Source organism: Notothenia rossii (genome assembly GCF_949606895.1).
Source record: "Notothenia rossii genome assembly, chromosome: 9".
NCBI classification, from domain to species: domain Eukaryota; kingdom Metazoa; phylum Chordata; class Actinopteri; order Perciformes; family Nototheniidae; genus Notothenia; species Notothenia rossii.
In genome coordinates this window covers 77,358,902-77,467,691 of record NC_136907.1, presented here as the reverse complement: position 1 = coordinate 77,467,691, position 108,790 = coordinate 77,358,902, and the positions used below count along the sequence as shown (strand labels likewise).

Sequence of the window (108,790 nt, the reverse complement as noted above, 5' to 3'; positions counted from 1 at the left end):
GAATATAGAAACACAATTTATTGCAAACTCATCCTGCTGGCTTTTCTTTTAATGTGTGTTATTTCCTTCTTCAAAATGTCCTTTATGCATTCAACACATTGAGACTTAGTAAAAAATTGAATACATTTAGAATAAAATATCTACAATGAAAGAAGCTCTGTTGCTTTCTCTCTCTCATGATTTACAAGAGAAACAACAACATACAAATACATCAATATCGATATTCAATAAATATTTAGAGCAAAGTTTACATTTCCATGCAGAGAAATATCAGTTGAGGTTAACAGAAATCCTCCTGAGCAGTGACAGCCTCCATGGCTAAACAGACACGGGAAGGAGCGCCGCCTAAAGAAACTCCAACATCTACAGAACAACTCATGAGAAGATGTTAACCCTGTAAAGCCCACTGTTGTAATTTTACAACATTATTTTAAACTATTCTAAAAAAGTCAGTAAATGTTTTAGTTTTTTTAAAGACTCCATTTACACGGTCTAACGGTCCTTTTGTTCAACTTCACAATGCTATTGGGTATTACATGTGTTTATAGGTCCTGCCCTCTGGAGCATACACTCACACAACTTCAGAATCTTCAAACAAGCAACATCTCTTTGTTTTATTCACATATAGAAATAAAACTCTAATATAAATATAATATCTTTGATAATTCACTATAACTAAGTTCTAAATGTGTCCTTTGTTAAGATGTTGAATGAACAACAGAATTGAATAAATTAATACATTATTTCTGATAAAAGTATGCGAAATTATATCTTTAGCAATATGTTAAACTCTACTTGTATCTTATCAGTTAATTACTTACAAAAATACATTTAACTCTGGTTCTTGCAGAAACAGTTTCTGAAATGTTTTGGGACACTTGGATGTATCCCTTTTAGTATGATAATCAGCCTGTTAGCATTAGCCAGACAGCATTGTGTGACTTGTTGATCTGGTTTATCTGCATGTATGGGTGTAGGTATTCCTTTTGTTATGATAAGGCTAAGCCAGGTAGTATCGTGTGACTCAAGTGTACAATGTAAATAGGATTCAGATACTTGTTGCATCGGGACACCTGGAAGGGCGTGCTGCATGCATTCCTTTTAGTATGATAATAGGCTAAGCCAGACAGAATGAACACTTGTCCCACCACCCTATTGTTACAGCAGAATGTTTAATACAGCATATTTATGATATTCATTAGAGATCACATGGTATTCCATATGATGTGTGTTACTGAGTTGGGTCACACACGTTAGAGAGACAATGGTCGTTCTGAATTATCAATAGATGTATTCATTTTAAGTGAGCTGACACCGAGGTTAGAGGAAGTTCAGAGAAGGCCTTACAGTAGGTTATAAAAACAGTTAACCTTTGTTAGTTAACTCATCCTAAGGATATCATGAGATGTTGATGTTTAAACATATACAAGTATAGCTTTCAGAGAGAAAAACATTTGACATTTGTGTGGTAGGCTGCATGATAACATTTGTGTGCGTCGAACATGCTTAGGGAAAATGTGTGTGTGTTCATTGCAGTGGCTATATAATTATGTTGTGTGATTACTGCTAATGTTGGGGGGCATTTCCGCGATTGGTGATGCACTTCCCATTATTGTTTGTTGCAACAACTAAATAATAATTACTGATCAGCCGTTTGTGTTTGTTTCACATCGCATAAACAGCATATCCCAACGTCCATTGAGGCTAAAACATCCAATCAGCGAGCTGAGGATCTTTCCTACGTCTGTTTCCGGTATTGTTCCTGTAATGAGAGTTCACATTTGTGCTACATTGAAGGGCGGAATTGACTACACATTGTCAGAAACATAAATTGCTTCAGATATAACTCGAATTCCCCTCCAGCCCCAGTCAATCATGGTGTCCCCCAAGGCTTTATGCTTGGCCCCCTCCTGTTCACCATTTACATGGTACCCCTTGGCCAGATCATCTGCCATCACGGACTCAACTTCCACTGCTATGCTGATGATACCCAAATCTATCTCAGCACTACAGCTTCTTGGAGGGCTCCACCAGCTTGTGTTTTTTAAATGTAGCTGTGTCACAATGAGACTGGAGGTGTTTGTCACAATAAGAGGCCAAACACACCACACAGGACACATCTTCAGCTCCAGCATAGCAGTGATCAGCAGGAGCTTCTTCAACTCTTCTGTTTCTCTACTAAATCTGCTAACGTGATGCTTTTTCAGCTCTCGTTTCAATGTCATCCCGGTTTTACGGTCTAAAAAGTGTTGAAGCAGTTTTTATCACTCTCTGAAGAACAAGAAGAAATGTATTTGACATGTTATTACTTTAAACTCGATGATTAAGTTTCAGATGTACAAACTACGGTGGCCGGCAGGTGCAATCGCGCCACAACGGCCCAAACACTTACATCAGGAGTAACGTGCTGCAGCTTCAATAACAATGAAACATATTAACAGCAATGTGCCAAAACACATGCAAATGAAGAGAAATCTACACCAACCCTACGAAACATGTGCAGGGTTTACTAAAATATATTCCCATGTTTTTCTGAAAATAAAATAAAATCTGAATTTAATATTATTTTCCTAAAAATAAATTTTAAAAATGCGAATATCTTGTTTCAGAAAAAATAAACACAACACTGACATTTTTCCTCAGAGCTCTTTTATTAACAAGAAAAATTCCAACATATTATTTTTTAGAGACAAGTAAATGTGGCACTCATCTCACATCTTGAAAATAAAAACACAATTTATTGAAAACTCATCCTGCTGGCTTTTCTTTTAATGTGTGTTATTTCCTTCTTCAAAATGTCCTTTATGCTTTCAACACATTGAGACTTAGTAAAAAATTGAATACATTTAGAATAAAATATCTACAATGAAAGAAGCTCTGTTGCTTTCTCTCTCTCATGCTTTACAAGAGAAACAACAAAATAAAAATAAATCAATATCGATATTCAACAAATATTTCGAGCAAAGTTTAAATTTCCATGCGGAGAAATATCAGTTGAGGTTAACAGAAATCCTCCTGAGCAGTGACAGCCTCCATGGCTAAACAGACACAGGAAGGAGCGCCGCCTAAAGAAACTCCAACATCTACAGAACAACTCATGAGAAGATGTTAAAGCACATCCCATAATGTTTGATTGACAGCTGATCTCTGTGCAGTGAAGACATGAACACTCAGCTCTCAGCAACAATGATGGACACACAATGAGTTTAAGAAGTAGAAGAGTTCCTCAAATGAATTCAGGCTATTTCAGTTTACACAACTCAGCTGCGTCACAAACCAAAAGTCCAGCATGTAGCGGCTGAGTGAATGTGGTCTGGACTCTGTGGAGGAGAGTCATGGTTTCAGAGACGCTGTAGAAGGACAGAATACCTGCTCTGTGATCCAGGTACACTCCTACTCTGGAGGACAGAGGACCTGAGACGGGAATTTTGCTATTGTTGTAAGTAAATGAATAACTGTTTTGTTTAAACTCTAACGCCCAGGATTTGTCATTGTATCCAAATAAACATTCAGTACCATCCCCTGCTCTGCGGATATTCTTGTATGAGACTGAAACAAAAACTGCTCTCCCTCTCCGCTCCACCTCCCAGTAACAACGTCCAGTCAGACTCTCTCTACTCAGGACCTGAGGCCAATCAGTGAATCTGTCTGGGTGACTAGAATAAGACTGTTCTTTCATGAATGTTACTTTTCTGCTCCCTTCAGATAATAACAGCTCTGTGTGTGCTGTGTTTGGATCCAGAGTGATCTCCTGTGAATATCTTAAGAACCCAGCTCTGGTGGTGGGCTCTGCTGCTGGCAGTAAAACATCCACTTCAGTCAATGAGACGTTTGTCCATTCCTCTCTCAGGACGTCCTGTAGTTTGTCTCTGACTGCTGACAGGGCCGCCGTCACGTCCTCAAAGTAGCTCAGAGGAAGGATGTAGATGCTGGAGGAGTGTGTAGCTTCACTGAGGGCTGGCAGTGAGGAGGGGTAGCTGAGCAGAAACTGGTTGTGATCCTCTGTGTGAGACAGCAGCTTCAGCTCAGCGTCTCTTCTCTTCAGCTCAGAGATCTCCTGCTTCAGCTTCTTCTGAAACTCTTTGGCTCGACTCATTTCTCTCTCCTGCTGGGATCTGAGCTGCTGCTTCACATCAGAGCTTCTTTTCTCCATCAGACGGATCAGCTCAGTGAACATCTTCTCACTGTCCTCCACTGCTTTATCAGCAGAGCCATTGACGGCCCTCACCTCCTGCTGAAGCAGCTTCACCTCCTTCTCTCCGTCCTGGATTCTCTGCTGGATGTTTAGTCGACTCCCCTCCAGCTCTCTCTGCCTCTCAGTCCTCTCTGCTGCAGCTGACACCGTGTCGTGTCCTTTGTGTTCGTCCACAGAGCAGAGAGAACAGATACTCTGCTGATCAGTGCGGCAGAACAGCTTCATCACCTCTTCGTGACGAGAGCAGATGTTCTCCTGGAGCTTCTTGGAGGGCTCCACCAGCTTGTGTTTTTTTAATTGAGCTACGTCAAAATGAGACTGGAGGTGTTTCTCACAATAAGATAAAAGACAGATGAGGCAGGACTTACAGGCTCTCAGTTTCCTCCCAGTGCAGAAATCACAGGCCACATCTTCAGCTCCAGCATAGCAATGATCAGCAGGATCTTCTTCAAGTCCAGGCTTCTTCAGCTTCTCCACTAAATCTGCTAACATGGTGTTCTTCAGCAGGACAGGCCTCGGTTTGAAGCTCCTTCTACACTGAGGGCAGCTGTAGACTTTCTTCTTATCGTCTCTATCCCAGTGGCGTTTGATACAGTCCATGCAGTAGCTGTGTCCACAGGGAATAGCCACCGGATCCTTCAGTAGATCCAGACAGATGGAACAAGAGAAGGTTTCCCGGTCCAGCTGAACTCCTTTCTGCCTCATCTCACCTCTCAGTGATAGTTACGGACTGCAGACAGAAGGTCAAATATCCACTTTCTCTGAACAGAAACAATCTCTGACGGACAACAAATCTCCTCTCCTCCTGCTTTTGCTCAGTCAATGCAAAGAATGAGGAAACAGCTTTCTCTTTTAACATGTTGCCAACCTGTGAAGGGGCGGGAATATTCAAATACCTTGATAGGGTGCAGCTCAGTGTGTTTGGGAGCAGGAATCAAGGGGAACAGATTTAACTGCTTTCAACAAAGCTTTGTGTGAGAGGCAGGGTGTGTTTGCAAAACACATGCAAATGAAGGGAAATCTTCACCAACCTGACGAAACATGTGCAGGGTTTACTAAAAGATATTCACATTTTTTTCTGAAAATAATAGAAAATCTGAATTCATTATTATTTTCTTGATCCTAAAAATACATTTAAAATGAAAATATCTTGTTTCAGAAAAAATAATTTAGAGATATTTTTTAGATTAAGAAAACATAAGACTGAGATGTTTTCCTCTTAGCTCTTTTTTTAACAAGAAAAACCCCAACATTTTATTTTTTACAGACATGTAAAGGTGGCACTCATCTCACATCTTGAAAATAGAAACCCCATTTATTACAAACTCAACCTGCTAGCTTTTCTTTTGATGTGTTTGGTTTCCTTCTTCAAAATGTCCTTTATGCATTCAACACATTGAGACATAGACACAAATAAAAGACCTTTAGAATAAAATATATACGATGAAAGAAGCTCTGGTGCTTTCCCTCTCTCATGCTTTACAAGAGAAACAACAACATACAAATACATCAATATCGATATTCAATAAATATTTAGACTAAAGTTTACATTTCCATTCAGAGAAATATCAGTTGAGGTTAACAGGAATCCTCCTGAGCAGTGACAGCCTCCATGGCGAAACAGACAGGAAGGAGCGCCGCCTAAAGAAACTCCAACATCTACAGAACAACTCATGAGAAGATGTTAACCCTGTAAAGCCCACTGTTGTAATTTTACAACATTATTTTAAGCTATCCTAAAAAAGTCAGTAAATGTTTTAGTTTTTTTAAAGACTCCATTTACACGGTCTAACGGTCCTTTTGTTCAACTTCACAATGCTATTGGGTATTACATGTGTTTATAGGTCCTGCCCTCTGGAGCATACACTCACACAACTTCAGAATCTTCAAACAAGCAACATCTCTTTGTTTTATTCACATATAGAAATAAAACTCTAATATAAATATAATGTCTTTGATAATTCACTATAACTAAGTTCTAAATGTGTCCTTTGTTAAGATGTTGAATGAACACCAGAATTGAATAAATTAATACATTATTTCTGATAAAAGTATGTGAAATTATATCTTTAGCAATATGTTAAACTCTACTTGTATCTTATCAGTTCATTACTTACAAAAATACATTTAACTCTGGTTCTTGCAGAAACAGTTTCTGAAAGGTTTTGGGACACTTGGATGTATCCCTTTTAGTATGATAATTAGCCTGTTAGCATTAGCCAGACAGCATTGTGTGACTTGTTGATCTGGTTTATCTGCATGTATGGGTGTAGGTATTCCTTTTGTTATGATAAGGCTAAGCCAAGTATCGTGTGACTCAAGTGTACAATGTAAATAGGATTCAGATACTTGTTGCATCGGGACACCTGGAAGGGCGTGCTGCATGCATTCCTTTTAGTATGATAATAGGCTAAGCCAGACAGAATGAACACTTGTCCCACCACCCTATTGTTATAGCAGAATGTTTAATACAGCATATTTATGATATTCATTAGAGATCACATGGTATTCCATATGATGTGTGTTACTGAGTTGGGTCACACACGTTAGAGAGACAATGGTCGTTCTGAATTATCAATAGATGTATTCATTTTAAGTGAGCTGACACCGAGGTTAGAGGAAGTTCAGAGAAGGCCTTACAGTAGGTTATAAAAACAGTTAACCTTTGTTAGTTAACTCATCCTAAGGATATCATGAGATGTTGATGTTTAAACATATACAAGTATAGCTTTCAGAGAGAAAAACATTTGACATTTGTGTGGTGGCTGCATGATAACATTTGTGTGCGTCGAACATGCTAAGGGAAAATGTGTGTGTGTTCATTGCAGTGGCTATATAATTATGTTGTGTGATTACTGCTAATGTTGGGGGGCATTTCCGCGATTGGTGATGCACTTCCCATTATTGTTTGTTGCAACAACTAAATAATAATTACTGATCAGCCGTTTGTGTTTGTTTCACATCGCATAAACACCATATCCCAACGTCCATTGAGGCTAAAACATCCAATCAGCGAGCTGAGGATCTTTCCTACGTCTGTTTCCGGTATTGTTCCTGTAATGAGAGTTCACATTTGTGCTACATTGAAGGGCGGAATTGACTACACATTGTCAGAAACATAAATTGCTTCAGATATAACTCGAATTCCCCTCCAGCCCCAGTCAATCATGGTGTCCCCCAAGGCTTTATGCTTGGCCCCCTCCTGTTCACCATTTACATGGTACCCCTTGGCCAGATCATCTGCCATTGTAATAGATATAAGTCATGGTTGATGACCTTCCGGGTCTGTCCAGCAGAGGGCGCGTGTTGCTTGCCGCGGGTGCATAATACATAAGACTTGAAGCAAGCTAACATCGTCTCTGTTTCCTTTGTCTTATATTTTCCCCATATTAGGTGAGTTCATCCGTGAGAAACGTTATATATGTAGACTGACTGTGTATAATATTAATGTGAATAGTGATAGTTGTTAGAGGTATTTTTGGAGGGTTTCTCTAGGTTCTGTAATTGTTGTAGCTGTGTATGCTAGCTTTGCGAGCGCCGTTAGCTATGCTAGCGCAGCTAGCCATGATAGTGTAGTTTAGCTCCAAGAAGGGGAGTTTGGGTGTTAATTTGGATATGTATGTTTGTACTGTGCATTTAAAAAGTGACATCTTGTGTGTTAAATTGGATGTATGTTTGCAGTACGCGCATTGTTAGTGGTTGTTTTATATCAAGAATCCATGTTCTGTATTATACAGCGTGCTATGTGTACCATGTTGTTGGCGGGCATAATACATAAGACTTGAAGCAAGCTAACATCGTCTCTGTTTCCTTTGTCTTATATTTTCCCCATATTAGGGGCATAACATTTGGAGGCGCTGCTGGGAGATTTGATTTGAGGACCATCCCTGAGTTGTTAGTGGAATCCTCTGATCAATCATCCCCTTAAACAACCCAGTCATCGGAGAAAGGAGCTTGGAAAGGCAGTCGAGGTCGTTTTCAGACAACGTTGGTAACCTGCATCCTGAAGTGTGAAAAGTCACCACTAGGGAGCAGCAAAAAAACCTAATTAAGTAAGATAAACCCTCATTTGCTATTTCTGCCCACTTCTCTGATACAATGGAGGCTGAATTGGAGAAGCTGCAGCTGGACATTACAGGTGCATTGTATACACTGACTGTAGAACAACTGATTAAAGTGTGCAATGAACTGGAGATTTCAGGACCGGATAATGTGCATGTGACTGGTAAATCTCGCAGTCAATTAATTTCTCATGTCACAGAGCATAATGAACGTGAAGAAATGGCCGAGCTAGAGGATGAAGGCATGTCCGAACTTCTTAATGTGCAGGATATCATAGACAAAGCCAAAATTACAACAAATGTACATGACAGTGTCAAAAGGGAAGATCTCCAGAAGGAGGTAGAGGCACTAAGGTTGTCATTACAAGAAAAAGAAAATGCAATGCATGACCTAATGAACACAAGCATGAACCACCCTGCCGGGTTCAGCCCCCCAGAAAGAAATCTGGCCCAAGTACTCCCCAGTAGTTCTATGTGGCGCAAAGATCTTAAGATCGCAGGCCAAATAGGCGAGCCAGGACAAAAGGATAGGCTCACATTTTCTAGTCTGGCCAGACAAATTGAAAATGGCTTTAGTAAGGGCTACCCAGAGTCAGAGATCATTGATGCTGTAATCCGTGCCATCACACCAGGCCTGCAGTTACGGAGTTACCTTGAAGGGAAGGAAAACCTTACACTGCCTGCCCTTCGCCGAATTCTCAGATCTCATTACCAGGAGAAAGGTGCCACAGAGTTATACAAACAACTCACCTCTGAGGTTCAGAGTAGTAAAGAAACGCCTCAAAACTTCCTGATTAGAACTATGGACATGAGACAGAAAATCCTGTTTGCTTCTCAAGAAGCCGAGTCAAACCTAAAATATGACCCAGCACTAGTCCAGAGTCTCTTCATGCATACTGTCCTGACTGGTCTACAGAATGACAATATTAAAAGTGACCTGCAGCCTCTCCTCATGCAGATAAGTACTTCGGATGAGCTGCTGCTGGAGAAAGTGAACATTGCGTACACCAATGAAAAAGAGAGACAGGATAAAAAGAAACTTGCTGCCCCATCACGAGTAACAAATGTGAATACAGTCAAGTCCACTGAAGTTCCGGTGGAAATGAAAAGCACCAGCCAGCAAAACACAGTTACTCTGCCCACTGATCTGCTGTCAGAAATCAAAGGAATGCGCTCTGACATGGTGCTGTTGCAAGCCCTGAGAGCTGAGGTCTCCCAAATCAGAGAAACGATCCAAACGGCCACATCTGCACCCCCACAGCATCCCTCACCAAGCAGAGAACCAGCTAATATTTCCGCCCCTTATCCTGTGTTTTCACCCCAACAACCCTCTCCCTATAGGGCTGAATTCAATGCCAACAGCGTGTACCACCAGCAGCCACCAGCAGCAGTGCAGGAGTACCGACCGGCATTCCACCCGGCACGAGTAAGAGAAACGGCTCAGTTTCAACAAGGGTATGCACCGCAGCGATACTACCCAGCACCACGCCCCCGACCTAGGTGTGTTTCCTGTACTCATGCAGGCGAAGAGTACTGTCAGCATTGCTTTAGGTGTGGAAGCAGTGAACATTTCAGAGCAGGTTGTAAGGCACAGAGGGTAGAGGGACCCACTAGGCGGAGCCCTTTAAACTAAGAGGGGTTGCTCCCATGGGACATGCAGCAACCGGCCACTATAAGTCCCAATCTTGTGCAAATTGCAATGAAGAGAAAAAGAGTAGGGAACTACAATACTGTTCAACTTGCAAAATTACACTGTATTGTTCTAAAGAATGTCAGGAGAACCATTGGCCTGCACACAAAAGGCATTGTAAGACATACACATGTTCAGGTATTAAGAAAGCGACACAGTCACATGACAAATCCAAGCACAAACAAAATATTGCAAAAGAAAAAACAGCTACTGTGAGAGAGTTAGTAGGGAAAAAGTGCCTCATCAGGTGTTTCCTACACGAACAGAAAACTCAGGCCCTCTGGGATACAGGCTCACAAATTTGTGCTATAGATGAGGTATGGAAAGAAAGCCATCTAACTGATGTACCGCTAAGAGATGTAGCAGAGCTAATTGACCCTATAGACTCTTTACAAATTGAAGCGGCCAATGGTACAGAAATGCCATATGTTGGTTGGCTTGAAGTGTCCTTTAAACTTACTGCAAGTGATACCGAGTTGCTAATACCCATGCTAGTGCTAAAAGGTAACCAACAGCAGTGTCCCATTATTGGCTTTAATGTCATTGAGCACCTTGTGATAGCCAGTCAGCCAGGCCAGAAAAGACATGGGGATAAAGAGAAGCTTGTACAGGCAGTAAAAATTGCCTTTCCTCATCTTCGAAAAAACAAAGCAAAAGCCTTTATTAATGCTGTGAGTGTAGGACAGACATGTGACTATAACGTAAGAACAGCAAATGAGAGAGTTAGTGTGCCTAAACGTAACTCCATTCAACTCGAGTGTCGAGTACAGGCTCCATTTTTCAAAGAGGATAAAACTCTGGTTTTTGAGCCAAATGAGAACCCACAATGGCCTGAAGGATTAGAGTTTTGTGATACTCTTGTGTCCGTGAAGGCAGATACAGTCCCAAGAATTATTGTTAGTGTGCAAAACACAACAAATCATGACATTACGATGGCAGCAAGAACTATTATTGGAACTGTACAGTCAGTCAGATCAGTATATCCTGCAAACATATTTAAAACAGACCAAAAACCTGCTGCATCAATCCACCATGTCAACGCCCAGATCTCCAGTGAAAGCCCCCCTGTGCATGAGCAGTGGGATCCTCCTGTGGATTTGACTCACCTTGATGAACACCAGAGACAAATAGTCAGTCAGATGCTAAGAGAAGAATCAGACTCATTTTCCAAGTCTGATGACGACATAGGCTGTGTGGAAAACTTGCAAATGAAGATTTCACTACAAGATGCTGAGCCAGTGTCAAGAGCCTACCGCTCTGTTCCAAAACCCTTATACAAGGAGATGAAAGATTACTTACTGGACTTGATAGCACAAGGGTGGGTTGAAAAGTCCATGTCTTCCTACTCCTCTCCAATCGTCTGCGTAAGAAAAAAGGACGGAACTCTACGTTTATGTATTGACTACAGGGAGCTCAACAGGAAAACCCACTCAGATCGCCATCCCATCCCCAGAGTACAGGACATTATGGATAACCTGGGAGGAAACACACTCTTTTCACTGCTGGACCAGGGTAAGGCATACCACCAGGGTTTCATGGCCAAAGACAGTAGACACCTAACAGCCTTTGTGACCCCCTGGGGCCTTTATGAGTGGGTACGAATCCCGTTTGGACTCATGAATGCCCCTGCAGCATTCCAGCGCTGCATGGAAGAGTGCTTGGAGGGCTTAAGGGATGAAATATGTGTGCCATATCTTGATGATGTTCTTGTGTTTAGCAGGACATTTGAGGATCATATCAATGCTGTCAGAAGGGTGCTGCAACGGCTGAGGGAGCATGGGATAAAACTAAAGCCCAGAAAGTGTGACCTGTTTAAAACACAAGTACGTTACCTTGGAAGAATTGTGTCTGCTGAGGGAAATAGAGTGGACCCTGCCGATACTGCTGCAGTAACGGCCCTGAAAAACAAACACCCAGGAACTATCGGTGAGTTAAGAGCAATAATGGGACTATTAAGTTATTACAGGCAGTATATCAAAGATTTTTCACGTATTGCCTGTCCCTTGTATGACCTGCTTAAAGCACCTACAGAAACTGAAATGCTGAAAAAAACGAAAACAAAAAGAAACAGTAGAGGAGTTTCATCCAACACACCCATCAAATGGACTGACATGCATCAGTTAATATTGGAACAGTTGATAGACTGTCTCTCGCAGCCTCCTGTTCTAGGTTTCCCAGAGTTTTCACAGCCATTTGTCCTCCATACCGATGCTTCCAACCAGGGATTGGGGGCAGTATTGTACCAAAAGCAAAATGGAAAGCTTCGTGTGATTGCTTATGGTTCACGTACTTTAACAACAGCAGAGAAAAATTACAATCTACACTCAGGCAAATTAGAGTTTCTTGCCCTCAAATGGGCAATCACAGAAAAATTCCGTGATTACCTATACTATGCACCATTCTTCACCGTCTACAGTGACAATAACCCACTTACATATGTACTGTCCACTGCCAAACTGAATGCAACAGGTTGTCGATGGGTAGCAGAACTGGCAGACTTCCATTTCATAATTAAATACCGTCCTGGTAAGGAAAACATTGATGCTGACAGTCTGTCCAGAATGCCTTTGGACGTGGAAGTATTCATGGATGAGTGTACAGAGGAAATGTCATATGATGTGATTGGAGCAGCTACACAAGCAGTGGAGAACCAGGATGAATCCAGTGTGTCATGGTCCATGGGTGTCTCATTAAGTTGTGCAGCATTAACTGTAGACGCATCCATCATTCCATTGACAATAGGACAGATCAAACATGACCAAAGAAATGATCCCAATGTTGGAGCAGTGATTCAGTACAAGCTGGCAGAAAAGAAGCCATCAGTCTCAGAACTCAAACAACTCAGTTCACAAATCTTATGTCTGCTAAGAGAGTGGGACAAGTTGGAGATGAATGAGAGTGGAGTGTTGTACAGGAAAACTTCAAACAGAACACAGCTTGTGCTTCCAGAAAAGCACAAAAGTACAGTATTAAAGGAGCTCCATGATGAAATGGGCCATCAAGGTGCAGACAGGACTACATCTTTGGTACGGGACCGGTTTTACTGGCCCTACATGCAACGAGAAATCGAAGATTATGTCATGAGGAGATGTGTGTGCCTCAAGCACAAGAAACCAAGCCGTCAGACAAGAGCGCCACTGACGAACATTGTCACCACTCAACCGTTTGAGCTTGTCTCAATTGATTTCTTGCACCTTGACAAATGTAAGGGTGGTTATGAATATATTCTTGTAATTGTTGACCACTTTACACGTTTTGCCCAGGCCTACGCCACGACTTCCAAATCAGGAAAAACAGTTGCAGAAAAAATCTTTAACGACTATGTGCTGAGATTCGGCTTTCCGACAAGAATACACCATGATCAGGGTGGTGAATTTGAAAACCAATTGTTCACACAATTGAAAAAGTACTGTGGAGTTGCTGGGTCGAGAACCACTCCCTACCACCCACAAGGAAACGGACAGGTCGAGCGGTTTAACCGAACATTACTCCAGATGTTAAAGACCCTCACAGAGAGACAAAAGACTAACTGGAAAGACTCACTAAATAAACTGATTTACTCCTACAACTGTACTCGTAGTGATGTAACAGGTTTCTCACCCTTCAACCTGTTGTACGGACGCTCTCCACGGTTGCCAGTTGATATGCTGTTCGACTTGACCGTGGAGCAAGGGGACAGTAATCATCATCGTTACATGGAAAAGTGGAGGCAGGGCATGGAGGAGGCATACGAGATCACAAGAGAAAATGCTCACAAAGCTGCTATGAGAAGCAAGACACATTATGGCAGTAAGGTGAGAAGCTCAGTATTACAGCCTGGTGATCGTGTATTAATCAGGAACATGACACCTCGCGGTGGTCCTGGCAAACTGAGAAATCACTGGGAAGATGCTATTCACACAGTTGTGCGTCAAGTGAGTCAAGATATCCCTGTTTATGAACTCAGACCTGAGAGAGGGACAGGGAGATCAAGGGTTTTACATCGTAATCTTCTCCTCCCATGTGACAACCTGCCGCTGGAAACTCAAGTACAGCCACGTGCAAAGAGAAAGAGTGTGGAGAGAAATGAGGAAGCGGAGCAAACAGGGGAGGAGGAAGAGGATGATGAGTATTATCTAGCACCACTTAAGCAGCAATCAAATCCATGCCCACCTGAGACAGTGAATCCTGCGTGCACTAGTGTACCTGTGGAGAATGACAGCTACGTTGAAAACAGCTGCGTTGAGGATCTACCTGTGGAGAATGACAGCTATGTTGAGGATCTACCTGTGGAGAATGCTGTCCCATCACCTGCTCAAAGTGACCCCAGTAGTAAGGAGCTTCAAGGGCATCGACGACAATGCAGACGACCAAAGGTCTTCACATATGATAGGCTTGGCTCACCAGCCTGCTACAACATAAAAGCAACACCTCTGCATACAAACTTAAAGGTGCCATGGACACACACTGTACCGCCATACCACTTTCAGCAGTACTATGGATATGAGGGTAGTGACATTGCACACCATTGAACTGAGTAAATGCACATACATTACACTCAAAGAACACATAAAAAGGAAAATGGACGGCAGAGGTCACATTCAAAGTGATTGTTGACATGAGATACATTTATGGGCTGTGTTTTCACACAATATATCATTACATGACACTGTTACAGTCAATCATATCTCACTCACCTGTTTTAAAGGAGTGTAGTTCACTTGGACATGCTGCACAGGCAGAACTGTTAACAAGGTAGCAACGGACTATGTTGAAACTATGTGTGACAAAGGAGGTCAAAAACAAATGTATGAAAAGAGTTCCAGACTGTAACATTGCACTTTATAGTTAAATGTACTAAACATGTTTAGCCTGAAATAATGCATATTCGAGACCGTTTCTTCTGGCCACATATGCAGCAAGAAGTAGAGCACTCACACACACAACATACATTCAGGGACTGTAAAAAAACAAAAACAAACGGAGAGCTTGTGAACATATGTTTGTCATACAATGATGGACTTTCTACTAAGCCAAGGGCTTAAATGTGTAAATTGAGTGTGTGCACTTTTGCCAGACTGAACAGTGAGCGTGGTATGTGTTTAATAAATGTTATAGATGTTGCTGACATGTAGGCATAATATTGTGGATTAGAATGTCGGGACGACATCTGTTTTGAAGGGGAGTGTGTAATAGATATAAGTCATGGTTGATGACCTTCCGGGTCTGTCCAGCAGAGGGCGCGTGTTGCTTGCCGCGGGTGCATAATACATAAGACTTGAAGCAAGCTAACATCGTCTCTGTTTCCTTTGTCTTATATTTTCCCCATATTAGGTGAGTTCATCCGTGAGAAACGTTATATATGTAGACTGACTGTGTATAATATTAATGTGAATAGTGATAGTTGTTAGAGGTATTTTTGGAGGGTTTCTCTAGGTTCTGTAATTGTTGTAGCTGTGTATGCTAGCTTTGCGAGCGCCGTTAGCTATGCTAGCGCAGCTAGCCATGATAGTGTAGTTTAGCTCCAAGAAGGGGAGTTTGGGTGTTAATTTGGATATGTATGTTTGTACTGTGCATTTAAAAAGTGACATCTTGTGTGTTAAATTGGATGTATGTTTGCAGTACGCGCATTGTTAGTGGTTGTTTTATATCAAGAATCCATGTTCTGTATTATACAGCGTGCTATGTGTACCATGTTGTTGGCGGGCATAATACATAAGACTTGAAGCAAGCTAACATCGTCTCTGTTTCCTTTGTCTTATATTTTCCCCATATTAGGGGCATAACACCATCACGGACTCAACTTCCACTGCTATGCTGATGATACCCAAATCTATCTCAGCACTACAGCTTCTTGGAGGGCTCCACCAGCTTGTGTTTTTTAAATGTAGCTGTGTCACAATGAGACTGGAGGTGTTTGTCACAATAAGAGGCCAAACACACCACACAGGACACATCTTCAGCTCCAGCATAGCAGTGATCAGCAGGAGCTTCTTCAACTCTTCTGTTTCTCTACTAAATCTGCTAACGTGATGCTTTTTCAGCTCTCGTTTCAATGTCATCCCGGTTTTACGGTCTAAAAAGTGTTGAAGCAGTTTTTATCACTCTCTGAAGAACAAGAAGAAATGTATTTGACATGTTATTACTTTAAACTCGATGATTAAGTTTCAGATGTACAAACTACGGTGGCCGGCAGGTGCAATCGCGCCACAACGGCCCAAACACTTACATCAGGAGTAACGTGCTGCAGCTTCAATAACAATGAAACATATTAACAGCAATGTGCCAAAACACATGCAAATGAAGAGAAATCTACACCAACCCTACGAAACATGTGCAGGGTTTACTAAAATATATTCCCATGTTTTTCTGAAAATAAAATAAAATCTGAATTTAATATTATTTTCCTAAAAATAAATTTTAAAAATGCGAATATCTTGTTTCAGAAAAAATAAACACAACACTGACATTTTTCCTCAGAGCTCTTTTATTAACAAGAAAAATTCCAACATATTATTTTTTAGAGACAAGTAAATGTGGCACTCATCTCACATCTTGAAAATAAAAACACAATTTATTGAAAACTCATCCTGCTGGCTTTTCTTTTAATGTGTGTTATTTCCTTCTTCAAAATGTCCTTTATGCTTTCAACACATTGAGACTTAGTAAAAAATTGAATACATTTAGAATAAAATATCTACAATGAAAGAAGCTCTGTTGCTTTCTCTCTCTCAAGCTTTACAAGAGAAACAACAAAATAAAAATAAATCAATATCGATATTCAACAAATATTTAGATCAAAGTTTACATTTCCATGTAGAGAAATATCAGTTGAGGTTAACAGAAATCCTCCTGAGCAGTGACAGCCTCCATGGCGAAACAGACACGGGAAGGAGCGCCGCCTGAAGAAACTCCAACATCTACAGAACAACTCATGAGAAGATGTTAACCCTGTAAAGCCCACTGTTGTAATTTTACAACATTATTTTAAGCTATCCTAAAAAAGTCAGTAAATGTTTTTATTTTTTTAAAGACTCCATTTACACGGTCTAACGGTCCTTTGGTCAGCCTCACAATGCTATTGGGTATTACATGTGTTTATAGGTCCTGCCCTCTGGAGCATACACTCACACAACTTCAGAATCTTCAAACAAGCAACATCTCTTTGTTTTATTCACATATAGAAATAAAACTCTAATATAAATATAATATCTTTGATAATTCACTATAACTAAGTTCTAAATGTGTCCTTTGTTAAGATGTTGAATGAACAACAGAATTGAATAAATTAATACATTATTTCTGATAAAAGTATGTGAAATTATATCTTTAGCAATATGTTAAACTCTACTTGTATCTTATCAGTTAATTACTTACAAAAATACATTTAACTCTGGTTCTTGCAGAAACAGTTTCTGAAAGGTTTTGGGACACTTGGATGTATCCCTTTTAGTATGATAATCAGCCTGTTAGCATTAGCCAGACAGCATTGTGTGACTTGTTGATCTGGTTTATCTGCATGTATGGGTGTAGGTATTCCTTTTGTTATGATAAGGCTAAGCCAGGTAGTATCGTGTGACTCAAGTGTTCAATGTAAATAGGATTCAGATACTTGTTGCATCGGGACACCTGGAAGGGCGTGCTGCATGCATTCCTTTTAGTATGATAATAGGCTAAGCCAGACAGAATGAACACTTGTCCCACCACCCTATTGTTACAGCAGAATGTTTAATAGAGCATATTTATGATATTCATTAGAGATCACATGGTATTCCATATGATGTGTGTTACTGAGTTGGGTCACACACGTTAGAGAGACAATGGTCGTTCTGAATTATCAATAGATGTATTCATTTTAAGTGAGCTGACACCGAGGTTAGAGGAAGATCAGAGAAGGCCTTAGGTTATAAAAACAGTTAACCTTTGTTAGTTAACTAATCCTAAGGATGTCATGAGATGTTGATGTTTAAACATATACAAGTATAGCTTTCAGAGAGAAAAACATGTGACATGTGTGTGGTAGGCTGCATGATAACATTTGTGTGCGTCAAACATGCTTAGTGAAAATGTGTGTGTGTTCATTGCAGTGGCTATATAATTATGTTGTGTGATTACTGCTACTGTTGGGGGGCATTTCCGCGATTGGTGATGCACTTCCCATTATTGTTTGTTGCAACAACTAAATAATAATTACTGATCAGCCATTTGTGTTTGTTTCACATCGCATAAACACCATATCCCAACGTCCATTGAGGCTAAAACATCCAATCAGCGAGCTGAGGATCTTTCCTACGTCTGTTTCCGGTATTGTTCCTGTAATGAGAGTTCACATTTGTGCTACATTGAAGGGCGGAATTGACTACACATTATCAGAAACATAAATTGCTTCAGATATAACTCGAATTCCCCTCCAGCCCCAGTCAATCATGGTGTCCCCCAAGGCTTTATGCTTGGCCCCCTCCTGTTCACCATTTACATGGTACCCCTTGGCCAGATCATCTGCCATCACGGACTCAACTTCCACTGCTATGCTGATGATACCCAAATCTATCTCAGCACTACAGCTTCTTGGAGGGCTCCACCAGCTTGTGTTTTTTAAATGTAGCTGTGTCACAATGAGACTGGAGGTGTTTGTCACAATAAGAGGCCAAACACACCACACAGGACACATCTTCAGCTCCAGCATTGCAGTGATCAGCAGGAGCTTCTTCAACTCTTCTGTTTCTCTGCTAAATCTGCTAACGTGATGCTTTTTCAGCTCTCGTTTCAATGTCATCCCGGTTTTACGGTCTAAAAAGTGTTGAAGCAGTTTTTATCACTCTCTGAAGAACAAGAAGAAATGTATTTGACATGTTATTACTTTAAACTCGATGATTAAGTTTCAGATGTACAAACTACGGTGGCCGGCAGGTGCAATCACGCCACAACGGACCAAACACTTACATCAGGAGTAACGTGCTGCAGCTTCAATAACAATGAAACATATTAACAGCAATGTGCCAAAACACATGCAAATGAAGAGAAATCTACACCCACCTGACGAAACATGTGCAGGGTTTACTAAAATATATTCCCATGTTTTCTGAAAATAAAATAAAATCTGAATTTAATATTATTTTCCTAAAAATAAATTTTAAAAATGCGAATATCTTGTTTCAGAAAAAATAAACACAACACTGACATTTTTCCTCAGAGCTCTTTTATTAACAAGAAAAATCCCAACATGTTATTTTTTAGAGACAAGTAAATGTGGCACTCATCTCACATCTTGAAAATAGAAACACAATTTATTGCAAACTCATCCTGCTGGCTTTTCTTTTAATGTGTGTTATTTTCTTCTTCAAAATGTCCTTTATGCATTCAACACATTGAGACTTAGTAAAAAATTGAATACATTTAGAATAAAATATCTACAATGAAAGAAGCTCTGTTGCTTTCTCTCTCTCATGCTTTACAAGAGAAACAACAACATACAAATAAATCAATATCGATATTCAACAAATATTTAGAGCAAAGTTTACATTTCCATGCAGATAAATATCAGTTGAGGTTAACAGAAATCCTCCTGAGCAGTGACAGCCTCCATGGCGAAACAGACACGGGAAGGAGCACCGCCTAAAGAAACTCCAACATCTACAGAACAACTCATGAGAAGATGTTAACCCTGTAAAGCCCACTGTTGTAATTTTACAATATTATTTTAAGCTATCCTAAAAAAGTGAGTAAATGTTTTTGTTTTTTTAAAGACTCAATTTACACGGTCTAACGGTCCTTTGGTCAGCCTCAAAATGCTATTGGGTATTACATGTGTTTATAGGTCCTGCCCTCTGGAGCATACACTCACACAACTTCAGAATCTTCAAACAAGCAACATCTCTTTGTTTTATTCACATATAGAAATACAACTCTAATATAAATATAATATCTTTGATAATTCACTATAACTAAGTTCTAAATGTGTCCTTTGTTAAGATTTTGAATGAACACCAGAATTGAATAAATTAATACATTATTTCTGATAAAAGTATGTGAAATTATATCTGTAGCAATATGTTAAACTCTACTTGTATCTTATCAGTTCATTACTTACAAAAATACATTTAACTCTGGTTCTTGCAGAAACAGTTTCTGAAATGTTTTGGGACACTTGGATGTATCCCTTTTAGTATGATAATCAGCCTGTTAGCATTAGCCAGACAGCATTGTGTGACTTGTTGAAATGGTTAATCTGCATGTATGGGTGTAGGTATTCCTTTTATTATGATAAGGCTAAGCCAGGTAGTATCGTGTGACTCAAGTGTTCAATGTAAATAGGATTCAGATACTTGTTGCATCGGGACACCTGGAAGGGCGTGTTGCATAAATTCCTTTTAGTATGATAATAGGCTAAGCCAGACAGAATGAACACTTGTCCCACCACCCTATTGTTACAGCAGAATGTTTAATAGAGCATATTTATGATATTCATTAGAGATCACATGGTATTCCATATGATGTGTGTTACTGAGTTGGGTCACACACGTTAGAGAGACAATGGTCGTTCTGAATTATCAATACATGTTTTCATTTTAAGTGAGCTGACACCGAGGTTAGAGGAAGTTCAGAGAAGGCCTTAGGTTATAAAAACAGTTAACCTTTGTTAGTTAACTAATCCTAAGGATGTCATGAGATGTTGATGTTTAAACATATACAAGTATAGCTTTCAGAGAGAAAAACATGTGACATTTGTGTGGTAGGCTGCATGATAAAATGTGTGTGCGTCAAACATGCTTAGGGAAAATGTGTGTGTGTTCATTGCCGTGGCTATATAATTATGTTGTGTGATTACTGCTACTGTCGGGGGCATTTCCGCGATTGGTGATGTACTTCCCATTATTGTTTGTTGCAACAACTAAATAATAATTACTGATCAGCTATATGTGTTTGTTTCACATCGCATAAACACCATATCCCAACGTGCATTGAGGCTAAAACATCCAATCAGCGAGCTGAGGATCTTTCCTACGTCTGTTTCCGGTATTGTTCCTGTAATGAGAGTTCACATTTGTGCTACATTGAAGGGTGGACTTGAATACACATTGTCAGAAACATAAATTGCTTCAGATATAACTCGAATTCCCCTCCAGCCCCAGTCAATCATGGTGTCCCCCAAGGCTTTATGCTTGGCCCCCTCCTGTTCACCATTTACATGGTACCCCTTGGCCAGATCATCTGCCATCACGGACTCAACTTCCACTGCTCTGCTGATGATGCCCAAATCTATCTCAGCACTACAGCTTCTTGGAGGGCTCCACCAGCTTGTGTTTTTTAAATGTAGCTGTGTCACAATGAGACTGGAGGTGTTTGTCACAACAAGAGGCCAAACACACCACACAGGACACATCTTCAGCTCCAGCATAGCAGTGATCAGCAGGAGCTTCTTCAACTCTTCTGTTTCTCTGCTAAATCTGCTAACGTGATGCTTTTTCAGCTCTCGTTTCAATGTCATCCCGGTTTTACGGTCTAAAAAGTGTTGAAGCAGTTTTTATCACTCTCTGAAGAACAAGAAGAAATGTATTTTACACGGGCGGCGCCAGGATGTTTTTGCTGCAGTAGCTTAGCAGTTGCTATATGACAGCACGGCTTTGCTAGTTAATTTTCAAAATAAATAAACAAACAATACCAGTGGGCCAAGCACGAGCCTGTTCATATTGTAGCGTTCACCGCTTTTTAAGATCACAGATCACTCTAGCCTTCAATGTCGAAAACGTTCTCTTTATTTACAGAACCAATCAAAAGTATAACACTTTTCCCCACACTCGAACACAACTCCTAGCGTCTCGTACTCCCTGCCTGCACACACCGGAAAACGCACACACACACTCCCACAAACAACATTGCCTATATAACTTAACTTTACAATGTAATAAACTGTGCACATCTGATCTCACACACACACACACACACACACACACACACACACACACACACACACACACACACACACACACACACACACACACACACACACACACACACACACACACACACACACACACACACACACACACACACACACACACACACACACACACACACACACACACACACACACACACACACACACACACACACACACACACACACAAAGGGGGGCAGAGCCACTCACCAAGGGGTCACATCTGTTACAGCAGGACAATGCGTCTGTTGTTGTGGTTCAAAGCAAACGCGTCTATTAGCTCCTGCACAGCCAGGGCTCTTGCTCGTTCTGCATTGATGGACAGCAAAGCCAAATTGCTATTCCTCAAGTCCCCGCTGTTGCTCCTCATGTAGTTTTTCACACGCCGTAAACAAGAAAAGCTGCGTTCGCAGTTTGCAGACGTGACAGGCAGTGTGACCGATATACACAAAAGTCTGTGCAAATCAATAAATGCGTCCTTGTATGGCCGGAGAAGGGAGAGAAATTTGTGCGTGGTTTTCACGGTTTGTCCCTGCTCCTGCTGCTTTTTTCGGTCAAGGAGCCGTCGAACTTGGTGCAGTTCTGCAGACAGGTTGTCCGTTTTTACCCCATAATACTGGGCCATGGGTGATAGGTGCTCCAGCTCAAGGAATGACTTGTGAGTTGGATTTAAGGCAGACGTGCCCTGCAGCAAGCCACAAGATTCAGACGAAAACCGCCTTTTCATTTCATTGACAAGTCTATCAATGACAGGGTAGTAGCAGTGCTTGCGGATGTCATCAGAGGAGGTGAGAGGTGGAAGTTTTCCTGTTGGAGCATCAACTACAAACTCCTGTAGGTGGCATGCAGGCTGAGTCTGACGTCGCTCTTGTCTCAACTTGACGAGGATGCCAGTCTTGGTGGAGAGGGCGTGTGCTTTGTCCAACATTTCCTCCCATGATTTTTCATTTCTCTTTTGGGAGAGGGATGTAATGACCGACTCAACAAGATCCGTAGCAGAGGCCAGTTGAAAATCCCCTGCTGATCTTACATTCTTGACACAGTCAACAAAAACTAAATTTCGCCGGTGGGCATGGCAATGTACATAAAGGGCCTGTGGCACCTCCTTCCGAAATCTCTCCTACACACCATTATTACACCCCGACATGACAGCGGCACCGTCGTAGCATTGGCCAATGCACATGTTGTGATCAATGTTGCATTTGCTGAGCGTCTGTTTGATCGTTGTCAAAAGTGAATCTGCGTCTAGTCCATCAGCTGGGGTGAAGTGAAGGAACTCCTCCTGTATGCCATCGTCATGTACCGCACTGCCAGACACCTGCTCCTTTTTACTCACGTCTTTGCTCTCATCCACCATCAGTGCAAACACTCCAGCTTCCTGTACTTCCCCGCTGATTTGATCCCTGACCATATTTGATATCAGCTCAATTAGCTCACCTTGTATGTCGTGGTGTGTGTACTTTGCATTTCTTGGATTGTCAGATTTTTTTTTTCAGTTTTGTCAAACTTGCCAATCAGGTCTAAAAGTTCGATGAGTTCCCCGTTGGCTGGTTCACTCTCCCTATGCCCCCGTAGTGCAATGGTTTGACACGCAGTGTCACGCAATGCTTCCACAACTGCCCGCATATATTCCCTGTTTTCACATTCAGTTTTTGAATGTCCCTCGCTGAGTGCGTTGCTGATTTTTGAGCCACTCTCTTTCCTTACTTTAAATTCAGACCATGCATCCATGGCACATTTATGTCCACTGCTCACGTCATGTGTAAGGAATGACTGCGTATCTTTAACCCAGGTACTAAATCCGTCATGGGTAAAGGCGGTTTCTTTATGCAGGGTATATGCAGGAATCCTGAAGTCAAATTTAATACCTTTTAAGACCTTTTTTAAGACCCTTTCCATACATTTTAAGACCTCATCGCAACTTTGAGTTCTAACCGGTTACATTGGCAACACACTTTACCTCACATTGACTATATTGATTGTAAGATAGTAAAACTAAACAGAGTGCAGACAGACTACTGAAGCCTCCTTTCCACATGAACTTCAACCTCTCTTTTCCTCCCCCTCTTCTGACAGCCCAGCAGCAGCAGGAGACGTGGGGAGAGGGAGGCGGGCTCTTTTATCGTTATCAGAAAATGATCACATAGGGTTGGACCCCCCAGAGCGTTGCGTATGCCGTTCTACCCAAAACTGTCTTGCGAGCTCGTGGCAGAACCATGAAACCAAAAAAACAAAAATATACAACGGTCTACCCACCTTGGGACCCGTTACCGTAGTCGTTTATTCCCCCCCCCCCCGCACACAGAGCGGAGCAAGGCAACGAAACTTAAAATAATAAGCAGCATTTTACGGCGCGCTATGCATGGAGCCGCCCAGTGGTGTAGTCCAGGGTATACGCAGGTATACTATACGGCGTATACCCACTTATTTTTCAGACAGCATGGCGTATACCCACTTCTCAATCACCGCTGGTGCGCATTATTTAGTAGTGGCTCAATGTCATTTCATAGTACTGTGAAGACTCATGACACAAACCTACTCTGCCTGGTACGTCTACACTACAGGCATCAAAAAATGCTTTCAACGCTTCGCCCATTCACTTGAATGGGGTGACGTAGAAGATTTGTAATCTTCGCCGAACTGCATTGTGGGGAGCATGGCATGGCTTTGCAAGCATCACGAGCATCTATCGGCATCAAAAGCTGAACAATGTTCAACTTTTGAGGCTCGATGCTTGGCATCAGCCAATCAAATTCCGTTTATGCAAATCCCGCCAGTGCAAGCTCAGCCAATCAAACCACGTACAAGCTGGGAGAGCCAGACCGCAGTTCATTTCCTCATATTCCAAACGAGATATTACGGTAGCAAATCACCCGGTTCTTTACGACCGAAACTATTTACCGGGATACAAACCGGAGGAACCAGGCATGGAGGGAGGTGGCAGAGACAGTGGGTGAAACTGATAGTTTTTTCGCCTGTTTGGAGAGTTTATATCCAGTTTACTTCGTTTTAACATTGCTATTGCTCTGTATGTCGGGGGCGGGAGATTCATGTGATTGGTTGCTCGCAAAAAATCGCCAAGCTTCAGACACGCCTAGCTTCAAGATTTTTTCATGCCTGTAGTGTAGACGGGCCTTCGCTGGTTAGATTGGTCAGGTTTTCAGCGCGAGAACTGATGAAAAACCAATCAGAGGCAGAGTAGGGCGGGTCTTAATAAGGGAAAAAAACTGCATATAGACAAATGTTAATTTACTTTCAACTATTTGCCATTACAAAAATTGTATGAACTGTTAGAATGAAGCGAGCCATTCAGACTAAAATTTCCTTTTACAATAAACATCCTTGTGGAACTACATCGGCCAGCAGCTCAGCTACAGATAGTGAGGCTAGAACACCGGAGCTGTTAGCTGATAGCCCTGTTATCATCAGCCCTGACATCAGCCCAACACCTGCGCTCCCTCCGTCCCCCTCATCCGTTGAAGAGGATGCTGACAGGGAAGGAGATGAAGACGACAATAACGGTGGGTCTCACTTCTATATTTTAAGATTTTTGTAACAAATCGTAGCTAGGTAGTCATATATACTAACATAAAAGTAGTAATAGCATTATTTTTGTTTAAATTTAGTATTTCTGATTCTAGTGGCGCTAGTTAGCTATTATAGCTTCATGGCAATGAGCACAGCACACCTTAGTGAGACAGAAAGACATTTGGAAAATACATCCATTATTTGCTGCAATCCATATTTATTACTCTGAACTTTATTGTGTCCCTTATGCTAAGTGTCTGCCCCAACTTTATTTTCCCGACATTTACATTTATCTTGTACACAAAATCCATCCCCATACACCAGAGATAGCCTGAAGGCTTTTCAAGAGCATAGCTAGGTACCACGCAATCTGAAGAACGTTAGCGCTTAGCTAACGTTAGCTAACATAATGCTAAGATCATCGTGTGTTTGGTGACGTGACACAGCTATCTGCTTAATTGTAACATTAGCTGTGGCAACTGAAGATTAGTGTTTTGGATTGTCAGCGTTTTCCTGTCAAATGGAGATAAAAAATTAGCTAGCTAGCACTAGCAGCTACATAATTTGAGGTCAAATGTAGCTAGTGCTAATTTATAGGAGACTGCACAATCTGAGGGTAGATGTTGGCTGCCAGTGGTCTCTTCTAATTAAAGACAGCCATTTATCCCGCCGATCTACCTCTTTTAGGATTGAATAAAGTCTTATATCTGTGTTACTTTGGCGACTGTTGTTTCAGCCAACAGCTTAAAAATAGCAAGGGCATTTTGACCTTGTGCGACGCACAGCCAGATTCGGGCATAGCGACGCTACGTGGAATCCACGAATTTGGATACATTATGAAAACGGGTACTTTTATTTTGAAGGCAGGATGCGGTAGGAAGTAAAAGACGTATATGACGGTAAAAGTTTAAAAGTGCGTCTTCCTCACGAAAGGAAACGTGCTGTTGTTTCAGGGTGTCCGCGGGGTCTTAAAAAGTATTAAAAGTTGATAAATCAATTTAGCGAAAATTAAGGCTTTTAAAAAGTATTAAAAAGTATTAAATGGCATTTTCCAAGGTATTAAGAAGTCCCACAGCAACGACAACATGAAACACCCTTTAATTTACTGAAACGACATGTCGGGAAACCCCAAAAGGCGGCCCCATGCATAGCGCGCCGTTTCGTTGCCTTGCTCCGCTCTGTGTGTGTGTGTGTGTGGGTGTGGGGGGGGGGGGGGGGGGGAATAAACGACTACGGTAACGGGTCCCAAGGTGGGTAGACTGGCATACATTACATTACATTACATTACATTGCATTTAGCTGACGCTTTTATCCAAAGCGACTTACAATAAGTGCATTCGACCAGGAAGATACAACCTTTAAGAAAACAGAATCATATAAGTCCATCAGGTTTCATAGAGCCAAACATTTCAAGTGCTACTCAACTGGCATTTAGAAAGCCAGCCCTTTATTAGTATATAAGTGCTTTGTTAGTAATTCTATCGCTCGAAGTGGAGTCTAAAGAGATGAGTTTTCAGTCTGCGTCGGAAGATGTGTAAGCTATCTGCTGTCCTGATTACAATGGGGAGCTCATTCCACCATTTTGGAGCCAGGATAGCAAACCCACGTGTTTTTGCTGACGGGAACTTGGGTCCCCCTCGCAGTGCGGGTGCAGCGAGCTGTTTGGCTGATGCAGAGCGGAGTGCACGTGCTGGGGTGTACGGTTTAACCATGTCCTGGATGTAGGAAGGGCCAGATCCATTCGCAGCATGGTACGCAAGTACCAGTGTCTTGAAGTGGATTCTAGCAGTTACTGGAAGCCAGTGAAGGGAGCGGAGGAGCGGTGTGGTGTGGGAGAATTTGGGAAGGTTGAAGACCAGACGAGCTGGATGAGCTGCAGAGGTCGGATGGCACATGCAGGTAGACCAGCCAGGAGGGAGTTGCAGTAGTCTAGGCGTGAGATGACGAGAGCCTGGACCAGAATCTGCGCTGATGTCTGGGTCAGCTGGGGACGTATCCTCCTGATGTTGTAAAGCGTGTATCTGCAGCAGCGGGTTTGCATGGAAGATTCATCGTTGACACGTACAAACTGAGAGCGTTCAGATAGATAGGACCTAAACCAGCCTAAAGCAGTTCCCTGTATGCCAACTAAGTGCTCTAGTCTTTGCAATAGGATATCATGGTCGGTAGTATCAAATGCAGCACTAAGATCGAGCAAGACAAGAATAGAGACAAGTCCCTTGTCAGAGGCTATTAGAATGTCATTTGTGACTTTAACCAGAGCTGTCTCTGTGCTATGTTGTGTTCTAAAGCCAGACTGAAAATCTTCAAATAAATCATAGTTTTTTAAGTAATCACACAGCTGTTTTGCGACTGCTTTCTCAAGAATATTTGAGAGGAACGGAAGATTAGAAATAGGTCTATAGTTGGCTAAAACCTATGGATCGAGGTTGTACTTTTTAAGAAGCGGTTTTATCACTGCTACTTTGAATGATTGTGGAACATAGCCTGATAATAAAGACATATTTATAATATTTAATAAAGAAGTGCTAATTAATGGAAAAACTTCTTTTAACAGCTTAGTTGGAATCGGGTCTAATATACACGTTGATGGTTTAGAAGAGAGAATCATTGAATTTAATTGTTCAAGGTTTATGGCTGAAAAGCATTCTAGTTTACTATCTAGTGTAATATTAGAACTTAAGTGTCCGGGAGCTGTTGATAACACTATACTGGTCAAAGGCAAGAGGTCATTGATTTTGTTTCTAAGAGTAACAATTTTATCGTTAAAAAAGCACATAAAATCATTGCTACTGAGTGCTATGGGAATAGAAGGCTCAGTCGAGCTGTGGCTCTCTGTCAGCCTGGCTACAGTGCTGAAAAGAAATCTTGCATTATTCTTATTCTCATCTATTAATAAAGAGTAGTATGCTGCTCTCGCTTTACGCAGTGCTTTCTTATATTCATTGAGAGTAATATGCCAAATTAAACGAGATTCTTCAAGTTTAGTGGAACGCCATATCCTTTCAAGTTGTCTCGACTTTTGCTTTATTTTGCGAGTTTCGGCATTATGCCATGGAGCTAATCTATGTTGTTTTATTTTCTTCTTTTTCAAAGGAGCAACAGAGTCTAATTTTATTCGCAGCGCATCTGTAGCACTATCAACAACATGATCAATTTGGGGTGGTGTACATTTTGTATAAGTTTCCTCCCCTACATGCAGACATGCTATCGAGTTAAGTATTGGTGGAATCTCTTCCTTAAATTTGGCTATAGCACTAACAGATAGGTTTCTGCTGCAGGAGCTTTTGACTAATGCTTTGTAGTCTAGTAACAGTACTTCAAAAGTTACTAAGAAATGGTCGGATAAAGCAGGATTATGCGGTTCGACTAATAGTTGCTCAATTTCAATACCATAAGTCAGAACAAGGTCAAGAGTGTGATTATAGCCGTGGGTTGGTTTATTTACACTCTGACAGAAACCAACAGAATCTAATATAGAGTTAAATGCAACAGTAAGGCTATTTTTATCATCGTCAACATGAATATTAAAGTCACCTACGATAATTACTTTATCTGTTTTAAGTACCAAAGCTGATAAAAACTCAGAGAATTCTGATAAGAATTCTGAATAAGGACCTGGTGCACGGTACACTGTAACAAATAAGATTGGATACGCATTGCATACGCATTGCATACGCAACGCTCTGGGGGTCCAACTGCTCCGTGTGTGCCCTATATGATCATTTTCTGATAACGATGAAATAGCCCGCCTCCCTCTCCCCACGTCTCCTGCTGCTGCTGGGCTGTCAGAAGAGGCGGAGGAAAAGAGAGGCAGTCACCGTTTATTAAATATTCTTATATTATTATACAGAGAACAGAGTCATTATCAATTTGTTTTAAAGCTCAATAAATAACAAAGAAGACCTCTGACCGGCACTTTTCTAATTTTGTACGGAAGATTTAAACTTTAACGGACATGTTGACCGGCGGAACATATTTTTTACGGAAACTGCCGCACGGTCCCCTCGTTCCTTGGAAAAGGCGGAGAGGTGGGTGTTTTTCATCTGCTGGTGGACTACCTGAGAGATACAGCAGGAGAACACGCCGTCCACCGCGGAGAATAAACAGAAGGGCAACCATGGCAACCATGCTCCGGGTTCTTCTTCGCTGCTTTTGGTGTATTTCGGGCGGCAGCAGCGCCACTTACAGGCCTGACATATGTACTACATCGTTTCCAGCATTTCCAGCGGTCTAGTGGTCTAGTGTGAACGGACACGTTAATGAATCGAAAGCGTGTGAAAGGAAGCCTTTTTTGCGCTTGCGTATGCGTTTTACCGTGTGGGGCCGGGGTCTAAGCCAAACTATATCCGGTCACAGAGATCTGCTATTTTAAAGTAAAGTCAACACATATGGACCCTAAATATAGTCTATATTAAGAACGAGAAAAGTCTTAACATATATATCCTTTTTTGTAAACATATGACAAATGTGTGAGGGTGATGACGTCAGAGCATCGTCCTATGTGCCAGGGCTTAGCCCCGGACAGCCCCAGCCCAATTTAACCCCTGGGTATTTGTGAGGGAGCTCCTATATGGCATTACCCCGCTGAAGCTCACCAAAGTTTAATATATTTCATAGTTCAAAGTTTTGTCAATTGTTTTGTTTATTGGTCAAATACTGGTTTCTAATGTTTTCTGAGGAGTTTGACTGGAATGAAAGAGCACAGAGTACAGAAGCAACAAAGCAGCATACTGCATTAAACCTGACCTTCACAGAGAGGTTGAAGTTCATGTGGAAAGGAGGCTTCAGTAGTCTGTCTGCACTCTGTTTAGTTTTGCTATCTTACTATCAATATAGTAAATGTGAGGTAAAGTGTGTTGCCAATGTAACCGGTTAGAACTCAAAGTTGCGATGAGGTCTTAAAATGTATGGAAAGGGTCTTAAAAAAGGTCTTAAAAGGTATTAAATTTGACTTCAGGATTCCTGCATATACCCTGTGTTTACCAAGGACCTGGTTGAAAAGGGCACAAGGTTTGTCTGTGTTTAGGTCTAATTTGTGTGCAACGTTGAGTCACGTCATAACGCCTTTTCTTCACACTTTGTATTGACACAGCCATGGATAAAGCTACAGCTAGGCCCTGTGTAATTGACTATTTGACTATTTGGGGGCTAAAATGAAAAAATCTAATAATGCAGATTATGAAGGTGACAACTTTACACTTTTGAATAGGTTATGGTCATTGTTCCCCTTTTATAGCCTATAATTCAATCACTTTTGTTGTTCTTCCCTTAGACATCAATAATGACTGGCCTGACCTGTGGACTGTCAATCAAAAAGAGGATTTTAAATCCAAGAACCCCTGGTTGGGATCCAAAAACAAAAAACTTGGTAAGTTTAGGTATCTTGTTAGTTTAGGTAGCTTCTGAAACAGTGGACACACATTAATATTGTGTGCGTGTGTGTGTGTGTGTCCTTTTATGTATATGGGAAAAATAGACCATGCACACATACAGCTGTGGATACAGTAGTTACATTGTATGTTTATGCTTCACAGGATGTCTGGTTTGTAGCAGTGTGAACTCCATTGGGATCAACAAGGAGCAAGGTGTATCACTCTCAAGAGAATGGATGAACTTTGAAATTCAAGTGTCTTCTCAGGGAAGTAGAGAAACAAGTCTGTCAGTCTTGAGAAATAAGATCAGGAAACATGCTTTGTCCAAGGCACACTCTCAGGCTGTGAAGGTGGCAGAACAACAAAAAGAATCGGCCATTGAGAATGCAGTGGAGGTTATGACTGAGTCCTACAAGAAGGAAACTGATGCTGTGTTCCGAACAGCCTACCATTTGGCCAAAAAGAACAGACCCTTTTCTGACCATGAGAGCCTCATTGAGCTGCAGGAACTGAATGGTGTTAAGATGGGCTCAATACTTCATTCACGTTACAGTGCAACACAAATCATACAACATGTTGCCAGTGAGATGCAGAGCAAAATTGTGAGTAACATAATAGCATCATCCACGAAGTTAGCTGTCCTTATTGACGAGGCCTCTTCTTTAAGTCACAAACCTGTCATGACAGTTTCTGTAAAAGCGTCAATTGAAGGAGCAAGCCCTGAGTTCATATTCCTTGATCTAGTTGAATTAGACAATCAGAGAGCAGATGGCATAGAACAGGCTTTACTCACCTGTTTAATGAAGGCTAGCTTTACAGAAGAGTGGCTTCTTGAAAACTGGGTAACATTTGTGTCTGATGGAGCCAGTGTCATGCTAGGAAAGAAGTCAGGAGTAGCAACCAGGTTGACCTCGAGATTCCCAAGGCTCTTTGTGTTGCACTGTATGAACCATAGGCTGGAACTAGCTGTGTCAAATGCTGTTGATGAGGTGACGGGTGTCAACCACTTTAAAATATTTATGCAGAAGCTATATTCACTTTATAGTATGTCGAACAAAAATGAGCGTGAACTCAAAGATGCAGCAGCTGAAGTAGGCTCACAACTTCTTCGCATTGGCAGAGTTTTAGATGTACGCTGGGTGGACAGTAGCTTTCGTACTGTTCGTGCTGTGTGGACATCCCTGGGAGGTCTTGTGCAGCACTTTAAGAATGCGTCTTCCGATGAGATGAGGTCCACCAAAGAGAAACAAATGTACAGAGGTTTATTATACCGTCTTCAAAGTCCTGAATTTATCTGTGACCTTGGGCTCATGTATGACACTCTCCATGAACTAAGTGTCCTGTCACTGGAGCTTCAAGCTCATTCTATAACTCTCCTCAGAGCAGAGCATCTGCTGAAACGCTCAATCAGAGTGATACAGTCTTTCAAAGAGAGTCCAGGTGAAAACTACTGTGAGGCTTTAGAGGCAAAAGAGGCTGGGGAGTATCGCTCTATAGCTCTAGTAGGAAATGCAAAGCTGAAGTCAATCAATCCAGGCCAGTTCTTACAAAGCCTTGTGAACAATCTTGAGCAACGCTTGTCTTTCGAAGATGCGGTCATCAAGGACTTCAGCATCCTTGATCAGAGTAAATGGCCATCAAACCCCAGCATTCGCCATGGTGAAGACCAGGTTAAGCGACTGTGCAAGCGATTTCACTTGTGCACAGACCAAGCACTGAATGGGATGCGAGACCTACTGGAAGAGCCCAATAGTGAGCCCAAGGACCTAAAACCACTCATGAACTGTATGAAGACATTCCCTGTCAGCACAGCAGAGTGTGAGAGGAACTTTAGCCTTATGAACAATATAAGCTCAGACAAAAGAGCTGTACTACTGATCTCAAACATAGCAAACTTGATGATGATTAATATCAACGGCCCCCCTACTTCTATGTTTGATCCTCAAAAGTATATGAGGACCTGGTTGAAGAGACACCGTGCTGCCACTTCTATGCGTTCAAGGCAATGCGGTGTGAAAACTCCTGCAGAAAGCAAGTCTGTCTGGAAAATACTGTAATATGAGCACTTACTTAGAAACCCAGCACTGGGTTGAGAGTCACTTTGGTTTTCATGGATATGTTGTAAAATGTATATATTTTTGTTCATTGTTAACTATATATTGTTGTTTTGTAACATATCGTTTTGAATTTATTGTTGAATTATTTGAATGATGATATTCAATATTTGTGGTGATATTTATTTATATATATATATATATATACACTATATTGCCAAAAGTATTGGGTCACCTGCCTTGATGTGCATATGAACTTAAGTGACATCCCATTCTTAATCCATAGGGTTTCATATGACGTCGGTCCACCCTTTGCATCTATAACAGCTTCAACTCTTATGGGAAGGCTTTCCACCAGGTTTAGGAGTGTGTTTATGGAAATATTTGACCATTCTTCCAGAAGCGGCAACTGAAGTTGGATGAAGAGACTGGCTCTCAGGCTGTGCTCCTAATTCATCCCAAGGGTGTTCTATTGGTTTGAGGTCAGGACTCTGTGCAGGCCAGTCAAGTTCATCCACACCAAACTCTGTCATCCATGTCTTTATGGACCTTGCTTTGTGCACTGATGCACGGTCATGTTGGAACATGAAGGGGCCATTCCCAAACTGTTTTCAAAGTTGGGAGTATGGAATTGTCCAAAATCTCTTGGTTAAATTACCTCACAAATGCGCTTCTGGAAGAATGGTAAAAAATTCCCATAAACACACTCCTAAACCTTGTGGAACGCTCTGCTTATTTATATAACAAATAATTCACTCATGAGAAGGAACGACAGATGTCCCGTAATGTAGTGGAGTAAAAGTAAGATATTTTACTTTGAAATGTAGTGGAGTAAAAGTAAAAAGTCCCCCAAAATGGAAATACTTAAGTAAAGTACAGATACTTCAAAAAAGTACTTAAGTACAGTAACGAATTACATTTACTTCGTTACTGTCCACCACTGTGTGTAAGTAATACTGAGTAACTATACTGGGTTAATATTTTTGGGGTGAACTAAATAGAGTATGTCACTATAAAACAGGGCGATAATCCTTTGCACTATGGGCTGCTTAAAAAAAATTGCAAAACAAAAGAGTATACCCACTTCTCCAGGGACCACTACACCACTGGAGCCGCCTTGTGGGGTTTCCCGACATGTCATTTCAGTAAGACCCCGCGGACACCCTGTTATGGAACCGCGGCGTCATTCGTGAGCAAAATGCCTGCAGGCAAAACAAAATACACCGTCCATAGACACTGAGTACTCGAGCCAAGTGTATTGCTCGTACCATCGGCGATTGAATGACCGCATTTGCAGTCCGTACTTCTTGGTCGGGTATTTTCTAAGCATGGGACGTCTTGGTCCATCAGAGGCTGACTGGCTGATGTCAATTACGGTGTGGAGGGGTCGGGGAGCAGCGCTAGCTCCGCTGGTTCCACTGCAGCTCGCCGTAGCAGCTAGCTGTTCCTGCTGCTGCGGGGGCAGTGGGTCAGTTGGCGGGGCCGGGGGCACCTGTTCTTCGTGGTCCCAATCCTCCCGGTTATCATTGGTAATAGTAACATCGGGATCCTTGTGGATAGTAGGGTTGTCCGGCTGGACCGGCTCCGTTTGAGATCGCGGTCGTTTTCGCTGGCTTGTTAGATATTTTTCCATTTTCGATCTGTGTGTTCACTTCACATACTGAGAATTCGCGCTTTAACTTACAAAGACCCCAGAAAGATCTCGCGAGAATGTGTAAATATATATAGATACATTTTTTTCATTACAAAACAATGGGGTTGCTAAGCCGTTGCTAGGCCAATTCCTGGAGTTACTATAGCAACTGCCAGCAACCCCCTGGCGCCGCCCCTGATTTTACATTGTATTACTTTAAACTCGATGATTAAGTTTCAGATGTACAAACTACGGTGGCCGGCAGGTGCAATCACGCCACAACGGACCAAACACTTACATCAGGACGTGCTGCAGCTTCAATAACAATGAAACATATTAACAGCAATGTGCCAAAACACATGCAAATGAAGAGAAATCTACACCAACCCTACGAAACATGTGCAGGGTTTACTAAAATATATTCACATGTTTTTCTGAAAATAAAATAAAATCTGAATTTAATATTATTTTCCTAAAAATAAATTTTAAAAATGCGAATATCTTGTTTCAGAAAAAATAAACACAACACTGACATTTTTCCTCAGAGCTCTTTTATTAACAAGAAAAATCCCAAAATGTTATTTTTTAGAGACAAGTAAATGTGGCACTCATCTCACATCTTGAAAATAGAAACACAATTTATTGCAAACTCATCCTGCTGGCTTTTCTTTTAATGTGTGTTATTTCCTTCTTCAAAATGTCCTTTATGCTTTCAACACATTGAGACTTTGTAAAAAATTGAATACATTTAGAATTAAATATATACGATGAAAGAAGCTCTGGTGCTTTCCCTCTCTCATGATTTACAAGAGAAACAACAACATACAAATACATCAATATCGATATTCAACAAATATTTAGAGTAAAGTTTACATTTCCATGCAGAGAAATATCAGTTGAGGTTAACAGAAATCCTCCTGAGCAGTGACAGCCTCCATGGCGAAACAGACACGGGAAGGAAGGAGCACCGCCTAAAGAAACTCCAACATCTACAGAACAACTCATGAGAAGATGTTAACCCTGTAAAGCCCACTGTTGTAATTTTACAATATTATTTTAAGCTATCCTAAAAAAGTCAGTAAATGTTTTTGTTTTTTTAAAGACTCCATTTACACGGTCAAATGGTCCTTTGGTCAGCCTCACAATGCTATTGGGTATTACATGTGTTTATAGGTCCTGCCCTCTGGAGCATACACTCACACAACTTCTGAATCTTCAAACAAGCAACATCTCTTTGTTTTATTCACATATAGAAATAAAACTCCAATATAAATATAATATCTTTGATAATTCACTATAACTAAGTTCTAAATGTGTCCTTTGTTAAGATTTTGAATGAACACCAGAATTGAATAAATTAATACATTATTTCTGATAAAAGTATGTGAAATTATATCTGTAGCAATATGTTAAACTCTACTTGTATCTTATCAGTTAATTACTTACAAAAATACATTTAACTCTGGTTCTTGCAGAAACAGTTTCTGAAAGGTTTTGGGACACTTGGATGTATCCCTTTTAGTATGATAATTAGCCTGTTAGCATTAGCCAGACAGCATTGTGTGACTTGTTGATCTGGTTAATCTGCATGTATGGGTGTAGGTATTCCTTTTGTTATGATAAGGCTAAGCCAGGTAGTATCGTGTGACTCAAGTGTACAATGTAAATAGGATTCAGATACTTGTTGCATCGGGACACCTGGAAGGGCGTGTTGCATGCATTCCTTTTAGTATGATAATAGGCTTAGCCAGACAGAATGAACACTTGTCCCACCACCCTATTGTTACAGCAGAATGTTTAATACAGCATATTTATGATATTCATTAGAGATCACATGGTATTCCATATGATGTGTGTTACTGAGTTGGGTCACACACGTTAGAGAGACAATGGTCGTTCTGAATTATCAATACATGTTTTCATTTTAAGTGAGCTGACACCGAGGTTAGAGGAAGTTCAGAGAAGGCCTTAGGTTATAAAAACAGTTAACCTTTGTTAGTTAACTAATCCTAAGGATATCATGAGATGTTGATGTTTAAACATATACAAGTATAGCTTTCAGAGAGAAAAACATTTGACATTTGTGTGGTAGGCTGCATGATAACATTTGTGTGCGTCAAACATGCTTAGGGAAAATGTGTGTGTGTTCATTGCAGTGGCTATATAATTATGTTGTGTGATTACTGCTACTGTTGGGGGGCATTTCCGCGATTGGTGATGCACTTCCCATTATTGTTTGTTGCAACAACTAAATAATAATTACTGATCAGCCGTTTGTGTTTGTTTCACATCGCATAAACACCATATCCCAACGTCCATTGAGGCTAAAACATCCAATCAGCGAGCTGAGGATCTTTCCTACGTCTGTTTCCGGTATTGTTCCTGTAATGAGAGTTCACATTTGTGCTACATTGAAGGGCGGAATTGACTACACATTGTCAGAAACATAAATTGCTTCAGATATAACTCGAATTCCCCTCCAGCCCCAGTCAATCATGGTGTCCCCCAAGGCTTTATGCTTGGCCCCCTCCTGTTCACCATTTACATGGTACCCCTTGGCCAGATCATCTGCCATCACGGACTCAACTTCCACTGCTATGCTGATGATACCCAAATCTATCTCAGCACTACAGCTTCTTGGAGGGCTCCACCAGCTTGTGTTTTTTAAATGTAGCTGTGTCACAATGAGACTGGAGGTGTTTGTCACAATAAGAGGCCAAACACACCACACAGGACACATCTTCAGCTCCAGCATAGCAGTGATCAGCAGGAGCTTCTTCAACTCTTCTATTTCTCTGCTAAATCTGCTAACGTGATGCTTTTTCAGCTCTCGTTTCAATGTCATCCCGGTTTTACGGTCTAAAAAGTGTTGAAGCAGTTTTTATCACTCTCTGAAGAACAAGAAGAAATGTATTTGACATGTTATTACTTTAAACTCGATGATTAAGTTTCAGATGTACAAACTACGGTGGCCGGCAGGTGCAATCGCGCCACAACGGACCAAACACTTACATCAGGACGTGCTGCAGCTTCAATAACAATGAAACATATTAACAACAATGTGCCAAAACACATGCAAATGAAGAGAAATCTACACCAACCTGACGAAACATGTGCAGGGTTTACTAAAATATATTTCCATGTTTTTCTGAAAATAAAATAAAATCTGAATTTAATATTATTTTCCTAAAAATAAATTTTAAAAATGCGAATATCTTGTTTCAGAAAAAATAAACACAACACTGACATTTTTCCTCAGAGCTCTTTTATTAACAAGAAAAATCCCAACATGTTATTTTTTAGAGACATGTAAATGTGGCACTCATCTCACATCTTGAAAATAGAAACACAATTTATTGCAAACTCATCCTGCTGGCTTTTCTTTTATTGTGTGTTATTTCCTTCTTCAAAATGTCCTTTATGCTTTCAACACATTGAGACTTAGTAAAAAATTGAATACATTTAGAATAAAATATCTACAATGAAAGAAGCTCTGTTGCTTTCTCTCTCTCATGATTTACAAGAGAAACAACAACATACAAATACATCAATATCGATATTCAACAAATATTTAGAGTAAAGTTTACATTTCCATGTGGAGAAATATCAGTTGAGGTTAACAGAAATCCTCCTGAGCAGTGACAGCCTCCATGGCGAAACAGACAGGAAGGAGCGCCGCCTGAAGAAACTCCAACATCTACAGAACAACTCATGAGAAGATGTTAACCCTGTAAAGCCCACTGTTGTAATTTTACAATATTATTTTAAGCTATCCTAAAAAAGTCAGTAAATGTTTTTGTTTTTTTAAAGACTCAATTTACACGGTCTAACGGTCCTTTGGTCAGCCTCACAATGCTATTGGGTATTACATGTGTTTATAGGTCCTGCCCTCTGGAGCATACACTCACACAACTTCAGAATCTTCAAACGAGCAACATCTCTTTGTTTTATTCACATATAGAAATAAAAGTCTAATATAAATATAATATCTTTGATAATTCACTATAACTAAGTTCTAAATGTGTCCTTTGTTAAGATTTTGAATGAACAACAGAATTGAATAAATTAATACATTATTTCTGATAAAAGTATGTGAAATTATATCTGTAGCAATATGTTAAACTCTACTTGTATCTTATCAGTTCATTACTTACAAAAATACATTTAACTCTGGTTCTTGCAGAAACAGTTTCTGAAATGTTTTGGGACACTTGGATGTATCCCTTTTAGTATGATAATTAGCCTGTTAGCATTAGCCAGACAGCATTGTGTGACTTGTTGATCTGGTTTATCTGCATGTATGGGTGTAGGTATTCCTTTTGTTATGATAAGGCTAAGCCAGGTAGTATCGTGTGACTCAAGTGTACAATGTAAATAGGATTCAGATACTTGTTGCATCGGGACACCTGGAAGGGCGTGTTGCATAAATTCCTTTTAGTATGATAATAGGCTAAGCCAGACAGAATGAACACTTGTCCCACCACCCTGTTGTTACAGCAGAATGTTTAATACAGCATATTTATGATATTCATTAGAGATCACATGGTATTCCATATGATGTGTGTTACTGAGTTGGGTCACACACGTTAGAGAGACAATGGTCGTTCTGAATTATCAATACATGTTTTCATTTTAAGTGAGCTGACACCGAGGTTAGAGGAAGTTCAGAGAAGGCCTTAGGTTATAAAAACAGTTAACCTTTGTTAGTTAACTAATCCTAAGGATGTCATGAGATGTTGATGTTTAAACATATACAAGTATAGCTTTCAGAGAGACAAACATGTGACATTTGTGTGGTAGGCTGCATGATAAAATGTGTGTGCGTCAAACATGCTTAGGGAAAATGTGTGTGTGTTCATTGCCGTGGCTATATAATTATGTTGTATGATTACTGCTACTGTCGGGGGCATTTCCGCGATTGGTGATGTACTTCCCATTATTGTTTGTTGCAACAACTAAATAATAATTACTGATCAGCTATATGTGTTTGTTTCACATCGCATAAACACCATATCCCAACGTGCATTGAGGCTAAAACATCCAATCAGCGAACTGAGGATCTTTCCTACGTCTGTTTCCGGTATTGTTCCTGTAATGAGAGTTCACATTTGTGCTACATTGAAGGGTGGAATTGACTACACATTGTCAGAAACATAAATTGCTTCAGATATAACTCGAATTCCCCTCCAGCCCCAGTCAATCATGGTGTCCCACAAGGCTTTATGCTTGGCCCCCTCCTGTTCACCATTTACATGGTACCCCTTGGCCAGATCATCTGCCATCACGGACTCAACTTCCACTGCTATGCTGATGATGCCCAAATCTATCTCAGCACTACAGCTTCTTGGAGGGCTCCACCAGCTTGTGTTTTTTAAATGTAGCTGTGTCACAATGACGCTGGAGGTGTTTGTCACAATAAGAGGCCAAACACACCAGACAGGACACATCTTCAGCTCCAGCATAGCAGTGATCAGCAGGAACTTCTTAAACTCTTCTGTTTCTCTGCTAAATCTGCTAACGTGATGCTTTTTCAGCTCTCGTTTCAATGTCATCCCGGTTTTACGGTCTAAAAAGTGTTGAAGCAGTTTTTATCACTCTCTGAAGAACAAGAAGAAATGTATTTTACACATGGGCGGCGCCAGGATGTTTTTGCTGCAGTAGCTTAGCAGTTGCTATATGACAGCACGGCGTTGCTAGTTAATTTTCAAAATAAATAAACAAACAATACCAGTGGGCCAAGCACGAGCCTGTTCATATTGTAGCGTTCACCGCTTTTCAAGATCACAGATCACTCTAGCCTTCAATGTCGAAAACGTTCTCTTTATTTACAGAACCAATCAATAGTATAACACTTTTCCCCACACTCGAACACAACTCCTAGCGTCTCGTACTCCCTGCCTGCACACACCGGAAAACGCACACACACACCTGGAAGGTGTAACTCCCACAAACAACATTGCCTATATAACTTAACTTTACAATGTAATAAACTGTGCACATCTGATCTCACACACACACACACACACACACACACACACACACACACACACACACACACACACACACACACACACACACACACACACACACACACACACACACACACACACACAAAGGGGGGCAGAGTCACTCACCAAGGGGTCACATCTGTTACAGCAGGACAATGCGTCTGTTGTTGTGGTTCAAAGCAAACGCGTCTATTAGCTCCTGAACATCCAGGGCTCTTGGTCGTTCTGCATTGATGGACAGCAAAGCCAAATTGCTATTCCTCAAGTCCCCGCTGTTGCTCCTCATGTAGTTTTTCACACGCCGTAAACAAGAAAAGCTGCGTTCGCAGTTTGCAGACGTGACAGGCAGTGTGACCGATATACACAAAAGTCTGTGCAAATCAATAAATGCGTCCTTGTATGGCCGGAGAAGGGAGAGAAATTTGTGCGTGGTTTTCACAGTTTGTCCCTGCTGCTGCTGCTTTTTTCGGTCAAGGAGCCGTCGAACTTGGTGCAGTTCTGCAGACAGGTGGTCCGTTTTTACCCCATAATACTGGGCCATGTGTGATAGGTGCTCCAGCTCAAGGAATGACTTGTGAGTTGGATTTAAGGCAGACGTGCCCTGCAGCAAGCCACAAGATTCAGACGAAAACCGCCTTTTCATTTCATTGACAAGTCTATCAATGACAGGGTAGTAGCAGTGCTTGCGGATGTCATCAGAGGAGGTGAGAGGTGGAAGTTTTCCTGTTGGAGCATCAACTACAAACTCCTGTAGGTGGCATGCAGGCTGAGTTTGACGTCGCTCTTGTCTCAACTTGACGAGGATGCCAGTCTTGGTGGAGAGGGCGTGTGCTTTGTCCAAAATTTCCTCCCATGATTTTTCATTTCTCTTTTGGGAGAGGGATGTAATTACCGACTCAACAAGATCCGTAGCAGAGGCCAGTTGAAAATCCCCTGCTGATCTTACATTCTTGACACAGTCAACAAAAACTAAATTTCGCCGGTGGGCATGGCAATGTACATAAAGGGCCTGTGGCACCTCCTTCCGAAATCTCTCCTGCACACCATTATTACACCCCGACATGACAGCGGCACCGTCGTAGCATTGGCCAATGCACATGTTGTGATCAATGTTGCATTTACTGAGCGTCTGTTTGATCGTTGTCAAAAGTGAATCTGCGTCTAGTCCATCAGCTGGGGTGAAGTGAAGGAACTCCTCCTGTATGCCATCGTCATGTATATACCGCACTGCCAGACACCTGCTCCTTTTTACTCACGTCTTTGCTCTCATTCACCATCAGTGCAAACACTCCAGCTTCCTGTACTTCCCCGCTGATTTGATCCCTGACCATATTTGATATCAGCTCAATTAGCTCATCTTGTATGTCGTGGTGTGTGTACTTTGCATTTCTTGGATTGTCAGATTTTTTTTTTCTCCACAGTTTTGTCAAACTTGCCAATCAGGTCTAAAAGTTCGATGAGTTCCCCCTGTTGGCTGCTTCACTCTCCCTATGCCCCCGTAGTGCAATGGTTTGACACGCAGTGTCACGCAATGCTTCCACAACTGCCCGCATATATTCCCTGTTTTCACATACAGTTTTTGAATGTCCCTCGCTGAGTGCGTTGCTGATTTTTGAGCCACTCTCTTTCCTTACTTTAAATTCAGACCATGCATCCATGGCACATTTATGTCCACTGTTCACATCATGTGTAAGGAATGACTGCGTATCTTTAACCCAGGTGCTAAATCCGTCATGGGTAAAGGCGGTTTCTTTATGCAGGGTATATGCAGGAATCCTGAAGTCAAATTTAATACCTTTTAAGACCTTTTTTAAGACCCTTTCCAAGACCTCATCGCAACTTTGAGTTCTAACCGGTTACATTGGCAACACACTTTACCTCACATTGACTATATTGATTGTAAGATAGTAAAACTAAACAGAGTGCAGACAGACTACTGAAGCCTCCTTTCCACATGAACTTCAACCTCTCTGTGAAGGTTTAATGCAGTATGCTGCTTTGTTGCTTCTGTACTCTGTGCTCTTTCATTCCAGTAAAACTCCTCAGAAAACATTAGAAACCAGTATTTGACCAATAAACAAAACAATTGACAAAACTTTGAACTATGAAATATGTTAAACTTTGGTGAGCTTCAGCGGGGTAATGCCATATAGGAGCACCCTCAGAAATACCCAGGGGTTAAATTGGGCACACGCTTTCGATTCATTAACGTGTCCGTTCACACTAGACCACTAGACCGCTGGAAATGCTGGAAACGATGTAGTACATATGTCAGGCCTGTAAGTGGCGCTGCTGCATACACCAAAAGCAGCGAAGAAGACCCCGGAGCATGGTTGCCATGGTTGCCCTTCTGTTTATTCTCCGCGGTGGACGGCGTGTTCTCCTGCTGTATCTCTCAGGTAGTCCACCAGCAGATGAAAAACACCCACCTCTCCGCCTCTTCCAAGGAACGAGGGGACCGTGCGGCAGAGCTTCCTTAAAAAAAATGTTCCGCCGTTCAACATGTCCTTTAAAGTTTAAATCTTCCGTACAAAATTCGGAAAGTGCCGGTGAGAGGTCTTCTTTGTTATTTATTGAGCTTTAAAACAAATTGATAACGACTCTGTTCTCTGTATAATAATATAATAATATTTAATAAACGGTGACTGCCTCTCTTTTCCTCCCCCTCTTCTGACAGCCCAGCAGCAGCAGGAGACGTGGGGAGAGGGAGGCGGGCTCTTTCATCGTTATCAGAAAATGATCACATAGGGTTGGACCCCCCCAGAGCGTTGCGTATTCCGGTCTACCCAAAACTGTCTTGTGAGCTCGTGGCAGAACCATGAAACCAAAAAAACAAAAATATACAACGGTCTACCCACCTTGGGACCCGTTACCGTAGTCGTTTATTCCCCCCCCCCACACACAGAGCGGAGCAAGGCAACGAAACTTAAAATAATAAGCAGCATTTTACGGCGCGCTATGCATGGGGCCGCCTTGTGGGGTTTCCCGACATGTCGTTTCAGTAAATTAAAGGGTGTTTCATGTTGTCGTTGCTGTGAACCTTCTTAATACCCTGGAAAATGCCGTTTAATACTTTTTAATAGCCTTAATTTGAGCTAAATTGATTTATCAACTTGTAATACTTTTTAAGACCCCGCGGACACACTGTTGTGGAACCGCGGCGTCCTTCGTGAGCAAAATGCCTGCAGGCAAAACAAAATACACCGTCCATAGTCACTGAGTACTCGAGCCAAGTGTATTGCTCGTACCATCGGCGATTGAATGACCGCATTTGCAGTCCGTACTTCTTGGTCGGGTATTTTCTAAGCATGGGACGTCTTGGTCCATCAGAGGCTGACTGGCTGATGTCAATTACGGTGTGGAGGGGTCGGGGAGCAGCGCTAGCTCCGCTGGTTCCACTGCAGCTCGCCGTAGCAGCTAGCTGTTCCTGCTGCTGCGGGGGCAGTGGGTCAGTTGGCGGGGCCGGGGGCACCTGTTCTTCGTGGTCCCAATCCTCCCGGTTATCATTGGTAATAGTAACATCGGGATCCTTGTGGATAGTAGGGTTGTCCGGCTGGACCGGTTCCGTTTGAGATCGCGGTCGTTTTCGCTGGCTTGTTAGACATTTTTCCATTTTCGATCTGTGTGTTCACTTCACATACTGAGAATTCGCGCTTGAACTTACAAAGACCGCAGAAAGATCTCGCGAGAATGTGTAAATATATATAGATACATTTTTTTCATTACAAAACAATGGGGTTGCTAAGCCGTTGCTAGGCCATTTCCTGGAGTTGCTATAGCAACTGCTAGCAACCCCCTGGCGCCGCCCCTGATTTTACATTTTATTACTTTAAACTCGAAGTTTCAGATGTACAAACTACGGTGGCCGGCAGGTGCAATCGCGCCACAACGGACCAAAAACTTACATCAGGAGTAACGTGCTGCAGCTGCAATAACAATGAAACATATTAACAGCAATGTGCCAAAACACATGCAAATGAAGAGAAATCTACACCAACCTGACGAAACATGTGCAGGGTTTACTAAAATATTTTCCCATGTTTTTCGGAAAATAAAATAAAATCTGAATTTAATATTATTTTCCTAAAGATAAATTTAAAAAATGCGAATATCTTGTTTCAGAAATAAACACAAAACTGACATTTTTCCTCAAAGCTCTTTTATTAACAAGAAAAATCCCAACATGTTATTTTTTAGAGACAAGTAAATGTGGCACTCATCTCACATCTTGAATATAGAAACACAATTTATTGCAAACTCATCCTGCTGGCTTTTCTTTTAATGTGTGTTATTTCCTTCTTCAAAATGTCCTTTATGCATTCAACACATTGAGACTTAGTAAAAAATCGAATACATTTAGAATAAAATATCTACAATGAAAGAAGCTCTGTTGCTTTCTCTCTCTCATGATTTACAAGAGAAACAACCAAATAAAAATAAATCAATATCGATATTCAACAAATATTTAGATCAAAGTTTACATTTCCATGCGGAGAAATATCAGTTGAGGTTAACAGGAATCCTCCTGAGCAGTGACAGCCTCCATGGCTAAACAGACACAGGAAGGAGCGCAACCTGAAGAAACTCCAACATCTACAGAACAACTCATGAGAAGATGTTAAAGCACATCCCATAATGTTTGATTGACAGCTGATCTCTGTGCAGTGAAGACATGAACACTCAGCTCTCAGCAACAATGATGGACACACAATGAGTTTAAGAAGTAGAAGAGTTCCTCAAATGAATTCAGGCTATTTCAGTTTACACAACTCAGCTGCGTCACAAACCAAAAGTCCAGCATGTAGCGGCTGAGTGAATGTGGTCTGGACTCTGTGGAGGAGAGTCATGGTTTCAGAGACGCTGTAGAAGGACAGAATACCTGCTCTGTGATCCAGGTACACTCCTACTCTGGAGGACAGAGGACCTGAGACGGGAATTTTGCTATTGTTGTAAGTAAATGAATAACTGTTTTGTTTAAACTCTAATGCCCAGGATTTGTCATTGTATCCAAATAAACATTCAGTCCCATCCCCTGCTCTGCGGATATTCTTGTATGAGACTGAAACAAAAACTGCTCTCCCTCTCCGCTCCACCTCCCAGTAACAACGTCCAGTCAGACTCTCTCTACTCAGGACCTGAGGCCAATCAGTGAATCTGTCTGGGTGACTAGAATAAGACTGTTCTTTCATGAATGTTACTTTTCTGCTCCCTTCAGATAATAACAGCTCTGTGTGTGCTGTGTTTGGATCCAGAGTGATCTCCTGTGAATATCTTAAGAACCCAGCTCTGGTGGTGGGCTCTGCTGCTGGCAGTAAAACATCCACTTCAGTCGGTGAGACGTTTGTCCATTCCTCTCTCAGGACGTCCTGTAGTTTGTCTCTGACTGCTGACAGGGCCGCCGTCACGTCCTCAAAGTAGCTCAGAGGACGGATGTTGATGCTGGAGGAGTGTGTAGCTTCACTGAGGGCTGGCAGTGAGGAGGGGTAGCTGAGCAGAAACTGGTTGTGATCCTCTGTGTGAGAGAGCAGCTTCAGCTCAGCGTCTCTTCTCTTCAGCTCAGAGATCTCCTGCTTCAGCTTCTTCTGAAACTCTTTGGCTTGACTCATTTCTCTCTTCTGCTGGGATCTGAGCTGCTGCTTCACATCAGAGCTTCTTTTCTCCATCAGACGGATCAGCTCAGTGAACATCTTCTCACTGTCCTCCACTGCTTTATCAGCAGAGCCATTGAAGGCCTTCACCTCCTGCTGAAGCAGCTTCACCTCCTTCTCTCCGTCCTGGATTCTCTGCTGGATGTTTAGTCGACTCCCCTCCAGCTCTCTCTGCCTCTCAGTCCTCTCTGCTGCAGCTGACACTGTGTCGTGTCCTTTGTGTTCGTCCACAGAGCAGAGAGAACAGATACTCTGCTGATCAGTGCGGCAGAACAGCTTCATCACCTCTTCGTGGCGAGAGCAGATGTTCTCCTGGAGCTTCTTGGAGGGCTCCACCAGCTTGTGTTTCTTTAATTGAGCTACGTCAAAATGAGACTGGAGGTGTTTCTCACAATAAGATAAAAGACAGATGAGGCAGGACTTACAGGCTCTCAGTTTCCTCCCAGTGCAGAAATCACAGGCCACATCTTCAGCTCCAGCATAGCAGAGATCAGCAGGATCTTCTTCAAGTCCAGGCTTCTTCAGCTTCTCCACTAAATCTGCTAACATGGTGTTCTTCAGCAGGACAGGCCTCGGTTTGAAGCTCCTTCTACACTGAGGGCAGCTGTAGACTTTCTTCTTATCCTCTCTATCCCAGTGGCGTTTGATACAGTCCATGCAGTAGCTGTGTCCACAGGGAATAGCCACCGGATCCTTCAGTAGATCCAGACAGATGGAACAAGAGAAGGTTTCCCGGTCCAGCTGAACTCCTTTCTGCCTCATCTCACCTCTCAGTGATAGTTACGGACTGCAGACAGAAGGTCAAATATCCACTTTCTCTGAACAGAAACAATCTCTGACGGACAACAAATCTCCTCTCCTCCTGCTTTTGCTCAGTCAATGCAAAGAATGAGGAAACAGCTTTCTCTTTTAACATGTTGCCAACCTGTGAAGGGGCGGGAATATTCAAATGCCTTGATAGGGTGCAGCTCAGTGTGTTTGGGAGCAGGAATCAAGGGGAACAGATTTAACTGCTTTCAACAAAGCTTTGTGTGAGAGGCAGGGTGTGTTTGCAAAACACATGCAAATGAAGGGAAATCTTCACCAACCTGACGAAACATGTGCAGGGTTTACTAAAAGATATTCACATTTTTTTCTGAAAATAATAGAAAATCTGAATTCATTATTATTTTCTTAATCCTAAAAATACATTTAAAATGAAAATATCTTGTTTCAGAAAAAATAATTTAGAGATATTTTTTCGATTAAGAAAACATAAGACTGAGATTTTGTCCTCGTAGCTCTTTTTTTAACAAGAAAAACCCCAACATTTTATTTTTTACAGACATGTAAAGGTGGCACTCATCTCACATCTTGAAAATAGAAACCCCATTTATTACAAACTCAACCTGCTAGCTTTTCTTTTGATGTGTTTGGTTTCCTGCTTCAAAATGTCCTTTATGCATTCAACACATTGAGACTTAGACACAAATAAAAGACCTTTAGAATAAAATATATACGATGAAAGAAGCTCTGGTGCTTTCCCTCTCTCATGCTTTACAAGAGAAACAACAACATACAAATACATCAATATCGATATTCAACAAATATTTCGAGCAAAGTTTACATTTCCATGCAGAGAAATATCAGTTGAGGTTAACAGAAATCCTCCTGAGCAGTGACAGCCTCCATGGCTAAACAGACACGGGAAGGAGCGCCGCCTGAAGAAACTCCAACATCTACAGAACAACTCATGAGAAGATGTTAACCCTGTAAAGCCCACTGTTGTAATTTTACAACATTATTTTAAGCTATCCTAAAAAAGTCAGTAAATGTTTTAGTTTTTTTAAAGACTCCATTTACACGGTCTAACGGTCCTTTGGTCAGCCTCACAATGCTATTGGGTATTACATGTGTTTATAGGTCCTGCCCTCTGGAGCATACACTCACACAACTTCAGAATCTTCAAACGAGCAACATCTCTTTGTTTTATTCACATATAGAAATAAAACTCTAATATAAATATAATATCTTTGATAATTCACTATAACTAAGTTATAAATGTGTCCTTTGTTAAGATGTTGAATGAACAACAGAATTGAATAAATTAATACATTATTTCTGATAAAAGTATGTGAAATTATATCTGTAGCAATATGTTAAACTCTACTTGTATCTTATCAGTTCATTACTTACAAAAATACATTTAACTCTGGTTCTTGCAGAAACAGTTTCTGAAATGTTTTGGGACACTTGGATGTATCCCTTTTAGTATGATAATTAGCCTGTTAGCATTAGCCAGACAGCATTGTGTGACTTGTTGATCTGGTTTATCTGCATGTATGGGTGTAGGTATTCCTTTTGTTATGATAAGGCTAAGCCAGGTAGTATCGTGTGACTCAAGTGTACAATGTAAATAGGATTCAGATACTTGTTGCATTGGGACACCTGGAAGGGCGTGCTGCATAAATTCCTTTTAGTATGATAATAGGCTAAGCCAGACAGAATGAACACTTGTCCCACCACCCTATTGTTATAGCAGCATGTTTAATACAGCATATTTATGATATTCATTAGAGATCACATGGTATTCCATATGATGTGTGTTACTGAGTTGGGTCACACACGTTAAAGAGACAATGGTCGTTCTGAATTATCAATAGATGTATTCATTTTAAGTGAGCTGACACCGAGGTTAGAGGAAGTTCAGAGAAGGCCTTAAGTTATAAAAACAGTTAACCTTTGTTAGTTAACTAATCCTAAGGATGTCATGAGATGTTGATGTTTAAACATATACAAGTATAGCTTTCAGAGAGAAAAACATGTGACATTTGTGTGGTAGGCTGCATGATAACATTTGTGTGCGTCAAAGGGAAAATGTGTGTGTGTTCATTGCCGTGGCTATATAATTATGTTGTGTGATTACTTCTACTGTCGGGGGCATTTCCGCGATTGGTGATGTATTTCCCATTATTGTTTGTTGCAACAACTAAATAATAATTACTGATCAGCTATATGTGTTTGTTTCACATCGCATAAACACCATATCCCAACGTGCATTGAGGCTAAAACATCCAATCAGCGAGCTGAGGATCTTTCCTACGTCTGTTTCCGGTATTGTTCCTGTAATGAGAGTTCACATTTGTGCTACATTGAAGGGTGGAATTGACTACACATTGTCAGAAACATAAATTGCTTCAGATATAACTCAAATTCCCCTCCAGCCCCAGTCAATCATGGTGTCCCCCAAGGCTTTATGCTTGGCCCCCTCCTGTTCACCATTTACATGGTACCCCTTGGCCAGATCATCTGCCATCACGGACTCAACTTCCACTGCTCTGCTGATGATGCCCAAATCTATCTCAGCACTACAGCTTCTTGGAGGGCTCCACCAGCTTGTGTTTTTTAAATGTAGCTGTGTCACAATGAGGCTGGAGGTGTTTGTCACAATAAGAGGCCAAACACACCACACAGGACACATCTTCAGCTCCAGCATAGCAGTGATCAGCAGGAGCTTCTTCAACTCTTCTGTTTCTCTGCTAAATCTGCTAACGTGATGCTTTTTCAGCTCTCGTTTCAATGTCATCCCGGTTTTACGGTCTAAAAAGTGTTGAAGCAGTTTTTATCACTCTCTGAAGAACAAGAAGAAATGTATTTGACATTTTATTACTTTAAACTCGATGATTAAGTTTCAGATGTACAAACTACGGTGGCCGGCAGGTGCAATCGCGCCACAACGGCCCAAACACTTACATCAGGAGTAACGTGCTGCAGCTTCAATAACAATGAAACATATTAACAGCAATGTGCCAAAACACATGCAAATGAAGAAACATCTACACCAACCTGACGAAACATGTGCAGGGTTTACTAAAATATTTTCCCATGTTTTTCGGAAAATAAAATAAAATCTGAATTTAATATTATTTTCCTAAAAATAAATTAAAAAAATGCGAATATCTTGTTTCAGAAAAAATAAACACAACACTGACATTTTTCCTCATAGCTCTTTTATTAACAAGAAAAATCCCAACATGTTATTTTTTAGAGACAAGTAAATGTGGCACTCATCTCACATCTTGAAAATAGAAACACAATTTATTGCAAACTCATCCTGCTGGCTTTTCTTTTAATGTGTGTTATTTCCTTCTTCAAAATGTCCTTTATGCTTTCAACACATTGAGACTTAGTAAAAAATCGAATACATTCAGAATAAAATATTTACAATGAAAGAAGCTCTGGTGCTTTCCCTCTCTCATGATTTACAAGAGAAACAACAACATACAAATAAATCAATATCGATATTCAACAAATATTTAGAGCAAAGTTTACATTTCCATGCAAAGAAATATCAGTTGAGGTTAACAAAAATCCTCCTGAGCAGTGACAGCCTCCATGGCTAAACAGACACGGGAAGGAGCGCCGCCTGAAGAAACTCCAACATCTACAGAACGACTCATGAGAAGATGTTAACCCTGTAAAGCCCACTGTTGTAATTTTACAATATTACTTTAAGCTATCCTAAAAAAGTCAGTAAATGTTTTTTTTTTTTTAAAGACTCCATTTACACGGTCTAACGGTCCTTTGGTCAGCCTCACAATGCTATTGGGTATTACATGTGTTTATAGGTCCTGCCCCCGGAAGCTTACACTCACACAACTTCAGAATCTTCAAACAAGCAACATCTCTTTGTTTTATTCACATATAGAAATAAAACTCTAATATAAATATAATGTATTTGATAATTCACTATAACTAAGTTATAAATGTGTCCTTTGTTAAGATTTTGAATGAACAACAGAATTGAATAAATTAATACATTATTTCTAATTAAAGTATGTGAAATTATATCTTTAGCAATATGTTAAACTCTACTTGTATCTTATCAGTTCATTACTTACAAAAATACATTTAACTCTGGTTCTTCAGAAACAGTTTCTGAAATGTTTTGGGACACTTGGATGTATCCCTTTTAGTATGATAATTAGCCTGTTAGCATTAGCCAGACAGCATTGTGTGACTTGTTGATCTGGTTTATCTGCATGTATGGGTGTAGGTATTCCTTTTGTTATGATAAGGCTAAGCCAGGTAGTATCGTGTGACTCAAGTGTACAATGTAAATAGGATTCAGATACTTGTTGCATTGGGACACCTGGAAGGGCGTGCTGCATGCATTTCTTTTAGTATGATAATAGGCTAAGCCAGACAGAATGAACACTTGTCCCACCACCCTATTGTTATAGCAGCATGTTTAATACAGCATATTTATGATATTCATTAGAGATCACATGGTATTCCATATGATGTGTGTTACTGAGTTGGGTCACACACGTTAGAGAGACAATGGTCGTTCTGAATTATCAATACATGTATTCATTTTAAGTGAGCTGACACCGAGGTTAGAGGAAGTTCAGAGAAGGCCTTAGGTTATAAAAACAGTTAACCTTTGTTAGTTAACTAATCCTAAGGATGTCAGGAGATGTTGATGTTTAAACATATACAAGTATAGCTTTCAGAGAGAAAAACATGTGACATTTGTTTGGTAGGCTGCATGATAACATTTGTGTGCGTCAAAGGGAAAATGTGTGTGTGTTCATTGCCGTGGCTATATAATTATGTTGTGTGATTACTGCTACTGTCGGGGGCATTTCCGCGATTGGTGATGTACTTCCCATTATTGTTTGTTGCAACAACTAAATAATAATTACTGATCAGCTGTTTGTGTTTGTTTCACATCGGATAAACACCATATCCCAACGTGCATTGAGGCTAAAACATCCAATCAGCGAGCTGAGGATCTTTCCTACGTCTGTTTCCGGTATTGTTTCTGTAATGAGAGTTCACATTTGTGCTACATTGAAGGGTGGAATTGACTACACATTGTCAGAAACATAAATTGCTTCAGATATAACTCAAATTCCCCTCCAGCCCCAGTCAATCATGGTGTCCCCCAAGGCTTTATGCTTGGCCCCCTCCTGTTCACCATTTACATGGTACCGCTTGGCCAGATCATCTGCCATCACAGACTCAACTTCCACTGCTATGCTGATGATACCCAAATCTATCTCAGCACTACAGCTTCTTGGAGGGCTCCACCAGCTTGTGTTTTTTAAATGTAGCTGTGTCACAATGAGGCTGGAGGTGTTTTTCACAATAAGAGGCCAAACACACCACACAGGACACATCTTCAGCTCCAGCATAGCAGTGATCAGCAGGAGCTTCTTCAACTCTTCTGTTTCTCTGCTAAATCTGCTAACGTGATGCTTTTTCAGCTCTCGTTTCAATGTCATCCCGGTTTTACGGTCTAAAAAGTGTTGAAGCAGTTTTTATCACTCTCTGAAGAACAAGAAGAAATGTATTTTACACATGGGCGGCGCCAGGATGTTTTTGCTGCAGTAGCTTAGCAGTTGCTATATGAAAGCACGGCGTTGCTAGTTAATTTTCAAAATAAATAAACAAACAATACCAGTGGGCCAAGCACGAGCCTGTTCATATTGTAGCGTTCACCGCTTTTCAAGATCACAGATCACTCTAGCCTTCAATGTCGAAAACGTTCTCTTTATTTACAGAACCAATCAATAGTATAACACTTTTCCCCACACTCGAACACAACTCCTAGCGTCTCGTACTCCCTGCCTGCACACACCGGAAAACGCACACACACACCTGGAAGGTGTAACTCCCACAAACAACATTGCCTATATAACTTAACTTTACAATGTAATAAACTGTGCACATCTGATCACACACACACACACACACACACACACACACACACACACACACACACACACACACACACACACACACACACACACACACACACACACACACACACACACACACACACACACACACACACACACACACACACACCAAGGGGTCACATCTGTTACAGCAGGACAATGCGTCTGTTGTTGTGGTTCAAAGCAAACGCGTCTATTACCTCCTGAACATCCAGGGCTCTTGCTCGTTCTGCATTGATGGACAGCAAAGCCAAATTGCTATTCCTCAAGTCCCCGCTGTTGCTCCTCATGTAGTTTTTCACACGCCGTAAACAAGAAAAGCTGCGTTCGCAGTTTGCAGACGTGACAGGCAGTGTGACCGATATACACAAAAGTCTGTGCAAATCAATAAATGCGTCCTGGTATTGCCGGAGAAGGGAGAGAAATTTGTGCGTGGTTTTCACAGTTTGTCCCTGCTGCTGCTGCTTTTTTCGGTCAAGGAGCCGTCGAACTTGGTGCAGTTCTGCATACAGGTTGTCCGTTTTTACCCCATAATACTGGGCCATGGGTGATAGGTGCTCCAGCTCAAGGAATGACTTGTGAGTTGGATTTAAGGCAGACGTGCCCTGCAGCAAGCCACAAGATTCAGACGAAAACCGCCTTTTCATTTCATTGACAAGTCTATCAATGACAGGGTAGTAGCAGTGCTTGCGGATGTCATCAGAGGAGGTGAGAGGTGGAAGTTTTCCTGTTGGAGCATCAACTACAAACTCCTGTAGGTGGCATGCAGGCTGAGTCTGACGTCACTCTTGTCTCAACTTGACGAGGATGCCAGTCTTGGTGGAGAGGGCGTGTGCTTTGTCCAAAATTTCCTCCCATGATTTTTCATTTCTCTTTTCGGAGAGGGATGTAATTACCGACTCAACAAGATCCGTAGCAGAGGCCAGTTGCAGATCTGGGGACTGTAAATGGTCGGACAAGAATTTGGTGGCTCGAAACATATCCTCAAATAGAGCGAGTTGCACAGCAAACTGACCGTTTATCAGTGCCTTCACTGCTCTGGCTTCTGTCTTCCTGCGAGCGTTTGACTGCGTGATGACCTCATCGAGTGTGGCACAGATAGCTGGCAGGGTTTTCTGAATGGCCCACAGTGCTGAATACTGACAAGCCCATCTAGTGTCCGACAGCTTTTTTAGTTCAACTGGCTTTTCTTTTGGTTCAAGTTCCTTTTGTTTTGTATGGAAAATGTTGTGCACAACAGAGCCAGAAAAGAAATTATACAGCATCTGCACAACTTCAAAAAAATCCCCTGCTGATCTTACATTCTTGACACAGTCAACTAAAACTAAATTTTGCCGGTGGGCATGGCAATGTACATAAAGGGCCTGTGGCACCTCCTTCCGAAATCTCTCCTGCACACCGTTATTACACCCCGACATGACAGCGGCACCGTCGTAGCATTGGCCAATACACATGTTGTGATCAATGTTGCATTTACTGAGCGTCTGTTTGATCGTTGTCAAAAGTGAATCTGCGTCTAGTGACTAGTCCATCAGCTGGGGTGAAGTGAAGGAGCTCCTCCTTTATGCCATCGTCATGTATATACCGCACTGCCACAGACACCTGCTCCTTTTTACTCACGTCTTTGCTCTCATCCACCATCAGTGCAAAAACTCCCGCTTCCTGTACTTCCCCGCTGATTTGATCCCTGACCATATTTGATATCAGCTCAATTAGCTCATCTTGTATGTCGTGGTGTGTGTAGCCTACTTTGCATTTCTTGGATTGTCAGATTTTTTTTTTATCCACTGTTTTGTCAAACTTGCCAATCAGGTCTAAAAGTTCGATGAAGTTTCCCCTGTTGGCTGCTTCACTCTCCCTATGCCCCCGTAGTGCAATGGTTTGACACGCAGTGTAACGCAATGCTTCCACAACTGCCCGCATATATTCCCTGTTTTCACATACAGTTTTTGAATGTCCCTCGCTGAATGCGTTGCTGATTTTTGAGCCACTCTCTTTCCTTACTTTAAATTCAGACCATGCATCCATGGCACATTTATGTCCACTGCTCACATCCTGTGTAAGGAATGACTGCGTATCTTTAACCCAGGTGCTAAATCCGTCATGGGTAAAGGCGGTTTCTTTATGGAACCGGTGTTCCGGATTAACTTGTTTCCCGATCAACATGTTTCCCGATCAACTCGTTTCATTGGGGTGCGTGGCTTTCGACTGAAATACACATTTCGATCACTTTCTTCTGTCGTTTACATACATCTTTTGGTATATTTGGCTTCTTAGGAACACGTTGATGCACATCCAGTACCAGTGTTTGAGGTTGTGATTACGATGGCGATATCCGGACGCGAACAGCGAGGACTACAACAAGACAAACGAGTTGCTTGAATAAATCATTTAAACCAGCTATTGTTGCCAGACTTATTACGGAATATCGTAGTTAATGTCCAAGTCCATCTGTGTATACCTTCAGACAGCCTCCAAGTGAAGCACACGGTGTTTACTCACAGTTTGAAAGCAGCGTGGAGAAGTCTTCATCTGTGTTAAACTGTGATCCTCCCAGGGAACTGCACCCGCCCACGTTAAAATGTGACCCGCCCAGGTTCAATTGTGTTACGATTTCTGTGGCTATCTACCAGCGATCATGTTTAATATGAAAGACTAACCACACATGTATCCCTTATAAAAACGGTATTGTGCAGCACTCTTCCAGATAACATGTGACTGTTACCTGGTTTTTCAAAGATATAGCAGCAGAAATGCAACCTGACATCATATTGATAATAATATATGATACAAATGTAAGACTGACAACAATAATAGTTAGTAAAGGATTTATTGATGTGAATGTTTTGAACAGTGAACACTTAACACAGAAATCGTAACAGTTTAACATGTGCGGGTCACAGTTTAATCTAGGCGGGTCACATTTTAACCTGGGCGGGTCCCAGTTCCGTGGGAGGATCGGTTTAACACAGATGAAGACTTCTCCATTCAACACGTCCTAACAGATCACCAGAGAACAATAAATCAAGTCGCTGTGTTGATGCCTGTTACATCACATTACATTACATTGCATTTCGCTGACGCTTTTATCCAAAGCGATTTACAATAAGTATTCACTGATTCACGGATATCGCCATCGTAATCACAACCTCAAACACTGGTACTGGATGTGCATCAACGTGTTCCTAAGAAGCCAAATATACCAAAAGATGTATGTAAACGACAGAAGAAAGCGATCGAAATGTGTATTTCAGTCGAAAGCCACGCACCCCACTGAAACGAGTTGATCGGGAAACAAGTTGATAGGGAAACAAGTTAATCCGGAACACCGGCGTCCTTCGTGAGCAAAATGCCTGCAGGCAAAACAAAATACACCGTCCATAGTCACTGAGTACTCGAGCCAAGTGTATTGCTCGTACCATCGGCGATTGAATGACCGCATTTGCAGTCCGTACTTCTTGGTCGGGTATTTTCTAAGCATGGGACGTCTTGGTCCATCAGAGGCTGACTGGCTGATGTCAATTACGGTGTGGAGGGGTCGGGGAGCAGCGCTAGCTCCGCTGGTTCCACTGCAGCTCGCCGTAGCAGCTAGCTGTTCCTGCTGCTACGGGGGCAGTGGGTCAGTTGACGGGCCGGGGGCACCTGTTCTTCGTGGTCCCAATCCTCCCGGTTATCATTAGTAATAGTAACATCGGGATCCTTGTGGATAATAGGGTTGTCCGGCTGGACCGGCTCCGTTTGAGATCGCGGTCGTTTTCGCTGGCTTGTTAGACATTTTTCCATTTTCGATCTGTGTGTTCACTTCACATACTGAGAATTCGCGCTTTAACTTACAAAGACCGCAGAAAGATCTCGCGAGAATGTGTAAATATATATAGATACATTTTTTTCATTACAAAACAATGGGGTTGCTAAGCCGTTGCTAGGCCATTTCCTGGAGTTGCTATAGCAACTGCTAGCAACCCCCTGGCGCCGCCCCTGATTTTACATTGTATTACTTTAAACTCGAAGTTTCAGATGTACAAACTACGGTGGCCGGCAGGTGCAATCGCGCCACAACGGACCAAACACTTACATCAGGAGTAACGTGCTGCAGCTTCAATAACAATGAAACATATTAACAGCAATGTGCCAAAACACATGCAAATGAAGAAACATCTACACCAACCTGACGAAACATGTGCAGGGTTTACTAAAATATTTTCCCATGTTTTTCTGCAAATAAAATAAAATCTGAATTTAATATTATTTTCCTAAAAATACATTTAAAAAATGCGAATATCTTGTTTCAGAAAAATAAACACAACACTGACATTTTTCCTCAGAGCTCTTTTATTAACAAGAAAAATCCCAACATGTTATTTTTTAGAGACAAGTAAATGTGGCACTCATCTCACATCTTGAAAATAGAAACACAATTTATTGCAAACTCATCCTGCTGGCTTTTCTTTTAATGCGTGTTATTTCCTTCTTCAAAATGTCATTTATGCTTTCAACACATTGAGACTTAGTAAAAAATGGAATACATTTAGAATAAAATATCTACAATGAAAGAAGCTCTGTTGCTTTCTCTCTCTCATGATTTACAAGAGAAACAACAAAATAAAAATAAATCAATATCGATATTCAACAAATATTTAGAGCAAAGTTTACATTTCCATGCGGAGAAATATCAGTTGAGGTTAACAGAAATCCTCCTGAGCAGTGACAGCCTCCATGGCTAAACAGACACAGGAAGGAGCGCCGCCTAAAGAAACTCCAACATCTACAGAACAACTCATGAGAAGATGTTAAAGCACATCCCATGTTTGATTGACAGCTGATCTCTGTGCAGTGAAGACATGAACACTCAGCTCTCAGCAACAATGATGGACACACAATGAGTTTAAGAAGTAGAAGAGTTCCTCAAATGAATTCAGGCTATTTCAGTTTACACAACTCAGCTGCGTCACAAACCAAAAGTCCAGCATGTAGCGGCTGAGTGAATGTGGTCTGGACTCTGTGGAGGAGAGTCATGGTTTCAGAGACGCTGTAGAAGGACAGAATACCTGCTGTGTGATCCAGGTACACTCCTACTCTGGAGGACAGAGGACCTGAGACGGGAATTTTGCTATTGTTGTAAGTAAATGAATAACTGTTTTGTTTAAACTCTAACGCCCAGGATTTGTCATTGTATCCAAATAAACATTCAGTACCATCCCCTGCTCTGCGGATATTCTTGTATGAGACTGAAACAAAAACTGCTCTCCCTCTCCGCTCCACCTCCCAGTAACAACGTCCAGTCAGACTCTCTCTACTCAGGACCTGAGGCCAATCAGTGAATCTGTCTGGGTGACTAGAATAAGACTGTTCTTTCATGAATGTTACTTTTCTGCTCCCTTCAGATAATAACAGCTCTGTGTGTGCTGTGTTTGGATCCAGAGTGATCTCCTGTGAATATCTTAAGAACCCAGCTCTGGTGGTGGGCTCTGCTGCTGGCAGTAAAACATCCACTTCAGTCGGTGAGACGTTTGTCCATTCCTCTCTCAGGACGTCCTGTAGTTTGTCTCTGACTGCTGACAGGGCCGCCGTCACGTCCTCAAAGTAGCTCAGAGGAAGGATGTAGAAGCTGGAGGAGTGTGTAGCTTCACTGAGGGCTGGCAGTGAGGAGGGGTAGCTGAGCAGAAACTGGTTGTGATCCTCTGTGTGAGAGAGCAGCTTCAGCTCAGCGTCTCTTCTCTTCAGCTCAGAGATCTCCTGCTTCAGCTTCTTCTGAAACTCTTTGGCTCGACTCACTTCTCTCTCCTGCTGGGATCTGAGCTGCTGCTTCACATCAGAGCTTCTTTTCTCCATCAGACGGATCAGCTCAGTGAACATCTTCTCACTGTCCTCCACTGCTTTATCAGCAGAGCCATTGAAGGCCTTCACCTCCTGCTGAAGCAGCTTCACCTCCTTCTCTCCGTCCTGGATTCTCTGCTGGATGTTTAGTCGACTCCCCTCCAGCTCTCTCTGCCTCTCAGTCCTCTCTGCTGCAGCTGACACCGTGTCGTGTCCTTTGTGTTCGTCCACAGAGCAGAGAGAACAGATACTCTGCTGATCAGTGCGGCAGAACAGCTTCATCACCTCTTCGTGGCGAGGGCAGATGTTCTCCTGGAGCTTCTTGGAGGGCTCCACCAGCTTGTGTTTCTTTAATTGAGCTACGTCAAAATGAGACTGGAGGTGTTTCTCACAATAAGATAAAAGACAGATGAGGCAGGACTTACAGGCTCTCAGTTTCCTCCCAGTGCAGAAATCACAGGCCACATCTTCAGCTCCAGCATAGCAGTGATCAGCAGGATCTTCTTCAAGTCCAGGCTTCTTCAGCTTCTCCACTAAATCTGCTAACATGGTGTTCTTCAGCAGGACAGGCCTCGGTTTGAAGCTCTGCCGACACTGAGGGCAGCTGTAGACTTTCTTCTTATCCTCTCTATCCCAGTGGCGTTTGATACAGTCCATGCAGTAGCTGTGTCCACAGGGAATAGCCACCGGATCCTTCAGTAGATCCAGACAGATGGAACAAGAGAAGGTTTCCCGGTCCAGCTGAACTCCTTTCTGCCTCATCTCACCTCTCAGTGATAGTTACGGACTGCAGACAGAAGGTCAAATATCCACTTTCTCTGAACAGAAACAATCTCTGACGGACAACAAATCTCCTCTCCTCCTGCTTTTGCTCAGTCAATGCAAAGAATGAGGAAACAGCTTTCTGTTTTAACATGTTGCCAACCTGTGAAGGGGCGGGAATATTCAAATACCTTGATAGGGTGCAGCTCAGTGTGTTTGGGAGCAGGAATCAAGGGGAACAGATTTAACTGCTTTCAACAAAGCTTTGTTTGAGAGGCAGGGTGTGTTTGCAAAACACATGCAAATGAAGGGAAATCTTCACCAACCTGACGAAACATGTGCAGGGTTTACTAAAAGATGATCACATGTTTTTCTGAAAATAATAGAAAATCTGAATTCATTATTATTTTCTTAATCCTAAAAATACATTTAAAATGAAAATATCTTGTTTCAGAAAAAATTATTTAGAGATATTTTTTAGATTAAGAAAACATAAGACTGAGATTTTGTCCTCTTAGCTCTTTTTTTAACAAGAAAAACCCCAACATTTTATTTTTTACAGACATGTAAAGGTGGCACTCATCTCACATCTTGAAAATAGAAACACCATTTATTACAAACTCAACCTGCTGGCTTTTCTTTAAATGTGTTTGGTTTCCTGCTTCAAAATGTCCTTTATGCATTCAACACATTGAGACTTAGACACAAATAAAAGACCTTTAGAATAAAATATCTACAATGAAAGAAGCTCTGGTGCTTTCCCTCTCTCATGCTTTACAAGAGAAACAACAACATACAAATACATCAATATCGATATTCAACAAATATTTAGACTAAAGTTTACATTTCCATGCAGATAAATATCAGTTGAGGTTAACAGAAATCCTCCTGAGCAGTGACAGCCTCCATGGCGAAACAGACACGGGAAGGAGCGCCGCCTGAAGAAACTCCAACATCTACAGAACGACTCATGAGAAGATGTTAACCCTGTAAAGCCCACTGTTCTAATTTTACAACATTATTTTAAGCTATCCTAAAAAAGTCAGTAAATGTTTTTGTTTTTTTAAAGACTCCATTTACACGGTCTAACGGTCCTTTGGTCAGCCTCACAATGCTATTGGGTATTACATGTGTTTATAGGTCCTGCCCTCTGGAGCATGCACTCACACAACTTCTGAATCTTCAAATGAGCAACATCTCTTTGTTTTATTCACATATAGAAATACAACTCTAATATAAATATAATGTCTTTGATAATTCACTATAACTAAGTTCTAAATGTGTCCCCTGTTAAGATTTTGAATGAACAACAGAATTGAATAAATTAATACATTATTTCTGATAAAAGTATGTGAAACTATATCTTTAGCAATATGTTAAACTCTACTTGTATCTTATCAGTTAATTACTTACAAAAATACATTTAACTCTGGTTCTTGCAGAAACAGTTTCTGAAATGTTTTGGGACACTTGGATGTATCCCTTTTAGTATGATAATTAGCCTGTTAGCATTAGCCAGACAGCATTGTGTGACTTGTTGATCTGGTTTATCTGCATGTATGGGTGTAGGTATTCCTTTTGTTGTGATAAGGCTAAGCCAGGTAGTATCGTGTGACTCAAGTGTACAATGTAAATAGGATTCAGATACTTGTTGCATCGGGACACCTGGAAGGGCGTGTTGCATAAATTCCTTTTAGTATGATAATAGGCTAAGCCAGACAGAATGAACACTTGTCCCACCACCCTATTGTTATAGCAGAATGTTTAATACAGCATATTTATGATATTCATTAGAGATCACATGGTATTCCATATGATGTGTGTTACTGAGTTGGGTCACACACGTTAGAGAGACAATGGTCGTTCTGAATTATCAATAGATGTATTCATTTTAAGTGAGCTGACACCGAGGTTAGAGGAAGTTCAGAGAAGGCCTTAGGTTATAAAAACAGTTAACATTTGTTAGTTAACTAATCCTAAGGATATCATGAGATGTTGATGTTTAAACATATACAAGTATAGCTTTCAGAGAGAAAAACATGTGACATTTGTGTGGTAGGCTGCATGATAACATTTGTGTGCGTCAAACATGCTTAGGGAAAATGTGTGTGTGTTCATTGCAGTGGCTATATAATTATGTTGTGTGATTACTGCTACTGTCGGGGGCATTTCCGCGATTGGTGATGCACTTCCCATTATTCTTTGTTGCAACAACTAAATAATAATTACTGATCAGCCATTTGTGTTTGTTTCACATCGCATAAACACCATATCCCAACGTCCATTGAGGCTAAAACATCCAATCAGCGAGCTGAGGATCTTTCCTACGTCTGTTTCCGGTATTGTTCCTGTAATGAGAGTTCACATTTGTGCTACATTGAAGGGCGGAATTGACTACACATTGTCAGAAACATAAATTGCTTCAGATATAAATCGAATTCCCCTCCAGCCCCAGTCAATCATGGTGTCCCCCAAGGCTTTATGCTTGGCCCCCTCCTGTTCACCATTTACATGGTACCCCTTGGCCAGATCATCTGCCATCACGGACTCAACTTCCACTGCTATGCTGATGATACCCAAATCTATCTCAGCACTACAGCTTCTTGGAGGGCTCCACCAGCTTGTGTTTTTTAAATGTAGCTGTGTCACAATGAGACTGGAGGTGTTTGTCACAATAAGAGGCCAAACACACCACACAGGACACATCTTCAGCTCCAGCATAGCAGTGATCAGCAGGAGCTTCTTCAACTCTTCTGTTTCTCTGCTAAATCTGCTAACGTGATGCTTTTTCAGCTCTCGTTTCAAAGTCATCCCGGTTTTACGGTCTAAAAAGTGTTGAAGCAGTTTTTATCACTCTCTGAAGAACAAGAAGAAATGTATTTGACATGTTATTACTTTAAACTCGATGATTAAGTTTCAGATGTACAAACTACGGTGGCCGGCAGGTGCAATCGCGCCACAACGGCCCAAACACTTACATCAGGAGTAACGTGCTGCAGCTTCAATAACAATGAAACATATTAACAGCAATGTGCCAAAACACATGCAAATGAAGAGAAATCTACACCAACCTGACGAAACATGTGCAGGGTTTACTAAAATATTTTCCCATGTTTTTCTGAAAATAAAATAAAATCTGAATTTAATATTATTTTCCTAAAAATAAATTTAAAAAATGCGAATATCTTGTTTCAGAAAAAATAAACACAACACTGACATTTTTCCTCAGAGCTCTTTTATTAAAAAGAAAAATTCCAACATGTTATTTTTTAGAGACAAGTAAATGTGGCACTCATCTCACATCTTAGAAACACAATTTATTGCAAACTCATCCTGCTGGCTTTTCTTTTAATGTGTGTTATTTCCTTCTTCAAAATGTCCTTTATGCTTTCAACACATTGAGACTTTGTAAAAAATTGAATACATTTAGAATAAAATATCTACAATGAAAGAAGCTCTGTTGCTTTCTCTCTCTCATGATTTACAAGAGAAACAACATCATACAAATACATCAATATCGATATTCAACAAATATTTAGAGCAAAGTTTACATTTCCATGCGGAGAAATATCAGTTGAGGTTAACAGAAATCCTCCTGAGCAGTGACAGCCTCCATGGCTAAACAGACAGGAAGGAGCGCCGCCTGAAGAAACTCCAACATCTACAGAACAACTCATGAGAAGATGTTAACCCTGTAAAGCCCACTGTTGTAATTTTACAATATTATTTTAAGCTATCCTAAAAAAGTCATTAAATGTTTTTGTTTTTTTAAAGACTCCATTTACACGGTCTAACGGTCCTTTTGTTCAACTTCACAATGCTATTGGGTATTACATGTGTTTATAGGTCCTGCCCTCTGGAGCATACACTCACACAACTTCAGAATCTTCAAATGAGCAACATCTCTTTGTTTTATTCACATATAGAAATACAACTCTAATATAAATATAATGTCTTTGATAATTCACTATAACTAAGTTCTAAATGTGTCCTTTGTTAAGATTTTGAATGAACAACAGAATTGAATAAATTAATACATTATTTCTAATTAAAGTATGTGAAATTATATCTTTAGCAATATGTTAAACTCTATTTGTATCTTATCAGTTAATTACTTACAAAAATACATTTAACTCTGGTTCTTGCAGAAACAGTTTCTGAAATGTTTTGGGACACTTGGATGTATCCCTTTTAGTATGATAATTAGCCTGTTAGCATTAGCCAGACAGCATTGTGTGACTTGTTGATCTGGTTTATCTGCATGTATGGGTGTAGGTATTCCTTTTGTTATGATAAGGCTAAGCCAGGTAGTATCGTGTGACTCAAGTGTACAATGTAAATAGGATTCAGATACTTGTTGCATCGGGACACCTGGAAGGGCGTGCTGCATGCATTCCTTTTAGTATGATAATAGGCTAAGCCAGACAGAATGAACACTTGTCCCACCACCCTATTGTTATAGCAGAATGTTTAATACAGCATATTTATGATATTCATTAGAGATCACATGGTATTCCATATGATGTGTGTTACTGAGTTGGGTCACACACGTTAGAGAGACAATGGTCGTTCTGAATTATCAATAGATGTAGGCTATTCATTTTAAGTGAGCTGACACCGAGGTTAGAGGAAGTTCAGAGAAGGCCTTACAGTAGGTTATAAAAACAGTTAACCTTTGTTAGTTAACTCATCCTAAGGATATCATGAGATGTTGATGTTTAAACATATACAAGTATAGCTTTCAGAGAGAAAAACATTTGACATTTGTGTGGTAGGCTGCATGATAACATTTGTGTGCGTCAAACATGCTTAGGGAAAATGTGTGTGTGTGTTCATTGCAGTGGCTATATAATTATGTTGTGTGATTACTGCTACTGTCGGGGGCATTTCCGCGATTGGTGATGCACTTCCCATTATTGTTTGTTGCAACAACTAAATAATAATTACTGATCAGCCGTTTGTGTTTGTTTCACATCGCATAAACACCATATCCCAACGTCCATTGAGGCTCAAACATCCAATCAGCGAGCTGAGGATCTTTCCTACGTCTGTTTCCGGTATTGTTCCTGTAATGAGAGTTCACATTTGTGCTACATTGAAGGGCGGAATTGACTACACATTGTCAGAAACATAAATTGCTTCAGATATAACTCGAATTCCCCTCCAGCCCCAGTCAATCATGGTGTCCCCCAAGGCTTTATGCTTGGCCCCCTCCTGTTCACCATTTACATGGTACCCCTTGGCCAGATCATCTGCCATCACGGACTCAACTTCCACTGCTATGCTGATGATACCCAAATCTATCTCAGCACTACAGCTTCTTGGAGGGCTCCACCAGCTTGTGTTTTTTAAATGTAGCTGTGTCACAATGAGACTGGAGGTGTTTGTCACAATAAGAGGCCAAACACACCACACAGGGCACATCTTCAGCTCCAGCATTGCAGTGATCAGCAGGAGCTTCTTCAACTCTTCTGTTTCTCTGCTAAATCTGCTAACGTGATGCTTTTTCAGCTCTCGTTTCAATGTCATCCCGGTTTTACGGTCTAAAAAGTGTTGAAGCAGTTTTTATCACTCTCTGAAGAACAAGAAGAAATGTATTTGACATGTTATTACTTTAAACTCGATGATTAAGTTTCAGATGTACAAACTACGGTGGCCGGCAGGTGCAATCGCGCCACAACGGACCAAACACTTACACATCTGTTACAGCAGGACAATGCGTCTGTTGTTGTGGTTCAAAGCAAACGCGTCTATTACCCCCTGCACATCCAGGGCTCTTGCTCGTTCTGCATTGATGGACAGCAAAGCCAAATTGCTATTCCTCAAGTCCCCGCTGTTGCTCCTCATGTAGTTTTTCACACGCCGTAAACAAGAAAAGCTGCGTTCGCAGTTTGCAGACGTGACAGGCAGTGTGACCGATATACACAAAAGTCTGTGCAAATCAATAAATGCGTCCTTGTATGGCCGGAGAAGGGAGAGAAATTTGTGCGTGGTTTTCACAGTTTGTCCCTGCTGCTGCTGCTTTTTTCGGTCAAGGAGCCGTCGAACTTGGTGCAGTTCTGCAGACAGGTTGTCCGTTTTTACCCCATAATACTGGGCCATGGGTGATAGGTGCTCCAGCTCAAGGAATGACTTGTGAGTTGGATTTCAGGCAGACGTCGCCTGCAGCAAGCCACAAGATTCAGACGAAAACCGCCTTTTCATTTCATTGACAAGTCTATCAATGACAGGGTAGTAGCAGTGCTTGCGGATGTCATCAGAGGAGGTGAGAGGTGGAAGTTTTCCTGTTGGAGCATCAACTACAAACTCCTGTAGGTGGCACGCAGGCTGAGTTTGACGTCGCTCTTGTCTCAACTTGACGAGGATGCCAGTCTTGGTGGAGAGGGCGTGTGCTTTGTCCAAAATTTCCTCCCATGATTTTTAATTTCTCTTCTGGGAGAGGGATGTAATTACCGACTCAACAAGATCCATAGCAGAGGCCAGTTGAAAATCCCCTGCTGATCTTACATTCTTGACACAGTCAACAAAAACTAAATTTTGCCGGTGGGCATGGCAATGTACATAAAGGGCCTGTGGCACCTCCTTCCGAAATCTCTCCTGCACACCATTATTAAACCCCGACATGACAGCGGCACCGTCGTAGCGTTGGCCAATGCACATGTTGTGATCAATGTTGCATTTACTGAGCGTCTGTTTGATCGTTGTCAAAAGTGAATCTGCGTCTAGTCCATCAGCTGGGGTGAAGTGAAGGAACTCCTCCTGTATGCCATCGTCATGTATATACCGCACTGCCAGACACCTGCTCCTTTTTACTCACGTCTTTGCTCTCATTCACCATCAGTGCAAACACTCCAGCTTCCTGTACTTCCCCGCTGATTTGATCCCTGACCATATTTGATATCAGCTCAATTAGCTCACCTTGTATGTCGTGGTGTGTGTACTTTGCATTTCTTGGATTGTCAGATTTTTTTTTTCTCCACAGTTTTGTCAAACTTGCCAATCAGGTCTAAAAGTTCGATGAGTTCCCCCTGTTGGCTGCTTCACTCTCCCTATGCCCCCGTAGTGCAATGGTTTGACACGCAGTGTCACGCAATGCTTCCACAACTGCCCGCATATATTCCCTGTTTTCACATACAGTTTTTGAATGTCCCTCGCTGAGTGCGTTGCTGATTTTTGAGCCACTCTCTTTCCTTACTTTAAATTCAGACCATGCATCCATGGCACATTTATGTCCACTGCTCACATCATGTGTAAGGAATGACTGCGTATCTTTAACCCAGGTGCTAAATCCGTCATGGGTAAAGGCGGTTTCTTTATGCAGGGTATATGCAGGAATCCTGAAGTCAAATTTAATACCTTTTAAGACCTTTTTTAAGACCCTTTCCATACATTTTAAGACCTCATCGCAACTTTGAGTTCTAACCGGTTACATTGGCAACACACTTTACCTCACATTGACTATATTGATTGTAAGATAGTAAAACTAAACAGAGTGCAGACAGACTACTGAAGCCTCCTTTCCACATGAACTTCAACCTCTCTGTGAAGGTTTAATGCAGTATGCTGCTTTGTTGCTTCTGTACTCTGTGCTCTTTCATTCCAGTAAAATTCCTCAGAAAACATTAGAAACCAGTATTTGACCAATAAACAAAACAATTGACAAAACTTTGAACTATGAAATATGTTAAACTTTGGTGAGCTTCAGCGGGGTAATGCCATATAGGAGCACCCTCACAAATACCCAGGGGTTAAATTGGGCACACGCTTTCGATTCATTAACGTGTCCGTTCACACTAGACCACTAGACCGCTGGAAATGCTGGAAACGATGTAGTACATATGTCAGGCCTGTAAGTGGCGCTGCTGCCGCCCGAAATACACCAAAAGCAGCGAAGAAGACCCCGGAGCATGGTTGCCATGGTTGCCCTTCTGTTTATTCTCCGCGGTGGACGGCGTGTTCTCCTGCTGTATCTCTCAGGTAGTCCACCAGCAGATGAAAAACACCCACCTCTCCGCCTCTTCCAAGGAACGAGGGGACCGTACGGCAGAGCTTCCTTAAAAAAAATGTTCCGCCGGTCAACATGTCCTTTAAAGTTTAAATCTTCCGTACAAAATTAGGAAAGTGCCGGTGAGAGGTCTTCTTTGTCATTTATTGAGCTTTAAAACAAATTGATAACGACTCTGTTCTCTGTATAATAATATAATAATATTTAATAAACGGTGACTGCCTCTCTTTTCCTCCCCCTCTTCTGACAGCCCAGCAGCAGCAGGAGACGTGGGGAGAGGGAGGCGGGCTCTTTCATCGTTATCAGAAAATGACCCCCCCCCCCCCCCCCCACACACACACAAACACAGAGCGGAGCAAGGCAACGAAACTTAAAATAATAAGCAGCATTTTACGGCGCGCTATGCATGGGGCCGCCTTGTGGGGCTTCCCGACATGTCGTTTCAGTAAATTGTTGCTGTGAACCTTCTTAATACCTTGGAAAATGCCGTTTAATACTTTTTAATAGCCTTAATTTTCGCTAAATTGATTTATCAACTTTTAATACTTTTTAAGACCCCGCGGACACCCTGTTATGGAACCGCGGCGTCCTTCGTGAGCAAAATGCCTGCAGGCAAAACAAAATACACCGTCCATAGACACTGAGTACTCGAGCCAAGTGTATTGCTCGTACCATCGGCGATTGAAGGACCGCATTTGCAGTCCGTACTTCTTGGTCGGGTATTTTCTAAGCATGGGACGTCTTGGTCCATCAGAGGCTGACTGGCTGATGTCAATTACGGTGTGGAGGGGTCGGGGAGCAGCGCTAGCTCCGCTGGTTCCACTGCAGCTCGCCGTAGCAGCTAGCTGTTCCTGCTGCTGCGGGGGCAGTGGGTCAGTCGGCGGGCCGGGGGCACCTGTTCTTCGTGGTCCCAATCCTCCCGGTTATCATTGGTAATAGTAACATCGGGATCCTTGTGGATAGTAGGGTTGTCCGGCTGGACCGGCTCCGTTTGAGATCGCGGTCGTTTTCGCTGATTTGTTAGACATTTTTCCATTTTCGATCTGTGTGTTCACTTCACATACCTAGAATTCGCGCTTTAACTTACAAAGACCCCAGAAAGATCTCGCGAGAATGTGTAAATATATATAGATACATTTTTTTCATTACAAAACAATGGGGTTGCTAAGCCGTTGCTAGGCCAATTCCTGGAGTTGCTATAGCAACTGCCAGCAACCCCCTGGCGCCGCCCCTGATTTTACATTGTATTACTTTAAACTCGATGATTAAGTTTCAGATGTACAAACTACGGTGGCCGGCAGGTGCAATCGCGCCACAACGGACCAAACACTTACATCAGGAGTAACGTGCTGCAGCTTCAATAACAATGAAACATATTAACAGCAATGTGCCAAAACACATGCAAATGAAGAAACATCTACACCAACCTGACGAAACATGTGCAGGGTTTACTAAAATATTTTCCCATGTTTTTCGGAAAATAAAATAAAATCTGAATTTTATACTATTTTCCTAAATTAAAAAAAATGCGAATATCTTGTTTCAGAAAAATAAACACAAGACTGACATTTTTCCTCAGAGCTCTTTTATTAACAAGAAAAATCCCAACATGTTATTTTTTAGAGACAAGTAAATGTGGCACTCATCTCACATCTTGAATATAGAAACACAATTTATTGCAAACTCATCCTGCTGGCTTTTCTTTTAATGTGTGTTATTTCCTTCTTCAAAATGTCCTTTATGCATTCAACACATTGAGACTTAGTAAAAAATTGAATATATTTAGAATAAAATATCTACAATGAAAGAAGCTCTGTTGCTTTCTCTCTCTCATGATTTACAAGAGAAACAACAAAATAAAAATAAATCAATATCGATATTCAACAAATATTTAGAGCAAAGTTTACATTTCCATGCGGAGAAATATCAGTTGAGGTTAACAGAAATCCTCCTGAGCAGTGACAGCCTCCATGGCTAAACAGACACAGGAAGGAGCGCCGCCTGAAGAAACTCCAACATCTACAGAACAACTCATGAGAAGATGTTAAATCACATCCCATAATGTTTGATTGACAGCTGATCTCTGTGCAGTGAAGACATGAACACTCAGCTCTCAGCAACAATGATGGACACACAAAGAGTTTAAGAAGTAGAAGAGTTCCTCAAATGAATTCAGGCTATTTCAGTTTACACAACTCAGCTGCGTCACAAACCAAAAGTCCAGCATGTAGCGGCTGAGTGAATGTGGTCTGGACTCTGTGGAGGAGAGTCATGGTTTCAGAGACGCTGTAGAAGGACAGAATACCTGCTCTGTGATCCAGGTACACTCCTACTCTGGAGGACAGAGGACCTGAGACGGGAATTTTGCTATTGTTGTAAGTAAATGAATAACTGTTTTGTTTAAACTCTAACGCCCAGGATTTGTCATTGTATCCAAATAAACATTCAGTCCCATCCCCTGCTCTGCGGATATTCTTGTATGAGACTGAAACAAAAACTGCTCTCCCTCTCCGCTCCACCTCCCAGTAACAACGTCCAGTCAGACTCTCTCTACTCAGGACCTGAGGCCAATCAGTGAATCTGTCTGGATGACTAGAATAAGACTGTTCTTTCATGAATGTTACTTTTCTGCTCCCCTCAGATAATAACAGCTCTGTGTGTGCTGTGTTTGGATCCAGAGTGATCTCCTGTGAATATCTTAAGAACCCAGCTCTGGTGGTGGGCTCTGCTGCTGGCAGTAAAACATCCACTTCAGTCGGTGAGACGTTTGTCCATTCCTCTCTCAGGACGTCCTGTAGTTTGTCTCTGACTGCTGACAGGGCCACCGTCACGTCCTCAAAGTAGCTCAGAGGAAGGATGTTGAAGCTGGAGGAGTGTGTAGCTTCACTGAGGGCTGGCAGTGAGGAGGGGTAGCTGAGCAGAAACTGGTTGTGATCCTCTGTGTGAGAGAGCAGCTTCAGCTCAGCGTCTCTCCTCTTCAGCTCAGAGATCTCCTGCTTCAGCTTCTTCTGAAACTCTTTGGCTCGACTCACTTCTCTCTTCTGCTGGGATCTGAGCTGCTGCTTCACATCAGAGCTTCTTTTCTCCATCAGACGGATCAGCTCAGTGAACATCTCCTCACTGTCCTCCACTGCTTTATCAGCAGAGCCATTGAAGGCCTTCACCTCCTGCTGAAGCAGCTTCACCTCCTTCTCTCCGTCCTGGATTCTCTGCTGGATGTTTAGTCGACTCCCCTCCAGCTCTCTCTGCCTCTCAGTCCTCTCTGCTGCAGCTGACACCGTGTCGTGTCCTTTGTGTTCGTCCACAGAGCAGAGAGAACAGATACTCTGCTGATCAGTGCGGCAGAACAGCTTCATCACCTCTTCGTGGCGAGAGCAGATGTTCTCCTGGAGCTTCTTGGAGGGCTCCACCAGCTTGTGTTTCTTTAATTGAGCTACGTCAAAATGAGACTGGAGGTGTTTCTCACAATAAGATAAAAGACAGATGAGGCAGGACTTACAGGCTCTCAGTTTCCTCCCAGTGCAGAAATCACAGGCCACATCTTCAGCTCCAGCATAGCAGTGATCAGCAGGATCTTCTTCAAGTCCAGGCTTCTTCAGCTTCTCCACTAAATCTGCTAACATGGTGTTCTTCAGCAGGACAGGCCTCGGTTTGAAGCTCCTTCTACACTGAGGGCAGCTATAGACTTTCTTCTTATCCTCTCTATCCCAGTGGCGTTTGATACAGTCCATGCAGTAGCTGTGTCCACAGGGAATAGCCACCGGATCCTTCAGTAGATCCAGACAGATGGAACAAGAGAAGGTTTCCCGGTCCAGCTGAACTCCTTTCTGCCTCATCTCACCTCTCAGTGATAGTCACGGACTGCAGACATAAGGTCAAATATCCACTTTCTCTGAACAGAAACAATCTCTGACGGACAACAAATCTCCTCTCCTCCTGCTTTTGCTCAGTCAATGCAAAGAATGAGGAAACAGCTTTCTCTTTTAACATGTTGCCAACCTGTGAAGGGGCGGGAATATTCAAATGCCTTGATAGGGTGCAGCTCAGTGTGTTTGGGAGCAGGAATCAAGGGGAACAGATTTAACTGCTTTCAACAAAGCTTTGTGTGAGAGGCAGGGTGTGTTTGCAAAACACATGCAAATGAAGGGAAATCTTCACCAACCTGACGAAACATGTGCAGGGTTTACTAAAAGATGATCACATGTTTTTCTGAAAATAATAGAAAATCTGAATTCATTATTATTTTCTTAATCCTAAAAATACATTTAAAATGAAAATATCTTGTTTCAGAAAAAATAATTTAGAGATATTTTTTAGATTAAGAAAACATAAGACTGAGATTTTGTCCTCTTAGCTCTTTTTTTAACAAGAAAAACCCCAACATTTTATTTTTTACAGACACGTAAAGGTGGCACTCATCTCACATCTTGAAAATAGAAACCCCATTTATTACAAACTCAACCTGCTAGCTTTTCTTTTGATGTGTTTGGTTTCCTTCTTCAAAATGTCCTTTATGCATTCAACACATTGAGACTTAGATACAAATAAAAGACCTTTAGAATAAAATATATACGATGAAAGAAGCTCTGGTGCTTTCCCTCTCTCATGCTTTACAAGAGAAACAACAACATACAAATACATCAATATCGATATTCAATAAATATTTAGACTAAAGTTTACATTTCCATGCAGATAAATATCAGTTGAGGTTAACAGGAATCCTCCTGAGCAGTGACAGCCTCCATGGCGAAACAGACACGGGAAGGAGCGCCGCCTGAAGAAACTCCAACATCTACAGAACAACTCATGAGAAGATGTTAACCCTGTAAAGCCCACTGTTGTAATTTTACAACATTATTTTAAGCTATCCTAAAAAAGTCAGTAAATGTTTTAGTTTTTTTAAAGACTCCATTTACACGGTCTAACGGTCCTTTTGTTCAACTTCACAATGCTATTGGGTATTACATGTGTTTATAGGTCCTGCCCTCTGGAGCATACACTCACACAACTTCAGAATCTTCAAACAAGCAATATCTCTTTGTTTTATTCACATATAGAAATAAAACTCTAATATAAATATAATGTCTTTGATAATTCACTATAACTAAGTTCTAAATGTGTCCTTTGTTAAGATTTTGAATGAACAACAGAATTGAATAAATTAATACATTATTTCTAATTAAAGTATGTGAAATTATATCTTTAGCAATATGTTAAACTCTACTTGTATCTTATCAGTTAATTACTTACAAAAATACATTTAACTCTGGTTCTTGCAGAAACAGTTTCTGAAATGTTTTGGGACACTTGGATGTATCCCTTTTAGTATGATAATTAGCCTGTTAGCATTAGCCAGACAGCATTGTGTGACTTGTTGATCTGGTTTATCTGCATGTATGGGTGTAGGTATTCCTTTTGTTATGATAAGGCTAAGCCAGGTAGTATCGTGTGACTCAAGTGTACAATGTAAATAGGATTCAGATACTTGTTGCATCGGGACACCTGGAAGGGCGTGCTGCATGCATTCCTTTTAGTATGATAATAGGCTAAGCCAGACAGAATGAACACTTGTCCCACCACCCTATTGTTATAGCAGAATGTTTAATACAGCATATTTATGATATTCATTAGAGATCACATGGTATTCCATATGATGTGTGTTACTGAGTTGGGTCACACACGTTAGAGAGACAATGGTCGTTCTGAATTATCAATAGATGTAGGCTATTCATTTTAAGTGAGCTGACACCGAGGTTAGAGGAAGTTCAGAGAAGGCCTTACAGTAGGTTATAAAAACAGTTAACCTTTGTTAGTTAACTCATCCTAAGGATATCATGAGATGTTGATGTTTAAACATATACAAGTATAGCTTTCAGAGAGAAAAACATTTGACATTTGTGTGGTAGGCTGCATGATAACATTTGTGTGCGTCAAACATGCTTAGGGAAAATGTGTGTGTGTTCATTGCAGTGGCTATATAATTATGTTGTGTGATTACTGCTACTGTCGGGGGCATTTCCGCGATTGGTGATGCACTTCCCATTATTGTTTGTTGCAACAACTAAATAATAATTACTGATCAGCCGTTTGTGTTTGTTTCACATCGCATAAACACCATATCCCAACGTCCATTGAGGCTCAAACATCCAATCAGCGAGCTGAGGATCTTTCCTACGTCTGTTTCCGGTATTGTTCCTGTAATGAGAGTTCACATTTGTGCTACATTGAAGGGCGGAATTGACTACACATTGTCAGAAACATAAATTGCTTCAGATATAACTCGAATTCCCCTCCAGCCCCAGTCAATCATGGTGTCCCCCAAGGCTTTATGCTTGGCCCCCTCCTGTTCACCATTTACATGGTACCCCTTGGCCAGATCATCTGCCATCACGGACTCAACTTCCACTGCTATGCTGATGATACCCAAATCTATCTCAGCACTACAGCTTCTTGGAGGGCTCCACCAGCTTGTGTTTTTTAAATGTAGCTGTGTCACAATGAGACTGGAGGTGTTTGTCACAATAAGAGGCCAAACACACCAGACAGGACACATCTTCAGCTCCAGCATTGCAGTGATCAGCAGAAGCTTCTTCAACTCTTCTGTTTCTCTACTAAATCTGCTAACGTGATGCTTTTTCAGCTCTCGTTTCAATGTCATCCCGGTTTTACGGTCTAAAAAGTGTTGAAGCAGTTTTTATCACTCTCTGAAGAACAAGAAGAAATTTATTTTACACATGGGCGGCGCCAGGATTTTTTTGCTGCAGTAGCTTAGCAGTTGCTATATGACAGCACGGCGTTGCTAGTTAATTTTCTAAATAAATAAACAAACAATACCAGTGGGCCAAGCACGAGCCTGTTCATATTGTAGCGTTTCGCCGCTATTCAAGATCACAGATCACTCTAGCCTTCGATGTCGAAAACGTTCTCTTTATTTACAGAACCAATCAATAGTATAACACTTTTCCCCACACTCGAACACAACTCCTATCGTCTCGTACTCCCTGCCTGCACACACCGGAAAACGCACACACACACCTGGAAGGTGTAACTCCCACAAACAACATTGCCTATATAACTTTACAATGTAATAAACTGTGCACATCTGATCTCACGCGCACACACACTCACGCGCGCGCACACACACACACACACACACACACACACACACACACACACACACACACACACACACACACACACACACACACACACACACACACACACACACACACACACACACACACACACACACACACACACACACACACACACACACACACACACACACACACACACACACACACACACACACACACACACAAGGAGGGGGGCAGAGCCACTCACCAAGATGTCACATCTGTTACAGCAGGACAATGCGTCTGTTGTTGTGGTTCAAAGCAAACGCGTCTATTACCCCCTGCACATCCAGGGCTCTTGCTCGTTCTGCATTGATGGACAGCAAAGCCAAATTGCTATTCCTCAAGTCCCCGCTGTTGCTCCTCATGTAGTTTTTCACACGCCGTAAACAAGAAAAGCTGCGTTCGCAGTTTGCAGACGTGACAGGCAGTGTGACCGATATACACAAAAGTCTTTGCAAATCAATAAATGCGTCCTTGTATGGCCGGAGAAGGGAGAGAAATTTGTGCGTGGTTTTCAGTTTGTCCCTGCTGCTGCTGCTTTTTTCGGTCAAGGAGCCGTCGAACTTGGTGCAGTTCTGCAGACAGGTTGTCCGTTTTTACCCCATAATACTGGGCCATGGGTGATAGGTGCTCCAGCTCAAGGAATGACTTGTGAGTTGGATTTAAGGCAGACGTGCCCTGCAGCAAGCCACAAGATTCAGACGAAAACCGCCTTTTCATTTCATTGACAAGTCTATCAATGACAGGGTAGTAGCAGTGCTTGCGGATGTCATCAGAGGAGGTGAGAGGTGGAAGTTTTCCTGTTGGAGCATCAACTACAAACTCCTGTAGGTGGCATGCAGGCTGAGTCTGACGTCGCTCTTGTCTCAACTTGACGAGGATGCCAGTCTTGGTGGAGAGGGCGTGTGCTTTGTCCAAAATTTCCTCCCATGATTTTTCATTTCTCTTTTCGGAGAGGGATGTAATTACCGACTCAACAAGATCCGTAGCAGAGGCCAGTTGAAAATCCCCTGCTGATCTTACATTCTTGACAATCAACAAAAACTAAATTTCGCCGGTGGGCATGGCAATGTACATAAAGGGCCTGTGGCACCTCCTTCCGAAATCTCTCCTACACACCGTTATTACACCCCGACATGACAGCGGCACCGTCGTAGCATTGGCCAATGCACATGTTGTGATCAATGTTGCATTTACTGAGCGTCTGTTTGATCGTTGTCAAAAGTGAATCTGCGTCTAGTCCATCAGCTGGGGTGAAGTGAAGGAACTCCTCCTGTATGCCATCGTCATGTATATACCGCACTGCCAGACACCTGCTCCTTTTTACTCACGTCTTTGCTCTCATTCACCATCAGTGCAAACACTCCAGCTTCCTGTACTTCCCCGCTGATTTGATCCCTGACCATATTTGATATCAGCTCAATTAGCTCATCTTGTATGTCGTGGTGTGTGTACTTGTCATTTCTTGGATTGTCAGATTTTTTTTTTATCCACAATTTTGTCAAACTTGCCAATCAGGTCTAAAAGTTCGATGAGTTCCCCCTGTTGGCTGTTTCACTCTCCCTATGCCCCCGTAGTGCAATGGTTTGACACGCAGTGTCACGCAATGCTTCCACAACTGCCCGCATATATTCCCTGTTTTCACATACAGTTTTTGAATGTCCCTCGCTGAGTGCGTTGCTGATTTTTGAGCCACTCTCTTTCCTTACTTTAAATTCAGACCATGCATCCATGGCACATTTATGTCCACTGCTCACATCATGTGTAAGGAATGACTGCGTATCTTTAACCCAGGTGCTAAATCCGTCATGGGTAAAGGCGGTTTCTTTATGCAGGGTATATGCAGGAATCCTGAAGTCAAATTTAATACCTTTTAAGACCTTTTTTAAGACCCTTTCCATACATTTTAAGACCTCATCGCAACTTTGAGTTCTAACCGGTTACATTGGCAACACACTTTACCTCACATTGACTATATTGATTGTAAGATAGTAAAACTAAACAGAGTGCAGACAGACTACTGAAGCCTCCTTTCCACATGAACTTCAACCTCTCTGTGAAGGTTTAATGCAGTATGCTGCTTTGTTGCTTCTGTACTCTGTGCTCTTTCATTCCAGTAAAACTCCTCAGAAAACATTAGAAACCAGTATTTGACCAATAAACAAAACAATTGACAAAACTTTGAACTATGAAATATGTTAAACTTTGGTGAGCTTCAGCGGGGTAATGCCATATAGGAGCACCCTCACAAATACCCAGGGGTTAAATTGGGCACACGCTTTCGATTCATTAACGTGTCCGTTCACACTAGACCACTAGACCGCTGGAAATGCTGGAAACGATGTAGTACATATGTCAGGCCTGTAAGTGGCGCTGCTGCCACCCGAAATACACCAAAAGCAGCGAAGAAGACCCCGGAGCATGGTTGCCATGGTTGCCCTTCTGTTTATTCTCCGCGGTGGACGGCGTGTTCTCCTGCTGTATCTCTCAGGTAGTCCACCAGCAGATGAAAAACACCCACCTCTCCGCCTCTTCCAAGGAACGAGGGGACCGTGCGGCAGAGCTTCCTTAAAAAAAATGTTCCGCCGGTCAACATGTCCTTTAAAGTTTAAATCTTCCGTACAAAATTTGGAAAGTGCCGGTCAGAGGTCTTCTTTGTTATTTATTGAGCTTTAAAACAAATTGATAACGACTCTGTTCTCTGTATAATAATATAATAATATTTAATAAACGGTGACTGCCTCTCTTTTCCTCCCCCTCTTCTGACAGCCCAGCAGCAGCAGGAGACGTGGGGAGAGGGAGGCGGGCTCTTTCATCGTTATCAGAAAATGATCACATAGGGTTGGACCCCCCAGAGCGTTGCGTATTCCGGTCTACCCAAAACTGTCTTGTGAGCTCGTGGCAGAACCATGAAACAAAAAAAACAAAAATATACAACGGTCTACCCACCTTGGGACCCGTTACCGTAGTCGTTTATTCCCCCCCCCCACACACACACACACAGAGCGGAGCAAGGCAACGAAACTTAAAATAATAAGCAGCATTTTAGGGCGAGCTATGCATGGGGCCGCCTTGTGGGGTTTCCCGACATGTCATTTCAGTAAATTAAAGGGTGTTTCATGTTGTCGTTGCTGTGAACCTTCTTAATACCTTGGAAAATGCCGTTTAATACTTTTTAATACTTTTTAATAGCCTTAATTTTCGCTAAATTGATTTATCAACTTTTAATACTTTTTAACACCCCGCGGACACCCTGTTATGGAACCGCGGCGTCCTTCGTGAGCAAAATGCCTGCAGGCAAAACAAAATACACCGTCCATAGTCACTGAGTACTCGAGCCAAGTGTATTGCTCGTACGGCGATTGAATGACCGCATTTGCAGTCCGTACTTCTTGGTCGGGTATTTTCTAAGCATGGGACGTCTTGGTCCATCAGAGGCTGACTGGCTGATGTCAATTACGGTGTGGGGGGGTCGGGGAGCAGCGCTAGCTCCGCTGGTTCCACTGCAGCTCGCCGTAGCAGCTAGCTGTTCCTGCTGCTGCGGGGGCAGTGGGTCAGTTGGCGGGGCCGGGGGCACCTGTTCTTCGTGGTCCCAATCCTCCCGGTTATCATTGGTAATAGTAACATCGGGATCCTTGTGGATAGTAGGGTTGTCCGGCTGGACCGGTTCCGTTTGAGATCGCGGTCGTTTTCGCTGATTTGTTAGACATTTTTCCATTTTCGATCTGTGTGTTCACTTCACATACTGAGAATTCGCGCTTTAACTTACAAAGACCCCAGAAAGATCTCGCGAGAATGTGTAAATATATATAGATACATTTTTTTCATTACAAAACAATGGGGTTGCTAAGCCGTTGCTAGGCCAATTCCTGGAGTTGCTATAGCAACTGCCAGCAACCCCCTGGCGCCGCCCCTGATTTTACATTGTATTACTTTAAACTCGATGATTAAGTTTCAGATGTACAAACTACGGTGGCCGGCAGGTGCAATCGCGCCACAACGGCCCAAACACTTACATCAGGAGTAACGTGCTGCAGCTTCAATAACAATGAAACATATTAACAGCAATGTGCCAAAACACATGCAAATGAAGACAAATCTACACCAACCTGACGAAACATGTGCAGGGTTTACTAAAATATTTTCCCATGTTTTTCGGAAAATAAAATAAAATCTGAATTTAATATTATTTTCCTAAAGATACATTTAAAAAATGCGAATATCTTGTTTCAGAAAAATAAACACAACACTGACATTTTTCCTCAGAGCTCTTTTATTAACAAGAAAAATCCCAACATGTTATTTTTTAGAGACAAGTAAATGTGGCACTCATCTCACATCTTGAATATAGAAACACAATTTATTGCAAACTCATCCTGCTGGCTTTTCTTTTAATGTGTGTTATTTCCTTCTTCAAAATGTCCTTTATGCATTCAACACATTGACACTTAGTAAAAAATTGAATACATTTAGAATAAAATATCTACAATGAAAGAAGCTCTGTTGCTTTCTCTCTCTCATGATTTACAAGAGAAACAACAAAATAAAAATAAATCAATATCGATATTCAACAAATATTTAGATCAAAGTTTACATTTCCATGCGGAGAAATATCAGTTGAGGTTAACAGAAATCCTCCTGAGCAATGACAGCCTCCATGGCTAAACAGACACAGGAAGGAGTGCCGCCTAAAGAAACTCCAACATCTACAGAACAACTCATGAGAAGATGTTAAAGCACATCCCATAATGTTTGATTGACAGCTGATCTCTGTGCAGTGAAGACATGAACACTCAGCTCTCAGCAACAATGATGGACACACAAAGAGTTTAAGAAGTAGAAGAGTTCCTCAAATGAATTCAGGCTATTTCAGTTTACACAACTCAGCTGCGTCACAAACCAAAAGTCCAGCATGTAGCGGCTGAGTGAATGTGGTCTGGACTCTGTGGAGGAGAGTCATGGTTTCAGAGACGCTGTAGAAGGACAGAATACCTGCTCTGTGATCCAGGTACACTCCTACTCTGGAGGACAGAGGACCTGAGACGGGAATTTTGCTATTGTTGTAAGTAAATGAATAACTGTTTTGTTTAAACTCTAACGCCCAGGATTTGTCATTGTATCCAAATAAACATTCAGTCCCATCCCCTGCTCTGCGGATATTCTTGTATGAGACTGAAACAAAAACTGCTCTCCCTCTCCGCTCCACCTCCCAGTAACAACGTCCAGTCAGACTCTCTCTACTCAGGACCTGAGGCCAATCAGTGAATCTGTCTGGATGACTAGAATAAGACTGTTCTTTCATGAATGTTACTTTTCTGCTCCCTTCAGATAATAACAGCTCTGTGTGTGCTGTGTTTGGATCCAGAGTGATCTCCTGTGAATATCTTAAGAACCCAGCTCTGGTGGTGGGCTCTGCTGCTGGCAGTAAAACATCCACTTCAGTCAATGAGACGTTTGTCCATTCCTCTCTCAGGACGTCCTGTAGTTTGTCTCTGACTGCTGACAGGGCCGCCGTCACGTCCTCAAAGTAGCTCAGAGGAAGGATGTAGATGCTGGAGGAGTGTGTAGCTTCACTGAGGGCTGGCAGTGAGGAGGGGTAGCTGAGCAGAAACTGGTTGTGATCCTCTGTGTGAGAGAGCAGCTTCAGCTCAGCGTCTCTTCTCTTCAGCTCAGAGATCTCCTGCTTCAGCTTCTTCTGAAACTCTTTGGCTTGACTCATTTCTCTCTCCTGCTGGGATCTGAGCTGCTGCTTCACATCAGAGCTTCTTCTCTCCATCAGACGGATCAGCTCAGTGAACATCTTCTCACTGTCCTCCACTGCTTTATCAGCAGAGCCATTGACGGCCCTCACCTCCTGCTGAAGCAGCTTCACCTCCTTCTCTCTGTCCTGGATTCTCTGCTGGATGTTTAGTCGACTCCCCTCCAGCTCTCTCTGCCTCTCAGTCCTCTCTGCTGCAGCTGACACCGTGTCGTGTCCTTTGTGTTCGTCCACAGAGCAGAGAGAACAGATACTCTGCTGATCAGTGCGGCAGAACAGCTTCATCACCTCTTCGTGACGAGAGCAGATGTTCTCCTGGAGCTTCTTGGAGGGCTCCACCAGCTTGTGTTTCTTTAATTGAGCTACGTCAAAATGAGACTGGAGGTGTTTCTCACAATAAGATAAAAGACAGATGAGGCAGGACTTACAGGCTCTCAGTTTCCTCCCAGTGCAGAAATCACAGGCCACATCTTCAGCTCCAGCATAGCAGTGATCAGCAGGATCTTCTTCAAGTCCAGGCTTCTTCAGCTTCTCAACTAAATCTGCTAACATGGTGTTCTTCAGCAGGACAGGCCTCGGTTTGAAGCTCCTTCTACACTGAGGGCAGCTATAGACTTTCTTCTTATCCTCTCTATCCCAGTGGCGTTTGATACAGTCCATGCAGTAGCTGTGTCCACAGGGAATAGCCACCGGATCCTTCAGTAGATCCAGACAGATGGAACAAGAGAAGGTTTCCCGGTCCAGCTGAACTCCTTTCTGCCTCATCTCACCTCTCAGTGATAGTTACGGACTGCAGACAGAAGGTCAAATATCCACTTTCTCTGAACAGAAACAATCTCTGACGGACAACAAATCTCCTCTCCTCCTGCTTTTGCTCAGTCAATGCAAAGAATGAGGAAACAGCTTTCTCTTTTAACATGTTGCCAACCTGTGAAGGGGCGGGAATATTCAAATGCCTTGATAGGGTGCAGCTCAGTGTGTTTGGGAGCAGGAATCAAGGGGAACAGATTTAACTGCTTTCAACAAAGCTTTGTGTGAGAGGCAGGGTGTGTTTGCAAAACACATGCAAATGAAGGGAAATCTTCACCAACCTGACGAAACATGTGCAGGGTTTACTAAAAGATATTCACATGTTTTTCTGAAAAGAAAAGAAAATCTGAATTCATTATTATTTTCGTAGTTCTAAAAATAAATAAAAAATGAAAATATCTTGTTTCAGAAAAATCATTTAGAGATATTTTTTAGATTAAAAAAACATAAGACTGAGATGTTGTCCTCAGAGCTCTTTTTTTAACAAGAAAAACCCCAACATTTTATTTTTTACAGACACGTAAAGGTGGCACTCATCTCACATCTTGAAAATAGAAACCCCATTTATTACAAACTCATCCTGCTAGCTTTTCTTTTGATGTGTTTCATTTCCTTCTTCAAAATGTCATTTATGCATTCAACACATTGAGACTTAGACACAAATAAAAGACCTTTAGAATAAAATATATACGATGAAAGAAGCTCTGGTGCTTCCCCTCTCTCATGCTTTACAAGAGAAACAACAACATACAAATACATCAATATCGATATTCAACAAATATTTAGACTAAAGTTTACATTTCCATTCGGAGAAATATCAGTTGAGGTTAACATAAATCCTCCTGAGCAGTGACAGCCTCCATGGCGAAACAGACACGGGAAGGAGCGCCGCCTGAAGAAACTCCAACATCTACAGAACAACTCATGAGAAGATGTTAACCCTGTAAAGCCCACTGTTGTAATTTTACAACATTATTTTAAGCTATCCTAAAAAAGTCAGTAAATGTTTTTGTTTTTTTAAAGACTCCATTTACACGGTCTAACGGTCCTTTTGTTCAACTTCACAATGCTATTGGGTATTATATGTGTTTATAGGTCCTGCCCTCTGGAGCATACACTCACACAACTTCTGAATCTTCAAACGAGCAACATCTCTTTGTTTTATTCACATATAGAAATAAAACTCTAATATAAATATAATATCTTTGATAATTCACTATAACTAAGTTCTAAATGTGTCCTCTGTTAAGATTTTGAATTAAGACCAGAATTGAATAAATTAATACATTATTTCTAATTAAAGTATGTGAAATTATATCTGTAGCAATATGTTAAACTCTACTTGTATCTTATCAGTTAATTACTTACAAAAATACATTTAACTCTGGTTCTTGCAGAAACAGTTTCTGAAAGGTTTTGGGACACTTGGATGTATCCCTTTTAGTATGATAATTAGCCCGTTAGCATTAGCCAGACAGCATTGTGTGACTTGTTTATCTGGTTAATCTGCATGTATGGGTGTAGGTATTCCTTTTTGTTATGATAAGGCTAAGCCAGGTAGTATCGTGTGACTCAAGTGTTCAATGTAAATAGGATTCAGATACTTGTTGCATCGGGACACCTGGAAGGGCGTGCTGCATGCATTCCTTTTAGTATGATAATAGGCTAAGCCAGACAGAATGAACACTTGTCCCACCACCCTATTGTTACAGCAGAATGTTTAATACAGCATATTTATGATATTCATTAGAGATCACATGGTATTCCATATGATGTGTGTTACTGAGTTGGGTCACACACGTTAGAGAGACAATGGTCGTTCTGAATTATCAATACATGTTTTCATTTTAAGTGAGCTGACACCGAGGTTAGAGGAAGTTCAGAGAAGGCCTTAGGTTATAAAAACAGTTAACCTTTGTTAGTTAACTAATCCTAAGGATGTCATGAGATGTTGATGTTTAAACATATACAAGTATAGCTTTCAGAGAGAAAAACATGTGACATTTGTGTGGTAGGCTGCATGATAACATTTGTGTGCGTCAAACATGCTTAGGGAAAATGTGTGTGTGTTCATTGCAGTGGCTATATAATTATGTTGTGTGATTACTGCTACTGTTGGGGGGCATTTCCGCGATTGGTGATGCACTTCCCATTATTGTTTGTTGCAACAACTAAATAATAATTACTGATCAGCTATATGTGTTTGTTTCACATCGCATAAACACCATATCCCAACGTGCATTGAGGCTAAAACATCCAATCAGCGAGCTGAGGATCTTTCCTACGTCTGTTTCCGGTATTGTTCCTGTAATGAGAGTTCACATTTGTGCTACATTGAAGGGCGGAATTGACTACAAATTGTCAGAAACATAAATTGCTTCAGATATAACTCGAATTCCCCTCCAGCCCCAGTCAATCATGGTGTCCCCCAAGGCTTTATGCTTGGCCCCCTCCTGTTCACCATTTACATGGTACCCCTTGGCCAGATCATCTGCCATCACGGACTCAACTTCCACTGCTATGCTGATGATACCCAAATCTATCTCAGCACTACAGCTTCTTGGAGGGCTCCACCAGCTTGTGTTTTTTAAATGTAGCTGTGTCACAATGAGACTGGAGGTGATTGTCACAATAAGAGGCCAAACACACCAGACAAGACACATCTTCAGCTCCAGCATAGCAGTGATCAGCAGGAGCTTCTTCAACTCTTCTGTTTCTCTGCTAAATCTGCTAACGTGATGCTTTTTCAGCTCTCGTTTCAAAGTCATCCCGGTTTTACGGTCTAAAAAGTGTTGAAGCAGTTTTTATTACTCTCTGAAGAACAAGAAGAAATGTATTTGACATGTTATTACTTTAAACTCGATGATTAAGTTTGAGATGTACAAACTACGGTGGCCGGCAGGTGCAATCGCGCCACAACGGACCAAACACTTACATCAGAACGTGCTGCAGCTTCAATAACAATGAAACATATTAACAGCAATGTGCCAAAACACATGCAAATGAAGAGAAATCTACACCAACCTGACGAAACATGTGCAGGGTTTACTAAAATATATTCCCATGTTTTTCTGAAAATAAAATAAAATCTGAATTTAATATTATTTTCCTAAAAATAAATTTTAAAAATGCGAATATCTTGTTTCAGAAAAAATAAACACAACACTGACATTTTTCCTCAGAGCTCTTTTATTAACAAGAAAAATCCCAACATGTTATTTTTTAGAGACAAGTAAATGTGGCACTCATCTCACATCTTGAAAATAGAAACACAATTTATTGAAAACTCATCCTGCTGGCTTTTCTTTTAATGTGTGTTATTTCCTTCTTCAAAATGTCCTTTATGCATTCAACACATTGAGACTTAGTAAAAAATTGAATACATTTAGAATAAAATATCTACAATGAAAGAAGCTCTGTTGCTTTCCCTCTCTCATGATTTACAAGAGAAACAACAACATACAAATAAATCAATATCGATATTCAACAAATATTTAGAGCAAAGTTTACATTTCCATGCGGAGAAATATCAGTTGAGGTTAACAGAAATCCTCCTGAGCAGTGACAGGCTCCATGGCTAAACAGACATGAAGGAGCGCCGCCTAAAGAAACTCCAACATCTACAGAACAACTCATGAGAAGATGTTAACCCTGTAAAGCCCACTGTTGTAATTTTACAATATTATTTTAAGCTATCCTAAAAAAGTCAGTAAATGTTTTTGTTTTTTTAAAGACTCCATTTACACGGTCAAACGGTCCTTTGGTCAGCCTCACAATGCTATTGGGTATTACATGTGTTTATAGGTCCTGCCCTCTGGAGCATACACTCACACAACTTCAGAATCTTCAAACAAGCAACATCTCTTTGTTTTATTCACATATAGAAATAAAACTCTAATATAAATATAATATCTTTGATAATTCACTATAACTAAGTTCTAAATGTGTCCTTTGTTAAGATTTTGAATGAACACCAGAATTGAATAAATTAATACATTATTTCTGATAAAAGTATGTGAAATTATATCTGTAGCAATATGTTAAACTCTACTTGTATCTTATCAGTTCATTACTTACAAAAATACATTTAACTCTGGTTCTTGCAGAAACAGTTTCTGAAAGGTTTTGGGACACTTGGATGTATCCCTTTTAGTATGATAATCAGCCTGTTAGCATTAGCCAGACAGCATTGTGTGACTTGTTGATCTGGTTAATCTGCATGTATGGGTGTAGGTATTCCTTTTGTTATGATAAGGCTAAGCCAGGTAGTATCGTGTGACTCAAGTGTACAATGTAAATAGGATTCAGATACTTGTTGCATTGGGACACCTGGAAGGGCGTGTTGCATGCATTCCTTTTAGTATGATAATAGGCTTAGCCAGACAGAATGAATACTTGTCCCACCACCCTATTGTTACAGCAGAAGGTTTAATACAGCATATTTATGATATTCATTAGAGATCACATGGTATTCCATATGATGTGTGTTACTGAGTTGGGTCACACACGTTAGAGAGACAATGGTCGTTCTGAATTATCAATACATGTATTCATTTTAAGTGAGCTGACACCGAGGTTAGAGGAAGTTCAGAGAAGGCCTTAGGTTATAAAAACAGTTAACCTTTGTTAGTTAACTAATCCTAAGGATGTCATGAGATGTTGATGTTTAAACATATACAAGTATAGCTTTCAGAGAGAAAAACATGTGACATGTGTGTGGTAGGCTGCATGATAACATTTGTGTGCGTCAAACATGCTTAGGGAAAATGTGTGTGTGTTCATTGCAGTGGCTATATAATTATGTTGTGTGATTACTGCTACTGTCGGGGGCATTTCCGCGATTGGTGATGCACTTCCCATTATTGTTTGTTGCAACAACTAAATAATAATTACTGATCAGCCATTTGTGTTTGTTTCACATCGCATAAACACCATATCCCAACGTCCATTGAGGCTAAAACATCCAATCAGCGAGCTGAGGATCTTTCCTACGTCTGTTTCCGGTATTGTTCCTGTAATGAGAGTTCACATTTGTGCTACATTGAAGGACGGAATTGACTACACATTATCAGAAACATAAATTGCTTCAGATATAACTCGAATTCCCCTCCAGCCCCAGTCAATCATGGTGTCCCCCAAGGCTTTATGCTTGGCCCCTTCCTGTTCACCATTTACATGGTACCCCTTGGCCAGATCATCTGCCATCACGGACTCAACTTCCACTGCTATGCTGATGATACCCAAATCTATCTCAGCACTACAGCTTCTTGGAGGGCTCCACCAGCTTGTGTTTTTTAAATGTAGCTGTGTCACAATGAGACTGGAGGTGTTTGTCACAATAAGAGGCCAAACACACCACACAGGACACATCTTCAGCTCCAGCATTGCAGTGATCAGCAGGAGCTTCTTCAACTCTTCTGTTTCTCTGCTAAATCTGCTAACGTGATGCTTTTTCAGCTCTCGTTTCAATGTCATCCCGGTTTTACGGTCTAAAAAGTGTTGAAGCAGTTTTTATCACTCTCTGAAGAACAAGAAGAAATCTATTTGACATGTTATTACTTTAAACTCGATGATTAAGTTTCAGATGTACAAACTACGGTGGCCGGCAGGTGCAATCACGCCACAACGGACCAAACACTTACATCAGAACGTGCTGCAGCTTCAATAACAATGAAACATATTAACAGCAATGTGCCAAAACACATGCAAATGAAGAGAAATCTACACCAACCTGACGAAACATGTGCAGGGTTTACTAAAATATATTCCCATGTTTTTCTGAAAATAAAATAAAATCTGAATTTAATATTATTTTCCTAAAAATAAATTTTAAAAATGCGAATATCTTGTTTCAGAAAAAATAAACACAACACTGACATTTTTCCTCAGAGCTCTTTTATTAACAAGAAAAATCCCAACATGTTATTTTTTAGAGACAAGTAAATGTGGCACTCATCTCACATCTTGAATATAGAAACACAATTTATTGCAAACTCATCCTGCTGGCTTTTCTTTTAATGTGTGTTATTTCCTTCTTCAAAATGTCCTTTATGCATTCAACACATTGAGACTTAGTAAAAAATTGAATACATTTAGAATAAAATATCTACAATGAAAGAAGCTCTGTTGCTTTCCCTCTCTCATGCTTTACAAGAGAAACAACAACATACAAATACATCAATATCGATATTCAACAAATATTTAGAGCAAAGTTTACATTTCCATGCGGAGAAATATCAGTTGAGGTTAACAGAAATCCTCCTGAGCAGTGACAGCCTCCATGGCTAAACAGACATGAAGGAGCGCCGCCTAAAGAAACTCCAACATCTACAGAACAACTCATGAGAAGATGTTAACCCTGTAAAGCCCACTGTTGTAATTTTACAATATTATTTTAAGCTATCCTAAAAAAGTCAGTAAATGTTTTTGTTTTTTTAAAGACTCAATTTACACGGTCTAACGGTCCTTTGGTCAGCCTCACAATGCTATTGGGTATTACATGTGTTTATAGGTCCTGCCCTCTGGAGCATACACTCACACAACTTCAGAATCTTCAAACAAGCAACATCTCTTTGTTTTATTCACATATAGAAATAAAACTCTAATATAAATATAATATCTTTGATAATTCACTATAACTAAGTTCTAAATGTGTCCTTTGTTAAGATTTTGAATGAACACCAGAATTGAATAAATTAATACATTATTTCTGATAAAAGTATGTGAAATTATATCTGTAGCAATATGTTAAACTCTACTTGTATCTTATCAGTTCATTACTTACAAAAATACATTTAACTCTGGTTCTTGCAGAAACAGTTTCTGAAATGTTTTGGGACACTTGGATGCATCCCTTTTAGTATGATAATCAGCCTGTTAGCATTAGCCAGACAGCATTGTGTGACTTGTTGATCTGGTTTATCTGCATGTATGGGTGTAGGTATTCCTTTTGTTATGATAAGGCTAAGCCAGGTAGTATCGTGTGACTCAAGTGTTCAATGTAAATAGGATTCAGATACTTGTTGCATCGGGACACCTGGAAGGGCGTGTTGCATAAATTCCTTTTAGTATGATAATAGGCTAAGCCAGACAGAATGAACACTTGTCCCACCACCCTATTGTTACAGCAGAATGTTTAATACAGCATATTTATGATATTCATTAGAGATCACATGGTATTCCATATGATGTGTGTTACTGAGTTGGGTCACACACGTTAGAGAGACAATGGTCGTTCTGAATTATCAATACATGTTTTCATTTTAAGTGAGCTGACACCGAGGTTAGAGGAAGTTCAGAGAAGGCCTTAGGTTATAAAAACAGTTAACCTTTGTTAGTTAACTAATCCTAAGGATGTCATGAGATGTTGATGTTTAAACATATACAAGTATAGCTTTCAGAGAGAAAAACATGTGACATTTGTGTGGTAGGCTGCATGATAACATTTGTGTGTGTCAAAGGGAAAATGTGTGTGTGTTCATTGCCGTTGCTATATAATTATGTTGTGTGATTACTGCTACTGTCGGGGGCATTTCCGCGATTGGTGATGTACTTCCCATTATTGTTTGTTGCAACAACTAAATAATAATTACTGATCAGCTATATGTGTTTGTTTCACATCGCATAAACACCATATCCCAACGTCCATTGAGGCTAAAACATCCAATCAGCGAGCTGAGGATCTTTCCTACGTCTGTTTCTGGTATTGTTCCTGTAATGAGAGTTCACATTTGTGCTACATTGAAGGGTGGAATTGAATACACATTGTCAGAAACATAAATTGCTTCAGATATAACTCGAATTCCCCTCCAGCCCCAGTCAATCATGGTGTCCCCCAAGGCTTTATGCTTGGCCCCCTCCTGTTCACCATTTACATGGTACCCCTTGGCCAGATCATCTGCCATCACAGACTCAACTTCCACTGCTATGCTGATGATGCCCAAATCTATCTCAGCACTACAGCTTCTTGGAGGGCTCCACCAGCTTGTGTTTTTTTAAATGTAGCTGTGTCACAATGAGACTGGAGGTGTTTGTCACAATAAGAGGCCAAACACACCAGACAGGACACATCTTCAGCTCCAGCATAGCAGTGATCAGCAGGAGCTTCTTCAACTCTTCTGTTTCTCTGCTAAATCTGCTAACGTGGTGCTTTTTCAGCTCTCGTTTCAATGTCATCCCGGTTTTACGGTCTAAAAAGTGTTGAAGCAGTTTTTATCACTCTCTGAAGAACAAGAAGAAATGTATTTTACACATGGGCGGCGCCAGGATGTTTTTGCTGCAGTAGCTTAGCAGTTGCTATATGACAGCACGGCGTTGCTAGTTAATTTTCAAAATAAATAAACAAACAATACCAGTGGGCCAAGCACGAGCCTGTTCATATTGTAGCGTTCACCGCTTTTCAAGATCACAGATCACTCTAGCCTTCAATGTCGAAAACGTTCTCTTTATTTACAGAACCAATCAATAGTATAACACTTTTCCCCACACTCGAACACAACTCCTAGCGCAGGGGTGCCCACACTTTTTTGGCCGGTGAGCTACTTTTGAAATGACCAGCTAACCGAGGTCTACCAACCAAAAATAAAAACCCAAATTGCAAGGGTTGCTGAATAACACGTTTTATTTTTACATGGGATAACTACAATAGGGCTGCAACAAACGACTAATTGGATTATCGATTAATCTATAGATTAATGAAACGATTAATCGACTATTCGGACTACTACTGTGTGCCTTGCACAATTTCTCAAACGCTCTTATTTAGCCATCAACTTTTAGATTTAGTTTGAGGTTGTTTTAGGCATGTGGAAACTAACAATGAAGACAATAAAGATGAATACTTGATTCAAAAATACATATATTATTAAATTAACTTAACAAATTGTGAACAAAATTAACATTGCTTTTTATTTGAATTAAATAAATAATATTTCACATCAAAAGAAACAACAATGTTTTAACAAATCATATTAAATAATCTGATGACAGAACTGTAAACAGAATAGCTGAAACTTTAACAAAATAAATAACTCAGTTACCTCTAATCATTAACCCATGTTTGTATAATGTAGTTAACTCCGTGTGTTGCTGCTAGCATACATAACACCTGACGTGGAAACGTTACTCGTGGATGGGGCTACAGAGCTACTCGAAAGACAGTCGAACCCGGTGCATTCCTCCGTCTGAATGTGGTGCACTTTTGCTAAATGTTTAGACAAATTGCTCGTGTTACCGCCCTTACATGCTAAACTCTTTTGGTGACGAGCATTGTCCACCTCAAGACGGGTAACATGTAACCACACCTTGGAGCGCTTCTCTCCACCATCTCCTCCGTGTGTTGCTGCATGTAGCAGCTGCGTGTGTGTAAACTGCCCCGCCCCCTTGCAAACAGACGGGGGAGAGAGAGATCTCTTCTGGATTGGAAAGGTCGAAAATACACCGACCATAGACGCATTTGTTTGTCTTTTTGCATGTTAGAAACGAGTTGGCGACACTAACACTAAGAGATAATGTTTGTGTAGCAATAATACATGACCTTTCTCTTTCTCAACTCGCTACTCGGAGGGAAGTCGCTGTCATATGCCTTGTGAACACTCCGATAATGCCTCTCCACGTTACCTTTCTTTGGCAGAGCGACGCTTGCTTTACAAATAAGACAAATAACCTTTGAATGTGACATCACAAAAAAGATTCTCCCTCCCATTCTGTGTGGAAGTGGTATGTCTTTAGCTTTTTGCTCGTTCCCGCACTCATTTTGTTGTTTGTCTCTCCCGGCACTTGACTGATTTTGTATCGCTTTGCATTCTGGGTTAACAGACTGGAAAGCAATAGGTCGCTTTTTCTGTCAATCAAGTCAACTCCTGAATTAAGTGGCAGGGAGGCCAAAGGAGGAGGGATCAAAACCTGTTTTGTCTATTTTAACGGAGCTGGATTTTTTTTAATTTATGAATGACTCGCGATCTACCAGCATTGCCCCCGCGGTCGACCGGTCGACCGCGGTCGACGTACTGGGCACCTCTGTCCTAGCGTCTCGTACTCCCTGCCTGCACACACCGGAAAACGCACACACACACCTGGAAGGTGTAACTCCCACAAACAACATTGCCTATATAACTTAACTTTACAATGTAATAAACTGTGCACATCTGATCTCTCACACACACACACACACACACACACACACACACACACACACACACACACACACACACACACACACACACACACACACACACACACACACACACACACACACACACACACACACACACACACACACACACACACACACACACCAAGGGGTCACATCTGTTACAGCAGGACAATGCGTCTGTTGTTGTGGTTCAAAGCAAACGCGTCTATTACCTCCTGCACATCCAGGGCTCTTGCTCGTTCTGCATTGATGGACAGTGTTAAATATGTTCTTTATTCTCGCGTCCAGGAGAGAAGCTTTAAAATGAGACTAAATGGAGTCTCTGAAAAGATTCAAATGGGATACTTTAATTAAAAAAGGCGCGGTAGTGTTACAGACAGAATATTGTTCCGGCAGAAAACAGCTGTGATCTGGTTCTCCTGAGCAAGAAGAAGACAGCGGATCTCTCCTCCGGCGCTGCTATATATATCCTCTGCTGGCTCCTCCCCGCCAGCCGGCTCACCTCGTCTCCAATGTCCGTTATTGCATTTAAACAGAGGATAGGTTCTTTTCACATTCAATATATGCTTAACACGCCGTTTCTCCTCATATTCTCTTTCATCACTTTTCATTTAACACATTCTAAACGCTGTAATCAATACTCTAAACAATACTTCTCGGCTCGTTTGGTTTCCGGTCATTCCGGATGTTGTCACATGCTACTCTCGTCTGTAAACAATAATGTATTCAAATAAACTGTACTTTCATTTAATATTCAACATGGTAGTATCTCGACATCTATCGTTGTAGTGTTAAATCAGTAGGTTTCCGTTGTCACCACACCAAGTCATTTCGCTTCTCAATTCACCTCTTTAGGAAATCGTATATTAGCCACATGCTACATGCTAACCGTAGATGAAGGATTTTCAGAATAAAAGCTTAACTGCTTGTGCACAAGAATTTCTGGTTTTTCAGTATAAAAGAGCGTTTAAACTGACGGTATGTTTAAGCTACATTATACCATCAAAACATTGATTTTAATTTCTAACAACAGCAAAGCCAAATTGCTATTCCTCAAGTCCCCGCTGTTGCTCCTCATGTAGGATCCTTGTGGATAGTAGGGTTGTCCGGCTGGACCGGTTCCGTTTGAGATCGCGGTCGTTTTCGCTGGCTTGTTAGACATTTTTCCATTTTCGATCTGTGTGTTCACTTCACATACTGAGAATTCGCTCTTTAACTTACAAAGACCCCAGAAAGATCTCGCGAGAATGTGTAAATATATATAGATACATTTTTTTCATTACAAAACAATGGGGTTGCTAAGCCGTTGCTAGGCCAATTCCTGGAGTTACTATAGCAACTGCCAGCAACCCCCTGGCGCCGCCCCTGATTTTACATTGTATTACTTTAAACTCGATGATTAAGTTTCAAATGTACAAACTACGGTGGCCGGCAGGTGCAATCGCGCCACAACGGCCCAAACACTTACATCAGGAGTAACTGCTGCAGCTTCAATAACAATGAAACATATTAACAGCAATGTGCCAAAACACATGCAAATGAAGACAAATCGACACCAACCTGACGAAACATGTGCAGGGTTTACTAAAATATTTTCCCATGTTTTTCGGAAAATAAAATAAAATCTGAATTTAATATTATTTTCCTAAAAATACATTTAAAAAATGCGAATATCTTGTTTCAGAAAAATAAACACAACACTGACATTTTTCCTCAGAGCTCTTTTATTAACAAGAAAAATCCCAACATGTTATTTTTTAGAGACAAGTAAATGTGGCACTCATCTCACATCTTGAATATAGAAACACAATTTATTGCAAACTCATCCTGCTGGCTTTTCTTTTAATGTGTGTTATTTCCTTCTTCAAAATGTCCTTTATGCATTCAACACATTGAGACTTAGTAAAAAATTGAATACATTTAGAATAAAAATATCTACAATGAAAGAAGCTCTGTTGCTTTCTCTCTCTCATGATTTACAAGAGAAACAACAAATTAAAAATAAATCGATATTCAACAAATATTTAGAGCAAAGTTTACATTTCCATGCGGAGAAATATCAGTTGAGGTTACATTACATTACATTACATTGCATTTAGCTGACGCTTTTATCCAAAGCGACTTACAATAAGTGCATTCGACCAGGAAGATACAACCTTTAAGAAAACAGAATCATATAAGTACATCAGGTTTCATAGAGCCAAACATTTCAAGTGCTACTCAACTGGCATTTAGAAAGCCAGCCCTTTATTAGTATATAAGTGCTTTGTTAGTAATTCTATCGCTCGAAGTGGAGTCGAAAGAGATGAGTTTTCAGTTTGCGTCGGAAGATGTGTAAGCTATCTGCTGTCCTGATTTCAATGGGGAGCTCATTCCACCATTTTGGAGCCAGGATAGCAAACCCACGTGTTTTTGCTGACGGGAACTTGGGTCCCCCTCGCAGTGCGGGTGCAGCGAGCTGTTTGGCTGATGCAGAGCGGAGTGCACGTGCTGGGGTGTACGGTTTAACCATGTCCTGGATGTAGGAAGGGCCAGATCCATTCACAGCATGGTACGCAAGTACCAGTGTCTTGAAGTGGATTCTAGCAGTTACTGGAAGCCAGTGAAGGGAGCGGAGGAGCGGTGTGGTGTGGGAGAATTTGGGAAGGTTGAAGACCAGACGAGCCGCTGCATTCTGGATGAGCTGCAGAGGTCGGATGGCACATGCAGGTAGACCAGCCAGGAGGGAGTTGCAGTAGTCGAGGCGTGAGATGACGAGAGCCTGGACCAGAATCTGCGCTGATGTCTGGGTCAGCTGGGGACGTATCCTCCTGATGTTGTAAAGCGTGTATCTGCAGCAGCGGGTTGTAGCAGCGATGTTTGCAGTGAAGGACAATTTGTTATCTAGGACCACACCCAGATTCCTTGCAGTCTGAGTCGGGGAAACAACAGAGGTGCCGATGTTGATTGTTAGGTCAAGAGTGGGACAATCTTTTCCCGGAAGGAAGAGCAGTTCAGTCTTGTCAAGGTTGAGCTTGAGGTGATGAGCAGACATCCACCGAGAGATGTCTGCTAGGCAAGCAGAGATGCGTGCGACGACCTGGGTCTCTGAGCGGGGAAAGGACAGAATTAGTTGGGTGTCGTCAGCGTAGCAGTGGTATGAAAAACCATGCGGGCTAATGACAGACCCGAGCGAGTTTGTGTACAGGGAGAAGAGGAGGGGACCAAGAACCGAGCCCTGAGGGACCCCTGTAGTTAATTGACAAGGGTCGGACTCGGACCCTCTCCAAGTAACCCTGTAGGTGCGGTCGTTGAGGTATGAGGTGAGGAGGGAAAGTGCAGTGCCTGAAACTCCAAGTTCTTGGAGAGTGCGAAGGAGGATCCGATGGTTCACTGTGTCGAATGCAGCAGACAGGTCCAGAAGGATGATGACAGAGGAGAGGGAGGCTGCTTTAGCAGTGTGCAGTTCATCAGAGACAGCAAGGAGAGCAGTTTCTGTTGAGTGACCTGCCTTGAAACCAGACTGGTGCGGATCCAGAAGGTTGTTCTGATGGAGATAACAGGAGAGTTGTTTAAAGACAGCGCGTTCAAGTGTTTTAGACAGGAACGGGAGGAGAGAGACGGGCCTGTAGTTAATAACATCAGACGGATTGAGAGTGGGTTTCTTAAGGAGAGGGTTTACTCTTGCCTCCTTGAGACTGTTTGGAAAGTGACCAGAAGTTAGAGAAGTGTTGATGAAATGGGTGAGAAATGGTAGAATATCAGGAGCGATAGTCTGAAGGAGGTTTGAGGGGATAGGGTCCAGAGAACAGGTGGTAGGACGGGCAGAGGTAACGAGGGTAAGAACCTCACTTGGAGAGAGAGGGGAGAAGGAGGTCAGTGTGTGGGTGAAGGGAGGGTCTGGTGACCCAGCGGTGAGTAAAGGTGAGTCAGAAAAGGAAGAGCGAATATCATCAACCTTTTTTTCAAAGTGGTTAACAAAGTCGCTTGACAGAAGGGAGGAGGGGGGAGGTGCTTTGGGAGGGTCCAAGAGGGTGGAGAAGATAGAAAATAGTTTTTTGGGATTGGAATAGGAAGATTGGATCTTATCTTGAAAGAAAGTGCTTTTTGCCTGAGAGGTTAACAGAAATCCTCCTGAGCAGTGACAGCCTCCATGGCTAAACAGACACAGGAAGGAGAGCCGCCTAAAGAAACTCCAACATCTACAGAACAACTCATGAGAAGATGTTAAAGCACATCCCATAATGTTTGATTGACAGCTGATCTCTGTGCAGTGAAGACATGAACACTCAGCTCTCAGCAACAATGATGGACACACAATGAGTTTAAGAAGTAGAAGAGTTCCTCAAATGAATTCAGGCTATTTCAGTTTACACAACTCAGCTGCGTCACAAACCAAAAGTCCAGCATGTAGCGGCTGAGTGAATGTGGTCTGGACTCTGTGGAGGAGAGTCATGGTTTCAGAGACGCTGTAGAAGGACAGAATACCTGCTCTGTGATCCAGGTACACTCCTACTCTGGAGGACAGAGGACCTGAGACGGGAATTTTGCTATTGTTGTAAGTAAATGAATAACTGTTTTGTTTAAACTCTAACGCCCAGGATTTGTCATTGTATCCAAATAAACATTCAGTACCACCCCCTGCTCTGCGGATATTCTTGTATGAGACTGAAACAAAAACTGCTCTCCCTCTCCGCTCCACCTCCCAGTAACAACGTCCAGTCAGACTCTCTCTACTCAGGACCTGAGGCCAATCAGTGAATCTGTCTGGGCGACTGTTCTGTTCTTTCATGAATGTTACTTTTCTGCTCCCTTCAGATAATAACAGCTCTGTGTGTGCTGTGTTTGGATCCAGAGTGATCTCCTGTGAATATCTTAAGAACCCAGCTCTGGTGGTGGGCTCTGCTGCTGGCATTAAAACATCCACTTCAGTCAATGAGACGTTTGTCCATTCCTCTCTCAGGACGTCCTGTAGTTTGTCTCTGACTGCTGACAGGGCCGCCGTCACGTCCTCAAAGTAGCTCAGAGGAAGGATGTAGATGCTGGAGGAGTGTGTAGCTTCACTGAGGGCTGGCAGTGAGGAGGGGTAGCTGAGCAGAAACTGGTTGTGATCCTCTGTGTGAGAGAGCAGCTTCAGCTCAGCGTCTCTTCTCTTCAGCTCAGAGATCTCCTGCTTCAGCTTCTTCTGAAACTCTTTGGCTCGACTCATTTCTCTCTTCTGCTGGGATCTGAGCTGCTGCTTCACATCAGAGCTTCTTTTCTCCATCAGACGGATCAGCTCAGTGAACATCTTCTCACTGTCCTCCACTGCTTTATCAGCAGAGCCATTGAAGGCCTTCACCTCCTGATGAAGCAGCTTCACCTCCTTCTCTCCGTCCTGGATTCTCTGCTGGATGTTTAGTCGACTCCCCTCCAGCTCTCTCTGCCTCTCAGTCCTCTCTGCTGCAGCTGACACCGTGTCGTGTCCTTTGTGTTCGTCCACAGAGCAGAGAGAACAGATACTCTGCTGATCAGTGCGGCAGAACAGCTTCATCACCTCTTCGTGGCGAGAGCAGATGTTCTCCTGGAGCTTCTTGGAGGGCTCCACCAGCTTGTGTTTTTTTAATTGAGCTACGTCAAAATGAGACTGGAGGTGTTTCTCACAATAAGATAAAAGACAGATGAGGCAGGACTTACAGGCTCTCAGTTTCCTCCCAGTGCAGAAATCACAGGCCACATCTTCAGCTCCAGCATAGCAGTGATCAGCAGGATCTTCTTCAAGTCCAGGCTTCTTCAGCTTCTCCACTAAATCTGCTAACATGGTGTTCATCAGCAGGACAGGCCTCGGTTTGAAGCTCCTTCTACACTGAGGGCAGCTGTAGACTTTCTTCTTATCCTCTCTATCCCAGTGGCGTTTGATACAGTCCATGCAGTAGCTGTGTCCACAGGGAATAGCCACCGGATCCTTCAGTAGATCCAGACAGATGGAACAAGAGAAGGTTTCCCGGTCCAGCTGAACTCCTTTCTGCCTCATCTCACCTCTCAGTGATAGTTACGGACTGCAGACAGAAGGTCAAATATCCACTTTCTCTGAACAGAAACAATCTCTGACGGACAACAAATCTCCTCTCCTCCTGCTTTTGCTCAGTCAATGCAAAGAATGAGGAAACAGCTTTCTCTTTTAACATGTTGCCAACCTGTGAAGGGGCGGGAATATTCAAATGCCTTGATAGGGTGCAGCTCAGTGTGTTTGGGAGCAGGAATCAAGGGGAACAGATTTAACTGCTTTCAACAAAGCTTTGTGTGAGAGGCAGGGTGTGTTTGCAAAACACATGCAAATGAAGGGAAATCTACACCAACCTGACGAAACATGTGCAGGGTTTACTAAACGATATTCACATTTTTTTCTGAAAATAATAGAAAATCTGAATTCATTATTATTTTCTTAATCCTAAAAATACATTTAAAATGAAAATATCTTGTTTCAGAAAAAATAATTTAGAGATATTTTTTAGATTAAGAAAACATAAGACTGAGATTTTGTCCTCTTAGTTCTTTTTTTAACAAGAAAAACCCCAACATTTTATTTTTTACAGACATGTAAAGGTGGCACTCATCTCACATCTTGAAAATAGAAACCCCATTTATTACAAACTCAACCTGCTAGCTTTTCTTTTGATGTGTTTGGTTTCCTTCTTCAAAATGTCCTTTATGCATTCAACACATTGAGACTTAGACACAAATAAAAGACCTTTAGAATAAAATATATACGATGAAAGAAGCTCTGGTGCTTTCCCTCTCTCATGCTTTACAAGAGAAACAACAACATACAAATACATCAATATCGATATTCAATAAATATTTAGAGCAAAGTTTACATTTCCATGCAGATAAATATCAGTTGAGGTTAACAGAAATCCTCCTGAGCAGTGACAGCCTCCATGGCGAAACAGACACGGGAAGGAGCGCCGCCTGAAGAAACTCCAACATCTACAGAACAACTCATGAGAAGATGTTAACCCTGTAAAGCCCACTGTTGTAATTTTACAACATTATTTTAAGCTATCCTAAAAAAGTCAGTAAATGTTTTTGTTTTTTTAAAGACTCCATTTACACGGTCTAACGGTCCTTTTTTTCAACTTCACAATGCTATTGGGTATTACATGTGTTTATAGGTCCTGCCCTCTGGAGCATACACTCACACAACTTCAGAATCTTTAAACAAGCAACATCTCTTTGTTTTATTCACATATAGAAATAAAACTCTATAAATATAATGTATTTGATAATTCACTATAACTAAGTTCTATATGTGTCCTCTGTTAAGATTTTGAATGAACAACAGAATTGAATAAATTAATACATTATTTCTAATTAAAGTATGTGAAATTATATCTTTAGCAATTTGTTAAACTCTACTTGTATCTTATCAGTTCATTACTTACAAAAATACATTTAACTCTGGTTCTTGCAGAAACAGTTTCTGAAATGTTTTGGGACACTTGGATGTATCCCTTTTAGTATGATAATCAGCCTGTTAGCATTAGCCAGACAGCATTGTGTGACTTGTTGATCTGGTTAATCTGCATGTATGGGTGTAGGTATTCCTTTTGTTATGATAAGGCTAAGCCAGGTAGTATCGTGTGACTCAAGTGTACAATGTAAATAGGATTCAGATACTTGTTGCATCGGGACACCTGGAAGGGCGTGCTGCATAAATTCCTTTTCGTATGATAATAGGCTAAGCCAGACAGAATGAACACTTGTCCCACCACCCTATTGTTATAGCAGCATGTTTAATACAGCATATTTATGATATTCATTAGAGATCACATGGTATTCCATATGATGTGTGTTACTGAGTTGGGTCACACACGTTAGAGAGACAATGGTCGTTCTGAATTAACAATACATGTATTCATTTTAAGTGAGCTGACACCGAGGTTAGAGGAAGTTCAGAGAAGGCCTTAGGTTATAAAAACAGTTAACCTTTGTTAGTTAACTAATCCTAAGGATGTCATGAGATGTTGATGTTTAAACATATACAAGTATAGCTTTCAGAGAGAAAAACATGTGACATGTGTGTGGTAGGCTGCATGATAACATTTGTGTGCGTCAAACTTGCTTAGGGAAAATGTGTGTGTGTTCATTGCAGTGGCTATATAATTATGTTGTGTGATTACTGCTACTGTTGGGGGGCATTTCCGCGATTGGTGATGCACTTCCCATTATTGTTTGTTGCAACAACTAAATAATAATTACTGATCAGCCATTTGTGTTTGTTTCACATCGCATAAACACCATATCCCAACGTGCATTGAGGCTAAAACATCCAATCAGCGAGCTGAGGATCTTTCCTACGTCTGTTTCCGATATTGTTCCTGTAATGAGAGTTCACATTTGTCCTACATTGAAGGGTGGAATTGACTACACATTATCAGAAACATAAATTGCTTTCAGATATAAATCGAATTCCCCTCCAGCCCCAGTCAATCATGGTGTCCCCCAAGGCTTTATGCTTGGCCCCCTCCTGTTCACCATTTACATGGTACCCCTTGGCCAGATCATCTGCCATCACGGACTCAACTTCCACTGCTATGCTGATGATACCCAAATCTATCTCAGCACTAAAGCTTCTTGGAGGGCTCCACCAGCTTGTGTTTTTTAAATATAGCTGTGTCACAATGAGACTGGAGGTGTTTGTCACAATAAGAGGCCAAACACACCACACAGGACACATCTTCAGCTCCAGCATTGCAGTGATCAGCAGGAGCTTCTTCAACTCTTCTGTTTCTCTGCTAAATCTGCTAACGTGATGCTTTTTCAGCTCTCGTTTCAATCTCATCCCGGTTTTACGGTCTAAAAAGTGTTGAAGCAGTTTTTATCACTCTCTGAAGAACAAGAAGAAATGTATTTGACATGTTATTACTTTAAACTCGATGATTAAGTTTCAGATGTACAAACTACGGTGGCCGGCAGGTGCAATCGCGCCACAACGGACCAAACACTTACATCAGAACGTGCTGCAGCTTCAATAACAATGAAACATATTAACAGCAATGTGCCAAAACACATGCAAATGAAGAGAAATCTACACCAACCTGACGAAACATGTGCAGGGTTTACTAAAATATATTCCCATGTTTTTCTGAAAATAAAATAAAATCTGAATTTAATATTATTTTCCTAAAGATACATTTAAAAAATGCGAATATCTTGTTTCAGAAAAATAAACACAACACTGACATTTTTCCTCAGAGCTCTTTTATTAACAAGAAAAATCCCAACATGTTATTTTTTAGAGACAAGTAAATGTGGCACTCATCTCACATCTTGAATATAGAAACACAATTTATTGCAAACTCATCCTGCTGGCTTTTCTTTTAATGTGTGTTATGTCCTTCTTCAAAATGTCCTTTATGCATTCAACACATTGAGACTTAGTAAAAAATTGAATACATTTAGAATAAAATATCTACAATGAAAGAAGCTCTGTTGCTTTCTCTCTCTCATGATTTACAAGAGAAACAACAAAATAAAAATAAATCAATATCGATATTCAACAAATATTTAGAACAAAGTTTACATTTCCATGCGGAGAAATATCAGTTGAGGTTAACAGAAATCCTCCTGAGCAATGACAGCCTCCATGGCTAAACAGACACAGGAAGGAGTGCCGCCTAAAGAAACTCCAACATCTACAGAACAACTCATGAGAAGATGTTAAAGCACATCCCATAATGTTTGATTGACAGCTGATCTCTGTGCAGTGAAGACATGAACACTCAGCTCTCAGCAACAATGATGGACACATAAAGAGTTTAAGAAGTAGAAGAGTTCCTCAAATGACTTCAGGCTATTTCAGTTTACACAACTCAGCTGCGTCACAAACCAAAAGTCCAGCATGTAGCGGCTGAGTGAATGTGGTCTGGACTCTGTGGAGGAGAGTCATGGTTTCAGAGACGCTGTAGAAGGACAGAATACCTGCTCTGTGATCCAGGTACACTCCTACTCTGGAGGACAGAGGACCTGAGACGGGAATTTTGCTATTGTTGTAAGTAAATGAATAACTGTTTTGTTTAAACTCTAACGCCCAGGATTTGTCATTGTATCCAAATAAACATTCAGTACCATCCCCTGCTCTGCGGATATTCTTGTATGAGACTGAAACAAAAACTGCTCTCCCTCTCCGCTCCACCTCCCAGTAACAACGTCCAGTCAGACTCTCTCTACTCAGGACCTGAGGCCAATCAGTGAATCTGTCTGGATGACTAGAATAAGACTGTTCTTTCATGAATGTTACTTTTCTGCTCCCTTCAGATAATAACAGCTCTGTGTGTGCTGTGTTTGGATCCAGAGTGATCTCCTGTGAATATCTTAAGAACCCAGCTCTGGTGGTGGGCTCTGCTGCTGGCAGTAAAACATCCACTTCAGTCAATGAGACGTTGGTCCATTCCTCTCTCAGGACGTCCTGTAGTTTGTCTCTGACTGCTGACAGGGCCGCCGTCACGTCCTCAAAGTAGCTCAGAGGACGGATGTTGATGCTGGAGGAGTGTGTAGCTTCACTGAGGGCTGACAGTGAGGAGGGGTAGCTGAGCAGAAAGTGGTTGTGATCCTCTGTGTGAGAGAGCAGCTTCAGCTCAGCGTCTCTTCTCTTCAGCTCAGAGATCTCCTGCTTTAGCTTCTTCTGAAACTCTTTGGCTTGACTCACTTCTCTCTTCTGCTGGGATCTGAGCTGCTGCTTCACATCAGAGCTTCTTTTCTCCATCAGACGGATCAGCTCAGTGAACATCTTCTCACTGTCCTCCACTGCTTTATCAGCAGAGCCATTGAAGGCCTTCACCTCCTGCTGAAGCAGCTTCACCTCCTTCTCTCCGTCCTGGATTCTCTGCTGGATGTTTAGTCGACTCCCCTCCAGCTCTCTCTGCCTCTCAGTCCTCTCTGCTGCAGCTGACACCGTGTCGTGTCCTTTGTGTTCGTCCACAGAGCAGAGAGAACAGATACTCTGCTGATCAGTGCGGCAGAACAGCTTCATCACCTCTTCGTGGCGAGAGCAGATGTTCTCCTGGAGCTTCTTGGAGGGCTCCACCAGCTTGTGTTTCTTTAATTGAGCTACGTCAAAATGAGACTGGAGGTGTTTCTCACAATAAGATAAAAGACAGATGAGGCAGGACTTACAGGCTCTCAGTTTCCTCTCAGTGCAGAAATCACAGGCCACATCTTCAGCTCCAGCATAGCAGTGATCAGCATGATCTTCTTCAAGTCCAGGCTTCTTCAGCTTCTCCACTAAATCTGCTAACATGGTGTTCTTCAGCAGGACAGGCCTCGGTTTGAAGCTCCTTCTACACTGAGGGCAGCTGTAGACTTTCTTCTTATCCTCTCTATCCCAGTGGCGTTTGATACAGTCCATGCAGTAGCTGTGTCCACAAGGAATAGCCACCGGATCCTTCAGTAGATCCAGACAGATGGAACAAGAGAAGGTTTCCCGGTCCAGCTGAACTCCTTTCTGCCTCATCTCACCTCTCAGTGATAGTTACGGACTGCAGACAGAAGGTCAAATATCCACTTTCTCTGAACAGAAACAATCTCTGACGGACAACAAATCTCCTCTCCTCCTGCTTTTGCTCAGTCAATGCAAAGAATGAGGAAACAGCTTTCTCTTTTAACATGTTGCCAACCTGTGAAGGGGCGGGAATATTCAAATGCCTTGATAGGGTGCAGCTCAGTGTGTTTGGGAGCAGGAATCAAGGGGAACAGATTTAACTGCTTTCAACAAAGCTTTGTGTGAGAGGCAGGGTGTGTTTGCAAAACACATGCAAATGAAGGGAAATCTTCACAAACCTGACAAAACATGTGCAGGGTTTACTAAAAGATATTCACATTTTTTTCTGAAAATAATAGAAAATCTGAATTCATTATTATTTTCTTAATCCTAAAAATACATTTAAAATGAAAATATCTTGTTTCAGAAAAAATAATTTAGAGATATTTTTTAGATTAAGAAAACATAAGACGGAGATGTTGTCCTCTTAGCTCTTTTTTTAACAAGAAAAACCCCAACATTTTATTTTTTACAGACACGTAAAGGTGGCACTCATCTCACATCTTGAAAATAGAAACCCCATTTATTACAAACTCAACCTGCTAGCTTTTCTTTTGATGTGTTTGGTTTCCTTCTTCAAAATGTCCTTTATGCATTCAACACATTGAGACTTAGATACAAATAAAAGACCTTTAGAATAAAATATATACGATGAAAGAAGCTCTGGTGCTTTCCCTCTCTCATGCTTTACAAGAGAAACAACAACATACAAATACATCAATATCGATATTCAACAAATATTTAGAGCAAAGTTTACATTTCCATTCAGAGAAATATCAGTTGAGGTTAACAGAAATCCTCCTGAGCAGTGACAGCCTCCATGGCGAAACAGACACGGGAAGGAGCGCCGCCCGAAGAAACTCCAACATCTACAGAACAACTCATGAGAAGATGTTAACCCTGTAAAGCCCACTGTTGTAATTTTACAACATTATTTTAAGCTATCCTAAAAAAGTCAGTAAATGTTTTAGTTTTTTTAAAGACTCCATTTACACGGTCTAACGGTCCTTTGGTCAGCCTCACAATGCTATTGGGTAGTACATGTGTTTATAGGTCCTGCCCTCTGGAGCATACACTCACACAACTTCAGAATCTTCAAACAAGCAACATCTCTTTGTTTTATTCACATATAGAAATAAAACTCTAATATAAATATAATGTCTTTGATAATTCACTATAACTAAGTTCTAAATGTGTCCTTTGTTAAGATTTTGAATGAACAACAGAATTGAATAAATTAATACATTATTTCTAATTAAAGTATGTGAAATTATATCTTTAGCAATATGTTAAACTCTACTTGTATCTTATCAGTTCATTACTTACAAAAATACATTTAACTCTGGTTCTTGCAGAAACAGTTTCTGAAATGTTTTGGGACACTTGGATGTATCCCTTTTAGTATGATAATTAGCCTGTTAGCATTAGCCAGACAGCATTGTGTGACTTGTTGATCTGGTTTATCTGCATGTATGGGTGTAGGTATTCCTTTTGTTATGATAAGGCTAAGCCAGGTAGTATCGTGTGACTCAAGTGTACAATGTAAATAGGATTCAGATACTTGTTGCATCGGGACACCTGGAAGGGCGTGCTGCATAAATTCCTTTTAGTATGATAATAGGCTAAGCCAGACAGAATGAACACTTGTCCCACCACCCTATTGTTATAGCAGAATGTTTAATACAGCGTATTTATGATATTCATTAGAGATCACATGGTATTCCATATGATGTGTGTTACTGAGTTGGGTCACACACGTTAGAGAGACAATGGTCGTTCTGAATTATCAATACATGTATTCATTTTAAGTGAGCTGACACCGAGGTTAGAGGAAGTTCAGAGAAGGCCTTAGGTTATAAAAACAGTTAACCTTTGTTAGTTAACTAATCCTAAGGATGTCATGAGATGTTGATGTTTAAACATATACAAGTATAGCTTTCAGAGAGAAAAACATTTGACATTTGTGTGGTAGGCTGCATGATAACATTTGTGTGCGTCAAACATGCTTAGGGAAAATGTGTGTGTGTTCATTGCAGTGGCTATATAATTATGTTGTGTGATTACTGCTACTGTTGGGGGGCATTTCCGCGATTGGTGATGCACTTCCCATTATTGTTTGTTGCAACAACTAAATAATAATTACTGATCAGCCGTTTGTGTTTGTTTCACATCGCATAAACACCATATCCCAACGTGCATTGAGGCTAAAACATCCAATCAGCGAGCTGAGGATCTTTCCTACGTCTGTTTCCGGTATTGTTCCTGTAATGAGAGTTCACATTTGTGCTACATTGAAGGGCGGAATTGACTGCACATTGTAAGAAACATAAATTGCTTCAGATATAACTCGAATTCCCCTCCAGCCCCAGTCAATCATGGTGTCCCCGAAGGCTTTATGCTTGGCCCCCTCCTGTTCACCATTTACATGGTACCCCTTGGCCAGATCATCTGCCATCACGGACTCAACTTCCACTGCTATGCTGATGATACCCAAATCTATCTCAGCACTACAGCTTCTTGGAGGGCTCCACCAGCTTGTGTTTTTTAAATGTAGCTGTGTCACAATGAGACTGGAGGTGTTTGTCACAATAAAGGCCAAACACACCACACAGGACACATCTTCAGCTCCAGCATAGCAGTGATCAGCAGGAGCTTCTTCAACTCTTCTGTTTCTCTGCTAAATCTGCTAACGTGGTGCTTTTTCAGCTCTCGTTTCAATGTCATCCCGGTTTTACGGTCTAAAAAGTGTTGAAGCAGTTTTTATCACTCTCTGAAGAACACGAAGAAATGTATTTGACATGTTATTACTTTAAACTCGATGATTAAGTTTCAGATGTACAAACTACGGTGGCCGGCAGGTGCAATCACGCCACAACGGACCAAACACTTACATCAGGAGTAACTTGCAGCTTCAATAACAATGAAACATATTAACAGCAATGTGCCAAAACACATGCAAATAAAGAAACATCTACACCAACCTGACGAAACATGTGCAGGGTTTACTCAAATATTTCCCCATGTTTTTCGGAAAATAAAATAAAATCTGAATTTAATATTATTTTCCTAAAAATAAATTTAAAAAATGCGAATATCTTGTTTCAGAAAAATAAACACAACACTGACATTTTTCCTCAGAGCTCTTTTATTAACAAGAAAAATTCCAACATGTTATTTTTTAGAGACAAGTAAATGTGGCACTCATTTCACATCTTGAATATAGAAACACAATTTATTGAAAACTCATCCTGCTTGCTTTTCTTTTAATGTGTGTTATTTCCTTCTTCAAAATGTCCTTTATGCATTCAACACATTGAGACTTAGATACAAATAAAAGACCTTTAGAATAAAATATATACGATGAAAGAAGCTCTGGTGCTTTCTCTCTCTCATGATTTACAAGCGAAACAACAAAATAAAAATAAATCAATATCGATATTCAACAAATATTTAGAGCAAAGTTTACATTTCCATGCGGAGAAATATCAGCTGAGGTTAACAGAAATCCTCCTGATCAGTGACAGCCTCCATGGCTAAACAGACACGGGAAGGAGCGCCGCCTGAAGAAACTCCAACATCTACAGAACAACTCATGAGAAGATGTTAACCCTGTAAAGCCCACTGTTGTAATTTTACAACATTATTTTAAGCTATCCTAAAAAAGTCAGTAAATGTTTTAGTTTTTTTAAAGACTCCATTTACACGGTCTAACGGTCCTTTGGTCAGCCTCACCATGCTATTGGGTATTACATGTGTTTATAGGTCCTGCCCTCTGGAGCATACACTCACACAACTTCAGAATATTCAAACAAGCAACATCTCTTTGTTTTATTCACATATAGAAATAAAACTCTAATATAAATATAATATCTTTGATAATTCACTATAACTAAGTTCTAAATGTGTCCTTTGTTAAGATTTTGAATGAACACCAGAATTGAATAAATTAATACATTATTTCTGATAAAAGTATGTGAAATTATATCTGTAGCAATATGTTAAACTCTACTTGTATCTTATCAGTTCATTACTTACAAAAATACATTTAACTCTGGTTCTTGCAGAAACAGTTTCTGAAATGTTTTGGGACACTTGGATGTATCCCTTTTAGTATGATAATTAGCCTGTTAGCATTAGCCAGACAGCATTGTGTGACTTGTTGATCTGGTTAATCTGCATGTGTGGGTGTAGGTATTCCTTTTGTTATGATAATAGGCTAAGCCAGGTAATATCGTGTGACTCAAGTGTTCAATGTAAATAGGATTCAGATACTTGTTGCATCGGGACACCTGGAAGGGCGTGTTGCATGCATTCCTTTTAGTATGATAATAGGCTAAGCCAGACAGAATGAACACTTGTCCCACCACCCTATTGTTACAGCAGAATGTTTAATACAGCATATTTATGATATTCATTAGAGATCACATGGTATTCCATATGATGTGTGTTACTGAGTTGGGTCACACACGTTAGAGAGACAATGGTCGTTCTGAATTATCAATACATGTTTTCATTTTAAGTGAGCTGACACCGAGGTTAGAGGAAGTTCAGAGAAGGCCTTAGGTTATAAAAACAGTTAACCTTTGTTAGTTAACTAATCCTAAGGATATCATGAGATGTTGATGTTTAAACATATACAAGTATAGCTTTCAGAGAGAAAAACATTTGACATTTGTGTGGTAGGCTGCATGATAAAATGTGTGTGCGTCAAACATGCTTAGGGAAAATGTGTGTGTGTTCATTGCCGTGGCTATATAATTATGTTGTGTGATTACTGCTACTGTCGGGGGCATTTCCGCGATTGGTGATGTACTTCCCATTATTGTTTGTTGCAACAACTAAATAATAATTACTGATCAGCTATATGTGTTTGTTTCACATCGCATAAACACCATATCCCAACGTGCATTGAGGCTAAAACATCCAATCAGCGAGCTGAGGATCTTTCCTACGTCTGTTTCCGGTATTGTTCCTGTAATGAGAGTTCACATTTGTGCTACATTGAAGGGTGGAATTGACTACACATTGTCAGAAACATAAATTGCTTCAGATATAACTCGAATTCCCCTCCAGCCCAAGTCAATCATGGTGTCCCCCAAGGCTTTATGCTTGGCCCCCTCCTGTTCACCATTTACATGGTACCCCTTGGCCAGATCATCTGCCATCACGGACTCAACTTCCACTGCTATGCTGATGATGCCCAAATCTATCTCAGCACTACAGCTTCTTGGAGGGCTCCACCAGCTTGTGTTTTTTAAATGTAGCTGTGTCACAATGAGACTGGAGGTGTTTGTCACAATAAGAGGCCAAACACACCAGACAGGACACATCTTCAGCTCCAGCATAGCAGTGATCAGCAGGAGCTTCTTCAACTCTTCTGTTTCTCTGCTAAATCTGCTAACGTGATGCTTTTTCAGCTCTCGTTTCAATGTCATCCCGGTTTTACGGTCTAAAAAGTGTTGAAGCAGTTTTTATCACTCTCTGAAGAACAAGAAGAAATGTATTTTACATTTTATTACTTTAAACTCGATGATTAAGTTTCAGATGTACAAACTACGGTGGCCGGCAGGTGCAATCACGCCACAACGGACCAAACACTTACATCAGGAGTAACGTGCTACAGCTTCAATAACTATGAAACATATTAACAGCAATGTGCCAAAACACATGCAAATGAAGAGAAATCTACACCAACCTGACGAAACATGTGCAGGGTTTACAAAAATATTTTCCCATGTTTTTCTGAAAATAAAATAAAATCTGAATTTAATATTATTTTCCTAAAAATAAATTTAAAAAATGCGAATATCTTGTTTCAGAAAAAATAAACACAACACTGACATTTTTCCTCAGAGCTCTTTTATTAACAAGAAAAATTCCAACATGTTATTTTTTAGAGACAAGTAAATGTGGCACTCATCTCACATCTTGAATATAGAAACACAATTTATT

The 108,790-nt window shown here is 41.2% G+C and overlaps 8 protein-coding genes and 1 long non-coding RNA gene across 9 annotated transcripts; 1 reads left to right on the top strand and 8 right to left on the bottom strand.

Annotated features, from left to right (window-relative positions):
• Window positions 1-3,005: 3,005 nt before the first annotated feature.
• Window positions 3,006-4,900, bottom strand: LOC307017521 (tripartite motif-containing protein 16-like; the record flags this gene model as incomplete). The annotated part of the gene is made up of 1 exon (XM_079647120.1): window positions 3,006-4,900. The coding sequence occupies one exon, from the start codon at window positions 4,898-4,900 to the stop codon at window positions 3,242-3,244; it is 1,659 nt and encodes a 552-aa protein (XP_079503246.1). The 3' UTR covers window positions 3,006-3,241.
• Window positions 4,901-24,155: 19,255 nt separating this feature from the next.
• LOC307019965 (E3 SUMO-protein ligase KIAA1586-like) lies at window positions 24,156-33,144 on the top strand (the record flags this gene model as incomplete). The annotated part of the gene is made up of 5 exons (XM_079651061.1): window positions 24,156-25,384; window positions 30,667-30,762; window positions 30,929-31,670; window positions 32,148-32,584; window positions 33,107-33,144. The coding sequence occupies exons 1-5, from the start codon at window positions 25,159-25,161 to the stop codon at window positions 33,142-33,144; spliced, it is 1,539 nt and encodes a 512-aa protein (XP_079507187.1). The 5' UTR covers window positions 24,156-25,158.
• An 11,903-nt stretch (window positions 33,145-45,047) lies between these two features.
• LOC307018234 (tripartite motif-containing protein 16-like) lies at window positions 45,048-46,871 on the bottom strand (the record flags this gene model as incomplete). Its single annotated transcript, XM_079648372.1, has 1 exon — window positions 45,048-46,871. One exon carries the CDS (start codon window positions 46,869-46,871, stop codon window positions 45,213-45,215), a length of 1,659 nt encoding a protein of 552 aa, XP_079504498.1. The 3' UTR covers window positions 45,048-45,212.
• An 8,776-nt stretch (window positions 46,872-55,647) lies between these two features.
• Window positions 55,648-56,643, bottom strand: LOC307017520. Its single transcript, XR_013802208.1, has 2 exons — window positions 56,104-56,643; window positions 55,648-55,832 (listed from the first exon to the last, which is right to left on the bottom strand). It is a non-coding gene; the product is annotated as an uncharacterized lncRNA (long non-coding RNA).
• Window positions 56,644-57,641: 998 nt separating this feature from the next.
• LOC307019612 (tripartite motif-containing protein 16-like) lies at window positions 57,642-59,413 on the bottom strand (the record flags this gene model as incomplete). The annotated part of the gene is made up of 1 exon (XM_079650613.1): window positions 57,642-59,413. The coding sequence occupies one exon, from the start codon at window positions 59,411-59,413 to the stop codon at window positions 57,755-57,757; it is 1,659 nt and encodes a 552-aa protein (XP_079506739.1). The 3' UTR covers window positions 57,642-57,754.
• Window positions 59,414-69,339: 9,926 nt separating this feature from the next.
• LOC307020707 (tripartite motif-containing protein 16-like) lies at window positions 69,340-71,254 on the bottom strand (the record flags this gene model as incomplete). Its single annotated transcript, XM_079652239.1, has 1 exon — window positions 69,340-71,254. The coding sequence occupies one exon, from the start codon at window positions 71,252-71,254 to the stop codon at window positions 69,596-69,598; it is 1,659 nt and encodes a 552-aa protein (XP_079508365.1). The 3' UTR covers window positions 69,340-69,595.
• Window positions 71,255-79,287: 8,033 nt separating this feature from the next.
• On the bottom strand, window positions 79,288-81,080 carry LOC307020708 (tripartite motif-containing protein 16-like; the record flags this gene model as incomplete). Its single annotated transcript, XM_079652240.1, has 1 exon — window positions 79,288-81,080. The coding sequence occupies one exon, from the start codon at window positions 81,078-81,080 to the stop codon at window positions 79,422-79,424; it is 1,659 nt and encodes a 552-aa protein (XP_079508366.1). The 3' UTR covers window positions 79,288-79,421.
• Window positions 81,081-95,437: 14,357 nt separating this feature from the next.
• On the bottom strand, window positions 95,438-97,270 carry LOC307019964 (tripartite motif-containing protein 16-like; the record flags this gene model as incomplete). Its single annotated transcript, XM_079651060.1, has 2 exons — window positions 95,438-96,601; window positions 96,677-97,270. The coding sequence occupies 2 exons, from the start codon at window positions 97,268-97,270 to the stop codon at window positions 95,618-95,620; spliced, it is 1,578 nt and encodes a 525-aa protein (XP_079507186.1). The 3' UTR covers window positions 95,438-95,617.
• A 3,812-nt stretch (window positions 97,271-101,082) lies between these two features.
• Window positions 101,083-102,751, bottom strand: LOC307020022 (tripartite motif-containing protein 16-like; the record flags this gene model as incomplete). Its single annotated transcript, XM_079651110.1, has 1 exon — window positions 101,083-102,751. The coding sequence occupies one exon, from the start codon at window positions 102,749-102,751 to the stop codon at window positions 101,093-101,095; it is 1,659 nt and encodes a 552-aa protein (XP_079507236.1). The 3' UTR covers window positions 101,083-101,092.
• Between the last annotated feature and the right edge of the window lie 6,039 nt (window positions 102,752-108,790).